This window comes from Lytechinus variegatus, chromosome 2 (assembly GCF_018143015.1).
Source record: "Lytechinus variegatus isolate NC3 chromosome 2, Lvar_3.0, whole genome shotgun sequence".
Taxonomy (NCBI): Eukaryota; Metazoa; Echinodermata; class Echinoidea; order Temnopleuroida; family Toxopneustidae; genus Lytechinus; species Lytechinus variegatus.
The window spans coordinates 25954516-26084926 of NC_054741.1; the positions used below are offsets into that span (position 1 = coordinate 25954516).

The 130411-nt window shown below is 35.4% G+C and overlaps 2 protein-coding genes across 2 annotated transcripts; one reads left to right on the forward strand and one right to left on the reverse strand.

Moving 5' to 3' along the window:
* Positions 1 to 3562: 3562 nt before the first annotated feature.
* Positions 3563 to 23250, forward strand: LOC121407685 (nucleoporin SEH1-like). Its single transcript, XM_041598871.1, has 12 exons — positions 3563 to 3751; positions 13689 to 13739; positions 14312 to 14417; positions 15769 to 15809; positions 17118 to 17198; positions 17901 to 17978; positions 18432 to 18484; positions 19315 to 19407; positions 20150 to 20290; positions 21421 to 21496; positions 21785 to 21863; positions 22954 to 23250. The coding sequence occupies exons 1-12, from the start codon at positions 3641 to 3643 to the stop codon at positions 23175 to 23177; spliced, it is 1134 nt and encodes a 377-aa protein (XP_041454805.1). The 5' UTR covers positions 3563 to 3640; the 3' UTR covers positions 23178 to 23250.
* A 13517-nt stretch (positions 23251 to 36767) lies between these two features.
* On the reverse strand, positions 36768 to 118359 carry LOC121407687 (guanine nucleotide-binding protein G(s) subunit alpha-like). The gene is made up of 12 exons (XM_041598872.1): positions 117810 to 118359; positions 117448 to 117520; positions 115636 to 115690; positions 114497 to 114616; positions 100204 to 100301; positions 70754 to 70808; positions 69236 to 69309; positions 68634 to 68692; positions 55283 to 55403; positions 47166 to 47296; positions 42889 to 42956; positions 36768 to 42047 (listed from the first exon to the last, which is right to left on the reverse strand). Exons 1-12 carry the CDS (start codon positions 117946 to 117948, stop codon positions 41901 to 41903), a joined length of 1140 nt encoding a protein of 379 aa, XP_041454806.1. The 5' UTR covers positions 117949 to 118359; the 3' UTR covers positions 36768 to 41900.
* Positions 118360 to 130411: the final 12052 nt, after the last annotated feature.

Here is a 130411-nt window from a genome sequence, read left to right on the forward strand (position 1 = left end):
GGTTTGCCCGTGAGATGAGACGATCCGTGCCGTATGCGGTGGTGCTCAGCTACGTATACCGGTCATGAGAGAGAGCTCGAGCTAGATAGAATACAGTGGATAAAATACGGTAACTCGTCCCTTCCAAATTCGACACTCATATCATCCAGGCTTCTCGGCTGATGATCCACGTACAGAGAACTTTCCTGTTGGAATGAACTTAATTAGTTACAAATTAATTAGTATTTGCACTAACTATTGCTCATGCCAGCACAGAAGCAGTGTTATATGTCTATTAATACCAATGTAAAGGGCATTGATAAAATACAGACTTTCATTTGTATACATTTATGTGGTAGATCTTCGAATATATGTATTTTTATTTGATGTAATTTGGTAACAGTTAGTGGTGTACTAATCATCTTTGAATCTGTTCTAATTATAATCTATAACATTTATGAATATGGTTTTCACTGCTAAGTATTCTAAATACTTATCTGAAAAAAAGTGTGAAATTGAAAAAAGAATAGATACATTGTAAATTATGATGAATCTCATAAAACATTAATATGTGCACAATGGCAGAAAATATACAAATTAACTGGTTTCAATTGAATCCGGTTGGGTAACTGGAAAATTTCCAATTGGAAACCAATTGAAAATCATTTCCAGTTACGCAACTGGATCCAGTCAGGATTTCCAGTTAACCAACTGATTCCAGTTTTATAATTCCAGTTACCCAATTAACTGGTTCCAATTAGAATTCATTTCCAGTTACCCATCTTTCCAGTTAGAAGTCATCTCCAGTTACCAAATTGGTTCCAGTTAGGATTTCCAGTTACCCAACTGGTCCCAGTTAGGATTTCCAGTTGCCCTTTCGGGCTCCAATTAACTGGTCCCAGTTAGGATTTCGTTGCCCAACTGGTTCCACTGAGTTAGGATTTCGTTGCCCAACTGGTTCCAGTTAGAAATCATTTCCAGCTCGAAGTCATATCAAGTTACCCAACTGGTTCCAGTTAGGAGTCCAGTTGCCCAAATGGTTTCAATTGGTTTCAACTGGAAATTGTTAAATTCCACTTAAAACCAACTGAAACCAGTTGGAAATCCAACTGGTTTCAATTGGATTTTGGTCCTGTTTTTTTTTTTTTTGGGGGGGGGGGGTGGTGGCTTGTTAAATTTTCGACCGTTGGTTTACTCGATACCGTATGCCTATTGTGTAGTCTACGGGGAGACTACTGACAAGGAGCTAACCGCCGCTACCCCTAAGATTTTTTTTTACAATTTAATGAGAGGAGTGTAGCGACCGAGCAAACAAAAATACTCAATTCAGAATATTTTCCATAACTGATTTATTTACGTGTATTAAAGTTATCCCCCACTAATATATATGGTTATATATATATATATATATATATATATATATATATATATATATATATATATATATATATATATATATATATATATATATATATATATATATAGTGTGATGATAAGTTTACTTCTACCAATCGCTGTTGAGTTGTGAATATTAAACATAATGAGATAAGGCGAGGCCAACTCAACAGATGACGCAGGACACCATTATTTGCTTTAGCTTTCGTCTTTTAATTGAGACTTCGTCAGAAGCGTCTGTAATTACAGACTATTGTGATACTTAAGTATGACCGTATCCTATCTCGTTCGTATATTGGATGTATTGAATATTGTATTATAATTGATTTGTATTGTTAAGTGGAAATAAAAAATGAATTGAATTGAATTGTAATAAAAAAATATTTTAGAGAAGAAAAAAAATCAGAGAGTTTTTGACAAAAATATAGAGTTAAAACTTAGATTTTATGGCATTACTAGCCCTATATTGTTATCTTTGTGGACGGTGAAGAAGGGAAGCTAATTTGAAAAAAAGCAGCAAAGGCATTGCAGGGGATCCGATTACTTGCCATACTGGCACTAGAAGAGCATTAATGTATTTTGCCTTTAGATTATTTTCGAGAAATATTTCAAATTTGAATAGTAAAAACTTTAGTTTAAGAGCTCTCGACCACATTGATGCATTAATCAATACATATATTATAAGCATATGTGGCTATGTGGCTTATATACATTATTTTCCCCTTTTTGAACAGACTTGTTTTGTAGTGTAGAAAAATTCATGTTTTATGAATTTACAGAATGATTCTGTTATTACTTTCTGCAAAATCTCGTTTTTTCTGTAAAATCAGGTTTCTTTTTTTTAACAATGTAGGCAGCACCCCTGGAATTCTGATAAGCCGGCGGCAAAATTAATGTAACCAAAATGACCAACATTTATTAATAAAACGTTTTGTTTGCTTTTCTAATTTCTCGGGACTAAAATTACCTCTAAATTTTGTAGTGAAACAGTTGTTTTTTGCTTTTCAAATTTACATCAGCACCCCAGTAAAAAAATCGCTCCTTCGACCCTGAAAAGAAATGGTGAGTAGATGACTCCATTGGTTCCCTTATTGGCATATAGGGTCTACTACATTCAGAAATCAATAAGCAAAAGTTTAGAATGTCATTGGGCTCACTAGTCTTATTTTAAATCCGATTTCAATGATATTTTCAATGATTTAGGTTTATTTCTCTCTCTATTAATTAACAGATAAATCAACCTGTTTAAAAGTACCGGATCATAATTTATGTATACCTATATTGGCTACATATGCCTACTAATTATAGCTATTTATTTTTTTACTTAAAGGACAAGTCCACCCCAACAGAAATTTGATTTGAATAAAAAGAATTAAAAAAAACTCCAACAAGCATGACACTGAAAATATCATCAAAATTGGATATAGAAAAAGAAAGTTATGACATTTTAAAGTTTTGCTTCACAAAACAGTTACATATGCACATCCTGGTCAATATGCAAATGTCAAGTGAAACAACGATTAATTTCTCCCTAAACATCAGTGGAATTAGCATTGTTTAATATTATATTGGTCAGTCAAGTTGGTCTTTTTTGTCAAATGTGTAAAAAATGAAATATTATATAATTCAAACAACAAAAAACAAAAGAAATAGTGGGTGATGGACATCATCGACAGACTCATCTGCATGTCACTGAGTTGTGCATCACTGTTTTGTGAAAATAAGCGAAACTTCAATGTCATAACTTTTTATTTACATCCGATTTTGATTAAATTTTCAGCGTTCATACAGCCCTCGGGACAGCCCATACAAAATGAATGTTACAGCCCCTCCCCCCTTATAAGGGCTTGATCAAATTGATTCATGACAAGGAATAATCCTCGACTTAATTGGTGCAGATGATCATCAACAATGACCTACGCAACAATATAATGAAGCAACGGTAGTTGAGCTGAGTTTGTGTTAGGCGAGCCTCCTGAATGAGCCACCGTGATTAGATAAAAATTGGCAATAGCCACTGATTAATAGATATGGATCATTAAAATCACCAATATTCAGATAAACAGTTGATATAAATAGATATACAAAATTAATTTTGTCTTTTTACAAATATTTGATTTGAATTTATCGAATTTAATACAAAGTTTAATAATGTAATGTTCAATTATCATTGTTTAGATTTTGCCAATTTCGTCAAGTCTTCGATTGTCGATCTGTTTTTTGGAGAAGAAACTGCTGTAAAGAAATATTGCGGGAAATCAACAAAATGTTTAAGGCGAAGAGTATTTCTGCAGAACACAAGGATTTGATACATGATGTTGCATTTGACTTTTATGGTCAACGAATGGCCACTTGTTCCAGTGATCAGAGTGTACAGGTAAGGCATTCCACAGGTAAAAAGTCTCTAACCCTAAACAAACTGCTAATTTAAAATTTATGATTGGTCCCACATATTGGAATCCGCGTGAGAAGATAATAATCGTCATTGTAATTGTTGATACTATCACTATCAGATTCAGAGGCGCACGGCCAATCATAACCTTGTTCATTGAATGAGTGCAATATGGGAGACTCTCTTCAATATGGGAGACTTGCTTTGCAAAACTAAAACTTTTAAAAGGAAACAACACCAACATTCAACAAAAGCATGATTTTTTCCACCCAAAATTTTGTCTCACTGAGGTCAGAAGCCCATTTGTTTTGTGTGTGATCGACAACAAAAATCCTTATCAAAACAAAAGTATACGGTGAATAGATTTTTTCAGGAAACAACAATATATCACTATCAACTTGAAGCATACATCTAAGACTAAGGGCTTCAAATGTACCCCATAAAATTTTAAACTCTATTATGGTTACTGAAAAAATCCACCTTGAACAAGACCATCGCAAATGTTCCAACTTACCCCAATACAGGGTAAGTTGGAACATGATGGGGTAAGTTGGAACAATTTAGAATTAAGAATTCTACTAAAACTACTTAAATCTGTAATATTACATGGTTTTAGCCTATTTGCTTCATTCTTTCAAGTTCAAAATATTTAAAGTGTGGATTTGTTGAACTTTATGTTTTATATTATACAGCCACTCACGCAAGCAGACTGTAGTAGAATTCCGCATATTTAGGAGCACTTGATTTTACATGCAATTAACTGTACTATCAGCAATTTCATGTACTTCTGCATCAAATTTACAAGACAAAAATTAATTGTTTATGACTTTTGGTTGAAAAACACCATTTGCATTGACCTTGTACATGGAATCACGTATTTGAGCAATTTTTGGTCCGACATGCACGTACAAAATGTTGCATAAATTCGAAACCGCGCATACAGGCATTGCAAATTTGGTTGTTGATAATGACAATAAATTGAGGGCAGTATTGCAGAAATAAATTTAAAGACGTTAAAGAAAATTACAATGTTTCAACTTACCCCGCGTTCCAACTAATCCCGGTCTCCCCTACTGTTATATTTTGCAAATTGATTTGTGGTAAAATATAATTCATTTTATCATTGTAAATATGGAAGGATTGAAACAAAATAAATCAAATTATTTATTTTATCATTGTAAATATGAAAGGATTGAAACAACATAAATCAATTGTATGTTCCCATGTTGTGTGGACTTTTTTCTTTGATCTACGCATACACAAGGCTCGACATTAGCGGTGGCCCGGGGCCACCAAAAATTCATCTCGAGCAACCATTATTGAAAAATGTTAAGTTTTGGTGGCCCGAATCGGGCAACCAATAATTTTCAAAGTAGCGCAATTTTTCTCCCGAATTTGCATGCATTTATCAACCTTCTACAGTTAAAATTGCAAGCCAATTTGTCATGCGCCTTTTTTGTTAATCTACACACAAATACACACACACAAAGATTGCATAGTCATGACAGTATGTAGGCCTACCGCTAGCATACAGTAGCTATTATTCAGCCGGCCGCGCCGGCTGTCTGGCTGAGCTTTGCATGCATGAAACCAATGCAGCTAGCTGTGCGCGAGCAGACTATTCAGACCCAGGGAGCTGCGATACGAAATGTTACTGCTAAGAAATCTTCCCCAGAACTTTGGAAATCTACGTCAAAGTCACATTTTACACCAATGAAATGCCCTTCTACAGTCCATATTACTGAAACCTGATTAATTGCAAGCATTAAAAGGAGGAATTATGACCTCTCTTTTGACTCAAAAAGACCGATTTCCAAATGCATTTAATACACATAAAACACATAGGTGAGTACATCACAGTCCCATATGTGCATTTGTATGTATGTTGATATTTGGTTTATTTCGAAGCTGTGTCTCTTTGAGCCAAAAATAAATAGGCCGCTCTTTCTTTCTTGTTTACAAATGACTTCTTAAACCACTCTTAAGGAAGTAAATACTTTGGGAAGGCATTTCATTGATATGACATGTGAATTTTTTCCATCATTTTGTCAAATATAGGGAAGGAATTTTGTCACTGTTTGTTCCAGATAACTTTTGCCATTTTATTTTTTTCTTTCATTTTTTTCAGTGATTAAACCATTTATACCCCTTCCCATTGAAAATGCCTGATTAAAGAACATGTTTCTACTGAATAATAATAATTTTCCCCATTTTTTGATAATTTTGTTTTATTTATTTTTCTTAAATTTTCTTTTGTTTTTCTCAATTTTTTTTATGACCTGTTCTTTGTTTTTTCTTTCAATTTTTCTTTTGTTTTATTTCACTTACCGTATTCATTTTCACAATTTTTGTTTTCTTTTTTCAATATACTATTCTAAAAATTATTTTTGTTTATTTCCCCCTTTTACACATTGTTCTAATTCTGCAGCATGTGATTTTCTCCTGCTATAATATGCTGGAAAAGAGAAAATAAACTGGATTTGGGGCCTGCATAATCTAGGTTTTACAATCAAAAAGGAAGAAAGGAAAAATCATTGTTTTGTAAATCTGAGTTTGATATATGCACTATTTATTTACTTTACCATTATGAGTATGTGTCTATACAGAGATTAAAAATCTACACAACCTGGGAACAATACAATTCTTTTATTCTCTTTCAATCATTTCATATTTACAATGATAGAACAATTTATATATTACCACAAAATAAGCAAAGTAAAATAACAGCAAGCACGATTTACATACAAGATGTACAAAGAATAGTGGTACGTGTTGGTGATTGCAGAATATTTCAGTTTTATTCATTTTTAATTAATGTTTTTCTTTATATTTTTCGGGCCACCAAAATTATTAGTGGGCCACCAAAAAAAATTATTTGAAGGTTTTGGTGGCCCGAACGGGCCACCACCAAAAAAAGTTAATGTGGAGCCTTGGCATACATGTAATATACACACACACTCATAACATTTGGTAAAGTAAATAAATTATGCATAACAAACTCAGATACAAAACAATTTTCCCTTTGTTCCTCATTGAATCCCGAAACCTAGAGTATGCAGCCCCCAAATCCAGTTTATTTTTGTTTTCTCTGCCTTGCAGCATATTATAGCAGGAGAAAATCATAGAATAATATGCATAAAAGTGGGAGACAATCAAAAATAATTTTCAAAAAATGTAATACAAAAGGAAAACCAAAATATTTAAAGAAGTGAAGTAATAGAAATAAAAAGAAATTAAGAAAAAAAAGAACAGGAAAGAGATAAGAAAAAAAAAGAAAAAATAGAAAAAAGAAAAGAAACAAAAGAACATGAAAGAAAAATGAATAAAACAAAATGAAAACAAAAATTTGGAAAAGGGGGAGAGAAAGGGGAAAAATTAAGAAGCCATTACAAATAATATTTAACAGCTGTGGCAAAAGTCTATTCTGACTGGAATACAATTAAAAGCCAAGCAAATCATTTTCACTTGCCTTTTGGCAATGGGCATTTCTATTTTTAAATCCTTCAGTTTGTATTATTGTTTTTTATCCTTTTCTTTAATGAGGCAAAGTCAATTGGAAGGGGTAGAAACAGCTTAACCACTGTAAAAAAAAAATGAAAGAAAAAAAAACACTGATAAGGGAACAGCAAAAGTTATACTGGAAAAAAACAGTGTGAGAAAAGTCCTTCCCTATATTCGCCAAAATGTCGGAAAAATCCACATTTGATATCAGTGAAATGCCTTCCCAAAGTATTTAGTCTCTCAGGAGTGGTTTAAGAAGTCATTTAAAAACAATAAAGAAAGAAATTATCTGTTTAATTTTGGCTAGAAAAGAAAGAAACTAAGTATCAACACACATACAAATGCACATGGGACTGCACTGTTCTCACCTATTGGTTTTTGTGTTTATTCATTTAAAATTCAGTCTTTTTGAGTCAAAAGAGAGGTCATAATTCCTCTTTCTAATGCTCGCAAATAATCAGGGTACACCAGATTTTGGCAATATGGACTGTAGAAGGGCATTTCATTGGTGTTGAAATTGACTTTGATTTTCGAAGTTCTGTGGAAGATTTCTTAGCAGCAACATTTCGTATCGCAGCTAGGCTGCTAGTTGAAATGCCAATGGCTTCATTCAGCTTATGATATGCCATGCACGTACGCCGGCGCCAGCCAGCTGGATATAGCTATTGTATGCTATAGCGGTATAGTACCGGTATTGTCATGACTCCAAACTTTGTGTGTATTTGTGTGTAGATTGAAGAAAATGTTGGAAGACGATCTGGCTTGCAATTGGAACTGTAGAAAGTTGATAAAAATGCTGCAAAATTAGGAGAAAAATTGTGCTACTTTAGAATTGCCCAATTCTGGCCACCAAATCTTAGCATTTTTCAATAATGGTTGCCCAAGGTGAATTTCTGGTGGCCCGGGCCACTGCTATTGTCAAGCCGTGATTTAGGGTCAATGAACTTTGGCCATGTTTGGGGTATTTGTTGAATTACCATCGTAACTTACATGTAGAAAATTTATGGATCTAGTTCATAAAACTTGGACATAAAGAGATCAAGTATCACTGAACAACCTGTGCGAGTTTGAGGTCACATAGGTCGCTGAACTTTTTGCCATGTTGTAGGTGATTGTTGAATTGCCATCATAACTTGAAAGTTTATTGATATACAGTGCGTATCAAAAAAAAGTTTACACTTTGAAAAAGCCCTGGGAATTGAAAAAATTTATAATGTTTGGGTAATTTTTTCACATATAATCTTTTGTTTGGGTCTCATCTATCCAATGAAAGGAAAAGTTTTGACAGAATGTTACACTTGAGTGAGCACCGTCTATTTTTGTAAAGCTCGCAGAAATCTGTTTGCACAGAAACGCTTGTTTTCACGCTGTGTCAAGGGGAAAGGGCGAAATCAAACTGACCCTGCGAAACATTTCTCAGACATTTCCCTCCCACTTTTAGTCAATTGAAATAAAATGGATTCATTCAAGCATTTTGGAACAACTTTGCCACCCAAATTGAAATTTCAACACTTAGTAAGCACAACCGTTACCCTTTTTGTGCCAGCTGGATCTGAGGACATAACTGATTCTAAAAAAAAAGTTTGTATCAGATATCTCCAGCCTTTTTTCACCAAGTTTTTATCATTTAAAGTGGGTATAAATTTCAGTTTTCATTTATTACTTGTTTCTCCACACTTTTGTCAAGCTTGACAATGATTAACAAAAATAATCAAGCCTAAGCCGTTTCATTTAAATCACAGTTCAGTGTAAAGCAAATATCGTCACGATGACATCGGTGTGTGGGGGAGTGGGGCAAATTGCACTCTTCAAAGTGTTTTGGGCAAGGAAACAAGTTAAAAAAGGTAAAAGATATCTTCAAATAAATTTTACTAGCTAAATTCAATGTGTTCTTCTTGATTAAGGTATACTTTTATTCGCATAAATATTTCAAAGTTCTGCACAAATCATTTTTCGCTAACTTTTTAAAAGTAAATGGTGCTCACTCAAGTGGAAATATTTTTCGACAGTTATATCGTCATTTGCTTAAATGAATCTGTACCAATGCTAAGTTTGGAAAAATCTTCAGGATATTACAAATGTATAATTTTACAGGATTTTTTCTAAGTGTAAACTTTTTTTGATACGCACTGTAGTTAATGAAATATGAACATAGTGGTAATGCAGTATCATTGCTCATCTTGCACAAGTCATAGGTCACTTGATCAAGGCCAAATGTCATTTAGGGTCAATGAACGCAGTAGCGAATTATATGATTGAAGTTTTTTTTTGTGAATAAATTATTTTATGGGCATTTTCAAAGTCAGCACTGCTGCTATATTGAATCGTGTAATGCAGACAAGACTGCCAGAGGTGCTCCACTTGTTTTAAACAAGTGGAGCACCTCTGGCAGTCTTGTCTAATAATAATATACGCGGCAAATTATCATAATTTATACAGGAAATCTGCATAAACCATGGGTTCAACTGATGGTTTTAAAATCCACCTTTGTGAATGTGCACCATTGAGGTCCCAATGCTCCCTAGGGTGCCTGTTGGTACTAGGGTAGGAGTGTGAATATCATTTATCATGATGATTGCAAGGTAACCATCAATGGTAAGGTTATTGATCATGTAGGTTTAGGATTATCCTTGTCAAATCATCTGATTTTCTGACAATTATCAACTCAATTTTGCTATTTGAAGTGATCATTTCAGTTTGTCCTGATTTAAAAAAAAATCTCATTTTGGTTCTTGAAAATGGGCTAAACATTGGCATTATAGTGTAAAAATACAATCCCCAAAGTATCATATCTAAAGGAACTATCTTAAAACTTTGGAGATGTAAACCAAAGTTTGAAATTAATGGGAGGTTGGTTTCAATGATTATGTGTATACAGCGAATCTGTGCACCACAATACTCGAACTCTAGATGAAACCAGCATGACCTACCTACAATGTGTACAAGGAACGCACACTGAATGCACAGTGTACATGTAGCTAATAATAGCGTGTGTATAGGCAGGGCTCCACACTAACCCATTTTTTCTACTGGTCCAACCTATTCATGTCGGACCAGTAGATACCCAGTTTTTCAAATTTTTACTGGTCCGAACCTAATATCTACTGGTCCCCCAAAATGAAGAAAAAATTTAAAAAAGGCGCAAGTTTATTTGTCTAGCCTTTCGTTACCCCCCCCCCCCCCCGCAGTGAAATGAAGGAATGAAGGACAAAAAGAAAGCAAGACAGAAACGAAGAAGGAAAGAAAGAAAGAAAGAAAGAAAGGAAGGAAGGATAAGGAAGGGAGGAAGGAAGGAAAAGAAAGAAAGAATAAAAAAGGAAGGAAGGAAGTAAAAAAAGAAAAGGTAAAGAAAGGATAGATGTGAAGGAAGGAAAAAAGAAAGAACTAAAGGAAAGGAAGGAATAAGAAGGATCAAAAATAAGAAAGAAAGAAAGGAAAAAAAGAAATGAAGGAAAGAAATGAAGCAAGCAATACAGAAAGAAAGAACAAAATCTGGAAAGTAGTAAAGGAAAGAAAGAAGAAGCAATAAAAAAAAGAAAGGGTTAAAGGAGTTAAGGAGAGATGGAAAGAAGGACAAAAGAAAGAAAGAGGAAGGAAGGATTGAAAGAAGGAATTAAGGAAGAAATAAAGGAAAGGTAAAATGATAGATAGAAGGAAAGAAATAAGTAAAGGAAGGAAGGGAAAGAAGGAAAGACGCAAGCAATATAAAAAAAGAAAAGGTAAAAGAATAGATGAAAGGAAGAAAAAAAGAAAGACTGAGAGACAAAGAAAAGAAGAAATAAAAAAAGGTAAATAAATGATTGGTGGAAGGAAGAAACAAAGAAAGTAATGAAGAATGAAGGAAAGAAAAGGGTAAAAGGAAGAAGAGATGAATATACTATAGGATGGATGGACTCAAGAATTAAAGAAAGAAAAATATAAGGAAGGAAGAAAGGAAGGAAAGAAGAAAGGAAGGAAGGAAAGAAAGAAAGGAAGGAACGAACAAACAAGGAAGGAAGAAAGAAAGAAAGAAAGAAAGAAGGAAGGAAGGAAAGAGAGAAAGAAAGAATGAGAAAGAAAGAAAGAGAAAAAAAAGAAATAGAGAAAAATATTTTTTAAAAGGATAGAAAGAATGAAAGAACGAATTAAAGAAAAAAAAAGAAAGTAACCAAAAAAATTAGGGAAGAAACAAAGAAAGATTGAAAAGAAAGAAGGAAAGAAAGATAGGAAGAAAACAGAGGAAGAAAGCTAAAACTATCATCATAAATAATTTATCAATTTCTTTTTGGCTCAATTAAAATAGCTACGAAAGAAAGTCAGAAACCAAGTGTATCAACACACACATAAATGCATATGTGGGGCTAACTTGTATTCAGACGATATCACCCGAAACCCGATCTGTTTGAACCAAACAGAAGTGAAAATTTATCCTTTTACTGCTTACAAATGACAGAGTTACTCCAATTTTTAGGAAATATGGACATTATAAGAGCCTTTCATGAGTATGAACCGCAAATTTTGACAGTTCTGTGAGAGATTTCTGCCAGAGTTTAGCCAAGCTTCGTTCGCGCAGCCAGTAAAGAATTTACCACGTGAGTTGTGTTGCTGGCTAGCTGTACATATGTACACTGTACTGTATCTGCTCTAGTAGCAATTACGTGCGATTCATTCTGTGTGTATTCTGTGTGTGAATGACAGAATTTATCGGGGGGAATGGTTTGCAGTGAATTTGACCATTTCTGGAAAAGTTATTGGCCCAACAATGGTTTCTATTACTGGTCATGTCAGACCCTTAAAATCTTGCTATTTTTGGAAAAATTACTGGCCCGACAATGATATTTTTTACTGGTCATGTCGGACCAGTAAATCTTCCTATTTCTGAAAATCTACCGGCCCGACAGCGATTTTTACCGGTCCGGGACCGTCGGACCGCCGCTAGTGTCGAGCCCTGTACTATAGGAGATACACACAGCAGAAGGGAGTCAACACAGCTAACATACTTTTTGAATTTGGGAAAACTAGGCATGTGCTGAATGGGTCTCACAGACATTCTCAAAATCAGGCTAATAAATTGCTACTTGTGTCTAAATTAGCATTTTTCATCCTATATTTTGGTCTGTTTCAGGGTTTTTGAGGACAGATACAGGCACTCATACACATGTTTCATCTTAGTTTGAGAATTTTTTAAATCAGCTGCTCACAAAGCGATACAGTCCCTTTAGATAAAAAAAGTTTAATTCAACAAATCAAACATTATTGAATGTTACTAGACTTTGCAACCGTAGTACCAATGAGGTAAAGACATACAGTGTTGATGGTGACAATAATGTGGTGCATTAGGAGAAAGTCGGCACCTGCGGTAACACACAAATGCATGTGTTGATGACAAGGCTCGTTGGAGTGAATTGTCTCTTGATTTTATTTATTTATTTTTTTTAGTTTTTAACTTTTTCGAGTGGAATTAGTTATATTGTTTATTGTAGTTTATATATGACAAATTATGTCAAAGGTAAAATTTGTACTAAAAAATCTGTGGATTTTGTACAATGGTGCTTGAAAGTCTGACTACTCTGGCAGCTTTTTTTTACTAAGTATTGAGGTCCTGATGCCCCCTAAAGTGCCCTCACTATTTCTTTTGTATTTTTGTCTCACCCTGAACAAAGGTCAGGGGTCAAATGATATGAGGTCATGTCCATCCTTTTTCAAGTTTTTTTTCAACCTGCTCTCATTTCTTTATATCTGCATCAACTGTGTTTAGACTCGGTGCAAATGATCATCGGGTAATACCACATGTGTGTTCTTGAGGATGATGGGGTCGAAGGTCAACTGGGGGTCAAAAGGTCAAATGATGTGAGGTCATGTCCATCCTTTTTTCCAGTTTTTGTTCAACTTGCTCTCATTTCCTTATATCTGCATCAATTATGTTTAGACTTGGTGCAAATGATCTGTTGGGTAATGCCACATGCATTCTTGAGGATGATAAGGTCAAAGTTCATCTAGGGGTCAAAAGATTATGTAACATATTATTATCAGGCGAGACTCGTGGTACAATGTTTAAACTACCTGGTTATTATATGAACTTTGAAATATATTACATATTTCCTCAGGATAATGTACCCGTGGTTATGCCATTGTTGTAACCTTATTTTCAACTCTGCAAAAATTTAAATCCTTACAATGAAATACAAAATAATTAGCGAGTGTGCAACATCTTTGACTCTCATTTGTATACCAATATTTTGTGTAATATGTGAAAAATGAGTGAAAGTTTAGAATGTCATAACATATTAATTTTACATCTGATTTTGATAGTTTTCAGCATCATGCCTAATTGATTTTCCCTTTTTTTTGTAATTCAAATTCACTTTTTGTTGGGGTGGATTTGCCCTTTAATTTCATAATTATGAACATCAGATTTTTAAAATAAATATTTTGAATACAGGTATGGGATCTAGGAGAAGATGGAGAATGGCACTGTACAGCTAGTTGGAAGGTAAGAAAATAAAAAAGAAGGTGAAAGAAGAGAAGAAGATGGAAAACAAATAGGAAGAGAAAGGGAATAAAAATAAAGGGAGAAGAAAACAAGAGAAAAGAATAATAATAAAAAAAAGGGAACAGGGAGCGTGAGATGAAGAGGGAGGGTTGGGAAGAGGGAGGGAGGGGGGGGGGAAGGAGGAGGGGGAAAGAGAAGAAAAAGAGGGAGTGAAATGTTGAGACTTGCTCACAGTTAGAAATAATTGGCCAGTAAAATGATTTTATATTTAGATAGATAGATAGATTAGATAAATGGTATATTTGAATATATAAATGTACAAATCTCCATGAGTCGTAGTTTGACAACTAAATTGTGCATTGGATTACAAAAGTATTTTCACATGGTAAAATTTCACATAGTAATGATAATGAAACCTCGTATTAAGGCAACATTTAACAGTGAGATAAATTAATTCAAATTAAAACGGGAGAGTAGAGAAGAGAATGAAAATGGAAAACAAGGAGGGATTACAATGAATCGATAAACTTAACATTTACTTAAAATATGTATGAAATATACTGTATTTTCAGACACACAGTGGGTCTGTTTGGAGAGTAACATGGGCGCATCCTGAGTTTGGACAGGTCTTAGCATCATGCTCCTTTGATAGAACTGCAGTTGTATGGGAGGAGATGGGTATGTACAATCAAACATTTTTCTCATTATTTACTGATTTATTGTTTATTTTGGTACACTGTATGTATTCATATATATGTATATATGATCATTAAAGGTATATGCTAGTTTTGGTAACGATATCAAAATGAGTTCGTACAGAATCCAATGAAATGACCACCAAAGTGTCTGTTTGTATAAATAAAACGCATGTGCCAAAGAATTCTGGAAGAAATTGTGTAATTGCTGAGAAATCAGCAAATAAGCACAGGAATCGGGTAGGGCGTCGGGCCCGACGCCCTAAGCAATAAATATACATTGTCCCACGTGCGCTTATCTGTGTTGGGGATCTTCGGTGTGAACATTTTTCAGCGTAGATTTCAAGATTTCACAAAGTTCAGTTAATATAACTGTACCAGATCTAGATCCTCGATGATATACTGACAATTAAGCCTTGTTTTACAGACTTTCTCATGAAATCAGTGTTTACTGCAACTACTGGAATTTCTCTTTAATTCTTTGTTCATTTCACAAACAATTTATTTTGTTTATCTGCTATTCTATTTTACTAGTATATTGCTGAAATAGAAATAGTTGCACATTGGAAAATATCAATGACTCGGTTCCGAGTTTGGTTTATATTGCTAACAAAGCATATCAAAGCATTAGTTCGCCAAGTTGTTTTATTTATACCCATTGTTCCGTTCCAGGCAATGTAGAGGTACATGTAGATAACATGTTTGAATCATATACAGGCACAATAACAAATAGTTAAGCATCATAGCCATCCAGAGTATGTAATGGTAAATCAGTGTTTTCAAAGAGGTATGCATTATTAGCGCATAAGAGGGGAGATGGAAAAAAAAACAGGTAAACCATAATGAAGAGAGAGGGGGGGGGGGAATGATGAACAAAGCAAGAAAAAAGGAGACAGGAATTTATATATGATAGAAAACATTTGGTTTTATATACTATATATATTTAGACAAACTAATTGATTAGAAATCATTAAAAACATTCCTATCTTATTGTAATTTAGAAATGATGTTGATTTATCATGTAGTTTCCATGTGTGAATTACAATATCAAGGTCTTAATAGAGGTATTATTATGATATCATAACAAATTTAGTGTATTTTACTTTTATATGTATTATTTAATATTGGCATTTACTTCTCATATTGTACTGGTGTACTTTTATTTATGTATCAATATTGAATGGATTAGCAGTCTGTTTTTGAATTGCTTTCTCTGGTGTCTCTCAATGATCCATTTATTTTCACATTTTGAGTGTAATTTTTTTGTTCTTTTGATTGTTTTAAATGGTAATTTAAATTGAATCTTTTTAAAAATTTCATTTCATAAAATGCAGTTGGAGATTCAAAGCCAAATGAGAGAGGGAAACATCACTGGGTATGTAATATTTTATTCTCTGCATGTATATAGAGGAATTAACAATCTGTATATTGATTTAGATAATAATTTTTTGTCTGGAATTTATCAGTTTTGGTAAGCTTTCATCTGCAGTGCTGCAAGCTTTGTCTGTCATTAAGTTTTAGAATGGGATCATACCTTGAAGAAAGATAATATCTAAATCTCTTTCCAGGGAGGGGAGGATGATCCATATTAATTGGCACAAGTGTTGATAGCTTCCTATTCATGTGGAGACGTCAATGTATCTAATGAAATTTATCGTACTGCATTCGCATGTACATCATCAAAGGGAAAGGTTTGAGGAAGCTCTCAGCATCCAATTTGAAACCTTACTGAAACCGATTGGTGTTTCATAAAGCTGTTCGTGAAGTTACAAGTTTACGCACGACTGGAACATGTTCTTAGGTCATAAATCAATTATATAGGGATATCACATAGCACAAGAAAGGATCACCAGTCGTGTGTAAAGTCATTCGTATCTTACGAACAGCTTTATGAAACACCCACCCAGTAAATTTACCTGATTGTAATCAAAGCACTTCTTTTTAACCTGTACCATCACACCAACCAGGGCCATGTAACATAAAGCTTAGCAACTGATTTTTTAGGATTGATCATACACAATAGTCAATGCAATCAATCGTAGAAATCAGTCCCATGATCAATTGCTATGCTTCATGTTATGTGTCCCTGATAAACCTCTTCAGTGCTGTATTGACGATGGATGTATGTTTCATTCTGTTTAATTCCAAAATAAAGTTCATTCTGAGTTTTTAGTGTACCATTTCCGGATGTAAAATGCGAAGTACTTCAAGTATTTCCAGAAAGTGAGAAATAAGAAAAAGTATGAATTACAGGTAGGATTTTTAGAGGTTATTGTATTCTAAAAATGAGAGACAACACTGTCTCCTCTAAAGCTCCTAAGATATTAGAAAATGGATTGCTATAAACTGAAGAAGGCACTTTAAAGGAATGGTCCAGGCTGGAGATATTTCTATCTCAATAAATAGAATAAAATTCAAAGAGCAAAATGCTGAAAATTCGATCAAAATTGGATAACAAATAACAAAGTCATTTAATTTTAAAGATTTGCATTATTCTGGTGTAAAAGTTTTAGGCATGTCCTCATGAATATTCATTAGGTTTGTTGATGCTCATGTGTAATCTAATACATAATTGGAAATTGGACTGGATGAATGATAATCTTCATGAGCTCTAAATAAGTTTATGAAAGATGAGAAACTAGCAGTAAACCTAACTCTGATATTTCCCATCATGCCCTTGCAGGCTCAGCGAGCAATGCTTGTAGACAGCAGAACGTCTGTCTCGGATGTCAAATTTGCACCTCATCATCTTGGCCTTCAATTAGTAAGTACTTATATAAAATAATTCAAATATTATTAATTGATAAATCAAATCAATCAATTAATACAATATGTACCATATCATTTGATTTATATTGATAACAAGCTGATAACTGATATGCAACATTTATTCAATTTCCATTTTATTTCACATAAAAAACATAAAAATCACAAAATTACAAAATTGTTATATATTGCTTATTTTTATGATTGCTGTTTTGAACCACTGCATATTGTAATGATAACAGTAACTGTAATAATGATAAATATGTTTTGTGTAGCACATGTCACAAAAAGGAATCCAGTCCGTATGTGTATAGAAAAAAGAGAGAAAGAAAAAAGGATTACAACTAACTTGAAACTTGTAGATTTTTCGTTTTGCCATGAACAGTTTAAAAAACACACAAAGACATTTGTTTTTTTTTCAAAGATTCATTTAAAAATCTTAGGAGCGTTTCATGAAAGGACTTGACAGACGTTTTATCTGCCAAAGTATGTTGTATCCGACATTTACCTAACAATAGTGCTTTTCAGCCAATAGAAATCAAGGAAAATTGTCAGATCTGGGGTACGTTTAATGAACGGACCTGTCAGACATTTTATCCGACAAGTCCTGTTTCATCCAACGGTTACCATAGAAACAGTGCTTCTCAGCCAATAATGATATATTTTTTCTTCATATTTTGATAAATTCCTTTTTTTACAGGCAACATGCTCAGCAGATGGGATTGTTAGGATATATGAAGCACCTGAAGTTACAAATTTAGCCACTATGAATTTACAGGTAACAAACAATGCTAAATGTTATGTCTTCTAGATCACCCTAACAATATATTGATTTGAATAGAAAGAGAAGAATTAAACATGCATTTCACTAAAAGAATTGGAATTAAAATGAGATTTTTATGAGGGTTTCAACTTTTGCAAAGTTTTATATAAAAAAGCCAAGTCCATCCTAGTAACATTGATTTCAATAGAAAGAGAAATTTATACAAGCATTGCATTAAAAAATTGAGATTAGAATGAGAAACTTATGACATTTTAAACTTTTGCATTGTGTCATATTAGAGATATCTAGAACATTGGCAAGTATGTCAGTGAGAGAACCCCATGATATAAATCACTGTTACTTTTGTATTTTATTCTGTGAAATCTCAATTTTTTTTCTAATATAAAAGTGAAATGTGGCTCTACCTATCCTTAATGCTACAACTTTTTTTTTCATTCACTCTCTTAGACCGAACTACAGACCAAACTTAGTTGTAGCTGTTTATCATGGAATCCTTCAAGGTAAGAAAAAAGATGAATTAATATCATTTTTACTATTATAATGGCAAAGATGAAAGAAAAGTCAATGAATACAAAACAAGTTGATTTTGAATTTGAAGAGAATTAGAAGGTAACTGGGAAAAGAACTTCAGATCATCCCAAAGGTCTTTTTTTCAATATGTGTGACTTTGAAGGATCTAATGTAAAAATGAATGTTTACAATTAGAACTGTTCTTTGTGTGGTTACAGTGGACTATTACAATATAATTGTTGACTTTAATGCAAACTTTTTAGTTTTTGATTTATGCAAATCAGATCTGTGTTAATTTTAAGGCTTACAGTCAAAAAGTGAGATTTGATTATTCTGTACTTTGATTTAACATATAATTGGCATTTCAATTTCTTGGTATTGACTTTTTTTTTGACATGGTTATTATATATTTTTTTAAAAGATAAAGCGATTTCACAATCATTTTTTTCATCAACTAATAGTGATCTGCTTATTATGTTTGCATTTAGATTGACACAATTAATAAAAGATTGGATGGGTTAGATGAATAATTAAACAAATGAAGGAATGAATGGATGAGTGAGTGATCAAATAGATTGATAAATGAATGAATGGATAGATGGTTCAATGGATGGATGGATGAATGAATGGATGAACAGATGAATGGTCAAAAAGATGGATGATGCATGAATGAATATTGAATAAATAAACAAGTTATAGTTACTTAGATATTTCAAAATAAATTAATGTATAAGGAAAAAAAAGCATAATGAAAAAATGAATAAACAGATGAATAGAATATGAATGATAAAGATTGATTTTATTCCCAATATATCCCTAGAGTGCATCCACCCATGATTGCTGTAGGTAGTGACAGCTCTGATCCCTCAGGAGGAGGTAAAGTTCAAATCTATGAATACAAGGAAAATGAAAGGTTAGTAATTGCCACACCAACCTCGGATAAATAATTTCCCCTATACTCTCTCAAAGTCTGATGATGATGATAATAATTATAATAATGATGATAATAATAATAATGATAATGATACTAATTATGATAATAATGATAATAATAATAATAATAATATTAATTATAATAATGATAATGATGATGATAATAATAATAGTAATAGTAATAATTATAATAATAATACTAATAATAATGATAATGATGATGATAATAATGATAATAATAATAATCAGCATTTATATAGCGCCATCTATCTAGAAACAATCTATTCCGAGGCGCATTGTTATTATTACCCCGGCTTAAGCTCGTGCTGCCTTTCAGCACTCAGTGCATTCGAGCAATTAAACTTGCCGGGTACCCATTCACCTCACTTGGGTAGAGTGCAGCACAATGTGGCTAAATTTCTTGCTGAAGGAAATTACGCCATGGCTGGGATTCGAACTCACGACCCTCTGTTTCAAAGTCCACAGCACTGCGCTTGATATACTTGTATATTGTAGTGACATATTTTCTATGAACATGATTTGATATAATTGATTAAAGTGATTGACTGTGATTGAAAACAAAAGAGGGATAAACACAAATAGTAATAAAGTTTTTGTGAGATGAAGTTTTGATTTTATTTATTGTAAGTAAATAACCTCTTGGCAAGAATCAGTTTACTGATATCATCAAGCTTTTATTTTGTTTTCTTTTTTTTTTTTAGAAAATGGCAGAAGATTGACACACTGAATGTGATCACAGAAGCAGTCCATGACCTAGCCTTCTCTCCAAACCTAGGTAGATCATATCACATGTTAGCTGTAGCAACCAAAGATGTTCGCATCATGACTCTGAAACCAATGAGGTATGTGTTATTATCACTGGTGTTAGTCCTTGCATCACACCTACTGTTCAGGGGAGGTGATCTATTGTTCCCCCCCCCCACTTGAATAGCATGACGTCATGGATTTACGCTTGTGGTTATTATCGTATAGTTGTTGGTTAAAATCATAATCCTTCATTTCTTAATTTGTACTGTTCTCTATTCTGTGTGCCTGATTCATCTTGGTTCACTGCCCTGAAACTGCAAGATTTCGACCCCTTGAATGTGTTAAGAACATGACTGTGAATCAGGAAATCGGTGTCAGCCAATAAGATGCATAAAAGAAATCTAGTAAAATATCTTCTAGCAGTATAATTTGGCCAGTCAAGTCCATGGACCAAATTATGTTCAAATGAATGTAGTCTTAGTGCCTTACAGTAGAATGAATAACAAAAATATAAAAGCTGATTGGCTAGATGGTTTACGCTGCTACTTTCTGTGCCCCATCAAGCCAGTGCAAGGACCAAAACAATAATGATAGCTGGATTTATGTAGTGTCTTTTACCTGAGGACACAAAGCGCTTTCTATTATTACGTAGGCTAGAGCTTGAGCTACCATCACCTTCACTCAGTGCATGCAAGGAATTAATACTGCCTGGTACCCATTCACCTCACCTGGGTCGAGTGCAGCACAGTGTGGATAAATTTCTTGCTGAAGGAAAACACGCCATGGCTAGGATTCAAACCCACGACCCTCTGTTTGAAAAGCGAGAGTCAGAACCACTACACCACAATGCGCCCACATAAATATGATACAAGTAATAAGCACAAGACAGCAATAGCATAAAGTTCATATGTCCAATGTTTCAAAGACTAGTCAACAAGCATACTATGTACTGGGATTTCCTTACGATTTCTGAGCAGCAGCAAAGCATTAGCTTTCCTCGTTTGACTAGCTTGGTATGATCACGCTTTGCTTTACAATGTTGAAAACATGATTTGCTCATTTTATGACAAACGGAGCAATTGATAATTGTGGGTCTTTTGAAATTTTGGCACATGATATTTATTCATGATATTTATTCACCTTTCCTCAGACTTATGGATCTTCTGTTGGATATGATCAGAAGTCATTTTGGTAACGACAATTTGAATTCTTGTTAAATTTTCAGGAGAGATCAGTTTGTGGGTTCAACAAGGATTGAGATCAGACAAGCAGCTCAACTAGTAGACTTCAAACAGAGTCAGGTAAGTATAATCTCAAACTTCTGACTAAGAAAGAGGGAGAAATAGTTTAAAACTTTATGACTAAAAGCCTTCATGGCATTTTGATGGTGAATGTGACAATTTGGTGCATTCATCATGATGATAATGCCACAAATTGATAGGGGGGTAGACAATTTGAAGATGAATAATTTGTTTAATGGATGTGTACTTTAATAATAATAATAATGATGACGATGATGATGATGATGATAATAATAATAGTAATGATGATGATTGTGATGATAATGCTGCTCAATGTCTTCTATTTAGGTATGGAGAGTAAGTTGGAATGTGACAGGTACTATCTTAGCTGCCTCAAGTGATGATGGATATGTCAGATTATTTAAAGGTAGGTGAAAATTTTATCACTTTTTATAAAAAAATTAAATCATTATCTTATTCACTGACTGGCTTGAAAAGTATTAAAAAGTGCAAATAAATTTGTATGGGACATTGAGTTTATTCTTTTTAGTGAGCAACATTTTCATCAAAGCATAGGGACATTTTCCATAACATAAAAGTGGGTGTCAGTGACAGGTTTCACTGCATGACAGATTAGGTAATAGTGATCCTCATCAAATCAATGATTTCACTTGTGGCACTTGATATGCATGTTTTTGTTGAATAAACTTTGCTCTTTTTTTCGGTGACAACCTTTATGAGGACCAGGGACCTGGGAAGGATTTTTTTTTCAGGGGGTGCTGATGTAAATATAACAAGCAAAAAAAAGAAAAAAAGTTTTCACTGCAAAATAGAGGTCATTTGGTCCTGAGAAATTTGAAATGCCAAAAAAAAAAGAAGGTTTCGATACAAAATGTTTGTCATTTTGGTTACAATTGTCCATTTTGGCACACCGACCAGAAATCCACGGGGTGCTGCCCCTATGGATAATAATATATGCAGCACCCCCCCCAAAAAAAAAGAAAAGAAAAAAGAATCAATTCTTTGGGATGCTGAAGCACCCCCAGCCATGATGAAGACCCAGGAGCCAATGAATAGTTTTTAAATAGTTTCAAAAAGGGGATCTTTTGTATTCCCCATACTGTTGAATAGACTTCCTGAAAATATAAAACATTATTAAAATCTCTGTTCAAGTCCTTAAAAAAATGTTCTAAAAACCTCTATATTTACGTCCTGGGGGGTGTTTCACAAAGATTTAAGTATAACTTAGGTCGCACTTAGATGTTGACGCGTACATGATATGCAACGCGCAATCTTATTGATCAATACGCAGTAGTGCGCGTCCTCTTGGCATGATCTGACCAATGCTGTCATGCCTTTTATACTGCGCGCAACTAGACATTTAAGTGCGACTCTAAGTCATACTTAAATCTTTGTGAAACACCCACCAGGTTTCATTATGCAACTTGAACACTCTACAGAGTGGATTAGTCACTTTATAAGTCACATGTATTCTTCTTATTTACATTGCACTTCAGCCAACTACCTTGACAACTGGAAGTGCATCCAAGAGCTGAAGGGTAGCGACGGAGGCCCCTCACCCGCCCTGATGACCGGGGTTCACTCCAGGCAAGACTACCCCTCCCATCGGGGGCGCAACACCAGCAGTGGTACCAACCAGCAGCAGAACGGTGCCGGTGCCACCCGGGAACCGAACGCACCACTGGGAGGTCGTAGCAGGTACCCTTTCATGACCTTGTGATTGTGACCTTTGCCACATCCCACCCCTCAAGAGTACCTCATAGCTTATCAAAACTCATCGTCATGGAAACTATATGTAAAATTGTTGGTTGCTTGCAAGAACTCTGTGGGATTGACACTTGGGTCTAGGACATGTTGGTCTAATACCAGATGGTCTAAGCCTCAAACTAGATCAATCATTGCACTCTATACTTCCACAAAATGCTGCATATCAACTTCATTCAATTTTCCTGACAAAGATAATGTACCAAACTTGGATAAATTGAAATTCATTTTACAGTCACATTGTCGTTTTCATTTCAAAATTAATTTTGGGGTCTTTTGTCATGAATGGTTTTAATGAAATTTGTACATTATGAATAGGTTGGAAACGGGAACTCCATGAAAATAGCGAAGTTAACCTACAGATGGTTAATCAAGTTGATAAGAATACCAACTACTTTGTCAATATGATATTAGTTTAAAAGGTAAAAAGAAAGTAGTTGCATCAAATCATTTAATGAGCAAGCCTTTTAAATCAAGTTTAATTGTCAACATATATATCTAGATCTGTTACATTGATGTAAAATTATCGTTGTGAAATCATGAAATCTTGGCTCAAACCGATAATTCTGATGATCACTAACACAGAAAGGCATTTGTGGGACAGTGTATTGATATTACTTGGGGAAAATACCAGATATTTGTTGGAATTCCGTGCTCATTTTGCTTGTTTTTTCTCGGCAATTACACATTTTCTTCCAGAGCCATTTGACACATATTTTTTTATTTATACATACAAACAATTTTATTGGATTCTTTTCGAACTCATTTGTAGATCGTTACCACAACTGGTAACTTTTAGTCATGACTTGGCTAAAAACTCATGTTGGCTTATTGTGAACATAATAGATGAGACTTATTTTAGACCATGTGGGGATGACGAACTGGGATTAGGCCAAATGGGGATTAGACTAGGTTTGATTAGACCAAGTGGAGATGCCTAAAAACTACTACAGTTCTGTCAACTCTTTACAACTTCCTACTGCATTTTTGAGTGGACAGAAACGTGAAATTTTACCCCCTCTTTTTACGATCTTTTTGTTCTCTCCTGCAATGAATGTGAGAAAATTCTTATTTTGAAGAACCTTCAATTTATTTTATGTCCATTTCTCGGTCATAGAATTGACAGGTATGTCATTTCCATCAATAAGAATAGCTTTTCTTGTCTGCAGCCAATGGTGTATTCTGTTATGTGTGTTGACATTGTTTATATGTCTCATTTACATTTAAACATGCAGCAGCTTTACTATAAAGTCCTATGCAATATGCTGGATATATGTATGCTACAAATATACAAGTACACATCTGACACTTTTATGAAGTGTGTTATTATTCATGCAATATTACAATTTGATTCAATTGTATCATTTGAATCGTGTTGCTAAGTAAATATTGCCATTTTGTCAAGCACAATAGAAATAGTTTTCTTAATTATTGCTCTCTTATCTCGGTAATAATCGCTGTATGCTTACTGAAGGTTTATTGTTGATAACATGTTTTGTCAACATGAGGGGGGTGGGGTTAAGAATGATATTAGTCATGGCCAGAGTAGGATTCATGAAAACTTTCTTTGCCTGTGATTACAAATGAACCCCCCCCCTCCTTTGCACAATACCAGTAGTCTGCGAGCACAGACTCATATTTCACACAAAATCAAGGTCTAGCGTGGAGACTCTCCATGTCAAATAAGAGCCAGCCACAGTACATAGTGAATGTAGTCTCACTACTTCAGACTCTGCATTATGCACTATGGGAAACTGCGAAAACCAAGGGTCTGTGCGTATAGACTACGATACCAGTACCAACATGCAAATCGTCATAGCTGTTTTAAGATTATGGTTTGTCTTTAAGTTATGACCATAGATATTTAAGACTATTTTTCTGGTATACTCCTATCTTATGTATTGTTATATGCTGTGTTTATCCTCTCATGTGGAAAGAAAATGTGTTTCTCCTTTATAGAGGGAGGGCAAATAACCTATTCAGTGAACATATGCCATGTGGACACAATCACTGAATGCTTTTAGAGCTTTTAAAGGAAACCAAAACCCAAGAAGAGAAGTAATCTGATTGGAAAGAGTAAAATGAGAGGAACAATTTAAATAAAAGTTTCATCAAAAACGGTTATGAAATAAGCAAGTTATGGGAGTTTGAAAACTCTTGTTGTACTTTCTATGGGCATCCTCAAATTGGCAAACGTGCTTCAAAATGGCTGATTTTGTGGACAACTCTCCATTTGTTTTGTACACAAATTTTCAGATTTTCCTCATCTTTCAAATTGCATCTTGCCTCCTTCTGAGCACAACATATGTCATGGGAAAATATAATCCACACCATATATGTCAAGGTCAGGAGGAGATAATGTGAAATATGTAAAATAAAGGGGAAAATCTGAAAATATATTTTTTTAAATTGTTCCTCTCATTTTACTCTTTCCAATAAGATTGCTTCTCTTCTTGGGTTTTGGTTTCCTTTAATTCACAGTAGTTCAGTAAGACAATGCAAATCTCAGCGTGGTTGATTAAGGAATTCAGCTTATATATTCAAGCCAATACTTACTGTGCAGGAGAATATTGTTACCTGAAATGGGAAAGAGGACCATATATTTTTTTCTCTGTCTCTCTCTCTCTCTCTATATATATATTTATATATGATGATGAAATACTTCTGCACAATCCTGGCAAATGAGAGAAAATAATAATAAAAATATGATAAAGTTTTATTTACCCGGGGTAGCCACTTCAGTTAGGAAACTGCTCTACCAGCGGGGCCTGCGTAACATAATATGTTATTAGAGTATTGCCTTATAGAGTAACGACAAATGCTGTTTTGAAAATTTTATTGACTCGTCATTTGGCTTTATTAATTGAGTAACATAAATCAGTTACTACTATGTTTGAATAGATACTTAGGGGTTCTGTAGAAGCTGTTCTTTTCGCAAGGGTTGTAGACTTGGCGAATTGCCGAATGGCTGTGAATTTAACAACACGCACAAATATTGACACAATTAGGCTGTGGGGAACAAAAAGTAGTGGTTTTCCATGTTGAGCTAAAAAAATTCCAAATTCTCTCATTTTTCAATTCAAAGTTTATCTTCCATTTCAAACTCTATTCATTCATTTAAAAAAAGCAATGTATCTTTTTTGTGTATTCATTCTTTACTTCTACGTACTCACTTTTTCTCACACCTAATTCAATCTGTATCTTTTTCATATCCCCAATCAAATTTAAGAATTTGTTTCTTACCATGGCATGTAAAGTGCGTAGATTGCTTTAACGAATTCAATTTCATTTTTATTCTTTGTAACTTTTGTCAGATAGTAAATTAGCGTGCACGTGCGCAAAACATACATTTCCGAGAAAACACAAATTTTGTTTTGACCTTATTGTTTGTGCTTTTAGCAGCTAGTGTATTATTTTCTGTCCTAATTCTCAAACTTTCTCACAAAGCAAGATTTTTTTCTTGAGCCTAATAACTCTCAGTTTGCTGGGTTAATTGAGAATCTCTCTGATTAGAGGGTGTGCGTGGGGGGGGGGAGGAGCTGAGGAGGTCACTCTAATCTCAGATGTCTAACACACATATCACTGAAATTGAGCACATAGTTTACCATCGATTAAAAGTACAAGGTTTTTGTCAATTGTTCCTCGAAATTTCCTATATCTTTTTTTTCAAGGAAATTAACTTGGTGATACTACTTTGATCATAAGAAGAATGGAATTGATTGTGATTGTTAACAGTAAAAATAATCCTAAATTACATTTATACAAAATTTGGCGAGAAACACAATTTGTATTTTGTTTGGAGATGTAATCACATTTTTGTACAAGTTTTCGGCCTATGTGAGATTTGGAGATATTGTGTCACTTTGGAACTGGTGTCTTCGCAATAGTTACAAAGGACATCCAATTTTCAGAAGGATATTATCATGAAACACTGAGTTGATGCTTTTCACATAGAGGATATAAGTAGATGTAGATTGCATGAAATGTTAGAGAGGCCTGAGGACCCTACCCTGCACAGTAAGGGTTTGTAGTTGTAGTGTCAAATAGCTGATGACAAGCTTTCACTAGGCATTAAAATCTATTTAAAAAGCTTCTTTAATACATGTACAGTAGGTAGTCAAGTCACAATTGCTGTTTGAGCCAATGCTTGAAGTAAAGCCTGACTATTTTCGTTTAAATTGGTTTGTGTGCTGCTTTTTGCCTGTTCACTTTGCCACAAGTAATCACAATGTATTTAAAAAAAGATTATGCATCTTATATTGTATTCTGTGCAAAATTTTCATTACCAAACTATGCACAGTGATTTCAATTATATACCATCATATCTGCTAGAGTGACACCTGCTCATGTTGTAATGAAACACTGGGGGCCAGTTTTCACAGTATTTGCACCGATGGTAAACCTGCCAAAGACTGCCAGTATGGTAACTTCAATGGAAACCTATATTGTGATTAACTGCTGAGCCATGTTACCATGGCAGTTGCATAATGACAAAATTGTCATGGTTGTAACTCTGTATGAACCGACCCCCAGCTGTGACACTTACTCTGTGTATGAAGTAAAGGGAATTCCCCTTTCGCTCACTACCAGACTAAATAGGGGTACCTTTTATTATCAGCTTTCTACTATTTTGACTAAGGCTAACATGCAGGTGATTGGAGTTTGATGTTATTTCATCTCTATATTATACTTCATAATCTTGTATTATGACAGAGAAAATGTTTAACAAAGAATCAAGTGAAACTGCATACTTTCTTTGTTGCTGTTAAAAAGATATATATATATTTTTCTCTATTTGGGGTGTATCTCCTGGCTCACCTTGGCTGTATGTATTATTTTCTCTCTACCATCAACTTACTATTCACTTCAATTTCTGCATGCGAAATCAGCAGGTCCCTTTACCAAGGTTCCTGTAAATTCCTGGATACTACTAAGGATAAACTACTGTATCAAAATGAATAGTCATTAATAGTGATTTACATACATGAATAATGCATCATTCCATTGCAGCCAAGCACTATATGGTATTACATCATGGTATATATTGGTTATGAATTTGTGATTACGTTTACAGCTATGTCTGTTGATGATGTGGGGTACATGTATAAATGACATTATATCCTGTATGTAACAATTTGACTGACAGGAAGAAAAGAAGAGACTGTTATTATTTTGTCTGAATGTCCAAAGGATTTGTATAAAGATTTTTTAAATAATAAAAAAGAAAATACATCATGAAGATCATTTGCTGTCTTGTATAAGCTTTATTTAATTGTATGATATTCCTACTTCACCTTGTTTGGGGATAAAATTTAGATGTATCGACATGGAACTGATCAAGGTTTATTAGGCATTGAGAATTGTTATTCATATCATTTCTTTTGAGTTAATGTTATATACCTCAACAAACTATTTGGGGGAAGCCATACCAGTACATGGAATGATACCAGCACAGATACGCACATGTTGGCATAATGACATAATGGTATAAATTATTGTCGTTGGAAAAAAAAGACCTCTCTACCAGCAGAATGCCGTGCTTGTTTTGTAACTGAACAATTTACTCATCTTCTTTTAGAATCATTGGCATATAATTTCTATTTTTACATATAAAAATTTTGGGTTTATTTTATCGGAATCTGTTCAAGCTCATTTTCGGTTATTGCCACAGCCGGAATTCATGTTTAATTGAGAGAAGTTACCTTCTAGAAAAACACAGAATTGAACAGGTCAGTGTTTGTTTATCCTTGGTAGGGATTTATTTATAAAAAAAAGGATATATAGTGAAACTTGACAAACCAAGGGCTATGGAATGCATCATGTTCTGGAATGTGATGGAATATATTTTACAACAGAGGATCGTATCATTGTCGATTGGAAGGCATCCAGAAGGGAATAAGATCATCTTGATATAGAAGAAAATTGATCAAGTGAAACGCCGAAGATGAATTTAAGGTCTCTACTACTGCAACTCTGAATCACAATGAATGAATCAAGGTGTCGAGAGATAACAATGGGTAAGATACGTATCATGGAATATTAAAAGCAGTGATTGAATTGTACAATTAAAGCTCCTGAACAGTTTTGATAGCAAAATTCAAATCAAAGCTCTGCTGCATAAAAAGGTATATTACGGTATCTTTGCCATTCATTGCCAACTTCGATGGAATCATCAATTTTGATTGGCTGTTGATCATTGTTGATCACTGTTACCATGGTAGTTACCATCGGATTGCAAAGTTACCATATATGCAGGAACTTTGTGCTAATGTGGCCCTGATATGAATTTTGTTAAATATAAGTTTTATATAGACACATGTATGAGTTCACGTAATATTTCTTCCTTCCATAATTTTTAGTAATTTTTTGTATGACTATTTGAAATGCCCACAATTTGGTGGCTACATTTTGCCTCGCTACACAATACTTGCATGCAGCTCTCCACCCAGCAAAAAATTATGGTCTTCCTTTTTGAACAAAAAAAAGGGCCCCATTTGATCACAATGGAGTTGCCAATTTTAGTACATGCTATTAAAGCTTAAGTGGGGATTCCCCTCAGGTTGCATTTCAAGCATTCATTCATCCATTAAATTCCCCTGTAAATAAAACATCCACTAATAAAAGCAACCATAATTAGAGCAATTTTGCTTTTCATTGCTTTGACAAAGTGCATGTCCTTTCCAACTCATACAATGGAAATTTTTTTTTTGATGCATTTTCAATCATTCTTCATAAAGCATACATTATCTGTGCCTACCTTCTTGTATCATCCATATAAATTTCTGTTCTTCATACCTTCAATTTCCATCCACAGTACGCTTGCATGCATGATTTTAAAAAATGTCAAATTGTATCAAGAGACCAAAAATATTTTAAAACTTTAACTGCATTAAGGACTACAGTATGCTTGCATGTATCGTATTTAAAAAAAATTGTATTAATGAATGGGCATGCATATAGGATAAAAGTCTGTTTTTTGAAAATTAGAATTGCATCACATTGCTGCCTTTCATTGCATGTTTATGCATTAGGATAATATGATGTGGGATAATGTTTCAAAATATTTACTTAATATCAAATATATTGACCTGCCTGTTGCTACAAATTGCATGATTACATGCCTCTGTCAGGGTAGCAATGGTAAATTCCCGGGGGGGGGGGGGGCACTCAGTATATAATGCATAGTGGGTATGTGCCGCGGAGGGGACCCCCATCTTTACACTCAAATTTCCGTTCCAAGGCATAGCATTTTTGTCTTATTGAGAAAAAGAACAAAGAAAGCCGCTCCAAGGCATAGCATTTTCTTATCGTGAAAAGGGAAGAAAGAAATCCGCTCCAAAGCTTCGCTTATTTTCCGTTACGCCGTTCCGGTCGCATTGATCTGCTACAATGAGCCGCAATTTTGGTGAAAAGCGGCCGCTGAGCGATGTCCGACCATTGCCTATGTTCTAGCTCACCCGGCGTCCGTGCCGCCGGGCTAGCTGCATGCACGTATGCCCGTTCCATAGGGATGCATATACGCACTCACATGGAGGCGACTCGTTCCAAGGACCCCCGTTTTCACTAACATTTGTAGTTCCGAAGCCCGTTCCGAGGACCCTCCTTTTTACAATTAGCCCGCTCCAAGGCCCCCGTTTTTTGTCTCGCCCGCGGCACACCCCCACCTCTTTTTTGGTCGAGTGCCCCCCTCCCCCCCGGGGTAAATTACTATTAATTTGAGGTTTTTCATGCAACAATCTAATTCTAAGATTATAAGACCATTTTCAAACTTTGTTTTTCCAATTGGAATAAGCATCTGTGTTGTAATCATGATTTTAGAAATATGGGCACATTGTTACCACTTATAACAAGTATACCTAAAGAGAGAGGGCTTGAAACGTCAGCTCCAGTTTACCCGACCATTCAATAGTTTTGCTATGATGTTCACAAAACATTGGGGTAAACTGGACCCGACCTTTCAGGAATTCGGGGTGCCCTTTTCTCAAATGGTAAATTCAGGAGAAAATTTTACTGTTGATAATTTTTTAATCCATTTTCGATGTCACTATTACCCCTTTCCTTTTCTTGCATGATAGAGAGCCCGGTTTACACTGCCTTTTATACATCAAGTGACCCTCTTACTTAAAACATACATACTTAACACAATACAAATTCATCCAATATGCGTGATACACTGTCTGACTTTATATTATTTCTCTCTTGTTTTGAAATATGGAGCAGCATGAATAGCTTTTCTTTAAAAAAATTGTTTGATTGCATCTTATTATTTTCTATGTTAGACATGAATTGCATGAGTTGTTACATTTGCATATCCTCTCTTCTGAGAATAAAGGGGAAAAACAAAACGATCCGCCACCCCGCCCCCCCAAAAAAAATGGCCAGTCATCTGTTTTCTGTGTTTACTTCAAGGACCTGTCTTACAACGAGTTATGATAGATTATAATCAAACTCACTAAGATTGATCTCAAATTATGTAATTAAGAGATTAGAATATAGATCAATAGTAGTTTGAGTTTGATTGAATCAATTACAACTATGTTTACGAAGGGACCCTGGTTTTAGCGAAACCTTTTCCAACGGTAAATCAGCATTGTATAATTTTACAGGAAGCATTTTCGATTTTAGATCATAACACAAGGAAAAAAAACGGGAAAAGTGAAAACCGATATTTCATCATCCTGCCATCATAATCATCTTCTCTCGTTTTGGTTTCAAGTGATGACTACGGATTGAATGCCAGCAGAGGTCAAGAGCCGACGCCCATCAACAACCCCGCTACCAACCAGCTCTCCTCATCGCCCCTCTCTAGGAGCTTCCAAGAGTCTTTCTTAGCCTCGCCCTTCAGGCGATTCAAGGAACAGTCTTCGGCCTTGTTCTCGGCCGATCGCCACCTGGACCGACAGACTTCCAACGTTCTGTTCTAGGGCCGTCCGATAAGCCTGGACTAGATTCTACCAATTGTGCCAGTGATAGGCATTTATCATGTGTGTATATGTGTATAGGCAACAATGAATAAAGTGGCTACTTCATTCCATTTTTTTTTACTACAGTTAAGAACAATAGAGAGAGAGAGAGAGGGGGGGGGGAGGAGGGGAGGAGAATATTGGTGAAAGGGTGAAAGAGAGGAGAGAGAAGATTTTATTCATAACTGACAAAATTGGTCTAATCTTCCATTAAAACAATGCAAATCACAAATGAGAAGCCTGCATTGCAAACAATAAAAGGGAAAATACTGATTATGATTCTTAATAAATTGGTCAATGTTTCCTTTTCTGTCCTCAATTATGATTCTTACTTAATTAATTCATTTTATCTATTTCATTTTATTTTTTTATTTATTTATATTTTTTTATTTTATTGTATTTTATTTTATTTCTTTTTTTATTTTATTTTTTTTTTATTTATTTATTTTTATTTATTTATTTATTTATTTATTTAATTTTTTTTTTTGGGGGGAGGCTCCATTGCGGTGTGCCTTTCCATGCATTGTATGTCCATTGAAAGTTGTTGGCTCTGAAAAGGCGTCATTCTCTTGAAAGTTACCAGTGTTTCCCAACCAATCAAAACCAAGGATTTCACTGAGAATTTAGTAAATGCTGACATCTTTCATGAAGTTGTCCCCTGGTTGTTTAGTCAAGGGGATATCTCCTTGGTTCAATAAACATATTGATAACTAGTGTATGATCTTCCTGTTTCTGTTCAAGTGACTCCCGTAGGAACTCGGCAGTGCAGCTTTTTTCTCATTGACGCCAATGTAACCAATGACATAGGAAACATTTTACATCTAAGTTAATCAGTCATAGTGGCTAACCTTTAGACGACAGAAATTATTTTGGGGGCCTTTTGGGTTAAAGTGGAGGCAATGGCTGAGCAGGGATTTGAACTCTAGGCCTCACAGTCATGAGTCCAGCGCTCTAACCACTAGACCACACGAAATGCGGGAAATGAAAGATCAACATTATTTTGTCAATTATAAATCAAAGTTTTAAAATCAACAAAGATGTATCAATGCCAAATGATGATAAACTGGTTGACGTGAAAATGTATAGGTACAGAATGTGCCAAAGTGTAGAGAAAAATGATCATGTGAAAGTTTACAATAGGATTGTGTTAATATTCTGCATTTTGTATATTATGCCTTGTGAAATCGAGAATGTAGTGAAGTACTGTATATTATACTGGGTAATATCAATAACAACTCCCCACTGAAAGAAAACTATCATGGGCCCTGTCTTACAAAGAATTACGATTGATCCAATCATCACAACTCTATGGAAATCCATCAGTTTCATCATTTTTTCCACGGGAAATATGCAAAATGTCATTTGTAAACGAAGGAGAGCACGCCAAATTGTCAGGAAATTGATGAATTTATGGATATACATTCATATCTAGAATTTTTTTTTGGAAAGAACATGCATTTTATATGTTGACTTTGCTGGCTTTCCATAGTTGTGATTGATCGGATCAATTGCAACTCTTTATAAGACGGGCCCCTGGTTGTTTTATAATATTGAGACACCTTGCTCCTTATTTTCTCCAAATGATCAAACTGTCATATACCTTCAACCTTGAAGAAGTAATTCCTTTTGCAGCTCCATACTGGAAGCTGAACTGGGACGATTCAGCTTTACTTGTTGGCTAGCTGTCCAATACTATTTTACAATGTGAGCAAATGAGATGTTTTAAAATGCCCCTCCTGTTGCCAACTTCCATAAATTAATCTGGTGATAAATCTAAATTCGTTAAAACGATCCTAGAGTTGAGACTCATCAGGTGTACTTTGAAGGAATTTTCAACTCGATGATATATAAATCCTTTACAGAGTCATGAAGATAAATAGTGACAGAATGTGTATGGGGGGGGGGGGGGTATGGTATACCTTGAAAAGGAATGTAACAATAAAAGGATGGAAGTCATTGTGCCCTGTGAATTGTTCTATTTTGTAAAAGCTATTGTTCTTGGAGCTTACTTATAGCAGATGGCATACATTTTCAAGCTCATAAAATCATTCTCAATTTTTGGAGTGGTAAATCTCCGGCGGAATTGTCATTTCATTTTCAGTTCAATTTTTCAGAAATAATTGAGAACTTCTTTCTTTCTCATTACAACATTCCCACAGTAAACTCTTGTTGACCACCAATTTCTACAATTATTCTTTGTGTACATTATTTTGCCATTTTGTGATTGATTTATGGTCATTTGCAGAATGTTGTCGATTATTAAAATCAGGTGTGATCTTTTATTTATAAACACTGATGCATTCATGTAAATACTGGCTTCATTGTTGGAATGAATTATAATAGGCCCTTATTCTGAACTCGGGTTTAAATTTGTGGTTTAACTATGAATAGCCTGTTGGGGCACAAATCCCTAACAGTACAAATCCACTTTATTAACTAATTTGACACTCAAATTTTTCATAATTGTCTGGAAATGATAACTGAAGTATTTGAATTCATTATGAATTCAAAAGAAAACGAAATAGTCAACATAAGAAATATAAAATATAAACAGAATTTTTGAAATTTTGGCTCCCCATAACTTTAGCATAGAGTTAGACCGTGGTTAAACCTGACTTTAGAATATTTGCCTATGGGTTCAACCGAGACCATGGTTTAACTCTGTGCTAAAATTATGGGAAGCCAAACATTTAAAAATTTTGTTTACACAGTTTTCTTCTCATGTTTACTGTTCTCTTTACTGATCCTTTAATGGTGAAGACAGCAATCTTATTCATCCTTCCCAGATAGGTTAGAATAATTTGAGTCCTATGAGCCGTTACATTTAACCTCTACTGTTAGAGATTTTTATTCAACTCCCAAGAATGTTCTGTAATCCGATTGGTCCAAATCGGATCATATGATATTCAGCGAATTGCACTATTGCATCCAAAATGCACTATCCTGCACTCTGACATCATACCAAAAGTACTGAATTATCTAGAATTTAGATCAAATATAGCATTCAGGGCAACTCAGTAACATGGGGGAGGGGAGGGGCTGTATAAAACAAACAATGCATGCATTCTTGTGTATAGAGGACCTAGATAATGAACTTTGTGCTTGACTTGCCAAATGCATATACCTCACTCTGTTCTGCGGACCTCGGTGCGGTATATCCATTGGCTCTTCTCGCACATCGTTCATTATTTGGTCCTTCATGTAGGCACTTACGTGCATTATTTGTATAATGTCACAACTGGCTTTCCATAGTTAAATCACAAATTTAGTTGAGAGTTTATAAAAAGTTAAGCCCGACTTCAGAATATGGGCCATTGTGAACAGGAGGGTTGTGAGAATATTATGAAAAGAAATATGACGGTGATAGGGGTTGTTTTAAAGTGCCACAAGTAAAGTTATGTACAACTTGACGTCTGACTGAATATTGCATACCAAATAGAGGTTCTCGTTCATTTGAACATTGTAATGGCCAATGCAAATCTTTTACTAGTATGCAACATCTTTTTTTTTCAATCTTGATGCAAAGTTCATTTGTGCACAAAACTTTTTTTTAAATTTACTTTTAAGAGTGATAGGAAAATATGTAGGTGAATTATGTTTCTTTCTGATTAATTAATATTGCAATCATTGATAAAGTCAAGCATAACTTAATCCATATCTCTATGACTCCCCCCCCCTATTTTTTAAAAGTAACAAAGTGACTATTTAAAGTGTACTGGATCGAGTGAACTTTTGGATTACACTCCTTGTCCGGTCTTCCATTTTATTTACCAGTTTCTAGTTATTTACTAACTTTGTTCTTATAATTGTCACCACCACCATCGTCATCACCAACAACACCACCACCACCATCATCATCAATCATCACCACCACCACCATCAATCATCATCATCATCATATGTCATTATGATTATCATCACCATCTTCGTCATCATCTGGAATAATTTGTTTCAGGATCAGAAATCGAATTCACTATCATCACTGTCATCATTTTCACCATGAACATATACTTTGTGTGTCGACAAAAAAATATCCTGAATTAACCATATTGCCTGCACCAAGACTATCAACATCTTCTCCATCATCACTATTCATCTTCTTCAAATTTTACGACAAGTACAAGTTGAGTCTTTTTACTAAATGAGACAGATATGGCATTTATTTAACTTTTTTTTTTCCTTGGTTCTTAACAGAATGAGCTAGTCTGTAGCTTAGACTGAATAAAACATCTGTGTGGGGTGGGGGCAGCAGACCTCGATGAGCTATGCACATGTACAGTGCGAAACACCTTACCACCAACACCACCACCATCATCATCATCATCAACAACATCACCAACACAAATAACTATCAAATTTGAGCTTCATTCTGCCTCATTCCTTCACCAAAACATACTCGACTATTTACTTTAAAGAGAAAAAAAAATCAACTGGACAGAAAATGAAACATAAACTGTTGACATCAGGTTTGATTTTTCTTCTTTCTTTCTTTCTTTCTTACTTTCAAGACAAGATATAAACGTCCACATGTACAAGAATTGCAGGTTTATATTTATACACTCATATGACAATTTCTTTCCATCTTCGTACGAACAAAAAAAAAATATTAGAACCACTGCATGCCAAAATAAGACCAGTCATTCTACGTTTTCTTAATCCATATCAGATTCTTTCTAATATCCAACTTCCTTTTATGCTTTTTGACCCCTTTTCACTGATATTTCAATTGAAGGCATAAACCAATTTTCTTGATCACATTGCAAAACCCTACATGCATGATTTTTGGCAAATATGTAATATAATCAAGCCCATTGATTAAAAGTCATTATTAATTAATTAGCAATAATTGTTTGCATGATTGCCATCTGTAGTTTACCATTGCATTACTATTAAATAATTCAAATATATCACTGTGTCAAATTTATTATCATTATTATAATAAATACTTTAATTATAAGGTCAGCTCCATTTAGTGAAGATGCCAAAACACACTATTATATCAAATATTATTATTACAAATCTTAAACCTTTGGAGATATGTCATTTATCACCCTTGCTTAGAAAGAACTTTCTTATACTGGGTGGCAATAATAATTTACTTTGTGAATTTAAAATGCCCATTCTGTGGCTGAACTTTCTACAAATATCAAGTTTAATGTTCTTGACCTCAAGATCAAGGAGTAAGCCCTGGTTACACAGCAGCATATATTCATGTTCATGCTGTCAAGCAATATTGTGCTCTGTTTCACAGATAAGTGAGAATGGGTCGGCCCCATCACCTGTAAGCCTGGTATGATAACTCTCAATATCATTCTTATAATAATCCAGCAGTTTTCCCCCATTCCTTGACTGAGGTTTATAAGTGACACATGCTTCTCTTCCATATTATAAACATCTTGACTTATCTACATAAAAAAAGAAAGATATTTAGCGAAATTTCACACATTTACTTGTATTTTAATAAATTCTACTCAAAACAGAAGAAAAAAAAGTCTATTGTTTGGGAATGATAATAAACTCATTTCTAATATACCTGTACAGAATTATATACAAATTACAAATGTCGGACGAGAAGAAACATCGGATTCCAAAATTTCCTCGGGAAATATAAGAGAGACATCTTATATATTGCCAAAAGCTTCTTTTTACATCCACAGTGTACATAATTAGACATACACCACCTAAATTATCTGTCAAGCTGCTTATAAAAGAAAAGAAATGAGAAAAAATAGACACAGAAACAAAACACACAAATTAATTTGATTTTCTACTCATTTCTCCTGGTTTCTTTTTATAAACTTGAGTTCATTCATTATCATTTTAGACCAATAATATTCAGTGTCATTCAACAGGAAGATATTACCTATTTGCAGCTAATTTCTTTGAAAGTAATCATGAGATATATTTGAATGGCAGCTTCTGTGCCATTTATTTCGACAACAGATGCCAACTCCTCAAAAAAAGTTTGAAATAAGCCTGATCAATCAAACCACCTCTTATTTAATGCCCTTAGAAAGAGTCCAATCCTCATGAAGTGATTATTATGGCTTATGTGGAGGTGCATAATTTCATTCTTTCATAATTTGGATAAGGCCAAGAACCAACTGAGAACAACATATCCTAATCCATAAAAAAACCCTTATCATTGCCCTCTATGGCAAATAGTGATAACTTTGTATTTAATTTAGACCATATTAATATTTGTTTCCTATGCCCAAAGGTGTAATCGTAAACATCTGTAACATCACTTTAAAGAGAATTAAGTGACCTTTCTCACGCTACCACATTGACATCTATTATCATTTAGAGAAAAGGAAATGATCTATCTATCCCATCCCATTTTTCCAAACTCTTTTTGAGGCATTTTCATTTGAGAGGGGGAAATACTTCTGACTTGTACCCATTGCTACTAATGACACATGTCATTTCATTTATTATCAATGACAACTTCTAGATTCCCCAATTCAAATTAAAACATATCTGGTTTCAAATTGTGCAATGACACTCCGGCTCTGTCCCAACGACAAAGCTAAGCTAGTGTTAATATACAAATGAGACAGTTTGACCTTTGACCTGCATTACGAGACAATGAAACCGTCGTCAGACTTCATCAAGAGAGAAATGGATCAGTGTACCTTTCAACCTGAAGATACACAACGATACGGTAACGGGTAAAACTGAACACAGAGAACTAGAGTAAAACATTCATACTTAATCCTGCGCATCCAATATGCTCAGGCACACACACACGCACACTCCCACATCCGCACAGGCACACCCACATTCATTCGGCAACACTCGCACTGATATACAAAAACAGTCGTCTTGTATCCCAACACATTTCTCTTAAATACACAGGTCTGCTGCTTAAATGCATGATTACCAATTCACATCATAAAAATCTTGTCTAAAATCACGATAAACCAAGAGATAGTAGTAGTAGTTGTTGTACAGTAGTAATAGCTGAAGAAGTAGTAGTATCTTGTAGTAGTAGTATGTTCGTAAACTTGAAAACAGTATCTTCTGTCCTTGTTATTTACTTCATACTTTTTTTTATCACATCTGATCATTCAATACTGACACCAACACACAATTTTTTGCTAGTTTGTAAATATCTACAGTTCAAATCTTCTCCATTATCATTTCTCACATATAATTATAGGTACATCATTTCAATAGAAAAAGCTCGAGAGAACGGGGAAAATGAAAAAAATGACGAAACAAATAATCAGAGGTTTTCAACTGGTTATTGGTAGTTAGCTTCCTCATCCTACGTCTGAAATAAAACACTGTACAAGTGAAGCCATGTTGGTTTTAATAACTCATTAATCAACCATTTGATCTGAATTCTGATGAAACGCACATAAGGCTACGGTGCAATGTTCGACGCATCAACCGCCAAGACGACGTGGGATATCATTCGTATTGTATTTTGCAGCGAGTAATCTGAAAATGGGTTGTGGGTGCCTATCGCATCGAGTGCGAACGTGATCGGGGGAAACATTTCCACCGTGCTCATCGATCGCTGCATAACCCCCGACTGCTGCACCAGTTAAAGAGTAATAGCACACATAACTTTCATTCATTCATTTCACTATCAATATTTTATATTCCAAGGACCAACATACTACCCTTCACTCTAGGTCCACGTTTGTTATTTATAGTTTCGCAAATGGCACATGTTTTAGAAGGGGAACTAGAGCTGAGCATTTACTTGTGTTTATCTGACTATAGCCTACACAAATGACCAGGTACCTACATGTTATGAATAGTTTTATTCTAACATGGGGGATTTCCCAAATGTCCCGTAACTGCTTCTTGGACAGACAGCAAACATAAAAGTTATTCATTACAGAAAGCGTGAGAGCCTACAAACGTACCACTTCAGATAGATAGAATGTTGTGAAAAAATGCTGCTCTTCAAAAGAAATGTAACCCACTAAAGCAAAGACAAATGAAAACATTGTCATAATATTACTTATAATGTGCCATTGCTGATATTCGTAAAAGTGAAACCACTACTCGCAGCATCAAACTAATAATAAATTTTAATACATGGGCTAGGAACTTTACAGCTACAAGGCTGAGAGCAGATTCTACCATCTTATACTAGCAAATTTAACCACAAATAAACTTTGCTAAGTGACTTTCTGTTAATATTGTACCATTGCAGTTCTTAGATTTCATCTAAAGAACTTCTAAATCTCACTTTCTTTTCTTTTTTTTTTAGCTGTGTTGATTCAATTCATAAAAGAACTGGGGGTCGGGGGGGGGGGGGGTGTACAAGCCGCCAGAACTTTGATCCCGTGCGCCCTTTTGGTTGATTTTTCGAAGTAAACATTGCATGTCAATGGGGGCTAAACCATTGATATAAATATAGATAGATGACACACAGAAAAGACATATGGACAGATAAAGACATAATATTTACAGAATTCTGTGCTTACATACGCATTCCCTACAAAAGAAAAAGAGGAAAACCAGGATCGATCCATCCCTCTTCTCCTCTTTTCAATTTCAATATGAAAGAAACGGTATTATGCTGAAAAAGCGCAATTATTAGTCATTTCTTTCACATTTCATGTTCTTTTTCTCCTCATTTGTTTTTCTTCCAATTTCTCCTGGTTTCCAATGCGACATTGTGTGAATTGCTTTATTTCTGAAATATGTACACATTCTGCATGCTTTTAGTATAGTAAAAAGGACACAAATAATTCATTACGACATGTTATGGTCCTGGTAACCTATCTGAAGGTAGTTGGATGTAAAAACACAGACTTAATAATCAGCTGTGATTGTACAAACAGACCTCAAATGCAAAAACAATCAATTTGATAATTCTTTTTTTTTTTTAAATAAAAATCTAGAGGAAAGAGAGAGAGAAAGTGAGAGGAAGAGAGAGAGAGGGGGACCAAAGATATCATATAAAAAGTCTAGGAAAGGGAGAAAGATTTTGCTTTTATGGTATGTTAACAATAAACATGATATTTGTGAGTTTCTCTCTCTCTCTCCATCTTACTCTGTCTACAGCCTCCAATAAAATACAACTTAATTTATAGTTTATACTGCTCTTAAAGCCTGTTACAAACAATTATGAAGCCAGCTACGAGAAATTGCAACACAATGAATTTAACAGAAGAAGGAAAACTTGTTAGGTCATCACATAATGTTCCTAAGTTATAATAGTAATCTGTTTTTTTGTTTTTGTCTTTTAAAACACCACACACGCCGACTCCAAACAACAAACTTCCATCTAAAACACCCACAGTATCTGACTGAAAGAGATTGACTTCATGATGCTCTTAATGCTTCCTCATCTAGGATACAACAACAAAGAATATTCAAACAAAATAAAAATAAAAATTTTACAAAAAGAAATGAATTTCCACATACTCAATACAGAGCCTTTATACAGCCATTAGGTATGAAAATGTTTTCCACCAACTATTTTTTTTCCCCCTTTCCCTTTTTTTCACCTGAAATTAAGAGTCTGGTGGAAGGGAACAGAGGAGTAACGTTGATTGGTTTTACCTTAAAAGAGTTTAAAATCTTAAATATCTCCCCTAACCCTCATTAATTCTGATTATTCTTCTGGATGCTGTCCCTTCTCCCAATTTCTTTGTTAGGATGACGGCGATGACAATAACGACTAGTGCTGCTGTGATTGCAAAAGAACAGTCTCCCACGCCCTTGGCGGGTGACCCAAGGGTCAAAGGTCACAGCAACTCGTATTGCCGAAGATGCATCCTTTGGATGATGTCGCGACAATCGTCAAAGACTCGTCGAATGTTCTCTGTATCCACGGCACAGGTGAAGTGGGGGTAGCAGTAATGTCGGCCGTCGCCGCTTGCCGTGCTGATTCGCTGTAATGGAAAGAAAGGAAGATGACATTGGATCATTTAAGAGATTTGTATTCCGGAAATTACTTTTATGTTTTAAAGAAACTGGTGTTTGTAAGCTTCAGCTTAAATGTGCCATTCATTCAGTAGATAAACTGGTAGCAAACAGTTTTCAGCTTTATGAAATTCACAGTCACAGCCTATATTGAATGTTGAGACATTGCTTGTGAATTCAAAGTAATATCCTGCTCCTTTTCTTGAATATAGACAAAACACACTGGCCCATATTCTGAAAGTTTAAATACTGGTCTAATAGTGTGGTTTAATTGTGAAGAGCCAATCATGACACTCGTCTCTAATAGCAATAGGTTCAATCTGTCAGCACATTTGCTGATCAATTCATTCAAAACTGTCTTTGAAATACTTACCATAGTTTACTCCATCATGAAAACACAGGGAAAGCACACAGTTAACATGACAAACATGTTGACATTTTTGGCTTTCCATAAGCTTGGCACAGAGTTTAACCATGGTAAAAAAAACCATGGCCTCGGTTAACTACAGAATATGGACCCCAACATCGTGAGAATTATCAATAAAAAATATTTTCCCCAGCATTAAAGAAAGAATACATGAGAAAGAACTACACTTAACAAGAGTATGGCTCTTAGAGTGGGTAAAAACAACAGTACATGCAATGTGCTTGATCTGAAGTTACCTATAAAGGACGGTGTATTGAAAGTAGACGGAGGGAGAGATTGGCAGAAAGAGACACAGACAGAACGATGGAGAGAAAAAAAAAACAAAGGGAGACAGAAAAGAAAGAAGAGAGAAAGAGAGAGAGTTTTTTTTTTAAATGACTCACCAGAAATTCATCTCTGATGAAGTACTTGGCTCGCAACACCTCTTCGGGTTCACCGGTGTCTGTAGCGGCTGTAGAGAGAAAAAGACAGAGCAGGTCGATCACCACGCTGAAGTATTTCTGAATAAAGCTACACATTTCTTTTGTTTTTTTCTCCAGTACATGTATTCAGACACAAGCTAAAACATGTTTATTTTCTCGATAACATCCCCTTTACATATATTGCAAGAGCTTGGAGAATAGGATTCGCTATTTCATGTCATATTGTTAAGCATTTTGAGCAAATTCATTGAAAAGCACTATATACAGTGGTGCTCAAAAGTTAGTGAACCCCATCAAGAAAACTAATAAATTTAAAGGTCAAGTCCACCTCAGAAAAATGTTGATTTGAATCAATAGAGAAAAATCAGACAAGCACAATGCTGAAAATTTCATCAAAATCAGATGTAAATAAGAAAGTTATGACATTTCAAAGTTTCGCTTATTTTTAACAAAATAGTTATATGAACGAGCCAGTTACATCCAAATGAGAGAGTCAATGATGTCACTCACTCATTATTTCTTTTGTTTTTATTGTTTGAATTATTCAATATATCAATTTTTACGAATTTGACGATAAGGACCTCCTTGCCTGAAGCACAAAATGTTAAAATAATGGAATTCCACGTGTTCAGGGAGGAATGAAACTTCATTTCACATGACAATGATGAGAAAGTGAAAATATTTCACATAATAAAATACAAAAGAAATAGTGAGTGAATGATGTCATCAATTTCTCATTTGCATACCGATCGAGATGTGCATATAACTGGTTTGTGAAATGAAGCGAAGCTTAAAAATGCCATAACTTTCTTATTTTACATCCGATTTTGATGAAATTTCAGTGTTATGCTTGATTTTTTTTTCTTTTTATTCAAATCAAGTTTTTGTTGGGGTGGACTTGTCCTTTAAGTGTTAAGTACTGCCATCTTTTAGATATTTTATTGTGAAGTTAGGTGACAACATATTACATTCAATAAAGTTTGCTTCTCTAGGTTGTCTACATTCATTTCAACACTCGGCATTAAAGAGTGCAATTTGTGGTGGGGTTGAGGGGTTCACTAACACTTTAGCACTAAATGTTTTATGTACATATGTATGTAATATGTGGAGGTGCCATGGCCGAGTAGTCTAAGGCACCTGGCTGCATTGCATGGAAAGTCCAGGATTCGATCCCCAGCCGCGGCACCTATGCCCGTCAGAAAGGCATTTAATCAACAATGCCCTTTCATCCTGCATTCAAATAAATGGAACTGCTGTATGCTTTATGGTTAACTAGGTGTGCACTTGTGTTTTTTTCAATGTATGTAATATAATGTAAAAGCACTAATTTTGTACTCTTTCCTCATTTATGTTTCTTCTTCTTTTAACTACAATGAAAAATGCATTTATGCTTAAATATAAGGAGTGATCGTCATCCATCAACGAGAAAAGATATTTCTTCTGAATAAAAGAGACACCCATTGGAAATTCCTAGTTTTCATCTTTGAACAAAAAAAGAGGGTTCATGTCCTGTAGCATGGATCAAGGTATGATTAGTAATGAATGAGAATCGCATGATGCTGTCAGACTGCCATTAATTACCAAAGGCAACAAACTCAATACATATGAGCTATTTCAAGAACCAACCTCATTAGGAAAATGCCAGCCCTGAATATTATATGCGTTATTTTCTTTTTTTATCCATGATGATGTATCGTTCTTCATGAAATTTCTCTTGAAATTTTTCAAGGATAACAAGAAACGAGAGGAGAGGGGGATGACTAAAGACCGTGCTAAAACTAGAAATATCACTGAAGAAGAGTAATGCCCCTGCCCTATGGTTTTTACCTATAGTTATGCAGTTTCCAACACATTCTAAAAAATGAATCTTGTATGTCTTTACCCCAAGATGAATATTTGTGCCAACTTTCATGAGCACTGGCTAAAAACTGAGGAAGAAGTTTGATCCCCAATGAGTGTTCCTGGATTTTTGGTTATAATATGCGGTTACCATGGCAACGCAATTGCTGACAAATGCAAAAAAATATATCTTGCACAACTTTAGCTCAAGACTTATGCGTGTGCCAAATTTTATATCTCACAAAATGAGGTAGAATTTCAATCCTCATGACGTTAATACATTAATTGCTGTAATATGCCATTACCATAGCAACACAATTTCCCACACTTGCAAGAAATATGTCTTGTATTTCTTACCGTAAGACCAATGTGTGAGCCAAATTTCATGAGAATTGGTTGAAAACTGATGTAGTTTAAATCACAAAATTTTTACCTAATTTTTCCATATGTTACCATGGCAACACAATTTCTGACACACACAAAAATGAGTCCTGCACATCTTTACCTTAAGACCAATGTGTTTGCCAAATTTCATTAAAGTTGGTTGACAACTGATGAAGTTGTGTGGATTGTGTGAAGGTGTGAAGGTTTTTACCTAATTTTCATCACGTAATACATTGTTACCATGGCAATACGATTTCTGATACACACAAAAAATGTGTCTTGCATATCTCTACCAGAAGACCAATGTGTGTGCAAAATTAAATGAGGATTAGTTAGAATAGAGGAAGTATTTCGTGCCGCAAGTTTTTTCACTAATTTTTGCCATAATATATAATTACCATGGTAACCCGATTTCTTACGCACACAAAGACGTGTCTGGCACATCTTTATCTCAAGACCAATATGTGTGCCAAATTTCATGAGGATTGGTTAAAAATTGAGCAGGTAGATTGATGCGCAAGATTTACAACGGACTGACTGCCAGATCATACACTGATTCCTACATTGTAAATACCCCCTTTGTTTGACGGAGGTATAAAAGAACTAATGGGCATATATATAATAGCTATGATAGCCATGTATACTTATCAGGACTTTTTTTTATAGAAATTGCCCGCTAGTTTTAAAACCTTGCTTTCCTTTTTTAGCATTTGAGTTATTTTGAGAAATAGCTGGTGGGCTCAGCCTGCTTGGCTCTAATGGCTGTTACAATCAAGTGTATAATGAGGTTATGTGCATGTGACTGACTTCTATCATATAGTGTTAATGAACATATAGTTACATCCATTGCATTTATTGATTCTGATGTTCAATCTACTTTTATTGACAAACGAACCAAATGGTACCAAAATGTTCACAGGCAGTTTTGAGAACCTTTACACTTTATCCTGGATCCTTGTATGCATACAGTCATTGTCAGAAAATGAAATTCAGTAACTTAACTCGCAGCAGAGTTGCCAACCTGAACAAGAACATTTCAGTATTTTTAAAGCTGAAAATCAGTATTTTGGCGAGGAAATCAGTATTTTCAAAGAAATACCATAGGACAACACATTAAACTGAAACTTGAGAAATCAGTATTTTGCATGAAACCATCAGTATTCTTCTCATTTTTCAGTACTAAATACGAAAAATCCGTACTACTTGGCAGCTCTGTCACAGGTTTGCCAATTGCGATTTTTGGAAGGAAAGTGATTATGTCAACGTCTGTTTACGCTTCAAAGATGTGGATGAAATTGTACATGCATGATCAACACAATTTGATTCATATAGTGAAAATAATGTGAGAACACATAATCTCATTGATGAATATGCATTGGCAAACATTCCCTGGGCACTACCTATCCAAATGTGGCAATGCATTACATACAACTAATACCTCGGTCACATTTGCTCTACGGTGAGTTGAAAGCAGCCATTTGATTCCTTTTTATTTAAACCACCTATATCTGTATATGTAGCTGGTACACAAAATGTTATTAAAACAGCTGTTTTCGACTCGCCGTAGAGCAAATGTGACTGAGGTATAACGGCCAATTGAAGTGTGGTATTTCAGGCACACTTGATTCTGTGACACAGTTTACTTTAAATATCTAACAGGAAATATTACTGAATGTGGTATACCCCAACCCTATCATGATGGACTTGTACAAGGAACATTATTAAATTCAAATAGCAATTATCCCGGATTCACTGATTTAATATGCAGTTACCATGGAAATGCAGTACCAAACACATGTGACAAAATTTGTGTTGCAGGTCTTCACTCCCAGACCAATGTTGTGCGAATTGTGTGAGCACTGGTCAAAAATTGAGGAAGTAGTTTGATCCACAGTGCATGCAAAGGACCTACCTACAGTACATGTACCCCAGCCAAACTGTATAAGGATTCTCATATACCTCCTTCAAACTGTGTGTGGGGTCTGAAAATTGACAGCAATGCTCTTGTCACTTACCATCGGGTGGGATTGTGTACATTGCATACTCGCTAAAGTAGTCCTCAATCTTTGACCTTCCTGCTAACACTTTCTCAGCCAGTAAGTCCTGCTTGTTGAGGAAGAGAATCACTGAAATTGTCCGCAACCACCTACAAGAACAGAACGAATGACCACATTACTGCAATAGTTAAACTAAAATACATTTGATACAGTTAGGAGGGTTATGACCGGGACTTTAAAGTAGAAATATATTGAAAATCGTAAAAGTGGAGAATCATATATCACAATAAAGGAGAAAATAAGGAGAACACGATGGTGTACATCATTTATCATGGAGACAGATGAAACTCAGTTAATTGATAGTTTAAAGTTCTCTCTCTGAATGCTTCAAACACGCAGAATTACGTCCGCGAAATTGGGATTTTTTTTATGACGTCACTGTCTGTACGAGAGGCGTGATTGGCTCTCCCACGTGAAGCTCCACTTGCATGCAAAACCTGTTGCAAGGGTACATTTTCTCCACATTGTCACTGAATACTTCGATCCCGAAATGATCGAAAGAAAACCCAGAATTTTATCTAGATTTGGATTTTCAAATTGATGATTTTGAGATGAAGAGAATGATGATGAAGTGAAACAACACAGTGAGGTAGTTGGAGGTAAATTGGGGGAATTACGCCGATGATGATGATGAAAATTCAACTTGCAACACAATCACAAGTAAAGTCATGTACATACCGATTCGCTACCAATTCATGCTGCTGGAAGTGCTAGCTACACCGCGCGGGCCAAAAAAATGATATAACTGTACTTACAAACAAGTGAATAATCCGAACCTGAAGGCAAATCAACTCAACGAATATCGATATGGCATATGCACTGACGATAAACTTCATGTGGCTGGATAGATTGTCACTCGTTCTGTTAGATGTAACTTTTATCTCATTAATTTGACAAAATTACGAAACTCGGGGAATTATTATTCTATATAAAAATATAGTAACATCTCTTATCATTTTTTGAATTACGATAAAACCTGTTTTAAAGGAAAACGTTGAGGTAAATTAAAATTAGATGTAAAAGATCATCCCATCATGCGTAGCATTATGTGATCGTAAACAAACCATCACAACAACACATGCCGTATTGTTTGCTCGCCTTGGCTGAGACTGAGAGAATAGATCTATGCACGTGTTGCACAGCTCTCAATCAGCAAGGAAAGGAATACGTGCATGTTTGCGATGGTTTGTTTGCAATGACATACAAGCTACGCATGTTGGGGGGGGGGGGATTTAAAAGTAATTTTAGTTTATCTCAACGTTTTCCTTCAAAAGAGGTTTTATCGTAATACAAAAAATAATAAGAGATGTTACTATATTTTTATAGATATAAATAATTCCCCGAGTTTCGTAATTTTGTCAAATTAATGAGTTACAAATTACAAACAGAACGAGTGACAATCTATCCCAGCCACATGAAGTTTATCGTCGGTGCATATCGTCTGCTGCTATTCGTTGAGTTGATTTGCTTTCAGGTTAATTCGGATTATTCACTTGTTTGTAAGTACAGTTATATCATTATTTTCCTTCTTATGATAGACTCTCTCTGGATGTGGTTATTCATTTTCATGGATTAAATTGGGCCCGCGCGGTGTACGTATAGCTACCACTTGTAGCAGCAGCTTCATGAGTTGGTAGCGAATCGGCATGTACATGACTTTACTTGTGATCGTCAGGCAAGTTGAATTTTCATCATAATCATCGGCATTGTTCCCCCATTATTTACCTCCAACTACCTCACTGTGTTGTTCACTTCATCATCATTCTCTTCATCTTTAAAATCATCAATTTGAAAATCCAAATCTAGATAAAATTCTGGGTTTTCTTTCATTTCGTGATAGAAGTATTCAGTGACAGTGTGGAGAAAAAGTACCCACGCAACAGGTTTTGCATGCAAGTGGAGCTTCACGTGGGAGAGCCAATCACGCCTCTCGTACAGACAGTGACGTCATCAAATTCCAGTCAATTCAGAGACCGATGCGAGGCATATTTCGGAGGGGCATTTTAGCGTTTTTTAATCGGCGATTTTCACCTTTTTGTATTATTTTCGGTATTTTTGAATGACCCACTGATGATCCCCACATCATTACCTTTCCATTGATATATAATAAGACCACATTCATAATCAATATATTTCTCCTTTAAAGGAGTGTTGAATTAAAGTGCGGAAACTGATCTACCATAGGCACAAAAGCCACTTAACTCATTTGCAATATATTTTGTACAAAGTGCTGAGAGGTCCCATAACAATAATACTGAAGATTGATTTATTACATGCATAATAGAAAAAGTTCTCTCTATGAGTTAGGATTACCTGACGGCTAAAAAATTAAGGGATTCCTTAGACTTTGCACATTGATCATCACCTGGTTCCAGTAGGTAATAGGTGGACTGCCCCCCCGTGGGTCAAAAGTTATATCCATTTATATAGCGCTGTTACTATGTGCATATACTCAACTGTCCTTTGATATGTGGTATCATAGTATTACCCGGCTGTAGCTGAACTGCCATATCAGAGCTACAGCACCAAGGATAAATCCTACCAGGTAGTGGTACCCAATCACCTCACCTGGGTCGAGTGCAGCACAATGTGGGTAAATTTCGTGCTGAAGGAAAACACACCATGGCTGGGATTTGGACCAATATCCCTCTGATTGAAAGACGAGAGTCGTAACCACTAGACCATGGCGTTATCATTTCATTACATATTGCATACATTTCAGAAATACACATTAGGGCTGTCTGCACCATCCCGAGTTTTCAAATTAGCGCGCTATTTCTGATCTGGCAAATTATCCCGATCTGAACAATCTTGAGATTATTTGCAATGCAGACGCAATTATCGCGCTATTTCATAGGATTAATCTCGAGATTGCAATCCCAAGTCAACTTGGGATTATTTTCAAAATAGCGCGCTATTTCACGAATTATCGCGCTAATTCGTAGGTGCTGACGCACTCGGGATTATTTATACACGGCAATGCATCGATGCCTCGCTCAAGCAGCCATCGCTCTTCTTGCGATGGTGGAGAAGGGGTTTCTTGAATCTCGAGATTAATCGCAAAGAGGGCCGATCGGCTAAAATCTTGAGATTGGGCAAACTATTGAAATTTACTACAGAGGAATGTCAAGTGATCTCACACGACACAATGATAGATAACATTTTGAATTTAAGCAATTTCAGATCTTTATTCTTTGAATCACCATTACCCCCACCCTCCCTCCATCCCCCCTCACTTCCTCCCTACTCAATTCACAGAACATTATATTTAAAAAGTAATTTTACACAATAGTCTATCAAACACCTAACCCTTACTCCCCTCCCCCCTTCACCCATACCTTCCTCCTACCAAGAATACCCAACTACTCCAAGCATGAGTCACATGATCTACGATGAGACAGTGCTATGAATCATGGGATAGCCATTTTTTTTCTAGCTTTTTCTCTCCATGTCTCCCCACTTCTCTTCCTGTCTCACCGCTTCTCTCCAATGCAAAGTCTTTCTTTTCCCTTGATAATCTTTGTCCTAGACCATCAGGTGGCAAGGCTCGTTTTTATCTTCATTGACGTGATAAGCAGTGACATGGCATCCGTTTTGGCAAGATTTGGTTTGGAACAATGATTCGATGTGCGGTCACATCTTCATGCACCTGCTCGGAGTCGCTATCAAACATTTGCCCCCTCCCCTTTTAAATATAAAAAATCAAGAAGAGAGGTCAGTGAAATGGGATTTAAGAGTAAAAATCCCTTTGATAAACTTCTAAGTGGTACAGTTTAGCAAGAAATCATTGAGTTTATCATCGACACAAAACCAGAAAGCATCTTCATGTTGGAGAGATGGAGGGTGATCAGATCTCTGTACAGAATTCGAATTACAATTATGGCTTTACCAACCCAAGCACATTCTTCTTTCACTTATCAATAGACCAGTTTGGTATTACCTCATGGGCAAATTTGGTCGAACGACCTTTCATTTTTTTACATTACGATAGCCAGATTTCAAAGCAAGATATTATGCAAGCATGCCTTACATAGCAGGATGCAGAAATTGTATAGACCAGGTGACTAGAATAGCACACCAATGAACTCTATGAAAGTATTTGTTGCATGTTTACTTTGAATGCATCAACAAGTTGCTATATCAATGTACTTGGCCAACAGTGAAATATCAGTTGCTAGTGGATGCATTGGGTTTTTTTGTGGATCTAATGAAGAACAAAATTAAAATGAATATATGAATAATCAAGACATCAGAGTTGGTGCTTATCTCATGAGATATTTAACCACCATGTCACTTTTAGTAGGAATGACCTTCTTCTGATCATGCGCAGAAGGGAACTCCGAACTGGCTTATTCCATGGAGCTACTAACACATGCTTATATTAAGAGAAATACCCCTCCATGGCAAGCTTTCAAAGTCAGTCTTGGGTTTCACGACTAGATATCAACAAACGATTTAAAATCATTCTTGAAAGACATTCTTATTCAAATTGATTTGAAGAATATACGTTATTGCTTTATCTATATGAAATGTTTCTGATAGTAATTAGTCACATGACATGACATGCATACAATGTAAAGCTAATACTGAGTTAGTGTTCTTGTAACTTTTTTGTCGTAACTGACTTATCATCCAACACCACCAAACAGCCCTATTCAGAAGATTGCCACACTATCATTGTCTGTGCCTTAAACCCTGTTTATATCAGATCGACATTACTTTGTGTCACACAAAATGACTTTTCTGGGGATCAATTCCTTGTTTTTGCCCCTTTAATCTTTCCTTTTATCAATTTTCATGAATTTCTCTGTACAATCCTTCATTCATCTTCTCTTCTATAATTTCTTTCATTAATTTCTCATTCTTACTTTTTTCTCTCAATTCTTATGTACTGTTACAAACCTTCAGATCTTCTCTTTCATCGATTCATAAGTATTCTCTGTTTTGGTCCTTTTTTCATTTAATCCTAACAATCTTTATTTCTTTGCTTAGATTCTCCTTTCGTGTTCTATCTTCTATCAATTCTTACGCATTTCTTTGTTTCTTCCAACTTCTCTTCTGTCAGTTCTAATGTATTTCCTTGTTTTATTGATTTTCCTTAATCATCACATTGTAAACTTTATTTCAGCAAGGACGTGCTTCAGTGAGATTTGTTGAGCTGTGTGGTACTATAGGTCTAGCGTATCTTTATCTTGTGGGCGATTCCACACTAGAACTTCAAAAATATCATAAATTTCAACATGCTTTCAATAAGTCATAAGTAGTGTAACATTTTACTATGATACCTAAATTTTATGAAAATTATGAGTTTTAACCAAAAGTGAAGACAGATATAGTTTTTTGGGGGGAGAACAATGGAATTTTAAATTTTAAATAATTTTGCTCATTGAATAGTCAAGTAGAAATTCCACCTGAAACAATTATTTGCAAAGCAAGAGAAGATTGAAAATATTGCAGGTCAATAGAATAATATATCATTGATGGTTCCAAATAATATCTACAACATTTTCATGATCCATAATAGGGGCAGCCCTGATTTTTCCGAACCTATTTTTGGCAATGTCCCGTACGACACATGACAATGCAAAAGTTTTTCCTACAATTTTATTTTTGATGATGCAATTTCATAAAATGAGTTTCTCTTTGTTTGACCCATGGGTGATCGATTTATCCCATAAGAATCTAATTACTGCCCTTCATTTTTCAATTATTGTCCTATTAAAAAATGTCCCGTACGACACACGCTGTGTCGTACGGGACATGTCCCGTACGACACACAATATAATAATGCATCTAATTGCAGAATTTGGATTCAGAAACCATAAATAGTAGGCACATTTAAATTCATTTAATTGATTTAACATAAAGTGAACTGAAAAAGTACTTTGTTTATCTCCATAGAACATGAAATAGGTGATTCTAAACATTTTAACTGATTTCATGTAGGCTTATTCTTTTGTGAATCCCTTCAGCTAAACTGGTGATTTTCACTGATCAGAGCAGGTTAATTTCTTTTCATTGAGCATGAAAAGAAAACTTTTATATTTCAACCTAGCCTGGAAGATGACTTCCTCTTGCATGCTAATGTGGAATTATTATAAGATGTAAAAAAAAAATCATATCAATCATCATGATCATCTATTTGGACTTCCCTTGATGATCACTATTTTTATATACAATATTGAAACTCCTTACTTTTTTCAAGTTGTAAAAAAAATCTTGAAAATAAGACAAACCATATGGTTTCATGAAATGCAGATGGGTTTGAAAAAGTAGAACCGCATTTCTTTAGACAAAAAAATTGAGACCAAAAAAAGGTGACAGTTGTGACATATATCATGTAGATATACATTTTATATAAAAAATCATAACATCATGATCATTTTAGCCCCATAATTTACACAAAGTTTCATTCATTTATTGTTTAAATAGTGTTTGGAAATCATCAATTAGTTCCCTAAAATATAACTTCACACAAACCCTGAAGTTTTTCAGCTCGTAAAAATGCTGTGAACACTTGCACATTTCCCATCATGAAAAAAATTATAACATATTGCTCCCAATTGTATATATTGAGGTTACTTAATTGTATTGTCCTGAATGACTGCTTATTAAAATATTATTCATAAATAAGCAAGAATTTAGGGGCAATGCTCCTTCTGATTGATAAAAAGTTCATGTTTATTTAGTCAGGCTGCCCAGTACAACACGCAGTGCCTGTACAACACACAAGTGTCCCGTACGACACACAAGTGTCCCGTACGACACACAAGTGTCCTGTACGACACACAATTGTCCCGTACGACACATTATTTTGTTTATGATATATTGACAGAAATATTCACCTAATAGCGGTTTCTAACCTAATGAATGTCTTAGTTTGATGGGATTATCATTATCATCAGCCAAATAATGTGATTGAAGAAGTCAAAGTGACATAAAGTAAGAAAGTTTGGCTTCAATTTAGAGATGTCCCGTACGACACATTTTGAATGTCCCGTACGCCACAATGTTCTCGAAAATTATAATTTGCTTTATTTATTCATGAATGTTTATTTTGCTTTCTTTTGTAAATGTGTTTGTTCTTGGGTAATTGAGTGTCAATTTGAGTTCAGTTTCTATGAAATTTATCTGCCCAACTCACAGACTTTTGAGTACAAACTTGAGGTTTCTAAAAAAGCCACTTTTTCTGCGTCCGTACGACACATTACTATTTTTAATCTGTATTATACAGGATGTGAATTCAAGTCATGTTAAGTATTGTTTTTTCTTACACTCTGGTAGTAGTTGATGACCACCTATAGTTACTGGAATAGTTTTTGTTTTTTCTTGTCAAAAACTGTCAAATGTTCTCTAAATGTCCCGTACGACACGTATGGAATCACCCTTGTGTTAACCTTGCTTTCATGCATTGTCCTCTGTTCTGCAATTGACAAAGGACAATATAAGGTAACTCCGAGGGAACCTCATGTTTTTGGTAGATCAGGGGAGCGTTTCATGAAAGGACTTGTCGGACGTTTTATCCAACAAGTCCCATTTCATCCGACAGTTACCATAGAAACAGTGCCTTTCAGCCAATCAACATGCAGAGAAGGATGTCAGATCTGACAACCTGTCGGATGAAAATGTTGATGAAACACACCCCTGGATGGGGTGTCGGGGATATATGAGAAACATAGGGTGTGTTCAACGTCCTTCATTCCCAGTCGTAAAAGTAAACGTCTCTCGAATCATGATTCTGAGGAAAATTTAAACGTTAAATCAGCTAAGATTTTACGACCTTCAGCATCACGAATGCGACATTGTACATGATTGAGTTTTGAAGCGTCTTTAAATTTTCTCTCGCAGTGGAAGACTGCACAAGCAAGCTCCAGAATTGACTTTTCTTGTGGTGGGTGAAACTGCACACTAAAGCTGCGCTAACGAAAGCGGGAGATTCAAAGACGATAGACAATCAGCTATATATTTTCGACACTGAACAGTGGACCGGTGATCACTGTTTGTGTTCTGTGTTTTGTAATTGAATTTTCAATCATGATTCATGTTTGAAGACACTTGAAGAGAGATATGCTCACCTGTTATTCCAAATGCTTCTGAAGAGTTCTAGTGATTCCCTCAGTCTGTTCTGGTTAGGGTCTTCCCTCAACACAAGGTTGTAACTACTGCAGGCTACTACGAAGATGATGGCCGTCACATCTAGTGGGAGCAAGAAAGAACACATTTCTTCATGAATAATTTAACCAATAGTAAATTCCCAACTCCATCAAGTCCTAAAAATTTCTGTGTGTTGAAAGTGATGTCTATCAATGGTTGATCACATATTGAATATATTTTAACCAAAGAAATGGAAATAAAATGTACATCATCAATTGTGCGATAACTTTGTAACTTATTTGTGTAAGTACATAGAAGGACAAGTCATAAGCCATATATAATTCAGGCCTGGAATAACACTTTGGTAAAACAAGGAATGGGAAAAAAAATGATTGTTTTACAAACAAACTAACTATATTTTAAGGGAATGATTATTAGTTTTCAAGCAAGATAATGTGTTTTATATTTTATGCAGTGTTAGTCCTCTCTTCATGTTTCTCTCTCTATTCAGTTCTCTTCCTACACCATTCCTCTCTCTTTTTCTCTAACTCTCCTTCTGATGCTTGCATCATTGATTGTTTTCTATTAGCCATTGAACAACTTATGTATGTATCAGGGAATCATTTTCCTGGAATCGCATTGCAATTTGCTCCACGTTTTTGAAAGACTGCTATGCGTAAAGTCTTTTGAATAGCATATTGTTTATATAGGACTGTACATTACTTAAGGGGAAGTTCACCCTGACAAAAACTTTATTGTAAAAATAGCAGAAAAAATAATAAAAAATATTGCCGAAGGTTTGAGAAAAATTCATCAAATAATTAAAAAGTTATTAGAATTTCAATTATTTGATTTGTGACGTCATATGCGAGCAGCATTCCTACATAGCAAATGGTAAAAAATCAATGAAATGTCATTTTCTCAGAAAATTGATAATGGTTTTCGGTACCTTTTGTATATCAATAGACAAATCATTTCACACCCGACCATGAATAGAAAAGAAAATTAAGTCATCAGGAACCATGCAAAATTTGAAATTAATGCATTTTATATTACATAACACATGGGGCAGCTGCTCGTTTATGACGTCACAAATGCAAAACTTTGAACTCTAATAACTTTCTTACTCTTTAACGGATTTTCCTCAAACCTTCACTAATATTTTTTACCATTTTTTCTGCTATTTTTGCAACAAAGTTTTCTTCAGGGTGAACTTCCCCTTTAGTTGAGAGCTTTTCTCTTATGACCAAAAATGCTATTCAAATAGATCTGTAAAGCAAAATTATTCCCTGATGTATATATTTTTGGACAACCCTCCCAAGTTCATTGGCCAGAATTCACAAAGAAAGTTTTTAAAGAGAAATTCCAGTAGTTGCAGTAAACACTGATTTCATGAGAAAGTCTGTAAAACAAGACTTAATTGTCAGTATATCATCGAGGATCTAGATCTGGTACAGTTACATTAATTGAACTTTGTGAAATCTACGCTGAAAAATGTTCACACCGAAGATCCCCAACACAGATAAGTGCACGTGGGACAATGTATAATTATTGCTTAGAGCGTCGGGCACGACGCTCTACCCGAATCCTGTGCTTATTCGCCGATTCTCAGCAATTACACAATTTCTTCCAGAATCCTTTGGCACATGCGTTTCATTTATACAAACAGACGCTTTGGTGGTCAGATCATTGGATTCTGTACGAACTCATTTTGATATCGTTACCAAAACTAGCATTTACCTTTAAAACCATCGGATGAACCCATGGTTTATGCAGATTTCCTGTATAAATTACGCTTATTTACCGCGTATATAAAAAAATGTCCAATGCTGATGCACACTTTCATCACAGTACGCCCAATTGATGCCTGTTGCCATGGTTCAGTGCGCTATTTTATCCATGAGTCCACTGTTTGAACAGTGGACTTATTAATTCAAAACAGTGGACTCATGAATAAAAAGCAAGGACAACCATGGCAACAGGCGTCAATTTGGCGCACTGTGATCATGCTTCAGTATTGGACATTTTTTAATATATATGTGGTAAATAAGCATAATTTATACAGAAAATCTGCATAAACCATTGGTTCAATCGATGGTTTTAAAAATCACCTCTGTGAATTTGGGCCTTTGAGTTTAGGATGATCTTCTCATGCACATATATTATCTTAATGATTATTAACAATGACAAGTGTTATTCAACGTTGACAATGACGTATAGAATTAAAAATATCACTGAATGAACTACATCATGACAAATTGATGTAAAGCAAAGATTGATTGAAAAAACAATGGATTTAGACAATCATCTAGGATTTTTAAAAAGCAATGTTGCATACTACAGAAGGGGGGAACCCCTTTACTGTTGATGAACACGGACAAAGAAGTATTTTGACATTAAATTCTCATACAAAACGAAACTGATGATTATTTTTCAAAAAGATATTCAACAAAATAACAATCCTCCAAGTTTGAGGAAGGAAAACATTTCTACTGCTCATGTTATGCAGCTCAAAGCGCTTCCAAAGTATGATGAACGCTGACTAATGTGTGAAAAGCATTATTAATTCAAATCAACCCTTCTATAATGGTCCCTCCTGCTTCTTCGGGGGGCCTGTGCTCTCCTATACCGGTACTTCCGAGATCCTCTACAAACATGGAAGTCATTAAAAATTGACGAAAAAGAAAATACACCGCACTTGGTGGAACTCGGTTGTCTGTGCTGCTATTCGGTTGCGACAGGTAACCTTATTCCCCCTGTGCCTTCTATTCATTACTGGGCTCCGATGCATGAAATATGGAATGACTCCTACCATTAAGATCACTTTCTACCTGGTGGTTACCAGTTGTAACAGGAAGTAAGTATGGAAACCTGTAACTAACCTTTCCACAACTGCTCATGACTTCATTTCTCTGAAGACATAAGTTTAGGGTTCAAGTCTTCATATTTTTTTGTAGGGGTTAATTTCCTTCTTCTTTTTTTTCATAGAAGAGGGTCAAAATGATACGAAGTAAAGGATAAGGTCAAGGATTAGCAATAGGTTTAAGGTTAGGTCTTGAATTGGAATTATTTTGCAGATTTTTTATATTGCAGCAATTGTCATTAAAAACGATGGAGAAATTGGAATCTTATATGCACATCGCATTTAATTGGGCAAGCACATTGCTCTTTTCAAACTGTCCAATCGGATAATTTAAAGCCTAAAAATAAATTTCGATCATACACACAATGATTCATATTTTGACGCAGCATTGAGTCGACCTCTGACATCATTGATTTGCAAAAAATGAAGTTTCATTTTCATGTTGCCAAGTTTAAGTTTCCTTGTGAGATGGGGAAGTATTCCAGTGAAGTTTATCAGGAAAATTTTCTTCTTTGACTTTCGTAACTAACTTACTTCTACACAAGCATCACAAAACTTCCCCAGTTCAATTGTGCGATTGGCCAAGTTGATAGTTCTTGTTGCGCATGGACAACATTGTTTAACTGCTGTAGAAGCTTATCAAATATTATAATCTACAAAATCTACTTTTAGATCGCACAGGGCAAAACCAGCTGGGGGATCTTTCACTCTATTATTCCCTATTATTCCCCCAATCTGTTTTCTTTTCAAATCGAGAGGCCGTTATCATTACTATTTCTAAAACTAGTTTACTGGAAACCGATTCAGGAAACAAGTTTGGAAGATCGCTTTGCTAGCATTCCCACTGGATCACACTGAAGTGGTTTTCAAACTCACTTCACGTAAAGTGATCTTGTTGCTATGGAAACGCTCTCAGTGGGGTGACACATTTTGCGCGAATTTCGAAACCACGGCATAGGAATTCTACACCTGTCGTGTGGAGTAGCGCGTTCAAAATGTGCGAAAATTGCGTCACGAAGAACGGTTGTGTCCTCACCTACGCTAAAACCAGTTTAACGAGGCAAAGCGATCTTGAAAACTACATAGCGAGGTGGTTTTCCGAACTGGTTTGGAAGATCGCTTCCAAGACTGCCTCGACCGTTTTCACTAAGCGTTAAACTAGTTTCCAGTAAACTAGTTTTAGGAAAGTGGTGAGAACGGTGTCTTGGTGTATAAGAAAACATCACGAAATCATTTTATGAAGTGATGAAGCAACATGCGAGGGGAGAATACCGATCAATAAATTGCAGTCTCAGTGCTACCTGCATGCTGGAACTTCCAAGGGATATGACAGTACCATGGCGTAACCACACCTTGCTTTAAATATCAATAGACTTTCGAATGTCAGCTATTTGCTAGAATCTGTACTCCAGCGCAAACAGTGCCATAAAATTATCATGCCTTGTGGAATGTGTTACACTATAACATTCACAGAATCATTAAATCATAAAATGGTTTCGAGATATATCATGTGAGGAAGTGAAAACAAATGTAATGTCTTGAGTCAATTTCAATAGTGAGAACCACATATACATAGCACTGTTTTTTCACTCATTGAAAAAAAATATATATAAAATTAATCCATCCTAATCACATGATCGGCCGAGAGCTGATCACATGACATGCATCATTTCTACCGTTATGCTGACCATGCACATATGTTTCAGGACAAGCGTGCATTTTTTTCCCAAAAAAGCGTACATAAGTTAATTTGCATAGGTGCAGGGACATATATGCACTCCAGTGGACTGGCTAGACTGCACTTGCTAGCTCAACTCATTTTCATTATATGTTTCATTTGGTGACCCAGTAGATCAAAGCGTGTAACAAGATATAACTCTTCAAGTGTGCGATTTCCAATCACATTTCTTTGATGTCCTTGGATTAATAAACCTCATTTATGGTATTTTAGTACCATATTTTTCAAAACAATTGCGACTGCTTCAAATTTCTGGGATGCAATGTGAATATCTAGAACATCTAATCTGCCCAAGACAAATTTGCCTTTTTGATTTTTATTCATTAAGTTTGAATGTTCTGTTGTTTTTGTGAGTACAAGTGAACTACCAAATCTAGATAAGGTAACGACAAGGATCCCTACATCTCATTTTAGAAAACAAATAATGTGTGGCTCTCTTTCATGCTTCAGATAAAATCAGCTCATTTGATAACTTAAGAATCGTCAAAAGCTGCTTCGCTGCGCGTTGCGACTTCAGGTAGCCTCAAAGAGTAACTAATTTTGTTGCAAGCACTAATTTGAACCAATGCATACTTGCATAATATCTGTATAAAACACACAGGCTGCCAGGTCTGACCGAGTTTGAAACTTCTTTCAAGTCGTTCATATGACAATGATGAAAAGGATCCTAAGTTGTAGATGTCAAAAATATCATTTTCTTTCTCTATTTAATTATTCCAAAATTTCCAATCATGTCAATTTGCATCAAATAAATAATTTTCGAGGAAATTAAAAGTCGGGTCTCGCATAAAATCTCCTACAAATGACACAATAACCGTAAATTCTAACTGTGACTATTTTTTTTTTTTAAATATAAGAATAAATGGAGTAAAGAAGAACTAAAGAAAATGACCTACCAAGTGTTCATATGAACAAATAAACAGTATGTGCCAAATAATTATGATAATGATACATAATGAATAAGTGTAACAAGTGGAATGCCTCTGGCCGTCTCACCTGCATCACGCGGTTCAATATAGCAGCAGTGCTCACTTTGAATACTACTCTAACTCGCACAAGATGTTCAGTGATACATGGTTACTCTTATTTCCCTTTTTTATGAACTAGACCAATAAACTTAAAGAGATATGATGATTATTCAACAAAAAACCCCAACATGGCCAAAGTTCATTGACCTTACATGACCTTTGACCTTGATCATGTGACCTGAAACTCGAACAGGATGTTCAGTGATACTTGATTACTCTTGTGTACAAGTTTCATGAATCAGATCCGTAAACTTTCAAAGTTACAATGGTAATTCAACAGATACACCCAATTCGGCCAAAGTTCATTGACCTTTGACCTTGGTCATGTGACCTGAAATGCGCACAGGATGTTCAGTGATACTTGATTACTCTAATGTCCAAGTTTAATGAACTAGACCAATAAACTTTCAAAGTTATGATGGTAATTCAACAGATACCCCCGATTCGGCCAAAGTTCATTGACCCGAAATGACCTTTGACCTTAATCATGAGACCTGAAACTTGCACAAAATTTTCAGTGATGCTTGATTACTATTATGTCCAAGTTTCATGAATCAGATCCATAAACTTTCAAAGTTATGATGGGAATTCAACAGATATCCCCAATTCGGCCAAAGTTCATTGACCCTAAATGACCTTTGACCTTGGTCATGTGACGTGAAACTCATGCAGGATGTTCAGTGATACTTGATTAACCTTATGTCCAAGTTTCATGAACTAGGTCCATATATTTTCTAAGTTATGATGACATTTCAAAAACTTAACCTCAGGTTAAGATTTCGATGTTGATTCCTCCAACATGGTCTAAGTTCATTGACCCTAAATGACCTTTGACCTTGGTCATGTGACATGAAACTCTAATAGGATGTTCAGTAATACTTGATTAACCTTATGGCCAAGTTTTATTAACTAGGTCCATATACTTTCTAAGTTATGACATCATTTCAAAAACTTAACCTCAGGTTAAGATTTGATGTTGACGCCGCCGCCGCCGCCGCCGCCGTCGCCGTCGCCGTCGGAAAAGCGGCGCCTATAGTCTCACTTTGCTTCGCAGGTGAGACAAAAAGTATGGTATTCTGAATCCACGCAACAATAATCTAAGTTCCAAACTTGATGACCTGTAAATTGGTGATTTTCAACACAGTCAGTTTTCCTCTGATATTCCACCAGTTCGTAGCATCTGGTTTATATAAACTATAAAAGAAATTTCTAGATCAAATCAATGATCATAACAAAGACTTTCTCTCAAATCCATTGCTTAATGCAACTACGGATGCTTGGCTTTAACAGAATGGCAAACACATTCTCAATAATTAATATGTTTATCAAATTCACCAGGAGATAAAAGAAAAATTTCGAAAAAGAAGATGGTACATTATTATTTAATGAGGGTCTGAAGAATCAAAACAGCTTTGATAATATTGACCCACATAGCCGGATGTTTATTTCATTCCCCCTTCTCAATCATTTTAATAAAAGGTCAATGTACACTTAAACCTCTGTTCTTACTATCAGTATTGTATTTGGTAAATATTGATGGTACTTATACCATCTGAAATAATTGAAAATGGCAACATCAACAGCAAACAGCAAAATGAGGAATACTTAGAAGAGACAAAGTGACTATTTTTACTACATATTTATCAATTATTATCTGTTGATAAGCTGTACTTCTTCTAATGTAAACTAGTGTGTATGCTGCTTTTTTTTTCTTTTCTTATTTATTTATTCTGTTATATTTTAAATCACTTGTATTAATTGTATGTGATTTGTTATACAAAATTATGAAAACCCAATAAAAACTTTAAAAAAAAAAAACAGAAAAAAAAGAACAGCCAAACATTTTAAAAATCAATTCATTGTATTGTGTGTATGTATCACTATTGTTGCACAGGAAATTATCAGGGTGGTAAATGTACTTCTATGACTTTTATAGAAATCAAAACCAAAAAAGCCACAAGGTCAAAATGGTAGTTGGTAAAGAATTTCTATAGAGATTTGCCATCAGAAATGAAGCCAGTATAATGAATAAAAAAAACAAACAAAAAAACGGGTGTGTGGACAAGAAAATCAAAGAAATTCAAGGAAATTATAAAATAGAAATACATAACACAATGAAATAAAAGGTGAGTTCATGGATCCGGGTTTAGACTATTTTGACCCCCCCGCCCCCTCAAAAAAAATTGACACATCAACCAAATTTGAGATACAGATATTTTGTATCACACAATTGTTCCTTAGGTGCAATGAATTCATGCATGAATACTCATCCGTCCAAGCAAATTGCTATGCTTGGCAAGGCATCCTTGTGGTGCATTCATTTCAATGTAAACAAGTGATACATTTTGCTTGTTTTTACTGAATATCAACTTTGTCACTTGTGTCCTTTTGCCATGAAAGCATCAACACTAATAGGTATTCAACTACTCTTCACACGGTCATTAAAAGGTATTTTGAGAATGCAACCAATGGCAACCCACACCTAGTCTGCTGTGCAAACCCTTCACTCGAGTCTGAATGTGCAGCCTACTTATGCCTTGTGTACTGAAGGCCCTCTCGCTCAGGAATTAAAACAGCAAGTGTTGTCCGTGCTAGTCTTTGCGTGGAGACACGTGTTGCTCAAAGTTTCAATCAGGGTCTGTGCCTGCAGTGTAACCCATACCCTTGTCTTCCCACTGGTCGGACATGTGCTTGAACTTTATATCTATATATTGCAGGGTTCCTATCATTAAGTAGGCCAGTACGGAAGAATGGGTGCTAATTGTGGCTTGCAGGCCTCCAACACAACTATAATAACTAACAATGAATAAATGGTCTCTCAAAAGTGAATTTCACTGTCACGCCTGAAAGAAATCATTTTCAATAAACATATGATGCTCAGTTTTGACATCTTTACAAGCCAGGTGAGTAGTTGCTGTGTCCACATGCCTACATCACAATAGTCTACAGTTTGTTGTTTCAGCAACATAATGGCAAGACAAAACTGAAACAAATCCACTTCTTAACAGATCCTTCTCAGGAAGAGTTACCTCGAAGTCATCCTGGTAATTTTTTCTTAAAATTATGACAAGTACCTTCATGTCTGTTGTCTCACTAAAGCCCTGTTTTAATAGACAGTGCCCGGGCAGAGGGTGGGTAGAGTTCCTCAACGAAGCGATAAAACCACTATACCACCCGTGCACCGTCTTAAAAGATGACACTCGCTAAAATCCTACTCGGGAAGGTTACATGCAAAGTTTAATTATAGACGAATATCGTGGATTTAAAATACAAACAATGGTAGGAAAATTAGCTACCTTTAGTTTGGTCTTGAGCTTGCTGTAAAACCTGCAGCATGCAATGAGCTTGATCGATCGGTTATTTTTTTAGGCTAGCTTATAACTTTTTTTTGGAGGGTGTAAAACTAGCGTCACAGCACGTTATTGCCACATATCAATAAAAACATATTCAAAATAGAGATTTCGAACATGAAAATGGTTATACTAGCAATTCGGCAACATATTTGTGAACAATTCAATAACTTTGTAATTTGTTATCTGATTTTGATGAAATTTTCAGCATTTGCTCTGTGAATTATACTCTATTTACTAAGATATAAATATTTTCAGCGCGGAACATTCCTTTAACAGAACATGCACCCGGGTATTAGCGGGGTGTGGAGTTGTTTTTCTACCCGGGTTCCATCCTCGTTGGAGCAGACCGAAATTTGGAAAAATCCTTTCTGACACAGTCCTGCTCTTTTCCCAGTGGAGCGTCTTAACAGAAATGGGGGATTTCTTTCGCCCTGCTTTTATCGGGGTAGGGCAGTCAGAAGTGTCTGTTAAGATGGGGTATCAGTTAGCACATTAGAGCAATAATGTTTGCAACCTCATCAGGCAATTCTTACTATTAACAGAATCCTTTATCCATTCCAATCCATGGAGACAAGATTAAATACACATATGAACACAGCCCCTGCCCACACCCACCCATCAACTGTGCTGGCTGCAAATTCTAATAATACCATCCAGCCTGTGTATGTGTTTCTAGCACACCAAACCCACTGCCTCTATTCCCTGGGCTAATTTAAAAACCAATGTCAATATTTAAACAAGTAAAATGGGAACAGAAATAGAAATTAATGGAGTAATGGAGAGGGGGGGGGAGTTTGCTAATCGGGGACAGAAAAGGAAGTACATGACTTATTTCAACATGGCAATGCTATAAATAGAAACTATTACAAGCACTGCCCAAAATGGGAGTACAGTAGTCTATAACAACAGACCCGTTTTTTATTGAAATGTCGTTATCTCCATACATGGATGATAAAGCTCTCATTTTAAACAAAAAGTGAGCAATGGTTATGCATCTCTTTGAGTAAAATATCTGTCAAAAACCTTGTAAAAGATAACATAAGAGTTTAACGTATTATTCAAAGAATTCACTAAATTACCAAACAGGCCTCAGAGATAAGATTAAGGAGATGAATTGACTTCTCAAGTCAGTTTTGGAATACCACACACTATATTTAGCTGGCTAAATATGGCCATCATGTACTAAAAATGTCTTTTTATATCAGAACGTTTTGGACAGGTATAATAGCAAATAACTTGAAAGGACTTTAATGACATCTCTATGTAGGCAAGAATTAAAAAATGAGCAAAATATCTGCCAAAAACCTTGTAAATGAGATAAACATAAGATTTTAATGCATTATTCAAAGAATTCACTCAATTACCAAACAGGCCTCAGAGATGAGTTGATTTCTCAAGTCAGATTTGGAATACCACACACTATATTTAGCTGGCTAAATATGGCCAGTATGTACTAAAAAGGTCTTTATATTAGAACGGTTTGGACAGGTGTGATAACGAATAACTCGAAAGGATTGTAATGACATCTCTCTGTAGGAAAGAATGAAAAAAAAATCCACTAATCAATACATAAACACATAAAAGTAATAATACAGAAAAATATTCCATCGCTCTCTATCTACAACTATCCACCACACATCACAGATCAGTATTTTATTTCTATTTTTTTTGGGGGGGGGGGATATTTTTCACAACTTACTGCCTAAGTCTGCAACATTGGATAAGATTTAACATTGCAATAAATGGGGATTTTCCAGGGCTCTTCTTTGAGTTTGCTATGCTCTTTTGAAAATATTAAGGGGGCTAAACTGCCCCCCAGCCTCCCCCTGTATTTTTTTCCCTGGTGTGCAATACATGTCTGCACCAGAAGAAGGCCTGTAGGAGAATCGTGATTGAACTGTTGCCTAAATTGACTTTTAATGTCTTTTTTGGATCTGTAGAATTGACTTTCAAATTGCACCCTTTTCAGTGTTTGAGTGTGTTTCAATAACTATTTTCAAAAGGGCTAAAAAATTGATATAACTACAACAATGGCCTGACTGTAACATCTTTGAAACATTTTTTTTTTAGAGTACAAAATTTAAATAATGGCCTAATGGTCATTCTTTCTATGGAAGAAATGAATTGTAAGCCTGTATTCAAAGATATTATCAATTAGTTTCTATACTTCACTGGACAAATGTTAATCAGATCAATGTTCATTAATTTCTTGCTTTATCATCACAAGTCATGTCAACTGAATATGTTTTGATATCATAGGAGTCTCTCCCCGTATTCCCTTCAACGTGACCTTTCAACAAGCATCTTTGGTCCCACATTTGTCAATTAACCCAAGCAGCTGGTCCAAGAAAAGGGTTCAATTTATCTACAATTTGGCTCACTTAAGGAGAGATTTGTTCAAATTTGCATGCATTGGATGCAGACATAAACAAACATCACCACAAGAGGGCCTACTTCACTCTTAGGATCAACAATGAATATAAAAAACCATGGGCACTTTAAAGGGGAAGTTCACCCTGAAGAAAACTTTGTTGTAAAAAAAGCAGAAAAAATAGTCAAAAAATTGGTGAAAGTTTGAGGAAAATCCGTTAAAGAGTAAGAAAGTTATTAGAGTTCAAAATTTTGGATTTGTGACGTCATAAACGAGCAGCTGCCCCATGTGTTATGTAATATAAAATGTATGAATTTCAAATTTTGTATGGTTCCTGATGACTTAATTTTGTTTTCTTTTCATTATCGGGTGTGAAATGATTTTTCTATTGATATACAAAAGTTCCAATGAAAACCATTTCCAATTTTCTGAGAAAATGACATTTCATTGATTTTTCACCATTCGCTATGTAGGAATACTGCTCGCATATGACGTCACAAATCAAATAATTGAAATTCTAATAACTTTTTAATCATTTGATGATTTTTTCTCAAACCTTCGGCAATATTTTTTATTATTTTTTCTGCTATTTTTACAATAAACTTTTTGTCAGGGTGAACTTCCCCTTTAAAGACAAAATCCTTCCTGACATCTAGTTAGTTTAAAAAAAAAACAGAAAAATGAGGGAGTGGGGGGCGATCTTAATGAAATTTCATAAAAATCCATAAAAGAATAACAGTTCCACTTTTCAAAGTCAGTCTTAAAGCATCACAAACGAGAAGATCCCCTATACATCATGCATTATAAATTTGGTCAATTGTCCATGACGATTATATTTTTCACAGAAACGTACAGGAAAAATAAGTGATTACAGATTTAATGGATGCAAAGGAACGATCATGTTCGCTTTTCTGAGAAAAAAAAATTGTGAATCTTACGAATCTATGTTACATGACATACATATCAACTGCTTGGATCTGACACCACAAAATCAAAACTTAATCAAAATCCACACAAATCTGTTATTCTTTGATGAAACTTCCATTTACCTGCATTCATAAAAATCAATTGACGTTTAAATCACCATATCTATCTTTCTCATCTCATAAATGAGAATTCAACACAAAAAGTATTTCCATGAATGTATATATTGTCAATATACCTGGAATACAACAAAAAACGAGAATAAAAGCCCAAACCGAACAACAGAGAAGATCACCAGCCACCTAACCAACCAAAGTAGATCAATACAGCCACGATGTAGTCAAATAGAATGAGATAGTGGTACGTCCATCAAGCTGCATTTTATAAACCTACTATATATAACACAAAATGTGAATGCACATATGACCTTGTTTGCTCACATGCAATCCCTGTAAAGTGAGTCTATGATGAAAAATAGCCTGTACAAAGTCCAAATGACAGGAGTGCATACTGTGTATAATATACTCCCCATGTATGACTAATAAATGGTTTATACACACTTTGACTTTCTTTGACGTGAAGAAGGGTCAAATTGAACTTTTGCAACATGAAATTTTACCATCGTGAGATATCACGACCCCCCCCCCCTTTTATTTTCAAGAGCATTGTACATGCTATGAGGTCTTACTAGCAAAATTGTCCTTCTCTTGGCAATTCCGTCAGTGAAAGTAAAACACTAAAAATAAACTTAAGTAAAACTTTGTGACCGGAAAAAGGAGGAAAAGAAAAAGAAAAACCTAAAATCTTTTGCATGCGACCGAATTCCATTGTAAAATATATTTTTTTAATGTTATTATTTTACAAAGATGTATTGTTGCATACTGTCATCCCCATCTCCTTCCTCCAACAAAGGGCTTGAGATTCATTTTTTTTTTTAGATTGACCCATATGAGCTGTTGTATTAAGTGATTTCATTCTGGTTGATATCAATTGACAAATGATCTTCAAATCCTTTTGAAATCTTTCTCTCAAAAGATAAATGAAAATCAATTTACCATTGAAACATTGGATCCATTTTCTCCTTTCATCTCTCTGTCCTCCTACATCGAACATGCTATTGATAAAAGTAGAGAAAAATAATATAAAAGGAATATAAGCTAAAAGCTACTGGCCATGAAATGTCACAAACATATAACTGATTTTCAATTAACTTCATTCATAAATCACCTATCCTCTGTCATGTAACAATAGATATTGATATTTCTAACTTTTCATACATTTTCCTGATGTAAACATCTATCAAAAATAATAAAATACAGATATATATTTTTTTAATAGGATATTTTCATGCTTTTGTGGTGTACCTATCATGTGCATATTGCATGAAATTGTGTTTTGTTCCAGTCTTATGAATTGTTCACAGGGCACTATTTTCATTGTAAAAAAAAGAAGAGTGTTTTCACTTTGACACCTCTCCATGGCTCATTGCTTTCCTCATTCCAGGTCCTTTTTTAGCTGTTTTTGAGCTAATAATTAAAAAAAAATCACCAATAAAACTCTTCCCCATTCTTTGCTAGCATTATCTAATACGAGTTCCTTTACAGACTGAAGATAATGTTCAGTTTACTGTTTTGAAAAAAGCTTTAAAGAAACTTACTGAAAGTTGACTTTGTCCACTTGGAATTTTGTTTCAAAGATACCAGACGTCAAGACACGACACCGGAGAATGTCCTTTATCAAAAAGAAAAAGCAAAATTATTTATATAAAAAATATGATGCATTCAAATCTTCTATTAACACTAAGAAAAAGAGATTCAATATAAACGATGTTGTTTACAAGTAGACGTTTTAATGATAGAATTTTTCACACGTATTCATGGTAAAAATTAAATATCAGATACAAATAAAACTAGGTGACTTGCACAAAATATTTCTTTTTTTCAAATCTCTTATGATTAAATTACATTTAAAGTTAATTTTCAGTTGATGCAGTGCAACTGTAAGAAAATGGATACTGCCATTTTTGCTACGTAATATTCGATGGTCGATACACTTATTCCACAGATAGCTTTATCGGCCACCATTTAAGATACATATATTTCTATTATCTTGTGTGCATGTGCAGGAGAGGTTGGTGACACTGGTATTTTAGTGATGTTGAACTAAAACGAAAGTGATGAAAAATAAAACCACCATTCAATTTTCAGCAATTATTTGATTATCAAATTCAACCATGCATACATCAAGGAATTAATAGTAATAATATGACGGTGCTTGTATAGCGAACATCACTGCCCATGGGCGTCTCTATGTGTTTAATAGGAAAATAAACAAAGAAAGAAGAGTTGATTAAAGCTATTGTCTACACTGTCTCAATAAAAAACTGCTTAAAACAAATAACTTCTGAATGAAGAGCATGTAGGTGCCTCCTTAATGGAAGATGGGATTGTATTCAAAATTTGTAACGTCATGTGAAGTTGTACACATTATGAAAGATCCCGTTTCAGTTTTACACTGAATCAAGACCATTGAGAAGCAGATATGATCAGAGAAACTACAGTTTAAAACTAGATGTCGGTCATTGAAAGAAAGATATGAAACTCAATTGATTAAAGGTTGAGCAGCTTGCTCACAGTAATAGGAAGAAATTAATCTCTTTTTTTCGATCCAGGTATCTATTCACACAGCTATTAATACTACTCTTCCAAGAAAAACCACACACTGCAGAAATTCCCTTGAGACATCAGAAAAAACTCCTTAATTTCATTTTTCTCTTGATTAGTACTCCATCCATCAAAGAAATGAGAAGCCACAAAATTGGAATATTACTTCTCGACAAAAGTGAACACTAATGCAGAACTCACCTTCTATATGAATATTAAAAGCTTTTGCAAACCTTTTTATCCTATTTGCAGAAGCATAGCAACAAATGTGGTGACAAAAATAGCAAGAATCACGCAAATGTTACATTAACTCCCACCGTATTTTCTATTAACAATCCCTCCATTTTGGATGACATTAAAGGCTAAGAAAAGAATTTGTTTCAGGATGCGAGAACCTATTTTAATGATTTTTTTCCCTCTTTTTTTAGTATCAGGAAAAATAATATACCGAATTGCATGCTTTGGGTAAATCATTCCAAATGTACATTTGTTGTCATGGATCACAGTCTTACCTGTAAGTCAGGAGCGTAGTCTGGTCTTCTTATTGTATCAACTCTATCTAAAAAACTGTGAAAAGAAAACAGAGGGAGAGGAAAAGGAGACTGTTAAAACCATTGAAAGATGAAATTCTATTGTTTTTATTTTACTGTCTCAAATCTAGAAATGCAGAAGGGTTAATATTCATGAACCAAATGTGACATATCTTCTTTTTTTAAGTTGGGAGAAAATTTGATGTTCATTATTAACAATATCAAAACATAAGTGAACAGAGAGTATTATTTGAATACAATCAACATACATTTGCTTCTCCCAATGAAGATTTGATAACTCTGCCAGACTCTATGAATCTACAATTAAAATAAACGCAATACAGTAAGTACTGGTCAGAAAGAGACAGCTTACATGAAACATCATTGCCTTGACCAGACACTTGGATATGCAAGGCTCTTCCAGATACATTGAATCTTTTATAATTCCGATCTAATGCACTACAGAATAGTACCATATTCAAAATATGATTACAACTCTTGCTTTAAAAAAAATCATAACTAAATTGGAAGGTGGATGCTTTATAATTGTTTTTTTTTTTTGGGGGGGGGTGGTACTTCACAATCTATGTTCCTATTCTCTCAAGTGTGATGGATGTTGTTCAATAAGCATCCTTCTTTCGTTCCTTGCTTCGCCCCTTTCTCTGTCCATCTCTCCCCCCTCCCCCTCTCCATTATTTCTCTCTCTCTATCCATCTCATTATTCATTCTTTTCTATTTATTCTTAATCTAACATAAAGCACAGTATTCTTTTCTAGCATTATCAATCACTATTATATTTCACATTCTATCTCATGCTATCTTTGATCCTGCTCTCACCTACAATCTATACAACAAAGATGTTAGTGTTAGTGTTGCATTAAAGGTAAATTGTACCTCTCTCCACCATTCATATTTTAGGTGTAGTTGGTAGTGGACAATACAAGAATATATTATCACATAGATATCCATATTTAACCAAAACACCGCCATTTTGTAATATATGATATTCATGACAGCTCTTCTCAGTTATGTGTTGTCATTTGAAGTCCTTAAAAGAATTTCTATTTGTAAGACATTTATTTATCTAGAGCTTCTCTATTAAAGTGTAATGAACACTTTCAACTGCAAGAAACTATTCCCTCCCCACAAATCACGATATCACAGCAACTCGGTTCTAGCACTACGGGACATAGCCTGATCAGCATAAAATGTATGTGATCGGGATGATGTCTTTAGCGAAAGCAAGCGGGCGGGCAGCAGGCCATGGAAAAAATGCACGCAAACTTTACTACATCCTTCATGTGTGCAGCACATGCCCTGTGGAATAGCCAACCTGTGCTAAAAATAGATGAGGAAGAATAGTTGCTCATGCTACAAAGCTAGTTTGTCCCCGACACCCCACAGTCCAGACAAAACTTGTGCCTAGTGAACTGTACTGCCATGCAGACAGTGCAAGGTAGCTTTTCTTCTAACGAAGCACTTGAAAGTGTGCCTAATTGAAGTGGGTCCACAGGAGATACATCCTCAGTCGGAATACGAGTACATTCCAGAGACGAATTTCAAGGGCATGGATTGGGAGGCTTTATTTTGTTGATTAAAGGTGTGAAATGGCAGACTAGCACGCAAGTCATCAGGAATGGAAGGAACACACTGGTTGCTATGCTAGGCGGAGTGTTATGTTGATCACCATTATCAACATTGAGAATGGGAGGTCGGGCCAGACTGAAGCAGGGAGAGAGGGAGAGAGATTGCAATGGAGAGGGATGTTGGGAGTGTGAGATGAGGAATGGTATGAGGAGGAAGATGAGAACCAAGAGGAGATGGAGAGATTGAGGAGAGCGAATGAGTGGGATGGAGTGATAGGAGCAGTTTGATATTTGAAGGGTAAGGTAACTATTAGAGAGGGAAGAGAGGTAGGAGGTCTTGTATTTATAAACGCAACAAAAATACAAGAGATAGACAAAGATACTGAGATACTTCTTTACTTTTACCAAAAGTGAAAATGGTGCACTATAAATATCATACATGTATTTTCATATCAATAATAATGGGAATAATGGGGACCACCCCATTCCCCCCCCCCCCCCCCCGAAAAAAATGATACTGAACATTTTTTGACGGCATAAGCAAATGAAATGGGAGAATAAAAACCACAACCAGTCTTTGAAGAGCTAAAGATGCCTCACACAAACCGAGAGCGATAGCCCTAAACCCCAAGTCTACACCAGTAACATGGAAGGACCATACTGGATATATCAAATATGAAATATTCAAGTCTCAAGAAAATATTTATTCTTACAAACGGCCACAGGGGCCATCGATGAACGAGAGGGCAGACTTGCCTCAAACACATACATGTAAAGGCCTACACTCTTCATGACGGTCGAACAAAAAGCTTACATCCGGGTCCCATAACACTAAAGTTATAGGAATTAATAGCATGCTTGGTTTTCATAACTGATTGTACATTGAAGTCACTGAGATCAATAATAAAAAAAAAATGTTCTACGATCATTGCTAAGCTTTGAGTTACAGGTCTCTGATTAATAGGCATATGGGTGGAACATCGGGGGAAAAATTACAAAGGGTTCTGGGCAATTTCAATTTGTAATGCTCAAAAGAACCCTTGAAGATTTAAAAAAGACCCCAGAAAATCCCCATTCATTGCAATGTTTACCTTTTCAAATGTTTCAGATTTAGGCAGTTCAATGTAATCATTTTTTTTTGCCTGGTGGAACGAAAGGACTAATGACCAATGCAAAAGAATATGATAAAAAAAAAGGACATAGACCTTCACAGACAAGCAGGTAAAGCAGATACCGGTAATGGTTTTTACAAAGGACTGGCTGGCATTGGGAAAAGTAGGTTAGGCAACAGCACATGTGTGTTCTCTCACACTGGGTGCTCATTATTGAATCAGTCCTATACGATAGTGAATATTATCCCAACAGAAGGTGGTTTAAAATCGCCTCGATCACAAGAATCCCCGTTAAATTACGAGAACTTTTTTAGGCTAAAAAATACCCATTAATTATTCCTGCATTCACACCGCCCCGAAACACATCCTTCGGGATAAGTTCCCGAAGTTACGAGCATGCGCAGTGTAGTCTGATAAGCAGGCAAGGCGGCAGATTCAAAATCACTAGCCCAGCAGCCACCCACACCGCCGCGCCCAACGACACGCTGGGATAAAAGTTCCCGTAATTTGCTTTCACATCGCCAAAATACCTGCGACCTTGGAAAAATCCCCGCGAAAGTTCTCGTAATTTCGCCAAGTACCTACTATTTAGTGGGTATTTTCTTTTGGGGATATTACACATAGTTTGCTTTCACATTACCAAAATACCTGGGGCGGTATTCTGAACATTGTCTTTTCTCCATATTTTATCTTATCTCAGAGATATGACAAAATCGGTATTCTGGTGGATGTCATAACTTTTGTCACAAAAATTGTCATAAATTTTGTCTCTTCTCTTTAGCGCGCAGCAAAAATACGCGGCTTTAAATGCGCGTAATCCTTTTATACAAGCAAAAGATATGACAAAAGTTATGACAGGGGGGTAGCAGTCATAAATTTTGTCATATCTTTTAGTACCAAATATCCCGATACCCTGCCGACTGAATGTCAAGCAAACAATTATATTATTTAGATTAGATTGTGGTATTAGTTTCACTCATCTTCCATGACAATTTTCAAAATTATTTTTTCATGCTACAATTAGTTAGGCCCTCCATATTTATTCCTCCTTTTTTCTCTGTTTTCCTTACTTTTATACTTCTCCTCTAAAATTCTTCATAGCTCCCTGTCTCTCTTTGTAATTAAGCGCATAAATATACGCGTAGTTGCGCGATGCCAGCAACTGTTTTGGGGATACGCCCTACTTGCAACGGGGCTTTCCTATTGGCTAGAAGGGCTCCAACTGGGAACTAACGATGATTTTGATTGGTTTGCTTCCGAAAAGATGGGTGGGAACTTTGAGAGATATGACAGGGAAAAGACAATTTTCAGAATACCGATTTGTGACAATCATAGCGGTGTCACATCTCGGAGAGAAATGACAAAAGTTATGACAAAAGTTATGACAGAGTTACAGAATACCACCCCTGGTATTTTCTGATCGGGGTAATTTCCCGATCACAGAATACCTGGAACTGACGAACTTCGAGGCGGTCTGAAACCACCTAGAGTGGAGCATGCATTTTGAGCAGTAGTACAGGGTGTTTTCATACTGAAGGTGAAGTGGAGTTACTGGGGATTAACTCCGGATTGAGTTAATATGCTTTGCATAACTTCTACACATCTCACATCTATAGTAGAAAGGTACAAATGGTTTTTAAAGACAAAAGAATCAATGGATCTGTAATTCTTCATAATTCCAAACTTGCTGCATAAGTGCAAAACAAGTCATTTCTTTTATCATAGTTTTTTTTTATTACAAAAGAACACTCATTTACTAGGACCTACTGGTCTGCGCTTGGAGACTAGTCCCCTAAAAAGGGCAGGGCACTCCTCATCCACTTCCAGAAAAGGCTGGCAGACAAGGTCACCTCATATGGCCTGTGTTATTTTTAGTAACAGGTAGACAGAGAGGAATGGTACAAATTAAGGATATGGCCTTAGGGGAAACTAGCTTCCATAGCATATTAATATCTGGCACCTGGGAATGGTAAGATTGTAGCACATCATTTGCATATCTATGACCTTGGAGAGAAAAAAAAATCTTGTTTGGTTTCAATAACAACAGAAACTTACTTAAAATAATTTTGATCTTTGCAATTACAACCTAGGATTTCAACAGCTTCTATTTTTGATACTCATTGTGACTTTCAAATTGATGTAGGGATCAGGAAAAAAAGTCCATTGCTATGGCTTAGATTGAAACAGCAATATTAGATTATTGAATATTGTCCAAAGCGAATGGACTTCAATAAGGCTGATCATACACTTAAATGTATGTTAGGGCATTTTCACACAAAGCCAGGAGGTTATATTTGAAACATGAAATGCAATTAGAATTCAAATCCTTTGATGAAATCTGTAATACTGGAGAAGCTGAATTTGCCACCTTTGTTGATATAGAGATCATACACTAAACGATTGAGCATATCATAAAATTGACTGAAATTAATAATACAAAAAAGGGGTAGAGGTTATGAAATGTGAGAACTGCAAACAAAGGCTAGCTATTGATTTTCGAAAAAAAATATCATTATCATATTCATAATCACTGTGAAAAATAAATGTTATATATGCTAATTTCATTTTTTGTTGTTGCCCATTTTGATTGCAGGGGCCCTTAAGCCTACATGGCATAACTTTCACGAACACCCCCCCCCCATGAGTTAATCAATCATTACCGGCAATACTACAAAATATAGACTGCCTTTAGAAGACAATGCTGCACTGAAATACTGTTTGAAAACATAACATGTAAAATCATTAAAAGTCATAATAAACATAACATTAGAAGTCATAATAAACATAACCTTACCATAAATAAATCAACCCAGACAGCCTTGTGTTTTCCACATGAATGATTTTTTTTGTAGAAATATCCTTTGTTTCATTTTTTTGTTACAAAGAAATGTAGTTATTGCATGGGATGAGAAAACATAGGGTGGCAGGACTGGACTAAAAATGGGTTTCCAAATCAACATCAGATTGGCATGAAACAAAGATGGTAATATTCCAAGAAATAATAGGTCTCTCCAATGAGATTTAACAATATAGCTTATTAGCCCTACAATGTACATGTAGTATGTGAATTTCTATCTAGGCTTCAGATACAATTAGTGCATATTCAAATTTCAATCTTCAGGTATTTCATAAACTTTTTGTAAAGTTAGGAAAGACTCGATGACTAACAGGAATAAAGAAGAGTAGAGGGGTGTTTCACAAAGAGGCCATTCTCATTACGCTTTCTAAAACTAGTTTACTGGAAACCGATTCAAGAAACCACTTTGGAAGATCGCTTTGCGAGCATTCCCACTTGATCACACAAAAGTGGTTTTTAAAATCACTTCACGTTAAGCGCTCATATTGCTATGTAAATGCTCTCAGTGGGGTGACACGTTTCGCGCAAAATTCAAAACCGCAGCATAGGCATTCTACACCTGTTGTGTGGAGTAGCTCAAAATGTATGAAGATCGCTTCCCGAAGAACGGTTGTGTCCTCACTTACGCTAAAACCACTTTAACGAGGCAAAGCGATCTTGAAAACTACATCGCGAGGGGGTTTTCCAAACTGGTTTGCAATGAGAAACAAAGGGTGCGTTCAATGTCCTCCATTCCTGGTCGTAAGAGTAAATGTCTTTCAAAGACAAATTTAAACATAAAAAAGATCAGTTCCGATTTTACGACCTCCAGCATCGCGAATGTGACAGTGAACACCATCTAGTTTTGAAACATCTTTAAATTTTCTCTCGCAGTGGAAGCCTACACAAGCAGGTGCCAGAATTAACCTTACTTGTGATGGGTCAAATTTGGCACTAAAGCTACCCTAACAAAAATATTGAAGACGATCAAAAAATAATCAGCATTATATTTTCGACACTTAGCAGTGCACCGCTGATCATGTTTACATTCCATGTTTTTTAATCGAGTTTTCAATCATGATTCATGTTGCTGTTTGAATTGGAAATTCAACATTGAACGTACCCTAAGAAAAGCTACTATTGAGGGACAACTTTATGCAACAGGGCCTCTAGCAAATTTACTTCACGAATTCTGAAATTCAACACTTTCAACAAATCCAAGCAAACGTAACCAATTCACTTGATTTACACACAAAAAAAGAAATAAATTGCATAAGGCAAGAGTGGGGGACAGAACACTGGGTTCATATAAGCACCCTACTTCCTAAGGCTCATCATGAAAGAAGTTATCACCTGGCAATAAGACACTGTTCTCATTACAAACCTCAGAACTAGTTTGCTGGAAACCGGTTCAGGAAACCAAGTTGTAAGCTCACTTTGCTAGCATTCCCATTTGATCACCCGAAAGTGGTTTTCAAAACTACTTCACGTTAAGCGATATTGTTGCCATGGGAACACTCTCAGTGGGGTGACATGTTTCGCGTGAAATTTGAAACTGCATGCAGCATAGGAATTCCACATACAGTGCATGGAGTAGCGTACTCGAAATGTGCTAAGATTGCTTCCCGAAGAACAGTTGTGTCCTCACTTGGGCTAAAACCAGCTTAACGAGGCAAAGCAATTTTCAAAACTACATCGCGAGGTGGCTCTCTGAACCGGTTTGGAAGATCTCTTCCAAGACCGCTTTGACTGTTCTCATTACACGTTGAACTAGTTTCCACTAAACTAGTTCCCAGCAAACTAGTTTTAGGAAGATAGTGAAAACAATGTCTATATAAAGGGAAAGAACATTAAGACACACTTGGCACACTTTTTATCCAAACTACAGTTCATGTGGTGAATTATATTTCTAGTCTTCATTTTTTTTTACTCTTAATTAATTTCAATAAATTTCACCCTTTCCTTCCAATATTGTATATTATAGTTCCTACAACTATGAAGCATCTCACATATTGATTGGGTGATGAAGAATAAGTTTTAAAGATAAATACCAGTTTTAATGATCTCAAAAAGGAATTTGAACAGAATCCAATGAAATGACCACCCGAGTGCTTGCATACAATATTATGTGCCAAATGGCTCTGGAAAAAATGTGTCATTGCTGAGAAATTAGCAAAAAAAGAAAGAAATTCTATAAAATGTCAGTTATTTTTAAAAACAATATTAATACACTGTCCCGCATGTCTTTTCATGTAAGTGATCATCAAAATTATCGGTTTTCTGCTAAGATTTCATGACTTTGCAAAAATAAGTTTATTACAATGTACCATACAGAACTAAATCTATGATATTATGGTGGCATTTAACCTTGATTTTAAAGGGGACTTTGTCATGAAATAATTGTTTGCTGCAACTGCTTTCTTATGCCTTTAAGGGGGATCTCTTTCTTTTGAAATATACAGGTAGGTCAATACAATGGATCCTGCTTTTGGAGACTTTATGGTTTCATTTTCAATGTAGATGCTTTTCAAGAAACCTGTCCAAAGAGACCACATGCCTACATGTTATAATCATAAGTATCGGTTTCTCCTTTGAAATAAGCCTAAAAATCACAATCCATTGATAAAAACACAAAATGACTTTATTTTGTATCCAAAATATATTTCTTAAAATCGTCCAAATTCCCAATCAAGCACCAAAAATACAAACCAGACTCGATCTCAGGTGCATTTATTACATAAAATCAAGAATCAGACCATCACATATTTACCATAAGGGGAACTCTTCATGAAGAAAATAGTCGGTGATATTCATCGACTACCTTGTTCTGAGCCAATCAGATGCAAGGATTTCAATAGCTTTTAACGATTCTCACCATTCATTGATTTCATGAAATGCTCCCCTGATAATTATCAGTATACACGATCAACACACGGTTTCTTTCCTGTTTTCTTGTCACCTTTGCCTCTTCTAAAATCATATGACCTAATTTAGTGTCAAAGCACATTTATTCCACCATGGTTGGTATTGTCTTGGGGTGAAGAAGGGCATCTGTCTTTGGGGCAGCATAAGAAGATGCCCCTGGCAGAGGAAACAGAGGTGTTCCTTGTTTGTCTATCATAGCAAATCCTATTATTATCCAATATGCTTTTCACACTGCAGATATTCTTGACAACCCAAGGCCAATTGTGGAAGCGCCGTGGTGTAGCGGTTCTGACTCTCGCCTTGTAATCAGAGGGTCGTGTGTTCGAATCCCACCTTGGCCTAGCGCCCTTTGGCAAGGTGTCAATCCACACTTTGCCACTCTCACCCAGGTGCAAATTGGGTACCGGTAGGAAACAACCATCATTGTGGTTGGTTTCGCAAGTTTGCGTCTAGAGGCTGCTTGGAATGATATGAATCCAGTGACCAGGTAATAATAATTGTGAAGCGCTTTGAACAGTCGTAGATTGATAAAGCGCTTTATAAATGCCAATTATTAATTATGCTGACATGTGTCTTGGGGATAAATGCATCAGGGAAAAATTTTCTTGGTACTGCATCGCAATTTGCTCCACATTTTTGAAAGACTGCTATGCATTAAGTCTTTGGTATAGTATATTTTACATACCGGTAGAACTGTACATTACTTATTTGAGATTTTTCCTCTTATGACCAAAAATGCTATTCGAATTTGTAAAGCAAAATTATTCCCTGTACATGTAAATATGACTGAGCCACAGAGCAAAGGGTCTGAGCTTGTCACATTTTGTGCATGTCAGAGGTCAAGTCCACCAAGAAAAAATGTTGTTTCAAATCAATAGAAAAAAATAATAAAAAAGGCATTAAAAAAGTGGATGTAAAATAAGAAAAATATATTTCAAAATTTCGATTATTTTTTCAATAAACAGACCTATATACAGAAATCAGGGATATACAAATGAGATTTCATGATGTCCCGATTTCTTTTGGTTTCTTTTTAATTGTTTGAATTATACATTATTTCAATTTTTACAGATTCGACCATAATGACCAACTTGACTGAAACACAAAATGTTGAAACAATGGTAATTTTACATGTTCAGAGAGGAATAAAACTTTGTTTCACATGACAATAAGGAGAGGTTAAAACATTTCATATCATGAAATACAAAAGAAAGAGTAATTGGGTGATGTCATCAGTTCCCTCACTTGCTGCTTACCAGCCATGATGTGCAAATACCTGCCCTGTAAAAGTACAAGTAAGGCCGTGTTTATGCTTCCACTTTTCAGGCCAGAATCAGCGTTTCCAAATGTGATTAGTCCAAAACACGGTTGCGTCCATGCTTACTTTCATTTAAGCGCTGTTTCAAAACGCCGATCGTAAACTCACAAAAAGATGCGTTTGTAAATGTCGTTTGACCAGAATCAGGCTTTCTGGGGAAGTATAAACAGAACCACGATCGTAAACGTGTTTAAATGACGTCATTTGGTACATGCTTCCGGTGAGATGAAAATCCGCGGGCAAATACAATCGTATTGCTCCATGTTATCTCCACATAATAACAACACTCGGAAAAAACTATCGAAAAAGGGCGCGCCCAGTTTGACCTCGCTTTCCTGCGAAGCCAGCTGGAGATCGTGATTTCGCCTCTGAAAAATTAAGCATAAACAGCACTCCTAGAACCACGTTTACGATCAGCGTTTTGAATCGACGTTTAAAAACGCTGATTCTGTCCTCGCAATGGAAGCATAAACACACCCTTAGAGAAGCAAATATTTTTCTCTTTTTATTCATATCAACTTTTTGTTGGGGTGGACTTGTCCTTTGAGATAGATAGGAAAGGGTGTCACTGTGGTGCGGTACTTTACTTGTGCTTTTGTGAAAATTTGTATTTAAAAAGTAGGTATTGAAAATTACTGAAATGATGTATTCTAAAAACGACAGAGAAAAGCATAAGTGGGTATGCCTAAAAATGCAGGTCGAACATCAACATGTCTTCTAAGTTACATAATTCCTAATTCATTTGCTGAATCCCTAATACTAATAACAGAAGTAGAAAAGTGCTCTCTTTATAATAGGGTATACTATAAGTCTGCATCCAACTTTAGTAGGGCTGCATATATTTTTCAATGGTCCTTTGCACACATGCACTGTAATACATTTCCGGCAATTTTATATTGAACAGTTCCATTACTATGAGAACAATTAAATGGGAGAATTTCCTTATTGTTTCATTCCTCACATCATACCATCCAGGGGCCTCCACCCACCCTCTTACCATTAATCACTTAAAAATGTAGGCTTCCTACTTTGTGTTGCTAATAATAGCAACAGCAGTGCTATTTATAGCACAGTCCATTGATACCACACACTCTGCAGAGCTGTAGCTAAAACCTGCAATGCATACATCAAATTATGGTGGCTGGCATGTGTAGAGAATGGAATAGGGACATGGTGTGTGTGTATCATGTATGTAGTGTATTATGTGTGTGTGGTAAGGGCTCTTCCTCTTTTACTGCCATCCCAATCTAATGCATACATGTGTGTAGACATGTGGTGGGTTGGTGATTGTGTGTATGGTCTGGTGCATAGCTTGTGTAGCCATACACTGTTGAGTGGATGCTCCCCTCCCTTCATCAGTTTTTTTTTTCTTCTCTCTTTCTTTCTTTTTTTTTCTTTCAGGGCAATGTAGACTTCGTGGATGTGAATCTCCACAGCACTTCATGATTCAAGTGCATGATAAAGTCCAGGACTTTGCTGTCTTCTCTCCGCCCATCTCTCTTTTTCATCAATATGAAAATTTTGAAATTCGTTTACACCGTTTTTATCTACTTATTCTGCCGTTTATAACACAAACTGGTTAAAAATGGACAAACAGATAGGATTAAGCACTGGCTACTAGATTCATTTATTCCACATATTTTTTTTATTCAAGAAATGCTATTTACACCCCAAGATTTTAAAAATATTCAATGATTAAAAAAAAAAAAAATTCTGTCAAGTCGCATGAACTGAAAAAAATACAAGCATGGAACCACAAATGAAATTTTAAACTTTAATCCTTCTGGGGGGGGGGGTTGACCTATTTATTTCATGTTAGGACAGCAAGAGAGAGTAATCCTTTGATGTACTTTTTTTGTTTGTGTTCTTTTTCTCTTTTTTGCTGTTAGGGTCTAATTTATCCTTCCTGAATGACATGAAAAGGACCTGAAACTCATGATTATTCTCACCTTTCCCACGACTTTTCCCCCTTCAGTCTATACAAATTCACATCCTAACTGCCTTAAATATACATGAAAACATGAACCAAATGATCAATAATATTAACATACCATGAAAAATACTATTCTATAAGTAGAGTATTTGGAAATAGAAAAATAGAAATTATTTTTTTCTTCTATTTTTAATGCTGCCATATATTATAAAGAAAACATTTCAAAACAAGTACATGTGTATCATTTAATTCATACATCATTGTACGTGTACAGTTTAATAAACTTGTTGAGAATTTAAAATATGAGACCACAAGGCCCTTGCCAATACAATATCATGTAGAGTGGTAGCGGAAGGAAGCGTATCTAGGCAACCTGTTATGAAAGAGTTTGTTTTCATCCAGCATAAACTGGAGGAGACTTGGTTGATAGAAAAATTAAAGTGAATAGGAGGCAGGAGGGGAGGGGGAATTTGATAATTGAAATGAAAATTATATATGGAAAATGCCTCTTTTTTTTCCTTTCTTTATTTAAAACTCCACAAGAATCTGAGTAAAATAAAAATGCCTGCTGTTGTTGGTAATTCAGAAAAAAAATCATGATCATCCTGTTTTTTCACCCGTCTGTCTGAATGTTCCTCTGTCTCTAGTCTCTCTTACAACAAAAATATATATCTAACTGAAATGCAAGAATACAAACCCTTTTTTATGATATGGAAGTCAATATACATGTATTGTTATGCATTTACATTTAACATTTTAAGTACAGAATTAGCTAATAGATTTCTCCAGTCACCATCTAAATCAACGGTTTACACTAGAACTTGGGTGGATTTGCTTCCGCATAACGAGAGCATTTCATTATAATTCATGGGATAAACTTTAATATATGAAAAAGCAATGATTAATGTGGGTTCCTGCATTACTAGTGTATAGACATTCATCATTGGTTGTCAAACAACCCATAGGCCATTTACAAGGATAAACAACTTTGCCAAAGTAAAGATACAAATATCACATGGAAAAGGAGAGAGTATGGGACTATGCAGAGAGGGTAGGGGGAGTTGTCTCGTCCCAAGCATCTACGTAATTTTCCAATTGCTTGCAGCAAATTCAGGGAAACGTGCTGTTTACTCTTTATCTATAAAAGGCATGGTCACACCGCCCGAGCGTTGTTGGAGCGGTCGTGGAGCGGTAGGGAAAGAGGGCCGAATTTCGCTCACAAAATTGGGGAAAAAAAAAACAATCGAAATCGAAAATGGTGAACGGTAGCGAGCGGTGATGATTTTTTTCTCTGCTTCACGACCGCTCCAACAACACTCGGGCGGTGTGACCATGCCTATAAATACCAATAAGTAAAACACAACTTCTTAGACACACTTTTAAGTTGGCCGACCAGTCAAGACCTATCAAACAGGTCAATGAACAAATTCCCCAAGTACACAGAGACAATAATATATTCTTATGTTGCATTTTAACACCTTTGTACTCCCCCCCCCAAAAAAAATTATCAATGGTATCCTGATTGGGGGATATCAAAATCTCAAGTCTTGGAATAACAATCATATTTGTTTCTCCTATGAATATGGCCTACCTACTGAATGCTGCTAGGTATTTTGATAACTAATGATACTTGAATTTTTTCCTGTTGCTATCAATAGTAGACTGAAGTATGTGAAAAAAAAAACAGAATTCATGGCATGTAATATGCATGATAGAGAGTGCAGGAATGAAAAATATTGGTAAGATACATAAAGATTCTCCTGAACAATTCATCCACATCTCATTATCAGGGGTGTGAGTGGTCACAAATAAAAAGATCTGAAAAGAACTGAAGAGTATTGAAAAAGTCAGAAATAGAATGAACTCCCATACTTTTTGTATGGAGGAAAGCCAAATATAAGCTGAAAATCAAAACAACAAAAAATCTGAAATCAGATAAAAATCTGAACTCTCACACCTCTGCATTATAGACTGACTTTGGTAAATGAAATGAAAAATTGAAAAACATGAAGAAAAGTTACAAATTACAAGTTTGACTTTTATTGGGGTAAGCTGCCAGTTTTAAATAGGAACCTCAGACTTCAAAAACTGAATCATGTAAATGGTTGCATCAGAATTACATTATTTACCTGTTCCCAAAGAAATCATAATTCATGAATAATTATTGAATAATAGAACTGTAATAGAGATGTATGAGATCATCTAAATAAAATTCCACCTATAACTGCAGAGAATTTCAGTAATTTTTTTTTAAATGGCACTATACTCTATTGCTATGAGTATGACTTACACTTGGGCTAATTGATGTTTGCCTTATTTGCAAATATGCATTGTAAATTCCCTCAATATTTGTAGAAAAGGTACAGTATGTGAATCACATCCTGGTCACTTATCAATGGCAATTACAATAGGCCTTGCACATGCTTATCATTTATCTTGATGGGTAAGCATTCTTGTATGTTAGTTTTGCCTTTATCATGTACATGTACCTTGTAGTAACTAAAAAAATCACAGAAATCAGATAAGTTTTAGGGTCTGTATTACAAAATGTTTAAAACAGAGAACCTTTTGTTCTTTCTACAGGACTAGGTTTCAACATATCACAAATGGTTTCAATGAGTATTTCTTCATACAAAATAGTGAGATATTTTTTATTTGAGCTACCCAGAAACGGGATCACATCTCTACTACTGAAATTCATTGCATCTTCTAATAAACTTTACAGCTGGCCCTGGATAGACTCAATTCCACCCAAAAGAGAGTTCTTCTTGAAATTACATGTATGTGGTGCTTGCATTGTTAGTAGCCAAGTATATACTTCCAAAGCTGATACATTGGACAAGGATTTTCCATGGTCATATTTATACAATTATTTGAGTTTTTTATCTAAAATAAAGTTAATGAAATAATATCAGGGATATCTCATACCTTTCAATAATAAAAAAATAACAATCAATCATGGTGAGCATGCTCAGATGCAATACAACTATTACAAGTATGCATCGCTGATAAAGGACAAAATAGATAAATTGAAAATGGACCTATTTAACATCACGTGCTACCTAAACATTATTATTATCATTATCATATTTGTATTTGTTAACTTTTGGACTCCTGCCATTTACAAGCTTTTTTTAAAAAAAGCTTTCTGCAGGTGTTCCATTTTCCATTTATTTCTATCACTTACAATATTAATTTGCTATGCTTAAAATTTGAGCTATTTTTGTATATACATATGTATTTTACCTGTACACATTTTTATGTTGCTTAATGGAAAAGAATCAATGAATTTAATCGAATTGAATTAAAAAAAAGATGCTATATGCACTATACATCATAAATACGCTAATGGTTTAAAAAAAAGGTCATTCAGATTTAGAAGAGAAGAATGTATGTATGCGTGACAGCCTGTAGTGATTATGTCTCGTTGCCTGGTTATATTACAAACCTTTCCATCTGCATCTCATTTAATTGATCATGAACTTTCTGCCTAGCCTCGTCCCAAATATATCAGACACCGTGACGTACAACCATAAATAATGCTACTTTTACCAGAAAAGTAATCAAATCTCAATTAAGCATGTCTAATTTCAAAATGATTTTAAATATGAGAAGAGGAAGTGGGGAAAAAAAAAGTCAAAGCCCTTTTCAGTGTAGGTAAACAAAACAAAACAATGTTTATTGACATGGCAACAGCATGCCAAGTTTCCAAAAATAGTCCACTGACTCATTCCACATAAAATAATTCCTGTTGCCTTGAGAATTGCAAAGCTCAAATAACAAGATGCCCCATCATCTATCCTTTCTGTGACATTTAATGGCTATGATTTTTTTTAACTAGTAGAAATAAGCGGATATCGCAATATGAAAATAAAAATATAAAACTTCATCAAAAATTTCAAATTTTACATGAACCCAGTCATTTTATCCCTGCCAATCTATTATCCATCATCACATTGAAGACAATAAGATGTAACCTTCAAAGTACATGAATGATACTCTGATCTTGTGTTCTAAACGATTTGTTCAGTATAAAGTCTGCCACTCTCATAAGTAACAGGCATGATGATCCAAAAGATTTTTATTTCATTCTTTGGAATATGCATGTACAGCAAGAAGAAAATAAGAAGTGACTACATGAACAATTATAATGACAACTGTTTATGTATTGTTGGGTATAGTATGTCAAATGAGTATCATGGAAAACCTGTCTGAAATGACATAATAAGTTGATTGAAGGTGATAGGAGAAGGAGAGGCACCATCCCGTAGACACAAGCGTGCAACACATGTCCCCTCCAAGTATTAATATTCATACTTTTGAACGTCGGCATTGATTGCGAAGCCTTGCCTATTGATCGGTCGCCAGGAGAAGGGCACCATGGTAACATTGCCAAATAGAAACCAATGGTATTAATACCATCAACACACATACTCTCATCACCATCATCATCCCACACTCGGGCTTCACCATCAACTCTCTCTTTCTCTCTCATCTCTAATTCTCCCATTTCAAGATTTTATTATTTTCCATCCCCCTGGTCTCTCCACTTATTCTTCATCCCTCTCTAACAGATAGATCTCCTCTTCCCTTTAACTCTCATCTATTTTTTTCCACTTCTCATCTTTTCTTCCAATGCTTCCTCTTCCTCTCAGATCACTCTTTCTTCATCCAATTCAACCTCTCGATCTTCATTTCATCTTTCATTCCCGTTTTCCTTCCCTTTCGTGGTGATAGTATTTTCATAAATTTCAAATGAAAATGCAAAAGATAGATGATTTTCATGATTTCTGCATGCACATATATGTCACTTCCCAGTGATAAGCTTTTATGCATCAGTCATCAGTACAAATTATTTGCAGATATTTAAAATAAAAAATTTTGTATGATTAAAATTTATCAGAACATTTATAATATACAGATGCAGCTTTAACCCATTTCAAATGAACAGAAATGAAGAAAAAATTTCAACCACTTATCTAATAAATGTGTACGGCTCTGCCATCCCAAAAAAGTTGTGTCTGGCCCTGTTGGCTACATTGGTGTACAAGTATTTTCAATTTCATAATTAATAGTTACTGATTACATGTATAATTCACAATGTTTCTCAAATTCTCAATTAACTGAGAATCTATGGTTGGTAACTGCCTACAGAGTGTAATTAAATTCTTCAGGATTAAACAGAAGTGAATCGCTATTCAAGCTTTATCTTGGTATAGAGAATATTCATTCCCCATGCCTACAAGACAATACCAGTAGGTGGTTTCAGACCGCCTCAAAGTTTGTCAGTTCCAGGTATTCTGGTAATGTGAAAGCAAACTATGCGTAATTTCCCCGACAGAAAATACCTGCTAAATAGTAGGACTTTCGTGGGGATTTTTCCAAGGTCGCAGGTATTTTGGCAATGTGAAAGCAATTTATGGGAACTTTTAGCCCAGCGTGTCGTTGGGCGCAGCGCCGTGGGTGGCGGCTGCTGGGCTAGTGATTTTGAATCTCGCGCCTTGCCTGCTTATCAGACCATACTATGCGCATGCTCGTAACTTCAGGAACTTATCCTGAAGCGTATATGTCGGGGCGGTTTGAATGCAGGAATAATGGGTATTATTTAGCCGAAAACAGTTCTCGCAATTTAACGGGGATTCTTATGTTCGAGGCGGTTTGAAACCACCTTATATGTATTATAGCAGGAAAATTAATTGCCATGCTTATGAAGGCATGTATTGACCCCCAAGTGTTATAAATAGAACAAGAATAGAGAATAGGACAGAGGAAGAGCAGAGAGGATAAACTTCAATGGTCAAGGTAAAACCCTTGACCTACATAGGAAAGGCCTTACCTCAAATTGGGGTCACATTCATTCAAGGGTGCATTTACCTACACTTTACCTGAGAATCATGACCTGAAATGTGTTTTGAAAAATGTTTCTGTAGAATCACAGGTTTTTTTTATCCATTGATATGATTAAGGAAAATAGTCGAGCAAACCTCTTGAAAAATGTTATTCAATCTGGCAAGAATGATATTCCTGCAAACATGGGAATTTCCACTGGATGCATAATTTCAGGCTATTCAGATGTACATGCATGTACTGCTTTGTCACAAGTCGGCCTTCATGTATGACTGCTATTTCTGCAAGTCAACACAAATATTGCTTCCATACCAATCACCCAAAGCTAATTTGATCATAAGAAATAACGATAAGAACACATAAAGGGATAAAAAATAATTCAGGGGTTTTCCCCATAATGTGGAGTTTTCGTTTTTGAAAATGAGTTTGGGAGTGATAACATGTATGTACATGTAAAGTATACGTGTAGTCATTAGATCATCATTGCAAATATCATTTGGAAATTATAAAGTCAAACTCAGACTGCTGCAAGTGACTTTGCTCTTTTACTTTATATTTTAAGTACAAAAAACTACAATAAAACATTAATATCAGTCTGAATAATATTCTGATTACCAGTTAGAAATCACATGCACTTTCCAATATTAGGATCATTTTGTACAGAAAATTATCGATACTAAAAGGGGCCAGTATAGATGGACTTGTATTTGGAAGGCTGACGTCAGTAGAAAATGCTTTTAGATTGGCCTGTTATGTCATGGAGCCTTTTGTTCATCATGTACAAAAGGGCTGAGATTTGAGCCGGGAACTTTGAGAATTGAGAGCAAATGTTGAATTACCAAAATCACTATGTGCAGGGGTGTGAGTGGTCACAAATAAAAAGATCTGAAAAAAGCTGAGAAGTGGTGAAAAGGTCTGAAAAAGAATGAGCTCCCATTCTTTTTGTACAGAGGAAAGCAAAAAACGGTGAAATTAAGCTGAAAATCTAATCAAAAAAAAAAAAATCTAAAATCAGATAAAAATCTGAACTCTCACACCCCTGTATGTGGATGGGTATCTTGACATAACTTTCTCTTTGTTTTACAGCTGTATTTCATATTCATGAATATTCTTGAGGACTAGTCATTTCATTAAATGACACAAAATACTGACTCCTTTTCGATCATTACAACCAACTTAAAATAATCCAGGTGGGTGTTTGCTAAAGCGGTTCTTAATTTACGTTTGACTTTACACACGACTGGTGGCCCTTTACCGGTGTGTTGGCTCAGTTGGTAAAGTTGGTCTGTCTCACAACCGCAAGGTCGAGACCAAAAGACATAAGATGGGAGTTGCTGCTACCCCGTTTGGTGTCCAGAAGTACAAGGGGTAGAGCTACGTCGATCTGGCAATGCACACTGGCTGCTGGATCAACGATCAATAGGGCAAAATGAATTTTCTGAATATTTCTATTCTCAGAATTCTATTTTGAACAATAAAATATGGATCTCTTTCAATGTGCTGACTTGAGCGGTAGCACCCAACAACATGTCCTAATCATGCATTAAGTCAGCGCGTGAACACTGGCACTGGTCCGACAGACCCAGATGACAGATCAGTAAAAATTTCTGTCTGGCCAGTGAATTTTCAGAAATTTGCCAGATTTACTGGTCCAACATGACCAGTAAAAATTGACTTGTTAAAAATCTAACTGATACAAATTTTTTCTTCTCTTTTGTAAATTATCTATACGGCTCTGGCGTCTCACAAAAATGGCTCTTTAAATTTGAGAAATGAATATTATACCAATAATACTGCGCTATTTTCTATACAAGACCCAAAGTGCTTATAATGAATTGAATTGTGTGCAATTACATCATATTAAGAAAGAGATGGAATTCTAACGCCTTTCTGAATGTAGTTAGTAAGCCTGAGTCATATCGATTATTTTGAAAACCGGTGTTCGACAGCTCTAATTCGATCGAACATCGATGCATCGAATATTGAAGGCGGGGAAAATTTAGTCTTTTGTTTTTGCGTCGATGCGATGCGCTTTGCATATGCACTACGCACTGACGGTATGCGCTGGCGTTGGCCGGGTGAGCGTTGCACAAGCAGATGACAGAGCAAAGTTCGTTTGTATTTTCCATGATCACAAAACACACAAAAAAGGCCGGGAACCAAAGCAGAATTCTTCCCAAAATATCTTCAACAATGATATTTGCAGATGACAACATATAAGTTTAAAATGAAACAATAATAAAGACATGAATCACGCAGAGTCGATCCGAATGATTTTCGGTCAACTAGCATTCGCAGTCCATTCACCAGCCCCGTCCGCAGCTCCGTACCGGTACACTCACTCTCCCGAAACGATAGGCGTGCTTGACGTCAGCGCCAGCAAACAATTGCAATCAACGGAGAGCGCTGTAACTTGCCTGAGATTGTGTAGTTGGATCCAAAATGAGCTCCAAATAAATTTATGGGAATAAATACGTAATTTTCTCTGGATGGTCATTTGAATTGCTATTCAATGCTGATATAACGATTGTGAGGAAAGATTGTGGAATATGAGTTATGACGATGTTCGAGAATTAATCCTGATAATGACAATCCAGTTTTTTAGACGCAATTGAGCATGCGATCAAAATAAATACGAATGTTTCGAATCGAGCCCTAAATTCATCTAAATTATTACGATTTAACAAGATTTTATGGTCATACTAAGAATATTGACGATGTCAGCAAAGTATGTTATGTTCATACGGAAGAAATAATATTTCTATTGTTCCATCTCTGGACGTCTCCTCCAAGCTCCGAGAAAATAAGCACAATGCGCATGCGTGTTTGATGACGTATGACATATTTTCCCATTCATGAAATCAGAGCCCAAAGTTGGGCACAAACTAGCTTCAAATTGATGGGAAAATATATCAAACGCAATTTTCTCTGTTTTGTCATGTAAAATGATATTATATGGTGATATTACGAACTTGAACAGAGTTTTTGCATGTAGACAATGTTCGAGAATCAATCCTGACGTGATGATTATTTTTTTTAGACAAGTGCACTAGCTCGACTCAAGAAGTCAAGTCGATCGTCATGAGATGTCCGCCATTGAAAATTGAAACGAAATACAAACGTTTCACATCAAGCTCTAAATTCATATTAATGATTATCATATGCAAATTATTGTTAAATATTACGATTAAATAATGTTCTATGGTCATGATTTTAATATTGTTCATGAAAGCAAGATTTATTTTACGTTGATCGCGTCAATTTCCGGCCATTTTCTGGTTTGATTAAAGAACAGTACTGCGCATGCACGATCGATGGCCATGACTTCCATTCATGAATTCATCGTGCATAAATTATCTCGGCACGAGCAGACGAGTAAGACTCGAACTATGATCGAAATAAACTTCAAATTAATGGTGAATAGCATCATAATTACTCATTCGGTTTCATTTTGGGGGCAATAGAAATCAAGTAAGTAGTAGTAAAGTTGGACATTACTGATATTTTGATGATTGATTGTGTAAACCAAACGAATCGGCCGACGTATTTTTTTTTTTTCCGATGCACCGATTTTGCAAAATCTGCACCGGTGTTCGATGACATCGATCGAACACCGATTTTAAAATCGATTCGACTCAGGCTTAGTAGTTAGTGATGGAAATTGTCTAATTGTAGCAAAAGGCAAATCAATATAATCATTTTAATGAGGCTGGGGAAAATCATCCACATTACAATCCTGGGTCCATGTATCATAAAGCTTAGCAATTGATTATGGGGTGGATTTTATAATTGATCATTCAAAGAAAAAAGCCCCACAATCTTGCTTAATGTTAAAGGGAAATGAAACCTTTGGAAAATGTGGACTTGTGTGGATACAGAAAAATAAAAAAAACAAAGAAAATTTGACAGATAATGAAAGAGTTATGAGCATTTGAATATTGCGATCACTAATGCTAAGGAGATCCTCCCATTGGCAATCCGACAATTATTGTGATGTCACATGTGAACTTTTCCTTTGGTGGACTGTAAAATACCCCCCAAAATGTCTCTTTTTGCTCATTCTAGGATGATACAAACTCTTTATCCATAATGTATTCTTTGAAAATTTGTATTACATGCCCTCTTATAGAAAGAATACATGATCTACTGATAGATGTGATACATAAGGCAGTGTAAGTGAAATATATTAAATACAAAAAGTACAGGGAGAGTTGTTCACAGGTGACATCACACATCTTTGTTGCATTGCCAACCAAATGCTCATAACTTTCTTATTGTCTGATTTCTTTCAAACTTTCATTGATCTGTTTCTTTGATATTTCTGTTTTCACACAAGCTATCTTGTTCCAAAGTTTTATTTTCCTTTAAGGGGCCAAGATCCAAGAATACAGTGCTGCAGATCTGATTCAACATGAACCATCTCGCACAACAATTTTTTTTAAATATTTCATTGAAACATTAATTTGTTCTATGTACATGTCATCCATTAGTAGGAAAAAAACCTCTTCACTTCATGGAAAATTAGAGAAACTGGACAAATTCCAAGACCCATTGACACTGAAGTACCGGCTGTTACAGCTACAGTTAATAATGGTGCTGCTTGAACATTTACATGTATATCGCAAAATGCGGCATACTGGCGCTACCTATATCACATGGATGGGTGTTTTAGGTGGGTAAAGAACATGGAACTTTTCCTCTACAATCAGTTTGATCAAAGTCAGGCATAGGCAGCTGCAGAAATAGGATTCAACTGAACTACTGCTGCTATGACTCGTGCATGCACGCTTTTCTAAAAGTGTGTGCGTTTGCAGTACATGTATGTACGGTATACACAGCACAGTGACACACCCATTACTTACAATGTAGGCCTACATGTACATAGCTGTGGCGCAGTGCAAGCCTCATTGGCATAATGAATACCTATCTCGGCTATTTCAGGAAATTGCATTGCTATTTTTAGAACAAGGGTATTTTGCTCATGCTATAATAGGGGTACAGGTGGAGTGGAGGGGTGTGGGAAGAGGGGCTGGGGAGGAGGGGCTGGGGTGCAGGGGCGGGCGGGGTACAAGGCAGGGGTTTGCTTGAGGAAGGTGATGCATTTGTACAAGTGGAGTCATGTTGGTTGCTATTCAGAGTTCAACTGATTTATTGTCTGGGCAGGGCACAGCAGAATACTAGCATAGTGTACACACAAGTATTAAAAAGATTATTTCAATAAAATGAGACCAACATAATATCCAAAAGGTGCTTTTCAAGATTACAAACCATTTTCAAATCCTCCAAAACATGTGCATTGTATTATGTAGGCCTACACAAAAGGGGATTCAAATGAGCATTCTCCCCTTGTCCTAAATGTGTGAAGTACACAAGTTTTTATTGAACTGCTTTGAATGTGAAAAGAGAAGAGAAATTAATATATCAGAACAATTCTGGACATTTTCTCAAATTTTGTGTTTTTCTTTTTCAAGAGCAAAGGGGGAGAGGGGTACTTCACATGATTCCATATAATCTAATTTACAACACAAAAATAACACACCACATGTACAGCATACATGTAAGCTTGTATGTGCATTTACAGGGGAGTTTTACAAGCTTAAGTATAAATTTCAAACTGCATTGATTTCAAAATATACAAATTTAAAGTGGTGTTAAGACTAATTTAGTTAAGTCATATGTTTTAAAAGTCTGATTCACAAGACAAAACTAAAAAAAAAACCACTATCATCAACTTATGTAAACAGTCTAAAATAAACAGAGTAAAATTAGCAGAGTAAATTGCTGAAAATTTCATCAAAATCTGATAACAAAGGACAATGTTATTGAATTTTAAAATTTAGCAATAATTTGTAAAACAGTTTAATATGCACATCATCATGAATATTCATTACGTGGACTGATAATGTCACATCCCCATTTTCCTGTTCCATTATTTTATACACAGGTGAGAAGGATCCCACATAATGAAATACATTACATGTAAGTTGCAGCAATGAATATCTAATGCACTAAATCAGTTGTCAATCCCATTTTTTTAGTCCTTGGAGAAAAAAAATTAAATACACCTAATTTAAGAAGAACAAGTGGGGATATGGCATTACCAGTTTGCTCATTGAATATTCATAAAGACATTCCTAGAACTGTTTCACCAGAATAATGCCAAACTTTAAAATGTCATAACTTTGTTATTCTTTGTCCGATTTTGATAAAAATTTTCAGTGTTTTGCTTGTCTGTTTTGTCTTTATCTGTTCAAATCACATTATTTTCAGCCTGAAGTACCCCTTTAAGATCACAGAAAATTATCAGTACATGAATGAAAAGCCCCTATGTTTAAACAAAGGAGACTTGTAACCTAATTTGTTTCATAAATTTTTTTACAATCAAGTTTTAAATGGCAAAAAACATGCTTATATTAAGTCTAGATGTACGTACATCTTTAATCTTGGCTTTTCGTTTGAATTTGATACTTGCAATTCGACCCAGATGTCTTTAAAGATCTACAAATCTTGGAGAGAGTGCCTGACAAATGAAGACATACTTGACTGCCCATCAAGGCACGCCAAGATCCAAAGATGTCATCTTGGATGAAGAAAATACATACAATACGCATTCATCCACACGCACTTCTTCTCTCGTCAACAACCCCAATCTCCCTTATGGCCCCCCTTGCTAAAATTAGACACACAGAGATATGCATGCGCTAATAGAACCAGATGAAATTAGAAGATATGATGCAGGCCTGCACAGAATGCAGAGGCATTGACAAACTTTTTCCCAAGCTAGTTCGGCGGGACGACACGAGATGGAAGAGTGACTGGTGGAAGGGGTAGATTTTATCTAGTCTGTTGATAATGTCCGTGATGGAGAGATAGTGAGAACAGGGGAAAGTAGGGCATATTGGAGGAAATGAGAAAGGAAGAGCATTGACTGGCCAATCAAGTATGTTTTGGTGATGGGTCACAATGGAAGTCTGGTCAAAAGAAGAAAGATTTAAATATGATAGACTGAACGAAGAACATGGGGTCAAAGTATGTATGTAGACGGCAAAGGATGACTAGCTCATTGTCCATTCAGTATACACATATAGCAGAGCAATTGATAAGATTTGTTTCAGGATTCATGATTTGTATCAAGTTGTAATCTATTCTGAAGAAATGGATATTACCACAGTAAAACTATACATGAGATTTTGTATGTCGGACTACTAAGCACCTTTTAAGTGTTTAACAAGCGGAATGCCTCTGGCCTTCTCACCTGCATCACGCGATTAAACATAGCAGCGGTGCTGACTTTGAAAACTACAATAACTCGCACAAGATGTTCAGTGATACTTGGTTACTCTTATTTCCACGTTTTATGAACTAGACCAATACACTTTACAGAGATAGGATGGTAATTCAACAAATACCCCCAATGTGGCCAAAGTTCATTGACCTCACATGACCTTTGACCTTAATCATGTGACCTGAAACTTACACAGGATATTCAGTGATACTTGATTACTCTTATGTCCAAGTTTCAAAAGTCAGATCAATTAACTTGCAAAGTGATGATGGTAATTCAACAGATACCCCCATTATTGCCACAGTTCATTGACCTTTGACCTTGGTCATGTGACCTAAAATGAACACAGGATGTTCAGTGATACTTAATTACTCTTATGTCCAAGTTTTATGAACTAGACCAACATACTTTTAAAGTTATGATGGTAATTCAACAAATACCCCCAATTCAGCCAAAGTTCATTGACCCTAAATGACCTTTGACCTTGATCATGTGACCTAAAACTTGCACAGGATTTTCAGTGATACTTGATTACTATCATGTCCAAGTTTCATGAATCAGATCCAAAAACTTTTAAAGTTTTGATTGTAATTCAACAGATACCCCCAAATCGGCCAAAGTTCATTAACCCTAAATGACCTTTGACCTTGGTCATGTGACATGAAACTCATGCAGGATGTTTGATGATACTTGATTAACCTTATGTCCAAGTTCAATGAACTAGGTCCATATATTTTCTAAGTTATGATGACATTTCATAAACTTAACCTCAGGTTAAGATTTTGATGTTGATTCCCCCAACATGGTCTAAGTTCATTGACCCTAAATGACCTTTGACCTTGGTCATGTGACATGAAACTCTAATAGGATGTTAAGTAATACTTGATTAACCTTATGGCCAAGTTTCATGAACTAGGTCCATATACTTTCTAAGTTATGATGTCATTTCAAAAACTTAACCTTAGGTTAAGATTTGATGTTGACGCCGCCGTCGCCGCCGGAAAAGCGGTGCCTATAGTCTCACTCTGCTATGCAGGTGAGACAAAAATGTGGAGCGTTGTGGCCCAGTGGATTGGTCTTCTGACTTTGAAACAGAGGGTTGTGGGTTCGAATCCCAGCCATGGCGTAATTTCCTTCAGCAAGAAATTTATCCACATTGTGCTGCACTCAACCAAGGGGAGGTAAGTGGGTACCCAGTAGGAAGAAATTCCTTGAATGCTGGAGCGCCTAGGTAGCCTAGCTAAAGCCGGAGTAATAACAACCAAGTCCTTTGAAAGCCCATACATGTAGAGACGTTATTCATAATGTATAAATGCGCAAAACAAGAACCGACTATTATTATTAAAACATGTGCGCACCTTCTTTTCAAAAATGAATTTAAGGCAGTACATATACCCACTTCTTAAACAGAACAAATCTCACAATACTCCCTTAGAATTTACTTTTTGAATTATCAAGTACAAGTAAATTAGAAGTATGCTGATTTCATTGGTGGTAATTCAGACCAAAAAAAAACAAAAAACTTCTGATTGAAAGTTTGTCTGCCTGTATCTGATTAAACACAAGATGAATTCTTTATAAGACGACAAACCCCCACAAAAGGGACTCAATCCCTGAACAAATTGAATCTCTTCTTGTTAATACATATCCCTTGCAGAAAAATGATGCTCTGACGACACAGGTCTTGTCCAAAATAGCTTTCACGTTCTTAATATAGTATCCATGCCCTGCTTAAGGGATGATACTGTCAGGAGGAAAGAGAACGGTGAAATCCAAATTTAGATACATCATCCGACTCCTTGCATATTAGCTAAACAAAGAACCATACAGTGTATACACTATAAAGGATTACCATTCAACAAATTGAGAAATGTGTTTATGTGAATGTACGTATGTTGCATGTGCAATGTACAGTAGAGAGTTCCATCTTAAACTCTCGGTTCTTTGTCATCCTGTAATAGGTTGCGCTGCAAATTTGACAAGAAATAAGCTGCAACGACAATGGAGATTTAATGAAAATTCATCACACTAGAAATAGGAAAGGGAAGAATGTCACTATTGTGTCCTTTCACAGAATAAAGTCAATTTATGTAAGACACGTATGCAAGACGGTAATAATGTGACTTTCTAAATGTGTTATGTTTCTTAATGATCATTCACGATCCATGCCTGATATCAGCAAAAGGTTTGGCATTTAGAACGAGACAGTTTAGACCGAAGTAAAACACTTAAAAATACATTTAGAATTGGGGGTATGATCATAAATTTGGATTTCAGTTTCTCATTCATTTGCACAAATATCAAGTGAACAAGATTTTTAGTAAAGATTTTAGTCAAAGAATTTGCAATATCTAGCATGGCCATTAGGATGTGAAACACAATGTACTAATGTTTCAAAAAAATCAAGAAATGCAATTCGGTATTATCCATCAGCTTGGCACACATTGAAGGAGATCATTAGCTATTAAACTTTTGTTTCAATTTACAGCTTTCATGTTTGTACTGACCCATTCAATTCAGTACATGTACATTTACAATTAACATAAAATGTTGTTCAAAGGTGAAGAAACAGAATCAAAACACTTGGAAGATGTTGATGTTGTCTACTGAATAAAACATTTGCACCTAAACCGATGCATGCTAGAATATTAGAATTACCGGTATCAATTCTACAGGGAGTTTCATGCATAGCAAATTAGTAAATGTATATTGAGTTACCTAGTACATTGACTATTAATTGTCAGCCAGAATGTTTCAGCTGCTTTCGGTGGTACTCTGACCAGACTTGGGCACGAATGCTCGAAAGTGGGCATTTTTTTCACCCTCTTCCTCCAAATAAACAAAGAATCAGGACAGCTGCCATATTTTAGTCTTTGCCACAACTGTTCCATTAATAAACTCACATCCCAAAACCAGATATACAAAGGTTCATGTGAATGTTCCAATGTTAGCTACACAAGCCAATTATAAACTACATGTAAACTACACACCAGTCACATGCATGATGTACCATCAGAAAAAAGGTCATTTCTCTATTTTTCATACTATTTTATAAGCAAACAAACTATTGCTCAATGGCTCTTCTGCGAAATTTAAGAAAAAGATGGGTTGTGTGTGTTCTCTACAAACTGCACTGTTTATTCAATTTTCCATCTCCTATCAATATAATGGTTATGATAAGGTACAAACTGAAATGAAATATTGTACTGACACAGAATAGACGAACCGTGCACAAGGGCAAGGAATTCTAGGTGAAGATACGTGCATACTTGCACACATGCCCACCAACTTCCTTTAGAAATATGTCCTACATAGAAAAATGTGAACTATCAGCTAGATGATTGTTGGTGGTAACAGAATGCCAGTGCCACCTGGCTATTTGGGATGTAGCCTACTTGAAAAGTCCCGTTTTTTAATTGTCCATCACGGTATGTGTGGCCATGCTTAGGCACCCATGCTGCATCTTATAACACACGTGCCTACGTTACAGTACTACTGAATATCGTACATTTATTATCAGTAGTTAATGAAAGCAAATTCCCTATTTACCAATCAAATAGCAAGGGTTCATAACAGCAGTTTAAAACCTATGGAATACAGCAGGCTTGGCTTGCAAACCATGGCAAATTTTTGTCACTTCCTTCTCGTTAGTTTCTGTTGTCTTGATTTTTCAACTTCCAATCTCTTTCTCATCTTCCAAACTTTCATCATTTCACAGAGGTGCAACTTAAAATTGGTCCTAAAAATATCATTTGTCTTGGAGATTAAATCAATGCATCATGCGCCCCAGCATCACAGCTTCTTCCCCACATTTCATTTCATACACCATAGAAAAGGCTTAGGAATGACTTTGGCATGAAACCTTTGTACATTAGCTTTCAACAGTAATTTCATATTTATTTCAATACTCTCTCTCAAACTTCCTCAGGGGACCTGTCTCATAAAGAACTTGGGGTAATGGAAGCTTTGCAGAACTACCATGGCAACGGGGCTCAGCAGCCAATCAAGCTTACATGGTAGTAACCAAAATGGTACAATTACATTTTATAGTTAGCAGTCGTTTGTTCTCTTATCAAATGATCACTGAGCCTTGTTGAAGAAAAGACTTACTATTATGGTAACGTTGCCTGTATGGCAGCAGCCGACCAAGATAAAAAGGTTTCCATGGTAATAACTTTGATGACAATGTGACAACGTTGTTCATTTGCTATGAAACAGGCTACTGGCAAAAGACTTGAAGGTAATTTACCTTGGTAATACAATTCAGCAGCCAAAAAAATTCTGTTCATGCAATGGGGTAGTCAGAGTGGTAAAGTTACCATATTACTAAGCTGTTCATGCAATGGGGTAGGGCCTAAACATAGAGAAACACAGTGAATTTTCAAAAAAAACAATGAATACATCATAGTTAGAAAACATTTTGAACAAACATGTATAATCGATGTTGACATTGCTGTCCGTCCATAGTTGTGATTGATCGGATCAATTGTAACTCTGACGTGGCCCAGAATTATCAGGGCGATTTGAAATATCCAGCTAAGAAAAACCATAAATGGGGCGTATGAAAGATAATGAAGGGCAAATACTTACTATTGTGCGCTATCTATAAGTTGATATTCGTGCGACCTGTCGTAGCATGCTTGAACTCCAGCATCTATCCATAAATGTTTTGTATGGTCCCAAAATTCCTATACAGAAAAGAAAAAGAGAGCAAAATAAGGTCATGTTGTGTTAATATACTTCTACTTCTTGAAGTATAAAACAAAATAATCTGCATGCCTTGATTGGCAGTAGTACTGACTTTACAGCTCAGTACTGGAATACGAAAGTGTACTACATATAAATAGGCAAATTTCGAACATCAAAATTTTCAATGATCTGTAGTGCCCACATACAGGTATCTGAAACTTTCGATCAAGACATGATACACCTGATACAGAATGACAAATGCCACAGAAAATCAACAATTCAATGGGAGGGAAATGTCTAAAATCTTAAAGATAGAAGAATGAACATGTAGAGACCTGTGCAGGTTTCCAGCAAACAAATATTTCATGAGAAAGTGCATGTATGCAAAAATTTAGAATCAAGCAAAATCGCCATATTGTCGTAGATCTGGATGTGGTATCAGGTAAGCCCTGCTTTAGGGCTGGGGCCCATAACACAAAGGTTAGCAATGTTCGTAGAACATTTTTCTACGATTGATTCCATTGACTACAATGTACGATCAATCGCTAACCTTTGCGTTACAGGACCCTGGTGAGTTCTGGATTATTTATGGGGCTAGCCCACTTCTGCAACAACCAGTGCCAGCAGAAAGCAGATTAAGGATAGTCTGGTACTGTTGGTGGGGCCAAGGCCTCCTTTAGCCGAACTGATCATACAGAACTGGCAAAAGTTTGCCAAAATGTACAGAGCTCTTCATCGGTTTTGATTAATATGCAGTTTTTGGACACTAACCAAGTACTAGTACTCCCTACTTTCACAACCATTATGATTTCAGGAGTGATAGAGTTCCATAAATCCAAATCCAAATCGGGAGTCCAACTTCCTCATTTGAACTTCCTTTACAATGCTAAAATTAGCAGCATTTTGGATATTAATAGATAGAGTGATCTAAAAACACTGCTTGCCCATGGCTATGATGCTTGGCAGGGCTTTGTCTATTCTACTGACTATCATAACTCATTGAGTAAACCATCCCAGGGTTTTCAAAACCTCATCTAGGGTACTCAAAACCAAGTATACTTCTCAGATCTACATGTAGATGAATCTTTGTGACACATTTTGACATACAAACAATGACAAAGCAATCAAAAATACTTGGCAATAGTTAATAACTTTCTTCAAGCTTCATTTCTACATTTACATCAGGATAAATATAATTTTCAATAGAGAAGCGCATGCTACTCCAGCTTTAACTTGTTAAGTGATACCTACATTTAAAGTGTGCAGAAATGCAACAAGTGGAATGCCTCTGGCAGTCTAGCCTGCATCACGCGATTCAATATAGCAGCAGCAGTGATGACTTTGAAAACAACTATTGAATAATTATTCACAAAGAACACTATTCATATGATAATAAAAGAATATGTTCATTGACCGTAAATGACGTTTGACCTTGATCATGTGACCTAAAACTCATGCAAAACTGTGATATTGTATTACTCTTTTGTTTAAATTTCATGAACTAGATCCATAACCTTTCAAAGTTCTGATAGCAATTCAACAAGGCCAAAGTTCATTGACCCTAAATGACCTTTTACCCGAAACTCAGGCAGGATATTCAGTGATACACCATTACCCTTACATTGTACATTTATAGTTTCATGAACTACAGTGTATATGTAGATGCATAGACTTCTAAAGTTATGACGACATTTCAAACACTTAACCTTGGTTAAGATTTTGATGATGATTCCCTCAACATGGTCTAGTCATGTGACCTTAAACTCTGGCAAGATGTTAAGTAATATTTGATTACCCTTACATGTGTACCCAAGTTTCATGAACTAGATCCATAGGCTTCCAAAGTTATGGTGACATTTAAAAAAAAATAACCTTGGTTATAAAGATTTCAAGCAGCACCTACATGTGTCAACTTGCTCTGCTATGCAGGTGAGACAAAAATGGCCTCAATGCAAATATGAATTAAACAAAAAGATGGATAAAAGCTGGCTGCAAGAACAATTTGTTTACAGTACATGGAAGTTGATATGTTAGAATATTAAAAGTTTCCTGCACTTTATAACTGGTGATATAAATGTACATATTCGCTTGAGTCCGTTGTGACATTGTGCAAGCTGTGTTAAGGCTTGGAAAGTATAACCAAGGAGATATCCATGCCACATTCTCTAGTGAATATCCAAGAAGTTCCTTTCATCAGTTTTTAAATCAGAGCGGAATGCCTTTCCTAATTCTTTATTTTTTTTAACTATTGAGAAAAGAATGTAAACAAATATTAACATTCAAAGAGTTTATGTCGCCCTATCACACAGTAAAAAAAATTGTAATTTGAATGATTCCAGTGAAAAATAAGGCTTATGACAAATTTTTAGCAAGTGTGAAACCAAACTAGAATCACAAATTTAAATTCTGCTCCCGATGTGAATTCCAGTTAAGTTTCTATCATATTACGGTACAAATTTTCTGTGTGAAAGGTGCGATGATTCTAAAGACGAATTGCAATCAACAATGATTCAAGATTTACGTGTGACAAGGCCCTAAATAAAACAGCATTCATTCTTGCAAAGACCCTCCCATCAAAGATACATTGCACACCAATAACCTATCATGGACAGGTAATGGGACACAAGTACAATAGGACAATGACCAGAAGGAAATGTATGTTGAAAATAAGGCCTGGGGTATGAATTACTATCCAGAATAGAAAAGTTCATCAGAAAGATGACTCCAAAAGAAAAATACCGGTAACAATAAACAAATAAAGGAATTTGCTTGACAAACTCAATTCTTGCTTTAAAATCAGAATATTAAAAGGTCAGTTGAGTATGTGAGAAATCATGATCAAAAGTTGTCTCATCGACAATTCTACATTTATGGTTTCTAGTTCTATTTACATTAAAAAATCAATCAAAAACATTAATTGTTGTATGGTTTCTATTTACATGCCATTCGAAAAATGTCAATTATCATGGTACCTTTCTTTTCTTAATTAGAAAGTCCTTTTACAGGGTGTGAATCAATCTGCTAATTGTCTGCACGCATAATTCCATATTTGTTGTTGTTTACAAGATATGACTGTTTAAAAGCATGGCTGCTCGCCTACTCTCTAGGAGACTGAATTTGTTTACAATATTTACATTTAAAGTCAACAAGTAGAATCATAGAATGCATTTGGCAGTCTGTCTGCATTATATAATTCAAAATAGTAGCGCTAACTTTGAAAACAACTGCAGTAAGTGAACAATGATTTTTTTTCCAAGAGAGGAAACCCATTCAATAGATAATAACACTCTAAAGGCGGTGCTGCACCATCCCGAGTTTGCTCAATCTCAAGATTTTAGCCCGATCGGCCCTCTTCGCGATTAATCTCGAGATTCAAGAAACCCCGTCTCCACCATCGCAAGAGCGATTCCGGCTCGAGCGAGGCAACACGCCCGATATTCCGAGCATGCGCACTTTCGATCTTGGAGTTTCAACGGCCCGCACTTTTGAATAACTTCCCGCGATATGCAATCATGTACATGTACTCTTTTAACTAGCACTTTCGCTGAATTCGACCGTTGTTATGCAACAATCCTCTCAGCTCAGCCGCGCTATAATTATAAGCGAATGAAGTATTCTTCGTTTAATATGATGGCGGAAGAGGCAACGACAGAGGGGGAGAGAGAGAGGAGGAAAGAAATGCTATTTGCTCACATTTTGCGAAGGAATAAGACGACACTGCTGTCAGTGTTGTTATTGACTATGACCATCGTCGAGAATGAGCACCTCCCCCATCGGTCTGGTCTCTCCCAAAATCCATTCACTGGGGGGCTTGGGGGACACCATCGTTGCTGATTGGGGAATTGATGAACGCTATTCCCGATATAAAGTTGACTTTCGCATGCGTTCGGTACGATCGCGATGTGTTTGTTTTGACCAAGGCGGAAAAGGAACGCGAATTGCATTATGGACTGACGTCATGAATAAATTGACCCGAGTCCAATCTCGAGTGCGTCTGCACCTATGAATTAGCGGGATAATTTGTAAAATAGCGCGCTATTTTGCAAATAAACCCGAGTTGACTTGGGATTGCAATCTCGAGATTAATCCTACGAACTAGCGGGATAATTGAGTCTGCATTACAAACAATCTCGAGATTTTTCAGATCGGGATAATTTGCCGGATCATATACGTATTGTAATGAATTGATTTGAGCTCCTCATGGAGAGTGATTCTGAGGAGCTCAATTGAGCTCCTCAAAAAAATAAGGAGAGCGATTTATTGAGCTCCACAAAATTATAAACGTGAAGGTCTGAATATCAATAGAGACTACATAGAATTTTTTTTATATTTACAAATGCTGCATGATCTTTTCTGTTATTTGTTTCCCAATATATTTTTGTACTTGTATGGCTTCTTCATTAACACATCTGAACACATGATGGAATAGGAAACTAATAATGTCAGGGTGTTATTTATTTCTTCTCATTCTTTTCTGTTGTTTACATGTACCTGTTGACTTGTTTGTAAACAAATCTTGTTTACAAAATAAGAAATAATCGTATGGCTTCTACTTCAACCTTTTGATGAACTTCTTGAATCATATATTTATGTATGGCTTCTGTTTTGTTCGACTTTTTCTTAACAAATTTGTAAGCAGAGATAATCTAATTTCTGCCAATTAACCCCAAAGATGTCACGCGATGACATTTTCTCTGGATTCTTTCATTTGAAATCTAGACAATTTTCATCAGGGAAGAGTATAGGCCTAAATGAAAATCATTCACCATCCCTTTAATTCATAGTATATCTATACACACAAGATGACCTTATGCAAGCCAGGTGCATTTGCAGAGCAACTACAATAGACAAAATGAGAAAACATCGTTGTCAAGCAACAAAACACATTTTGTCAAAAGTTCTTAAACCTCTTTATAAGAAAACTACAAATTAATGACAAGAATGAAAATAATAACAATGATTGTACATTTTTTTTCCTAAAAAAATGAAAAGGTCAATTTTCACAAATGCAATTGATTATAAAATAATCAGCTATTTCCAATCATTTAGAACTTACAGGGGTACTCTGGGCTGAAATCATTTATATCTATTAAATAGAATAAAATTCACTTAGCAAAATGCTGAAAATTTCATAAATATCCAATTAATGAAGGTACATGTATTGAATTTTAAAGTTGAAGCAATATTTTGTGAAAACAGTTATATGCACATTGTTATGAATATTCATTAGGTGGGATGATGATGTCACATGCACTTTCCTATTTCTTCATGTTATTACATGAAATCATAATAATTTCATATACACACATGTGCATGATACATGTATGTCTCCCATAAAGTTATAATAAAATAAGTTACAGCAAAAATCTAATCAATTGAATTCGTTGTCAATCCAGGTTTTTCTTAAGTTCTTGGAGGACAAAAATTGAATAAATTATAATATCATATAATGAAATACAAAAGAACAAGAGGGGAATCAATTTTGCTCATTAAATATTCAAGAACACATGCATAGAACTAGATCACCGAAAAGATACCAATCTTTAAAATTTCATAACTTTGTTACTCCTTGTCAGATTTTCATGAAATTTTCAGTGTTGTGTCTGATTTTTCTTTATCTCTTCAAACCATAGTATTTTCAACTTCTACAATCATGTATTAATTTGGGGCTATTAATAACTTCACCATAACAATGAATCTTCCTCTTATTTTCAAAATTTACTTGGTGAAATATATCCTGTCTTTCTTAGATTTGATTTAATTTGCATTGAAGGATTTTGAAAAAGGCGATTTCTATTTGATTCTTAAGTCAAGAGCAGCAGTGAACTTGGCAATGCAAGAAGAAAAATCATATGTAGACATACATTTCAGGAGCTCTACTACCACATCATCTGAAGCCAGACTGCTAGACCCTCATCGTACCTACATGTACATTGTAAAAGTAAACTAAGAATGTCAAACATGGGTTCATTGAGAAGTCAGACTGGCAGTCATTGGTTCGTTCGTCAGAACACCCCTGCAACCCCTAGCTGACCTGGTCTACCTATCACGCCGCCGTGCACTCCTCATCTGGCTGCACGCCCCAGACAGAGACACCAAGGGGGCCTTGGAATAATGCGCCCTGACACGGAGCTAAAAATAGAACTCCGCATGTCCACATTGATCAGCACTGGCACAGGGCGCTCCATTCAACAGCCCATTGCATTGTCTGGCCTTCAATTGAAGGGTTCGTCCCAAACTGTAAAGCAGGGGATTTTTACAATACAAATGTCTAACAGGCATGGGAGGTATAATGAAAAGGTGAGTGCTTCTGAATGGGGGAGAATTAAATACAGAGACAATGGGTTTGGAGGAGGGTACAAGATACAAACAGCAACCACAAAACGGTGGTGTTTGGGATTCCACGCTTAATGTGCATGTAGTACATTCAGCTTGCAATGTACATGTACATTTCAAGGAAAATATCTGAATGGAAGTTTGGCTTGATATCAAACATGAACAAGAATTCACTGCACAACCAAAGGTTTAAAACCATAGAGCCTACATGTTCTTGGAGTTGACACTCTAAAGCCATTTAATTTGTTTTCAAGTATCATAGCAAAATTGAAATTAATGGAAATCAACAGAAAAAAAATATTTTGTTTTAGATACTATAGGACTACATGTACAAAAAAGAAGACTAGTGTATAGCCCATTCATGGAAGTAAAAACTAAGGAAAGAAAAAATCATAGTATCTCTATCTGATGATCCATCGTTAAATAAATAAAATAAAAGAACAATTTTTTTAAAGCATTATGCTCCTCCCCCCAAAAAATATATATAAATGAAATTTGTACTTCAAGAAATTAAATGGGAGCAAAAAATTACAACAATTTACCTAAAGCTCAATCCACTCTTTCCAATAGTAGGATACCAAAGAGAAATAAAAGTTGTATCTCACGATGTCTACGACACTTAAAGTCGAGCAACAGATTGTATCAGGTATCAGAACACAGAGCAGGGGTCTGTTTCATGAAACTTGCTATAATAACAAGTTTACAATAACAATTAAAGGCTACTGAAATCTTTCAATCAGATTGGCTGATCGCAAATTTGCTCTAGAAATAGTGCATTTGTTATTATAACAAGTCCTTATGAAACGGGTGCCAGGAAGAAATGCCATGAACACGCACACCAACATACACACATAGCTCCATGTGACCATCGTTGTCAAGGCTAATTCTGAAATCCTAGTAAAAATAGGTCCTATAATGTATACAACTTGAAAAAAAATAGCCAAAATAAGTTTTAATTACTTATTCATTGTATTTAGAATTTAGGCAAGCTCAGTGGGTTGAACAGATATTTATCACGTATTATTCAAAGAGTTTGTATAATTTAAATGAAAAAATATATTTTCAAAGAAAATATTTCATACAAATATCACTTTATGTCAGTGAGTTGGCATGTGGCTTTGGTGAGGGTGGCCAAAAGACTGCATTGGCTTTCACTGCTTTTCAGAGAAAGGATACTGAACATGGTCTAGATAAGCAATTTTACAACATACAAAAAATGATGACCAAGAGACAAAGAACTGTCATTAAACCATCTTCTGTGAATAAAGTACAGCGAATCTCAATTTCATTTTACCTTTCAATTGTCTTTCTTTTTTTTTCCTTTGAAGAGCACCATGGTTATAATATAAATAGAGCATATGGTACCAAATATACCATTTTCCTATAAAGAGGCACTCGAGTCACAAACATCCAACCCCTTCATAATGTGATGGTACTTGGCAAACAACTCTTACAGTGAAATATTCCTCTACACTTAAAAACCATACTATATTTACCTAGAGTGCATAACATTTGTACATTCATCTGCCAAAAGCTACATGTACAATTCCAAGAAAATCCTTATCCACATCAAACAATTGTTACTTAGTTTGATCTTGTACCAGGTTGTGTTGGCTGTGGCCGTTGGCAAACTCTTAAGTTCCGGACAATTAATTACCCAAACAAGGATAAAGAAGATGTTTATAACCCCCTCCCCCACCTCCTCATGATTTTGTTTTCCTTTTCTTTTGTGCAGAACTACAAGTACAAGTTAGTTTTCATATATGCCCTTATTAAAAAATACTCACATGAATTGTAATCACTTTATAGACATAATGGGCCAAGATGGGGGTGGGGTAAAAGACACACCCACTGAGAACACAAGTTTGGAAAGTCCTCAAAAACAAATTAATAGTTTCTGGTTGTCAGCAGGAAAAGGGCAATATGACTGCACTGTGAAGTTTTCCCCCTTTCAAGATTGACAATCAACAAATAACTAATTAGCGACAAAAAAACAGGCCAAGTCTATGCGACATTGTGACAAGTGGCCTGTTGCAAAAACAGTTGTGATCAGACACCTCTTGATTTATTTTCATTCAATGAATCATGAATATTACAGACTTTTGCTTGATTTCTTGAATTGCGTTTAAACACAACTCTTTGTGCAACGCGTCCCTATGTAATTCATATTCACATGCACAACAAACAAGGGGTGGCGTTTTATCGAGCACTGGGCAGATCGTCATGTACATGGAACACAGAGATGGAAGCCATCAACTTGCCCTAGCATATACATGTAGGTAAAACTCAGATTTAATGTGCCATTCTCTGCAAGTCACAAGTGAAATAGACCCTATTACATCAAGAAAATTTAGCACATGAAGTAGCTTTACCTACAAGGCAGACCATCGGACACAATATTTAGTCAATTTCAAATCAATATTCATCTAGCTTGTGATACTGTTAATGGGCTTTAATGAGACAATAGAAAGACGAGGCCAATGGGCAACTTACATTGAAGAGGGCAAGAGAACACCAGTGATCAAACAGACATTTGTGTCTGGAGGTCAATCACAAGACATTCCTAAAACTACTGCATGTACATACATGAAGCCTTGCCTACAGTTTGGTGTGAAATGCAATGTATGACGAGATAAGAAGGAAGTGTAGAACATGATCTCAGTTTTTAGGCCCTGACCATCCTTCACCCAAGAATACACATTTTGCTATTTACACAAACATCTACATGTAGGCCTACTATTTTTATTCCGGTATACATTCATGTCATGTACATGTACAGTGTACTCAACCAAGCAGGGTTTTTTTTTATAGTACCCAACACAATTACCATGGTATTGCCACATGTATAGAAGGTCTAGCAAGGCTATGACTTTATAGAATATAGGTGAGGCTGCCCCACTTATGCAAAGACCAGTGTAAACAGACTATTAAGGATACATGCAGTCCAACACAATGCCTTGTGTGGCTGAGAAGTACATGTACATGTACCATGGACATATTCTCTTCTTAGGTCCTTGGAATTAGGTCTTTGCATCATTTTGCCAGTGGGAAAAAATCCCTAACAGAAAAATGTGCATGAAGTGTACATGTAGGTCCACTGATCACATTTTTGGGCTGAGGGTTTTGGGCTGAGGGTTTGGGGGGCTCAACTAAAGTTTGATTCTGGGAGTTTAATCTTATAAAGAGTGCTACAAATTCAGAATTTTCCTCAAACTTGTAATGTCATACGACACCAAGGCTGGTTACAAATATAAGACCGTTTTTTTATAGCAAGCTTGAACACGAAGCTTCTGCTTCCGTTCTGCTTAAGAGCTTCTATTTATTCCATGCAGTTATATCAGTTATTTTTTCCCATGCAGGACTTTACATGCGTACAGTTATTCAGCTCTCCATCCATCTTACATCACATGAACTGTCCTGATTTTTTTGAGAAACTGTATTTCGAAAATGACTGTATGAGCCATTAACCAATAACCCAAGCCATCTGTAATAATCGGATTGTGATCTCTTTCTCTCATATAACTGTCATGACTTCTTATAATTAAATTCTTGGGGAAAAAATACAATGTACGTGTAGAAGTTTAGATTACAACAATCTTTATCATTTTAATAGTGAAGATTTCACTGAAAATATCAGTAAAGTTTTTTTTATTACCTATAGAATGTCAGAGAAATGAGTAATTCTGGTTCAAGAGGATGGGCAGTTGAGCATACTATATTCCTGTTTCCTGTGTTTTCTTTCAGCATTACTTTCATGAGAAGACTTTATCCGACAAGTCCCATTTTATCTGACAGTTCCATAGTAACTGTGCTTCTCAGCCAATCAAAATCAAGGAAACATGTCAGATCTGACTTGTCGGACAAAAAATGTTGATGAAACGCTCCCCTGATTTCAAAATGGTAAATTTGTCTTTGGAAGGAAAGCATGGCTGTCACAGCCAAAGAGATGGACCTACATGTATTCCCACCCATTGTTAGATATCCTGGACAACCTACAAAACCAGATGTGACATCCCACTGGTCTTTCTCTGCTACAATACACATCTAAATATAATATCTGCCCAGGTACCCGGCTACACCATATATAGATAGGCCAACACCTGATGACATATGGACAGCTGATTAAAGGGCAGTACACTGCAGGCCAAAATTATATTCCTATTTGCTGAGCCTGAGGATATTTTTAGCTTTGAATTCCATGCAATATTACCAGTACTTGCACGTCCTGACCTAGAATATAATTTTTACATTCTGGTGATGTTCAAGAATGAATCTAAACTTTGACATGACGATTAAATGAGCTCAAACAGGCTGATTCATGAGGAACTTAAGTGGGAATCCAATGTCTGCAATATAATTATTTGTTTGAAAATGAGTTAGAAAAATAGAATAGTGAGAAAATTTGACAGATGCAAGTCCAGGAATGAAAAAGATGTGTGTTTCAACAAAAGAGATTATTGATAATGCATAGGTGGTTCCAGGGGGGCTGAGGCCCCCCCCCCCCCTATTGGCTGAGCAAAAAAAAAGGGGGGTGATGAAAAAGAAGGGGAAAGAAAGGAGGAAAAATAAGAGGGAGACGAGTGAATAAAATAAGGTCAGGGAAAATGATTTTTAAAAATATATATTTCATGTCGCTTTATTAAATTTTCACTTGCGCTTTGCGCTCGCATAGCCTGTTCGATGAGATACATATCTTGCTCAATAGGCTGATATGTATATAGCTTAAAATATCCAAGTTTTGAAGTCAATATACAAAACATATTTCAGCTTGGACATCAAGCTTTTATTAGTTTGTTTCACTTACAAATTGAATTTTTTAAGTGCTCCGTAAAATGTCTGTTTTATGGTGTGAATATCATTTGCAGCTTTTGGCGCTGTGCGCTCGTATTATTTGATTTGCCAAGTAGGCCTACATATTGTCTTTGTTTATTCCATAAGATTCTTTATATCTTGATTCTGTAACAAACTACTTAAAGTCCCCTTTTATGACAGTTTATCAAAAATTTCGTCTTGTGATTTGCGCTTGCATTCATAGTTAAAAATATATCAACTCATAAATCCTATTCATGATTACAAAAGTGCCTAAATATCCAGTTTTCAGGCCTCAAATGTCAACAAATTTCACTCATTCATTAGTTTATTACATTAATATGATAATAAAATTGTCATGAATTCCTAATAACTAAATTGTCCCTTTTTCAGAAAGGACTATCGACAAGTTTCATATTGTGCTTAGGCAGGAAAATAGGAAGATTAGTCATCATTTTCATATGGTGACAAAATGTCCTTAGGCCTAGAATGTCCAGATCCTAGGTAAAAATAATGATAAAAAAACACTAGACTACACTGGCATTATGGGTCAGGAAACTGACCAGATAAGAGTAGGTGAGGACTCGAGATGGCGCTCTTGGTTCGTATCTACTTTAACATGAACTAACACAATCAATTGATGCAAAATAGCACATCCATGAACTGCGTAATTGTATTTTAAAATAAAATTAACAGGGAAGTTTACAGAGTACAGACTGGATTTATTTTTTTCAGACAAATGGATTTTGGCAGCATTGAGAATGAGATAATTCAAAATTTTATGTAAGTTCATTGTCTTTAAAAGTGTGCGAAACAATCATTCATACTTGATTACCCTTATGTCTATGTTTCATGAGCTAGATCCATAAACTTGCAGAGTTTGTTGACCCTAAATGACCTTCGACCTTGCTCTTATGTTCAAGATCCATGAACTAGATCTATAACTTTTAAATAATGACAATTCCATGAAAACCCCCAAAATGGCTAAAGTTTGTTGACCCTTGACCATGGTCATGTGTCCTGAGACTCAGGCAGGATCTTTAGAGATATTTTTATTACCCTTATGTTTAAGTTTCATGAACTACGTTTTTTGTAAGTCCATATGCTTTCCAAGTTATGACGACATTTCAAAAACTTAACCTTGGTTAAGATTTCGATATTGATTCCCCCACATGGTCTAAGTTCATTTACCCTAAATGACCTTTGACAATAGTCATGTGACCCAAAACTCAGGCAGGATATTCAGTAATACTTGATTACCCTCATGTTTAAGTTTCATATAATAGGTCTATATATTTTCTAAGTTATGACATTTCAAAAACTTAACCTTGGGTAAGATTTCAAAAAAAGACAAAAATGACATCATGCATGTGGAAATAATAAAATAATTGTCGTAATGAACTTGTAAGATGAAAAAAATAGTTTATGCAAAATTCTCACGTAATTTTCATGGATTCAATGTGGCATACAATATGTCAATGACAAGTAAAAGTGAGGAAATGCAGAGTGTTATACTTTTTCGTTAACGTGAGGAAATAATAAAATCATTGTCGTAATATTCCATTTGTAAGGTGGTATAAAGATAATTAGATACAATCAATTACAGCTGCGATGCCACAAGGGGCAGTGAAAAGCCAGAGTGTGATATTTTTTCGGTGATATGTGAAAAATTGATTGTATTTATGAGTAACAATAAAACTACCGAGATACTTTCAACAAAAAATAATTTTGAGGGGGAAATAAGCAGCTACATGTACCACCAATATTATAGATGCTGAGTAGCTACAGATTGGAGATGGTTGATTAAAGAAAAACATACTGTACAAGTACATGTACAAGCTTTATTAAATCGTAAATGTTTACAGCAAAATTTGATAACATGTACATGTAGTTTGTATACAAGGAAGGCCTCTCTCCAAAATCCTATAAGTTGTAAATAAGCCTACATGTAGTTGTAAACAAATGAAATTGAAAGAGCATATTTCAAAAAGAAATAATGGACTAAAATCACTTTATTAGCATGATTTCATTAAAGATGCCTTGCTTGAACAGCAAAAGAAAGATAAAAACTTGAAAACCCCTATCTACATGTAACTATGATAAAAGAACGCCCAAAACTGCAAAACATGTATATTCACACAAAATGCCCATTGTGAAATGCAGGGCCATTTACATGCAAATGGAATTTCCTACCTAACAACCTGCAAACATTGACTAAGCATGTATACATGTGATGTGCATACACGCACACACACACACACACACCAATGGAGATAAGGGTTCTATTAATAGACCACAGAGTGCTATTTTAAGACCTGGTTGCTAAATATAGACGTTAATTGCTTTGGTTCTAGGGAGTTGTCATAAAGTATTCAGCATGCATGGAGAAGCAGGAAGTACTAAGGATCGGTTGAATGATCACTCCATTGCTGAATGAAGTACATGTAGATCGCCTTGTTGATTTTCAATTTAAAAGATTTCTTGAATTCACAATTTATCTATTCTCCATAGAATAAAATATCCCTAAAATGCTGACCACTGTTCACAGATGACATCAGCGAACCAGGACAAGAAGAAAAAAAAAGACTGTCTATATTGACATACTTGCAAAAGCTAAACTGTGGAATCATGAAAATGTACCTCACCATTTCCACAGATTTGTATGACAATTTAAATAGCCCCCATCAGGCTGTAAATTATCAAGAGTTCAACAAAAAATGTTATTTCTTCTTTATCTCAGACTGTCGTCTGGTGTGACACCAAGTGAAGTAGATTTGAAACATGGTTCCATCTTTTGATACAAGGTCTGAATATCCATGTCAAAGGTACATGTAGTGTGAGAAAGCGGGGCCTAAATAAAGATACTGAATGGTACTGGAATGGTTGCAAACAACACCTTTTGCAAAAGGCCCTTATCCACCTCGCTACAATATGTACACATGTAGATGACCTTACATTGCATATTGTTAATAAACTTAATATTAAAGTACTTTGTTTACATGCATTTTACTTTCTCAAAGAATGTATTGAACACAATGAATTGGCTTACTTCTGGGTAGTCGAAGTCTGGTGAACTGGAGACATCTTGAATATAATCCAACCGGAATTGGTTCTGAGGTTCTGCTAGTTGAATAGGCGGTGACAATGTGCTCATGGCCCCTGTTATTGTCTGTAATAAAAGTAAAACAAATGAAACGTTGTGATGATTACTGACATTTCTAAACAGAACAGGTGTGGCTGTACAAATTCATTGTCTCTCACTGTAATAAATCCATCAAACACTTATTTGGCAAAAAAAAAATCAAACCAAGTCTTTCTTCACTTAGCACTTCAGATTTTATACTCCTTACTTCAATGAGCATGATTTATTAATAAATCTTGAGATTTTTGGTGGAAAAATACAAGTACTGTAATCACACTCCCCAAACTGACATGGGGAACTGCACCTGCAATATTTCAGTTTTCATAATGGGATACTCCAGGGTTCTGTAGCACAAAGAGTAGCGATTAATTGTACGCTTGATTTTCATGATTAATTGTACATTGTAGTCAATGCAATCAATCATAAACAAATGTTCTACGATGATTTCTATGCTTTGTGTTATGAGGCCCTGGCCAAGATTGCAGGTTGGCATAAGAATACAGGATTAGCAAATAAGTCCCAATGCTCATATGTGTGTTAGAGTGAAAATTTAAGGCTCTAACACAAGACAATCACACTTGGGCAAAAAGTCTCAAGATTTTGAACACACATGCAATACGCACAGCAGAAATGACCTTGATAATGTTTTGTCATTATATTCTTCCATTTGGTGGAAATCAGTTGATATTATATCGATCAGATTTACTACAGCAGGCAATGTGATTCAAAAACCTCTGTAGCTCATCCATAATAAAACTTTAAATGCTTCAGAATCAAACACTCAGAAGACAATTGAAAAAAAGTTGCAATTCAATCATTTATCTCAGGTTGAGTAATTGGTTAGTAAACTGATTTCAAAGACACTAAGGAAATTCATTTGGGGAAAAAAATCTACCGGTAAATGATGTTCATGGTAATTTGCATATGAATACATAAAAACATTTCTGAGCCTATACTGTTCTTTGTACAATATTCAAGGTATGAAATAAACTGTTACACACATACTTTACATACAAGCAACCCCCCAAAAAAGTAATGATACTCACAATAATTGCATCTCGAATATTCCTTCTTATATCTTCTATTTTCTTCTTTCTTTCACTGTAATAGGAACGTTGATAAGTCAAAATAGACAGTGAAACAATATTAATAACATTTTTATGACAAATATCCCAATCATACATGTAGTCCTCCCCTTGCCCAGTTTTTATAATTTTGCTGGTAGCCAGGTAAGTATACAGTACTTCTAAATTTTCTTACAATCAACCAAAGTGAGTGGGTGGATATCCAGGGTATATAAAAACGGACAAGAAATTGAAATTACATGTAGCCTCAAATTGAAATAAAAAATACTGTTAAACATTGTTATATCAGAAACATTGAAGACTGACCCCCCCCCCCAAAAAAAAAAAAAAACATATGATCCATCTTCATTGATTTTAGATTGCAAAGGTGAAAAGAAATACATACCCCCCCCCCTTCTCTCCCTACAAATCTTCAAAAACACTATTTGATACCAAAATATTTTATCTAGTGGCCTTGTTCTATGTTTGTATATTTCACAAAAAACACTGGTCATAAAGAGAATTTAACATTTTAATTTTGGTTTCAAACACACATTGTTTATCCAAGTATGAGACTCCTAACATTGTATTGTTGAATGCAAAGATGGACTGTGAGATTTTGAATACATGTAAACAAGCATTGATGTAATGGCTGACAAAAAACTGCCATAGTCCTGTTATAACACTTGCACACACCCATGAGTCAATGACTATCTGTGGTAAGGTTTTTTCTTCCAATATAAAAAGTATGGTTTAAAATTATTCATAAAACATAATCAATTTCATGTATAACACAAAAATAAATATCTCCCAAATAGTCTAGATTGTCATATGAATTCTACTTTTGAAACAAAATCAATTGAACACTTTTCAAGATTCATTCCTAACAACATTTCATGATTATAAACATACATACATGTATCCATGGTCTTTTAGAATGCTGAAAAGATTATCTCAATTTCCCATTATCAGTAACTCTTTTTAATAAATTAATTCATTTTACTTCATTAAACATACATGCAGACCTGATCTCCAGAAATTGCACTTGCAACTAAACTCATCTTGTGAAATATCAAGCATGTCTTGCAAAGGCAATACAAAGGATATCTTTGCTGTAGAACTGAATGATTTTGCTAGGAATTCCAATTTCACTGAAAAGACCAGATGAGTCAAAAGATATAGTTACATGTACAGTATGAGTTCCGTATACATTAAGTTCCAATTTACTAAACACCTACCCATTTGAATTTTACTTAGAAAACTACATTGTAGCCAGGAATGGCTTCACCTAATTTATTCAACAGCTGTGTCCCAATACACATACACAGCATTCATGTACTGTAGATTATTGCAATTTCAAATAGTCCGTACACAGAGAAATATTATCAAACTTCCATAGCATGAGGTAGTGCAAATTATTAAAATAATAAAACCACATCAATTTTTCATACTATGCATTCAAGTTTTTTTCAATATGGATTGAATTAAAACAAGAAAATTTAGAAAAAAAATTATATCATAGTTTGAAATGAGATGAAAAGCTGCACAAATATGGAATCTCCATGCAGTTCTGATAGTGATTGAGTTTTCAATCCAAGATAAATACCACATCAGACACGAGTACAATCATTCATGACAATGACTTTCACGACCTTACAAGTTACAAAGTCAAAGTCTGCAATCTTACCACTTATTTGTAGGAATTAGGGGGAAATTACATGAGTGATCTAAGAAAACAACTGTTTGCTACATTTCTAACTTTAGATTTTATTTCCTCTGAATCTGGAAACTTACTCGGGTGAGAATCCATCTACATGAAGAATTCTCATTTGTTTCACGATGGTACTTTTTCCTGATTCACCAGCACCTTTACATAAGGGGGGAAAGACAGAGAGAAAAAAGGAGACACATTAACTGATTAAAGAAGAGGGAAAACAACATGGTGGGAAATGTATGATTGGTGATGTACAAAATGTAGTTGACTGCAGTGCAGTGTTGTCAGACCCAATGGTTATTATTATTGACATGTCAAACAAGACGCAGTAGGTCTACAGTAGATGTGCACGCACAAAATCCCCGACTCTCAGTTTTCATGGAAACGATGCATGGTAATACTTTGACACAATATCATATTTTATGGCTATGGTTCCACTAACCAAGCAATAATAGCCGATGCGTTGCTCTGTATATTTGCTTGTCCTTCTGGAGTTGCTTTTCAATTTTCTTGTTGGCCTCCTTTCGCTTCTTTTCTTCATCTTTCTCTTCGCTTGACAGGCCGTTCCCGAAGCAACCCATCGCACGCACGTTGCAATGCGGCTAGCCGACCCGTAGCTAGCCGAGATGAAAACTCAGAAGCAGTGAGTGCCGCTACGGGCACAGCACGGCCAGTAACAAGAACACACAATCCAACAAAAATGGTGCACTAGAAGCACGGAACAGGTCCTCTGGTGGCTAAAAATCCGTGGTAATAAATCCAAAGAAAATGGTGAACGGGCAGGACCGACTCCTTTGGCATAAAAGCGATGAAATCGCGAAGAAAACCAGAGTTAACTATAACATTGAGTGCAAATCTTCCAATACTTCAGCGAGCATATTATGTGCACATAATCGCGACATCGGATCATGTCATACATGCATTTCTACACAGCAACAGTGCATGCATGCAGTGTGTAAATGGTTGAGCGAGTGTATGCATACACAGTACTATCTCTACGTACAATACCAGGGTGCGGTTGCAATGCATGGCATTATGGGTAACCCCGTATCATTAGCAATTACAATACCTGTATAAGAGAAGAACGGACGGGCAAATTACTGCTATACATTATTTTGTTGTTTAATTAAATCCTAAAATTGCAGTTCACCACCATTTGTGTTTATATATTAATTAAAATAAACCGCACCACGAGAATCATTTTGAAAACATCAATTTCTCCTTGCTAATGATAATTTATCTTGCTAATTTGCTCAGTTAATCCATGACATGTCTGCCGTGATTTATCTCCTCCCCCAAATAAATTCATATAAAATCTACTCGTCACATTCCGTTCCTTCTATTCGTTGCTTTGACAGAAACAACATTTTTTTAATTCTTTTTATCTTTTAGGACGGAGCAAGCCCCTCTTCCACGGCCTAAGTAAAAAAAAACAAAATCAGTTTAATATACCAGCGATTCGGTGAATCGCGTTTGCTGTCAGAAACAACTTCGAATAATACCCCCAACACAAGCTTTCGGTCTCGTTTCCGATACTCAAAAAAGAAATTAAACGATATAGGGGCCTACAAGTAAATATCTTTCGAAGAGTTATCCCCTAACCAAAACAAGCTTTTCAATCGTGAAAGTCAAAATATACAATAAATGATTTTTTTTCATTCTTGAAATTACATATAGGATATAGACCAAATGATAACAATCAGAAATAATCAAACACAAGACAAACAAAATGAATTATATTTCAAAAAATCATTCTCATTCCGCGACCCAGTATGAACTGTTATTCCATCTCAACCCTGATTAGCAGCAGCTCATAATATTTCAAATTTTATTGGTTTGTTTCCATGTAAAGACGTTTTGTTATATATAGAATGGTGAACGGGTTGGGAACAATCATATGGGGGGTCCAATTAAAATAGCAACATCATCATGAACAAACAAGTATCGAAACCATGATCGCTGATAGTTGCCTCATTCATAATAATCACCGAAGAGCAATGATGTCATTCTTTAGAATATTAACATATCGACATCACGAAGAGCTAAGATTCATGACGCAACTGTCCTGCCACCAGTATAGTCTGAAATAAATAAGAATATAAAATAAACCATCAAGAAAATCAAATTCTAATAGTAATGATTTCAGAAAAGCTACAGTTTGGGAAGATGATTGTGTTGATGATGATGATGGTGGTGGTGGCGGTGGCTGGTCGTGGTGGAGGTGGTGGTGGTCGTGGTGGTAAGGAGTCCTACAGGGGGATACTCTAGGCTGAAAATAATCATTATGACTGTAAATAAATCGAGTAGAATTCATCCAACAAATGCTGAAAAATTCATCAAAATCTGATAAGAAATAACAATGTTTTAAAAATTTAAAATTTGACAATATTTTGTGAAATTGTTGGTAATATGCACGCTGTCACGAATATGCAATGGGTTGGTTGATGTGTCAAGCTCCCAAATTCTTTTTAATGTTACACATGAAATCATTTCATATTTTCAAAAACTTTTGTGTAGAGGGATCCATGGATTTCCCGAAAGCCGGGATATTATTGTCCATAAAAATTTTGACAAGCAAAACACACAAAAAACCTCAAACGACTTCACTTGCGAAGCCTTTAAAATTTTGATGACTCTCAAAGGGGGGGGGCATGGACCAGGTGTGCCCCCCCCCCCTGGATCAGCCACACTATTTGTGTGCATGTATATGTCTCCATTCGAACAAAACAAGTAGCAGCAATGGTTATCTTAAACAATAAATCAATGGTCAACCGAATAGTTTTCGTTCTTGGAGGACAGAATTTGAATAAATAGAATTTCACAACAGAAGACATCCGGATATGAATAAAATCAACCAATCAATGATCATTTATTCATGAAGACATACAAATAAACGTTTCACTGCAATAATCCAAAGGTTTAAAATGTCATATTGTTACGTCTTATCATTCATGGTTTATTTATTTCAGAAGCAACAATACACAATGTGGCAGCCAATGGTTAAAAAAAAACATGTGTTTACAAAAAAATACAGATCCACAATAATGCATATAATAGAGCTGGTATAGGATTTAAGAAAAATCGTTAATATGAGTAATAATCTGAAATTGAATAATTGAAGGTAATTACAGTAATTAACTTTGAATTGAACTAATTATGTATTTGAAATATAACCTAACACATGTCAGGAAAGTAAAAATAATAAAATAATGAATTTGCTAGAAAGTTGACAGTCAGTAATTTTGATAAAATTTGATACAATGTTGAGTCGATGTACACAAATCAACCAAACAGAAAAAAAAACGATTAAAATATGATAAATTTAAGAGAATTATCTAATTAATTATAGATTATTTCAGTTGAAAATAGTGAAAAAATTAATTAGTATTTGCCACAAATTGTTAAATACAACATACTAGATAATAAAAAGCCAGTTCTATAAATACGAAATTGAGTAATCAATTAATGCCTAAATATCACATTATGAATTCTCGAGCTAGAAAACGGAATATCAATGAAACTTTGAATAGCTTAATCCGCATTTTCCACAAAGTACGCAATAGAAAAATATTAATTCATTAAAATCCAGTTCTATAAATACACAATTCAACAGTCTAAAGTGAGGAAATGTTACATTATTAAATTTCTATTTATACCTGAACTTATTACGCCAAAAGGAATTATGCCGGTAGTTTTACATGTAAATTGCGATGCAAATATAACTATTATTTCCGTTGAAATTCATATAGTAATTTCACAAAATCGTAATTTAGAGTCACTTTGGATGATAACAATTAAGATATCGAGTTTTGTGTCCTTATTAATCAGGCGGACAATATAAGCAGTCCCACTAAGGGGTTCCTGTAGTAAGTAATCTTTTCTGATTTCAACGAAATTGTCAGATTTGACACCCTGATGATAATTAACTTTCTAATATATATAAATGAAAATAGGCCTATAATGTACATGCAGGGGAAATCTAATGACCTACCTATGATAGTGATGGTGGTGGTGGTGATGATGATGATGATGATGGTGGTGGTGATGATGATGATGATTGTGGTGGTGGTGGTGATGATGATGATGATAATGGTGGTGGGGGTGGATATGGTGATAATGATGATGATGATGATGATGACGACGACAACGATGATAGTGATGACAGATATAGTGCTTTGACGTCATGGGCGGAAATCCCAGGGGGACGGGGGGACATGTCCCCCTACTCAAAATAGTAGGGGGGGACACAATATCAAATGTCTCCCCTACTATTTTGGGTCTTTGGTGATGCTAAGAAATATATCTCTCAAAATTTGAATAAAACGTGGGTTTTCGGACGAGCTGACCTTTTTTTTTCTTTTTTTTTTTTGCTTGTCAAATATATTTTCGTCGAAATTTTTTGCTTATCAAATTTTCCAGACCCTTGTCCCCCCTACCTTTTGGGAGAGATTTCCGCCCCTGATTGACGTATACGATGTATACAGATGGGGGTTTGGGGCATGGACCCCACTGACATTTTCACATAAAAAAAAGAGAACTGAATAGGAAGACAAAGGAAAGGGCTGAAATATTAACTATTTTGAATATTATATCAAACTCTATATATACTATAGAAAAGTCAAATTTTCGTATCAAAAATGTAAAAAAAAATCTACTTGCTCTCTTCGCTCTCTCGCTGCTTTTTAGATATGTTGCTCCATGTGCTATACATGTATTGGCTCTTTACGCTACTTTAATCATAATCAAATGGTGAAATATGATGGCGATGATGATCATGATGATGACGGTGGTGGTATGTTAATCTTTTCCACCATCACAATTCGCCTCAACATCAAACTGCTGATGGTGAATACAAATAAAGGGAAGCTTGTTGAAACGATTAGTAAAAATAAGATGAAAATAAAATAAGAAGGTTAGAAAGAGTGAGAGAAAGAATAATACAAGAAGAAGAAGTCATATAGATAAAAATAAAGTAAGAATAACAAGAATTATAAAGGGAGAAAAATAATTCAAATTATTTATTCAGGTTTATTGAACTCACTACAGGTCTATAACTGTGTTCACTCTCTATTCCCTGTTCTCTCATACTTTGAAGATGAATTTTCCTGTAATATAACGCTTTCAAAAGTTTTGGTCAAGATTAATCTAACATTTGGATCTTGCACACATGTAATGGCCGTTATCATGTTTATTGATTGATTATAAATTTTGAATTTCACCGCGATTTCAGATTTAGAACCCACCGTTCGGTAAAGTCAAATTAGTCAAGTCCACCCCAGAAAACATTTGATTTAAATAAATAGAGAAAAATCAAACATGAATAATGCTGAAAACTTCATCAAAATCGGATGTAAAATAAGAAAATTATGACATTTTAAAGTTTCGAATATTTTTTCAAAAAACAATTTTGAGCTCAACTCAGTGATATGCAAATGAAAGAGTCGATGATGTCACTCACTCCCTATTTCTTTTGTTTTCTATGTGTTTGTGTTTTAATTATATAATATTTCAATTTATAAAAATTTGACAATATTAGGACCTCCTTGCCTGAATCACAAAATGTTAAAATAATGAAATTCCACGTGTTCAGGGAGGAATGAAACTTCGTTTCACATGACAATGACGAGAAAAACAAAATATTTCATGAAATAAAAAAATAAAAAAATAGTGAGTGCATGATGTCATTAGCCCCCTCATTTCCATACCGAACAGGATGTGCATATAACTGTTTTGTGAAATTAAGCGAAACTTTAAAATATCATAACTTCCTTATTTTACATCCGTTTAAAGGACTTGTCCTTTAAACACCTTTTTTAAGCTAACATAAACGTAATTCCCGGGAAGCGAGAGCGTATGCCCCAAAGAAACGGTTACACTTCGTAATTCCGGAACACGTAAATTGCCTATACCTCGATGTTCGTTAATCCGAAAACGTAAAAGGGTTCGTTAATCCGAATATTTGTGGCGTTATTCCGAAGGTTCGATAATCCGAAAACGAAATAAGATTCAATGTTCCGAAGGTTCGTTAGTCCGCAAACGAAATAAGGTTCGTTGTTCCGAAGGTTCGTTAATCCGAAAACGAAATAAGGTTCGTTGTTCCGAAGGTTTGCTTTTCCGAAAACGAAATAAGGTTCGTTATAATCATTACGTTTTCGGACTAACGAACCTTCGGAATTACGAACCTTCGGAATTACGAACCTCATTTCGTTTTCAGATTAACGAACCTCACTTTGTATTCGGACTAACGAACCTTCGGAATTACGAACCTCATTTCGTTTACGGACTTACGAACCTTCGGAATTGCGAACCTTCGGAAATACGAACCTTCGGAATAACGAAGCTTCGGAATTACGAATGTATGCGGTTTATTAGAATGAATAAAACATGGTTTAGGAACCAAACGACGAAGTCATAAAAGTTAAAATCAAAGAGAACATGTTGATTTTGCAAGGAAATTGGATCGTGGTGTTTTTTTTTCTGGCTCGCTGGGCTATCTCGTGCATCAAAAATATATGATTAAACAAATCAAGTTACACTAACTCTTAAAAAGATGATCTGTAAACATTCATGAAGTTCTTAAACCAGACGGAGTCCAACCACTGAGAGCCCTACACATGGGCCCCTGAACCGGGACACGGGGGAGGGGGGGGGGGGGCTTTAGCACCCTTTTTCAATAAACATGCATAAAAAATGTTAACATCAAACTGTGATTTTATGCCCCGCCCCCTCATTTTCAAGACCACTCTAAGCACCCTCTTTTCATAACAATATTAATGAAACTTGCAATATAATGTTTTAATAACTTTCTGAATAATTAATAAGATAATTAATCACACTCCTAAAATAAATACATCTTAAAATCGTAAAAAAAGGATTATTGATTATTTTGGGGTGAATATACATTTCAATGCATCAGGGGACAGGTTTGTTGTCAGTGTGTCATATGTCGTCAAATTAATGTAATGAAACAAACATGTCATACATCTTATGACCAGTGGCGTACTGGCGTAGCTAGGTATTATAACGCCCGGTGAAAATATATAAACAGCGCCCCTCCCTTCCTGACTACTTTTCCATTTTGGTTTGAGCAAGGGTAGAAGCGACCGAGTGTGGGAATTCAATTCAACTTTTATTATATAAAATCAAATTTCTTGCGCATTGTGCCCATAAAACTTGAACGTACACTGAAATCGAACATTAGGAATGTTGTAGTTTTAAGGATTGGGAAGAATATAAACTTCATTCTTAGGGGGTGTTGCAAGAAAATATTTGCAATCAATCGCAATTATTCTGTTATAATTTTACAGTTGATTGATCACTTTTAAATTTAGCAAATCAGATTACACTCCTTGTTTCCGAGTGGAGCAGATTAGCAATCAATCGCAAATTTGCGATTAATTGCACAGCGTATGCTTGATTTCGGGAACGGAAATAGACTTGCAATTGATCGCAAGTTTCTTGCAACGCCCCATTAAACAATGACTATTTCATACAATCGCGCGGGGAGCGAAGCGATCGAGCTATTACAGGGGTGCGAAATTAAGCGATTTGGAGGAGAATCAGGCATTTATAAAACTCAGTATAATCAATAATACAGGCTTCATTAAATTTTAGCGCGAGCTAAATAAATTGTAGTTAGACCAGAAAAAATACATTTTTAGGACTGCTGTCAGGAATTCATGAAGAGCATACATCTCACCAATCCAATAATGCGAACGCGAAGCGCGAGCTATTTTTAAAAATATATATTCAGACCTTCAAAGGAGGCAATTACTTATCATCAAAAAGATGCGTATCATGTCACATCAAATCAAATACTAAATGCTTGACACACGACGAAAATATTTATTGTACTTTGCCTTCAGGGGCGGCGGAACGTATTTTCGTTTGGGGGGCAAAGCCAAAATGACACTTATATGTCAAAATGGGCATTTTGATGATATTTTCACCATGAAATTATCATATGTTGTATGTATGAAGTAACTGTGTGTTTTGTGATGATTAAGTTGAGCAACTCCACTTTGAAGTGATTTCTGATTGATAAGATATCATTTCGGCTTTATTTTTGGCGAGAGAGCGAAGCGAGTGAGGAAAAAATTCAAATCTGAAGTTGTAAATCGCTCGTTTTGGTCAATTATGGCGCTAATTACTGTTGAAAGGGTATTTTTGCGAGATGTTGCGAGCTCAAACTTGTAGAAATTTCATGTAATAAGACATGAAAGTTAGATATTCCGAATAGTTTTTGTAATCATGAAAAATGTGTATCCATCTAAAGAGTTAACGCGAGCGCGAGCTGAAAATTTTAATATACTGACCAGAAAAAGGAACATGAATAGGATACATATCTCACCAATCGAATAAAGCGGGCGCGAGCTGAAAATGTGTGATATTCCAACCTGAAAACTAGACATTCTAATCATTTTTTTTTGCAACCAGGAATAGAATGTGTACCTTAGTAAACAATAATTGATTCGAGCGCGAAGCGCGAGCCAAAAATTTGTGATATTCCAACCTGAAAACTGGATATTCGAAGCATTTTGGAAACATTAACAGGATGAGTACATTACTAAACAATGAGAGCGCGAAGCTCGAATAAAAAAAATTGTGATTATCTAACCTAAAATGTATCATTTTCCGGGATCATTTTTTACTTCAAAAGGGTATTTCATTTTGAAAAGGGCACATTTCATTTTGGAAAAGGGCATTTTCCATTTTGAAAAAAGGGCATATTTTTCCCCCGGGCATTTTTTGAGGGGGGAGTGCCCCCGGCTCCACCGCCCCTGATTAACTTGAAAACGCAATATTTTAGCGCCATCTTGAACGAGATTATATATCCAATTATACAGCCAATGCGAGCGCCAGGAGTGATAAAAACATAGACCCTAAGCACATTGTGTTTCATCAAAATGGGGGAAAATGTCTTGTATTACATTTCCCCCTCGATGTTTCTCTGTCTTTCTCCCTCTTTTCCCCCTTTCCCTCTGTTTTTTTTTGTGTGTGTCTGTCGATGGGGGGGGGGGGGGGCACGTGCCCACGCGCCCCGGGAATACGAATGATGTTGCACACACACACATAATCATTATGATTGAAAATCCCTTTCTGCTTAGTAATTTGCTGTAAGAGTTATTATCTTTAGTTGTGTAATGAGAAAAAAAAATGAGGGGACACAACTTTGAGGCACACTATGCAACATGCCGTGCGTGCAAACAATTCATGTCGAGAGCGAGCGAAGTGAGCAAGCATTTTTCCTTTTTAAAATGAGAGTCTAATTTTGTGATAGATTTTGATATGTCATTCAGAAAATAACACATCCTTACTCCCTTTACCTTTTATTTACTTATCCTTTTATTTTTTCCTCTTTTCTATTCATTTATTTATTCATTCATTATTTATCAATTTATTGAATAATTAATCAATTAATCTATATATTCATTTACTTATTTCTTTATTCATATATTTATTTATCTATCCATAAATCTATTCATTTATTTATTTTTATCCTTATTTATTTATCTTTTTTTAGGGGAGAAGTTATGGCCCCAAGTCCATCATCCATCATCCATAGAGTGATGCCAGTGAATACCGGCATCGAACAATACCCGCCTTTAATTGGATTGATTGGTGATCAATCAGGCCTAATCTTGATTGAAAATGGACCAAAATACGGATCCTATTTTAAGATAAGAATGAATGAGTTCATATGGATACCCAGAAAATATGAATACACACATTTGCATATTTTTATTAATCGTTGATTCACTCTTTATAATATTCACGATATTATTCTTAGAGAATACAAATTTAAATTGTTTAAAAGAAGTATTCCTTTCATTTCATATTATAACGAAAACATTCAATTGAAAAGTATTTTAGATACTATGAATGCTTTCATATCAGACGAAGATTAGTGTGCGCTCAACCCATTACTTAATCTTTATCATTATGCCCCCGAGAGAGAGTGGGAGAGAAAAAAAGAAAAGAATAAAAGAGAAAATAGAAAAAATGATGAAATCATCATGTTTAGGAATGTATTTTTGAACAAATGAATTTCAATTTTGAACATTCATTTTTTTAGTGTCGCTCGCCTTGTCCAATTGCGATTATTTTGAAATATAAGCATCGAATGTGATGTTTTGTCCCCTGATTTTGGTTTGCTCATAATCCACTGCTCCATACACTTGTCATCGTCACCATACCACAAACGCCATTCACTTGTTCCTCTTTTCTCCTCCCTCTTTCTTCATCTCTCTTTCCTTACAACCTGTCATAATTGTCATTTCTGAAGCACGTAATTACAATAATGGGAACCATCATCTCTTGTTCTGTCTCGGCAAGCTTACTTAGTCAATCCAAAAACTGAGTTATAATTAGCATCGCTGTTGCTATTAATACCTCTCCCGCTCGATAAAACCGAGAAAAGGACGGCTGTTAGTAGGCATATTAAGGGTGATATATAAAATTCGTCAAGTGAGGAAAATTCACATCGATCTATTGATGTGAGTCGATGGGTTGAAAATTAAAAAAGTTGATGACTTCAGGTTTGAATGCTTTCCTTGCTTGAAGGTTTGACAGCTATATGTTTCATTTTATTTGTATAATTTTCAACATTGATTTGCATTTATCAATGCCCCCTGTGAAATATGTTTCATTTTCTTTTTTATTTAAACTTAGCCTACTGCTCATGACATAACCACTTTCTAGCTAACAAATTACACTTAAAAATTATAAAAGTAACATTTCATATTCGAAGCAAAACCATTTGAAGGGTATTTGGATGACTCCAGTGATTCACAGTCCAAGATAATTTATGTCATGGTCATGGATCATTTTGGATATAAAAGAGCATATGAGCCCCCTCCCGTTTTCTGATTTCCTGATTTTTACTTGGCAGGGCTCTTTTACTCTGGAATTGTCTAAAACTATTCATTTTTGTTGGAATTATTTCTAATTTTCAAAACACACACACAAATCGCCCTCCAATGAGCTTGGTCGCTTCGATTGCTTGGTTGTATGTATTCAAGAAGATTTGAAAATTGTATATATTAATCCACCCCTTCTGAAAAAATCCTGTGTATGGCCATGAAAATAGGTAATGTTATTGTAATTTCAATTTGAGCAAAATTCTTTTTCGCCTATATTATGAAATAAGATGGAAATTTATGTTGATTTTACAATCGGTTTAACAAAGCATTCGGATTTCCTACATGAGGGAGAGAGGGGGTGGGGGGGGGGTAAGGTTCCCATCCCCCATCAATGCGGTCAGCCAGTACCCTTACTCAATTATTGATTTTGACTAATGATCTTTGCAGTAGTTTTCCCTTTCCCCTTTTTATTTCGCATTGGTTCTAACTAAATACCCTGACTAAATAACATGCCTCCTCGATTGCAGTTTATCTTGGATGAAAAGTGGACAATTATGAAGTACGCCATCAACGTCTTAATGCAAAACATTATTTAAATCTTCGTTTACTTGAATACTAGTATACTGTAAAATCCTTTAACAATATTCCGATCCGGGATTCCGACATAGTTTATTTAATCAATATCATTGAGGAAGTTGGCGACTATTCGTCAACTTTTTATAGTGTTTTTTAATCTGATGCCGTTTTCAGTGTTTATTTGAGTTTCATTTTATGTTTATTTTTTTTAACAGGATAAGTTAAAGGATGAAGCATTGAAGCATTGTCTGTCAAGATTTATAATAATAATATAGAATATTTATACTGCGCACATATCCACCTTGTTAGGTGCTCAAGGCGCTCCTATTACCCGGCTAAGCTAGGCGTTCATAGCGCACACAGCTTCTTAAGGAATTACTTCCTACCGATACCCATTTACCTCACCTGGGTTGAGTGCAGCACATTGTGGATCAGTTTCTTGCTGAAGGAAATTACGCCATGGCTGGGATTCGAACCCACGACCCTCTGTTTCAAAGTCCGAAGACTAATCCACTGGGCCACAACGCTCCACTTTATTGCCTACTAAAGGCCTATCCGTCGTGGAGCAATTCACTCTGATTTGAATAATGTGAATCAATCGATGCCTTTTCAATTAATCTTTATATTTTCCCGGGAGAAAAATCTTAATGCCCTTTAAAAATATATTCAAAGAAAGATCTTATCTAGGTTCAAATGACCAACCAAACAGTCAACCTCTGTTAACTTGGGTCGTGTGGTCCAGTGGTTAGAGCATTGGACTCATAATCGCAAGGTTGTGAGTTCGAATCCCAACTCTGCCATTGTCTCCACTTTGATAAAAAGGCCCGAGAGTGATATCTGTCGTCTATAACGTCAGCCACTATGACTGATTAACCTAGACGTAAAATGTTTCATTGGTAATTGGTTATATACCAGCTTGGCGTTTACCTACAAAATACTGTCCTGCCGAGTTCCTTCTACGGGAGTTACCAGAAACAGAAACAGATCATAGGAATGGTAAAAATTGTTTGCATTCCTTAACCCCGGACTTATGCCCAATTCTCCCAATTCTAAAAAAAATGGCTATGCATTTTCTCATGCACTTTTCGAGTGATTAAAAAGAGCCAGAATACGGGGAAAATGAATCCATTTTTATGAAAGTTAAGATTCAGATTACATGAATAAAACTTTCAAAGAAAACATTAAGACATTTTGATTAATATGTGAATTACATTTATCATGCCTATATCTTTTGCTCAGCATGTCATAATTTATTTTCCAACGTAATGGATTGACTGTGGTGTTAAAAGCCTGTAATTTCACATTTTTATTCAAGCCCTGGATTTAAACATAATAACTCGATCGTTGATCATTATCATTGTTTTGATTTCTAAATGCATTTATGTCCAAATAGATAGATTCATAAGTACTGTTACTGGTCTGTTAGAAAGAAATAGATAGATTCGTACGCACTGTTTATGAAACTTTGACCCCCCCAAAAAAAAATGACAGCATGACACGACTCTATTCCAATTAAAGCTCGATCATGTTGCAAAGATTAAAATCAGTCAGATATTAAAAAACTATATTTGAAAAAAATAATACTGATAAAAAATATATCTATTTT

Excerpts from the sequence above, each read along its gene's own strand:
- LOC121407685 (XM_041598871.1), top strand. The coding sequence starts at position 3,641 with ATGTTTAAGGCGAAGAGTATTTCTGCAGAACACAAGGATTTGATACAT. Across the intron at positions 17,979-18,431 it reads TAGCCACTATGAATTTACAG|ACCGAACTACAGACCAAACT; the intron begins GTAACAAACAAT and ends TCACTCTCTTAG. Across the intron at positions 21,864-22,953 it reads ATATGTCAGATTATTTAAAG|CCAACTACCTTGACAACTGG; the intron begins GTAGGTGAAAAT and ends ATTGCACTTCAG.
- LOC121407687 (XM_041598872.1), bottom strand. The coding sequence starts at position 117,948 with ATGGGTTGCTTCGGGAACGGCCTGTCAAGCGAAGAGAAAGATGAAGAA. Across the intron at positions 100,302-114,496 it reads CAGACTTCGACTACCCAGAA|GAATTTTGGGACCATACAAA; the intron begins GTAAGCCAATTC and ends TTTTCTGTATAG. Across the intron at positions 42,957-47,165 it reads GTACACAATCCCACCCGATG|CCGCTACAGACACCGGTGAA; the intron begins GTAAGTGACAAG and ends TTCTCTCTACAG.